The following is a 121,896-nucleotide window of genomic DNA, read 5'->3' on the forward strand; positions in this document are numbered from 1 at the left end:
TCTCCATGAAGAAATTACCGATCACATAACAATTTACTGAACATTTTCATCATATAACAAAATTACTTAACTCATTCTGAAAAATTTACATAATTATAAAACTTCTAGATTCTGCAATAACTGAAAATTAACAGAAAAATTGTCTGATTTTATTCTTCTAACAATGTTGTGAACTACCTACACCTACCATGATGCAAATGAAATCATTTTGAATGCGTTTTTACGTTTTATCGATTTTTTTTAGAGAATTCTATGATTCTACTGCACAATTTACGTCATGTTTATATAAATATTTGATAGCAATTAAAAACATTTTGGTTTTTATTGCGAATCCTGGAGTAACTTAGGGTGCAAGGTCCGATTGGACCCAATCAGTCCAATTGGATCTGCTGAGTGCTGCTTTCTGGATTCGTTGATAGTTCTAAGACAAGAGCCTCTTGGAGTATGTTAACAAGATGGAATTACGATGCTCCAATGGAGAAAAGGGAGAGGCATAGTTTTGGACAGTACTGTCTACTATTACCAGCTGATACGGAGCATGAAAGCATTTTTGTGTGTGTCGACACCTCCACTGGATGTGTAGGACTAAAAAGATACAACAGCTCGTACATATATTTCTTACAAAATGTAATATAATAAAGTAGCTTTTCTGTTGACGAACCATTTGTGATAGAATAGCACGGATCTTTATATAAGTAACCATGTTAAGTCTGCTATGCTCCTGTGTCATTGTGAAAAACGAGAAAGTTTTTTTTAACTTTCGTAGAAGAGTCAGCAAAGCCTTTAAAACTTTAAGTGTACATATCTAACAAAATCCTACTAATATATAAAGCATGACCATATTGTGTCCAGTCCAATATTCTATAACGTGACTAATATTACATATCGTATAACTAAAATACTAAATAATGTGGATAAAAATGTACTCTGTACCCTAAATGGACATAGTTATGCAGAAAGTAGCCAGTCCACACAAAATTAAAAAAAAATGAGATATAATATAGATCAGATGCGAGAAGGTTTTCTCTACATTCTGCTGAAAATATCCAAGCCGCAAAAAAAATATTCTTGAAATAAAATACTATTTACAATTTGACATTTTACATACATTTTTTTGAATCATGTTGTTACTAAAGTGCCATTATCTCAGCTTGACATTATTGTGGACTGGCCACATTCTGCATAACTACGTTCAAATTATATACACAAAGGTTATGAAGTACTAATTATTTTGCATGGACATCTGCAAGACCAAACCAATGTATTTAAATATAATATTAATTGTTTTACTTTTTCTGTAGATCTATTTTTGTTTACATTACAATCATAATCACTGGAACTAAAGCATATGTTGGATCCTGACCCTCTCCAACATTGCTCTCCACCATTTCCTACGCTCTGTTATGGATTGCCAGTTAGACACACCGGGAGTCTGAAGGTCATTTTCTACTCCATTCATCCAACATAGTCGTAATTTACCCGCACGCCGCCTTCTGGTTTTCGACGCTGATATTATGTTGTTTATTTATACATGTCCCACTCAGCGCAGTCTTTTGTTCGTTACACATTTTATATGTTATACGTTAGACAATTAGATCAAGTACCTACTTTAGAATTGAGTTAAAACCCTATACTATACAGAAAATTTATGGCACCGACTATCAATATTAATTCGTGCTCAAAATGCATTTTTCACTTGAAGTTTTCAGAAAATTATTCAACACTTGTTCATTTCTTGACGTTGCGATTTTATGAAAAGATGCAAAGTTTGATAACAAACAATAGCATACAATGGTTGTTTTTTTCAGGCTGGGGTTTAATTACGCCTGAAAAGAAAATTACTTTTTGTGCATCATTAATATTAGCGATCAGAAACAAAAGAAAAGTTTTGTCACTCGAAAAGTGCTCGCTGAATGCCGATTTTTTCTGGTATGATATTTTTCCATCCACTCTTCAAAAATTCAGTTTAATTAAGGGACTTTTTGTAGAGAGAAAGTAGAAAGTTTTCGAACTAGTATAATAGACCATAAAAAACGAAGTTAGGGTAGAATATAATATTACTAAATTAAAAATTAAAAAAATGTATAAAAACATAAATTAAGATATTAAACATCATATAGGAAGTTTAAAAAACAAGTTTTTCGTAATTTAATGACAGCTTATTTTATTGATAAAACATAAATATAAACAAAGCAAATTAAGCACCGCCACTGTTGCGTGAAGGGAAGAGGTTGTGTTAAAATACATCCTCTCTTTCTATCATGACTTAAATTGCTAAATATTTCTAAAATTTGTTATCTTGGATGTTGAAGATGGGATTTAAGCCTGAAATGGCCGTCAACATAAATAACTCAAATATCGTATACCTAATTAACTTGTATTGGAAAACCAACTAGTCCGGATTTTTGTTTCAGGAGAGATGACTTTTAGCCTAGTTCAACCTAGGTATAACCTAGGACCTGGGTATTAGTTCCATGCACTGGGTTCAAAAACACATTGAAAAAACAACATTTGCACTTGGCCGACCAGGAATTTGACCCCGACACTCGCCGCTTTATAAACCGACATGTTACTGATTGACCTTCTTGGGCACTAAATTTGGTAATAAATTATTGTATTTCATTAATTGTATCTTTAATTATAAAATAATCTATTTTATAGGAATGCGTTCTTGATACGATTAGGTACATCAATGTTTTGACCATTACGTAATTAAGTTATTTTACAAAATATTTCATGGAAAATTTTCGATGCATCATCGGAAGTAGTGACGCGCGGTATTGTTGAATATTGTTTTGATTGAAGCGCCAAAATTTTACTGTGGTGAACTGTCCAAACTACATTTTATATTATACAAATATTTAAATGTATGGACGTACATTTGTATTGGGTCATATGTTTACAGATATTTGAATAATGTGTTTACGGACTGGCGCATCTTGATGTGGATTATGTATAATATAACGTCTTCAAAAATACTTTGATTCTTTTACAATCAACATAATATTATATGGGTACTTAGATATTTTCTTGTTGTTTGTAGGTATATGTAATTCAATTAAAAATAATGGTTCGAGTATACCGAACCCATTGTCAGATATGGCTTAAAAGTTCCAACAATTTGTGATGATATTGAAGAAAATAATTAACAATTTTAAGAAGGTATTGACAAAAAAATCCGACATGATCGTCAAATTTCATCGAACATCGTCGAAATATTAACATTTTCAATCTTTTTTAATACGCTGGTATTGCAGTAGGACTATATTAAAATTCGTAATCCGGCTTCGAGGGATAAGCTGCCAGCCGCAACTCCAATTTCACGGCAACTAAAGCCTCTCGTGCAGTGACTGGCAACATTATTAACCACGATTTATATTCAATTTGACATGACGTGTGTCCTAATGTTTCATACTGTTATTCAATTTTATTTTTTAAATATCAACATCAATATATGTATTTATCTACATTATAACCTTTATTGGATTTCGATGTCTCAACAAATTATATAGGTACATTATTATGTATTATAAATGATTTTAACATATTAGTCATTTTCAAGGTCGGGATACAATGGCTGACTTCATGAGGTGAAATTACGTAGTATATGAAAATGCAGGAACGTATTAACCTACTTAACTGCCAATAAAAGACCCAGACAGTTAAAGCTGAGATGGCTCGAGGAGTGCCTCACGCAGGATTAATGTTCGATCAAGACAATTGGAAAGTAGCGGCACTAGATCTTTCGGATGGAGAAAGTTTCTAGAGGTAGTCAAATCCCTAAGTGGCGTAGCACACTGCAAGAAGCAATGGCAGGGAGCCTAATTTTTGGCACTTGATTTTTTAGCAAATAGTTTTTACGCCTTTCGAACTTTCGCCTATCGCTAAGGAGCAGTGGCGAAGACTCCATACTAGGCGATTATTTAAAGCCACCTTCATAAGAAAAATATTTTTTAATTGCATATTGACATATTTATATACTTAATCACTTCATTATTTTATGTTATATAAAAATAATGTATTTTGCCAACGAGAGATGTCGTATATGTAGGAATTTATTACAGTATTACACAGTATACAAAACATTTGCAAAGGTATTAAAAAATATACCATAGCGCGCCGTAAATAAATAATAAACGCTGCGACGTCTCGGCGTAAATAAATTTCCGATTATGTGTGAAATAATTCTGATTTTTTTTCGTATGGACTTCGCAGCAAGTCTGCTGATTTGTACGAAATAAGGTAAGCTCCTATCGCAGAGCCTAAAACATTCGCGCATAATAATGTTGTTAAGACTGCGCACTTTGTCCAAAATCATTAATAATTAGATAATTAAAAAAATAATTTCAACGGCGTTTAATCGAATATTAATAAATAAGTAAGTATAGATTGTTTTTATAAATAAAAATAAATTTTATCTAATGATTTTTGATGGGTATACATGTTTTGAAAAATACGTAATTTAAATACATCGCTCATTTTTATGTCGTCAATGAGTTTTTGAAGTTTCTTTGAATTAGTGTGTCGTTGTCATTTACTAGTGTGTACCTATTCATTAGTAGTCAATATCGTACTATTCTCGTAAGTATACCTGACAAGTGTGCTCCATCTCAAGCTGCAAGATCTCCACAGCCTACCTCTTTCCAAAAGTCACCCTTCGCCACTGCTAAGGAGTATACAATCAAAAAATGATACAAATAAATGAAATCTTTTATATCAACTCATTTTCATAATGCAATTTAGTCGACTGCAATGACCTGCGAATAAACTTTTATTTTAGCACGCACAAGTATTTTTATAACGCAAAAAGAGTACAGATGACTATATAAAACGTTACATTTAGCAAATATTAGAATATAAATCAATCGTAATATACAATTACTTATACGACTTATATTTGGTCAACCTATTATTTAGTTTTCCATTTATAAATAAAATCATCCATATAAATCGATTGTAGATTGTAGTATTATTTTATAAATCTCTGCTTGAAGTGTTTCAATTCAACACTACAAAATAAACTTGTTTAACAATTAAGTAAACACTATTATATTGCCAAATATGTGATGTGTCTTTTTTAAGATATCAATAGGTGCCCATATATTGTATCATGTAATATTTATTGTAAAACGATCCGTGTTCCATAAGTTTGCCATCGATGTCCTACAGAATGATTCAAATATACCCAGCTTGCTTAATATCATAAATACCGTAAGCTTATATTTTCGTGAAAAAAATTTGAAATGGAGGCAACTTGCGCTCAAATTTTTTAGTCCTCCCGGACTTTCCCTTATTTTTTTTATAAAATTTCAAAACATATTGGCGATGAAATTTATTTTCACATTATATTAAAAAACTAAAAATACCTGGTAATTATTTAAATTATAACTGAATTTATGAGTATAAAAACGAAAATATTATATCGTACCATATAACTTAATTGTAATCAGGATCTGTTTTATCCGCTAAGAAGAGTCAATATTACTGATGATCAAATGTTTTCCTCAATGTATTCTTATTACTTCGCCCTGTCATACTCTAGCGCTAGAACATAGGGTAACCACACGTTCAGACCATTCCTTCTTGCCACGACAATCGGCAGCGCGTAGATTATTCTTGTAGCAACGATACAACAGAGTGAGCTACGAGCAGCGCATATTTATTGGAAAATCCGTCACTTCTGTGACTTCGCAAATAGTCAAAATCTTCGAGCATCACAATTGAAAAACCAGCATTTGGTCCTCACAAAATACAATGCATCTGCAGCTCCCTTTTCTAGGTATATTAATAAATTTTTAATTTAAAATATTATTTCAAAATTCTCTTACTGAAATTCACTTTATTTATTGAAATTCACTGTATTAAAATAAGATTATAGATACAGATTAAAGAAAACAAACTTTCATCGAATCTCTGATAGTACATACATAATATCTTTTAATATGTTATTCGTTCCTGCTTTGATCCATGCGAGTAACATCAGATTTGGTGCATTCATCTCATTTGCTTATTAAATAATATTGATCCAGTACTAAGAGTCTTAGTAGGTACTGCATTAAGACAACAACTATATCAATTGAACTAACTGTCTCGTGAAGGTAAATACTGTTTGATAAACTATTTTTTTTATTAAACGAATAATTTGACTAAGAATGAGATTTGAGAATATTTGAACATATTATATACTTTGAAAACACCTCAGCGAAATAATATATAACTACTAGTGAAAATATTTTTTCAAAAATTACGACAGCCAGCAGAACTCGAGCCCGGGTTCACTTCAGGATTCGCACCGATGTGCTCTACCGACTAAGCTACGTTGGTTTCTGTCTAATTGCGACGAAATTATCTAGTAGTTTTAAAATTTTTGAAGCGCTTCATATATGAAAGAACTAGTAGTTAATGTCGTCGTAATTAAATAGGACGCACGTAGCTCGGTCGATAGATCACATTGGCGCGAATCCAATGATTTTCGTACTTTTTCAAAAAAAAAATCTATATTATATCTAATATATTTATCTGACATGTTTGTTTTCAAAGTAAGTTTGTAAATTTAATACCGTTAAATTATTTTTTTGTAAATGTCAGTAAGGTTCACTGTACTTAGGCTTCATTAATAACTTAAAGCCTTCAACTGTCAATAGTAATTATTATTCTTCTTTGTTATTAATAATAACTATATATCATCAAGAAATGTCTAATACACATGGGTATTTTAATAAGGGTCTGGTTTAATTGACCGGTTTTGCTTGTGATGAATGACAACATAACTTTATGATTTCTGTCCACTTTTAAAAACAATATTATATGGAAAACTTATGTGAACGTAAAGTAAACCATTTCATCATGTGAAAACTTTCTGAATTGTTTGGCAGATGATTGTTTATCGTTATATTCTGGTTATTACATGAAATCAATATTTATTTTTATTAAACGCAAACATAGTTATAGGTATTACATTTATATATTAACTATAAAGTCATTAATTGCGTAATATAAATGAATTACCATATTATTAGACATTAAAGAAAAAAAAACGTTAATAAATGGTTATCAGTGTTATCACATTATGATTTGTCAAAATCAGTGGCAAAAGTTTTTGTCTCATTAACAATGTGATTGCAATTACATATTATATGAGATCAGTACTAATATTTACAACACGTTACATTTGATTATATATGATATAAAACTGTTATCCAAACAACCGTATTAAATTTGTGTGTCTGCACTTCGGTTTTATGTGAATATTGTGTGCCAGAATTGGATGAAGCCGGGCTTAATTTTATAGTATCACGAAATCACAAACAGAAAATCAATTTTTCAAGGGATGTCGCAAATTTGACCATGTCGTTATTTTACTTAGATGATATCCCTTATTTTCAATGCAGTGAAAATCTGTTAGTTGCTGATTTCCTAATAGTTATATCAATTATTATTATTATGGTAAATAATAATTTTATTATCAACAATAATTCAGAAAGTAGCCAATTATATTGCCCAAAATAATTTAAAAATAATTATAAGCAATTTTGAATTAAAAAATATTTCATCTAGAATATTTAAATCGTATTTTATTTAATTACGTACGTGGTACTGGCGTGGTACTGGCGCGGTGCTATCAAAAATAGATTTTAATTACTCAATGCACAAAAAATGATGGAAAGCTACTAAGCAGGTACCTACGTACTTTTACTTATTAGTACCTGCATATTAATACAAAATAATATTTAATATTGTACTCAGTTATTACAAATTTAATAAGATATAAATGTGAAAACCAGTCGTCATAGACTATATAGATAGTCGGCAGTTTCGATGTATTACTTAATGAGGATCAAAGCAACAAACGCAAAAAATACAAATCCCCTAAATGCACTTAAATAATACCAATATTTGATACGCGTTGCGTTTATGCTATAAATTATAGGTAATACATAATATTATGATACATACGTAAAAAAATAATAAAAATGCAGATTCGACTCGAAAATCTTACCTTGTTACAACGTCACCTAGAGGGTAATGCACTCGGCATTTCCCATTTATTTCGTGTTCCCTGGTTATTTATAATATTATAATATAGTATTATTTACAGGTTCTGTGAAATACAGCGTTATACATTATAATTATATTACATTTCTGACTAAAATATAATAATTAATGTAACGTATAAGCAACAGTGCCTGTTTTAGATGTGTTCTTGCAGAATTCTGTTGCTTATGCGTAGGTAGCATTTGTGAAAATATTAATTCTCAGCGCAATAATAATGAGCAAACTTATGTAAACGAGCATGACACGTAATACGACCGTAGTTGTGTTTCACATGCTTACCCTTTTAGGGCTTTTTTGCAATTAATTATAAAGCTCTCTAGCCCTACATTAGGTTATAATGGTACCCATATGAGTGCGGCAATTGTGGACTCTACGTGTAAATATGCGTCTTCGATTACAGCGTCGTAAAAGTTTATGGCTTCAGACATTTAATTGCGGCTCGAAATGCCAAACAGCGGGTTGAAAAAGCCCAGCAGTTAAGTCTTTTCCACTCGACGTGAAAATTTATACCATAAATCATTCCGAAGATTCTTCCTTATAAAACATCATAAAATCTATTGTATAGTATACAATAATGAAATAAATAATAAATTGTGTACACAAGTACCTATACTTATACCATTTTCTAAAACCATACGAAAAATATCTAAATACCTGCTACCTGAACGGTTAAAATTTATTCCATATAGGTATACTAAATTTAATGAATGGTAGATAAATAAATACCTGTCCATAAGTTATGTATCATTTATAATACAAATATATTACTAATTACATGTATAAACCTTTATTGAATATTCAGTACATATTCAAATAAATTATTATTATCATACTAATTAAATTACTACAAACCTAATTATGTATATTATTATCCACACGTCTTCGTTAGAAAAACGACCTAGGTATGTATCTGAAAACGTATCTTGACACCTACTAAATTGATCGGATTAGGTCGGAACCGGCATCTGATGGTTTGATAACTAAGAGTTGACTGCAATTTAAATTAATAATAACATTCGGCTTATTGTTATAAATGTCAAAATTGAGCATAATGTTGGTAATATACGATTACCTACATATTAACTGGTCCTAAATTCTGAGAAGTCAGATCTAAGTATGAATCCGTCTTTAGCGCACCGGAACTGGCAAACAATCGGTAGTCAGACATAGTCTATAATTGTCGAAAATATACTTTCATAATTTATACACTAATTATTTCCCTTTTAAAAAATTAAAATCTTTCTCCGTCAACCTGTCGTTCATTGAAGACATCCAGCCTTAACATTATAGTATTAATCCATCTTACATAATATTATGTGAGAAGTTATAGTTTTAATTTAATAATAGATGCTTACGTATAGTATCTATACCATGAATATTATTGACATAACATACTGTCAGCTACATAACATTGCATGCATTAGTAAGGGTTGAAAATGAATATTATTATGGCGATGAGTTTAGTTTTTTTGATATAATATTCATGATAACTATCTATCTAACTAACTATCTCTAGGATTATGTTTAGGACGTTTTTCACCAGTTTTATAAGACTGGATGATTATATTTATTGAGCAATCATCTCTTTTTCAAACTATGCATTCTATCTCACCCATTTTCATATGTTATAATATGAAATAAAACAAATCTAACTTGTAATCCAAAATATACGTAGGTATTATATAAAAATGCATGCATTATCAGGGATTATCTTATATTGCAAACGTTAATTTATTACGATATTTTCCGCAAATAACGAAGATAGTTTGTACATTAGCGATACAATTTTCCAGTAAATTGGGAAAACGTACATAATAGATGAGCCTTCCACCGCCTCTGCGGTGAAAATAATTCACCAAGAAAAATTGATACAGACCTTCCGGTCAGATTAATTTCAAAGAACATGTGGATTTATTGCAGGGGTATACACATTTTTCATGCGGTAAACTGCCTTTAACATATTCTGTTGGTCTAGAAAAGCGATTACAAAGAGACGCGAGGAAGATGTTTTCGTTAATATTTTTATACGCCGAAATCTCTACGAGCTCCTATAAATCAACGCGCACGCGTGTTTTTCTTTTCCTTTCTAAAGCAATATTTTTACCATTTACTTCTTTTATTTAGAATTCTTATCTTTTCTCTTAGTATTTATATACCCGAGTTAGCCTCAAAATATACCTGGGTATTTATATTTTTTTACATTTAGCAATCATATTTTGGTTACTTATATAAAAATATACCTAGGCAATAAATTAATTTTTAGATGAGTAAAATATAAAATATATATTTTTATCATAGTCACGTACGTGGAAGAACATTATATAAACCTATGGTGAAGCCCCGATTTTACGTTTTTAAGTGACTGACAAAAAAACATAAATAGCGGGAATATGTGAATGGGGGAAAACGTAAATGTATTGAAAATTTAGAAAAAATACAATTATATTTTTAGTACAAAGAAATTGATGTTGTGAATAGTTTTGGCTTGTCTAATATAAAACTCGTTCTATAATATAAATAGATTTGAAGGCTTCGTCTTGTGCGTCAGTAATGCTAGTAAAACATTCCAGCCAAAACGGAGAATGAAAAAAATACATTGTGACCACTCTGGCTAAAGTAAAAGATTAGCCTTGTACACTGCAGACGTGTCCATAAAAAGGAATGTACATAATATGTGTCAGCAACTTAAAATTTCAACGATCGCCATGTATTTACGTACATACAATCGTCATTGAATGCGTAAAATAATTTTTACTTGTAATTTAATTATAAATAGCGGGAAATCAAAACGTAAAATCTGACATTAAATGTAATAAAATAATAGGATAAAATGAAACGGAACTGCAGAAACTAGACAAAAAAGGCAGGAAAACATAAATTCTGGACACATTAAATCTGAGTAGGTATAACATTCGTCTAATCATGCCATCCTCTAATAAAGGTTGGCCACTAATAATCAATCGAAACGATCTATCATCATTTTATCATATGTTGCAGCTGCGTACTTACCAATCACGGAGGTTCTTAAGCCAATAAATACCGCGTCTTCTATTGAGTGATAATTTGATTTAAAAAATACATATTTATTGTTTTATTTAGTGTACCACACCTGATAAAATTTATAGCGCAGTTTGCTAGTAGTGAACACAATCAGCGGCATTTTCGGTGTGCAAGGCGTGTTAACTCTATCTGATAGCATCTCTCCTTGTTTGTTATTCTCACAGTGCACCGGACTTCTTCTTTGGCTAGATGCCACACGCCCGATTGTTTATAAACGAGCAACATACTCCACCAAGTGCAATCCAATTTAGAAAAATCTGCTGAAATTCGAAAATTACCTTTTGCAGTCCCAGGAATATGGTCTTGCTTATTATTTCAATTATGTTTCTTAGCGTTGCCAAGATAAGACCACAGCCACGCCGATTATTGGTATTGTTTCATATTTATTTAATGTAATACTTCAACGAATATACTTACACGTCATCTTCTGTCGTCAATTCACTGATATATTGTATAAGTTTTGAATCTTGAATAACAGCATACCTAATATAAATAGTAACGTACGAAAGAATGAAATTAACGACACAATTGAATACATTAACTATGTTCAATGTATCGATTCATTAATTTTGATTTTATCGCAATTCTTTTATTTTTATAGATTTTAAAACAGACTTCATCACCATGTTCGATTCTGAGAGGGTCATAATATATAGACCTCCACATAGTGGGGGTTATATTTATAGATTTTTCTTTGTACGAGAAATGAATGTTAACCACTTGCTTAACCTATTAGGTCTATATTCTGGTTCCAAACACATGTTGAAAACGAACATGTAAATTTGACAGATCCGGGATTTAAATCCGGATCCACGACATTATAAGGCGACACGTTAACTGCTCGGCCACCGTGGGCGTGACGTAGGTATAGTTAAGTAAAATGTACCACACAATTGCATAATAAATACATGATTGATTATTTTTTGAGATGCTCCTCATTTACAGCATCTATAGACCGCACGCCACTAGTTAATATAGGTATATATTATATACATTGAAACCCAACATTGAATTTGACAGACCCGGGATTTTAGCCCGGGACCTATGACATTATAAGCCGACAACCCCAGTCATCGTGGGCTTCCGAGATTAAATTGTATAGTAGACAAGTAATCGCCTTCTTAATCTCATAAGGGACATGGTTTAATTAAATTTTAAAAACTAACAATTTTTAGACTGACAATCTTTAGTGTGCACTATTTATTTTGGATTTTAACAGCCTACCTCCACCCTTCTCCACTGGGGTATACCTACATGTGGTATTTAAATGTCTACTTTTCTTTTTGTGTTCTGGCTTCTTTATGCATAACTACACAATAAAATAATAATAATATTACACAATAATAATAAATATACTATTACACACATTTGTATCAAATAAGAAGAAGGTTACATATTTTCACATCACGTAGGCCACATCACATATGTATATACTTTAAAATTTTTTGAAAATGTTGCCCAATCTTATTATTTGTTAACAGCCGTGTACGTAAGGATAGCCGCCATGTTTTATATCAAACAATGGGCCCAACCTCAGCATTCCGCGTGGCTTGTTAGCTAGTAAAATCTCGAAAGTGTTTATGGCGTTATCAAAACACCATTAAATCTTCTCCGGCCGCAGTGCAATTGTTGGCAACGAACTGTTGAGTCAGAGAGTGGGATTCACAATAGACTGCATCTCACTTGCACAAAAAAATCACTTCGTAAAATTTTTGTGTGATAAAATTATATTGCACTTGTATATCAGTGTAAATTAGTCGTATAAAAGCTGTTAATCTTTTCTCACATTTATTGTTATGTATAAAATGAGTGGGTTGGCGTTTATTTAAGTCGGGTCCAGTAGTAGAGTCCGGAATAATATTTTATTCTCTTGCTTTATGACCTCCATTGCATGAAATGAATTTGAAAAATAATTAATAATAACTTAAATAAAGTAAATTTTGTAATAACTTCCTATAAGATTGTTTTTCTTTTGACAATTGAAACTACAACTATAATAATGGAGTCCTAGTCGCAAAATGATCAGTAATCAACCGGTGACGCTAATGTAAGAAAATACTTGAAGTCTTACGATTATTAAATATCTACTTGATTTTAAATGCATCAAATTGAAACTTATCATGTTTTCGATCGTCATTTTGTGGTATAATATGCATCACATATATGAGTGGTTCACAACCATAGTGAACCAAGTCCATTCTGGTTATTTTTGAGTAAGCTATGTTCAAACATAATATTTGAGTATGTCTAATTCTGTAAGGGTATGATTTCCGTTACATAACAACTTCAATGAACTCAAAATAACACTTCAGAATTGCAATCATACCCTTACAGAATTATTTGAAATACTCAAATATTATGTTTGAACCTACCTTACTCTTAAATAACCAGAATGGACTTTGTTCACTATGCTCGTGAATCACTCATATATTAAAACATTTTCTTTTTCGAGAGTTTCTAAGTCAGTGATAGTTAGTCACGCACTGAGAAAATGGTTGAAAAAATATTCATAATAATTTAATATTGATTTTTAGGTGGCGGGAGGGGGTGAGTGTTAAAAAATCTAGCGGGTGCTACTGGTTTCCACATGTACCTCGCCTGCTACATATAGCTTGTCGTCGCTTCAACCGTAGATTCTCACACCGTGCACATTCCCCATACTCAGACACACCACACTTTGAGTCTAGCGATAAACACCTAACCTGCAGATATAACTATCTACGATTTATTGCTTGCTATCGTATCCATCAGTGATTATCGGATGATTTAATCGAACGGTCTGTTTTGACTTTTAGATATGCCGCATCAGAATATTAAAGCAAAATCAAAGAAAAAGAGGAAGACAACATATTCCATTCACCTAAATAATTTGCATTTTTTTCCGTTCCTGGGGGGTGTGTAAATGTGTGATAAGTACGTGATTAACGTCATACCATTATGATAGACATAGCACATCTTATTAACCTGACAGACTTCTTGCATAGTACTCGTATTTCAATACAAGTAGGCCCTGAACATTACAACAATTTATATTATATATGTACTTAATATTAGATTGATATGTTATATTCTATACTATCTAACAATAAATAGTGTAATATTACTATAATGTATAAAAAGTAAAAACATACGTTTAATACTTTTATTCTTTCTCCGAAAATCAATTTCGATTGTTTTAATATTTAATAAAAAAGTTGTTTCCAAGAAAATAATTTTTTATGAATTAAAAGCCATTCTTACAACCATGTTTGATCAAAAAGAGCGTCGGTTACATGACTTGAGCATATAATCAACGCCCAGTATAAAAAAGTAAGCGATTATTCTTTTCAGACCCACGCAAAGCCTACAATACAATAAAAAGGCAGTAAAAACAAAAATTAATTCTACGCAGTTCCGTTGGTATGATTTAACACAATACCCGAGCTTTGGTTTATTTTTTTATGATGCTCAGTGTATCAATTTATTGTTTTTTTGCAGAATTTTTACGACACTGCCATAATAATTTACATACTTTAGGGTTATTGTGTAGATATCGCGAAAGCTGGTATACGAAACGTTAATCTGTTTATATCGGGAAACTATTCAAGATAATAATATAATATGCATTAGGTATACTTCGTTATAGTAAAAATTGTAAAATTAAAACACAACATTCACTCTACTGAGTTCCACATGATCATCTAAGGATTGAACATGGTTGCCCACATCAGTTGAAATACGACCTTATTTTGGAGCGAAAAGAAAATTTTAAAACTCCTTTACTTGAAGTTATATGGATACTATCCGTGGTTTTATCCAACTGGCTTCCGCTTAGTGTAGTTTAAACACTAGAACATATCTATATTTGGTCACGTATTTTTTTCCGAATTATACGCGGTATAAATGAGAATTCTACCATTCTTGGTAGTATTGACCTGTCCTCCCTGATAACTGCCTTAGAAATAGGGAGAATTACTTGTTTGTTCTCTCAAGGTGCAGAATTAATCTGCCGTTGGTGATTCCAAGGAGGAGGCCAATAACTCTGTTCAACCAAATCGCTTCAGACATTGACATATTCCACTTACGTAAGAATGAGAATATGTGGGCATGGTTTTATAAATTCTTAAAATAGGTACTTAGCTCATTCGGTGTACTTCCCTGTGTCTACTTTATAACTTTTGTTAGTATTTATTCTTTCTACGGTTTTTGATAATATTTCTTTGTTTTTAAATGTCTTGCTGTGGACGTCTTAAATTTATAATTTTTAAAGTATACTATATGTAAAAGTACATACTTATATGAATTTCAGTTTAAAAAATCCACCATGCGTTCGTTGACTGTCCAAATTTTGTGATTGGCCCATATTATGATCCTCTTAGAATCGGAAATGGTAATATATTATAATATACCATTTAATTCACATAATATTATTCTTATGGATATTTTTAATGATGCCTAATTGTGTGTAAATTAATAAAGATATCGTCGTGAGAAGACAATGATGCTGAAAATAATTTAATCTATCGGGTAAAATTATTATAAAACCAAGTCACAGAGGGCGGCTCTTGTTCAATCCGTAATCCACCGTGGAAGTTTATTACGGAATTATTATTATTGTCAAGAAAGGATATCGAAGCCTTTTTAGTGTGACGTCACAAGAAAGGGAGAGTCGTCATCGATGCGAGATAATTTATGATTGATGATGATGGCGGCGCGGCCTTTTGTTTTAACTGAAAGGGTTTGTCAGGGAAAACGATTTATTCGCGCGGCTTACACGGAGGAACTATGTAAAACAAAGGATGCAGTGAGAATATTATAAATCACTTGTCAAACGCGCGCGGGGTGAAAATTATCGAAGTTATTTTTTTTTATCTTTCCATTTGATTGCAGAAATTAATAACAAGTTGAGCGTGTTACACATGAATGATTGTTTACGTAAAATCCTTTAAAAATTGGAAGATTCATAAAATGAATTATTTATTTCACTTTATTACGCCAACGATCCTGTTATTTTTAGTTAAGTCGATTGTAAACTTGTCTAAGTAGTGAATTTTCTACAAAAAAATATACGCTTAAATAATTACCATTTTTTGTGTAGATATAATATGAACTCTTAGAGATATTATACTGTGAAAGAAAGTACTAACCTACAAAACAAGCACCTAAGTAATTATTTTTATATACATACTTAAGCAGATGTGTGTGTGACGTTTGAAAACATTCAAATATCTAAACCCGATCGCACACACAAAATCGTCACGACTACGCTGCAACTCTCTACGGTGCACATACGCGGAACCATGCCAAGACAGTGACGTCACGCTGCTAGCCGAAACGAATGACTGACCGTGAAAAGCAGCATATGCGCATGCACCGATGCAACATTTTATTATATTGTGATCTAAAGTAACCTTGTCCATCATCGTTATATTTACCATACCAATATAAACTCCAGAATCGATATTGAGAAATGGCGACTGGCGGGAGGAAAGTTGTGTATAAGTAAATAGGCTTACAATATGTTCAGATTTGAACGAGATTATTCCGATTCGAGGATGGGTCCGCAAATCCCGGCCGGCAATTTAAATACATCTATTGTATATATTAAGAAAAGCTATATGTCGGTATATAGGTATTGTATGCTTTTATTGATAGCGTAACATCATATCACTCAAATAAATTGTGTGCACTAGTCCGCCATCGTTCTGTTATACGACCTCCCAAGTTTCAGAGTATGTTATACCTACCAAATTTTGCAATTTATTATGGGTTAATAAACAATAGCCATGTAATATGATGTAATACCTACATAACTAGGTACTCTAACTTGATAAACACAAGTGGGGGCATCAGACGGTCATACGACTATGGACCTACGCAGGATATCACACACAAGACGTCAATAAACTAATTAAAATGATATCACCAAATATCTATAAAAAGGGACACGCACCTCGCAACCTTCGTCTGTTATTTTATAATCTTTGTAACGCGTACCTATATTATCTTGTCCGCTGTATATGTACTCGCATTACCGCTGATTAAACTTTAATGTTTTAACTTTCGTGAAAGCTTATTGTTTCTCGATTATCCTCTCGCCATCTAGTCTCAATATATCCTTAAAGGTAAATCACCTGACAATTCTCTTCAAGACGACGGTCTTTAAACGTAACAGCTGTGAATACTACTCAGGAGTTGCACATAAGTCCGGTCTTTGGTATGGAGACGAAGGAAGGATAACACCATCACACCACAATATCAGGTTCCTGTCAACCCAAGCCATCTGATTCGTTTGCCTTCTTCCCTGAGGGACATAACAGTTCGAACAAGCCATTACTTTTACAAGAGCATAAAAAATATGAATGCTCATTTCAATAATCACTAGGCTTAGGATTCTTAAGTATTTAAATATATTTTTTTTACAAAATATCAAAAATATCTATCTGTTTCAGACAATTTTAAAACATTTTGATTTAAGCCCTATTTGTTAGCACCTACCTATTTTTAAATATTTTGGATAATTACATATTTTTACATATTCTAAGTTTAAGCACATATTTTCACATAAACACAAAATTTCAATGTTCCTGGACCAATTGGAATAAAATAAGTACAAAATTAAATAGTGTTTTAAATAAAAAATACTGGACTTCAAACGCTGCAGAATATTAAAGCTGTTTTGGATAATCCATCAGATGCCTCAGCAGATGTTTCAATTTTTTCTACTTCAGAAATAGTTTCATTTACATACGTAATAATAACATTTGTAGAAGTGGAAAGAAGTTTTTCCATGTATAAAAATTTGCTAAGATCAAATCGTCAAAGATTCACTTTCGAAATTTTGAAGCATTATTTTATTATTTTAAAGCGTTTTCTGTTTGTGATGGGTCTCGCGGGAATCGAGGGCATCCGTTGTTTGTTCTCCCACGGTGCAGAACTAACCTGCCATTAGTAATGCCAATTGGGAGGGCAGTAACCATGTTTAATGAAATCGTTTCGGATATTGATATATTCCACTTACGTGAGGGTGAATTTAGGTGGACGTTGTTTTATAAGTTTTTAAGATAGGGTCTATCAAAGTTCACTCTGTGTGCTTCCATCTACTTTTATTTTATTACTTATTTTATTTATTTTCTTATTTTATTTCTTATTTTATTACTTATTCTCTGTATTTATATTTTTAAAAATTATGTATACTTATTTTGTGTCATGTCGTGAACGCTTTGAATTTATAATTAGTTATGTTCATTATATGTAAAATAAATAAATTTGATTTGATTTGATTTGATTTGAATAAATTAAACTGTTGAAATATATATGATTTATTATACTTACTCAAATTTTTAGCACCTATTTTTTTTTAGTAGGTAGGTACATAATTATGAAATTTTAATAAAAAATTTTCCAATTATATCTACATATTTTAGGTACCTTTTATTAATTTTTTTAAACGCGAGTAAGCGATGTAATAGACGTTGCCAAACACCTGAAATGGAGATGGGCGTGGCACATTGCTCGCCGAAAGAACGGCCGCTGGACAAATGCCGTCATCCAATGGTACCCAAGGGGCACGAAACGGCCACAGGGTCGCCCTAAAATCCGCTGGATTGACGAACTGATAAAGTTCGGTGGAAATACGTGGCAGCGAACGGCACAGGACCGAGAGATTTGGAAGAAGCTTGGGGAGACCTTCACCCAGCAGTGGATTGACCCCGGCTGATGATGATGATGATTATTCAATTTTTAGCACCAAAAAATCCTAAGGCTGATAATAACTAATGTCCGATTTAAACCATTCGTAATTGTTTCAATTTAGTGTTTTTTATTCAATAAAATATAATACTTCTCAGTTTACTTTATTTTGTATCGGTTTGGAAAACAAATATTATGGTATGTCTATAAAATTTATGAGACAATTATTGCTATTAATGTTTGTTATCTACATTGTAGTGGGGACGTTATAAATAACTGCACTAAAGTATTATTCAACCAACTACATGATAAAATCAATATCTTCTCTGATATTGTAAGTAAACTTGGTCGGATTAAAAGTAATTATCAAAGTTTTCTTATAAACTAAGCAGGGTGTGTTTGCTTTAGTATAAACAGTTGAAAGTTAGCCACTGCCCCAGGCAGAATATCTTCATAATCGCGTAACAAGCAAACATTGGTCCTCGAAAGTCACATGCCACCTTTGCATTACAAAACAACGTCTTACCATGGTTTAAAATAAACACGTTGAAACATAAAGGGGAGCTTCCTGATGCGTAGGTACTTATGTAGTTTGATGTATAACACAAACATTGCGATCAGAAATCAAGCATTATTTAACGTTTATAATGAATTTTCTTATTACTATACTAACAATTACAATCAATGATTTGAGTTTCCCCATCTCCACCCGCCATGTATATGCAGCCGCGGTTTGTGCACCGCCGCCTTCCATGACGCTATAAACGTGTCAGAATGAAAAGATTTTAGTGCCACACTTCAGCAACCATGCACCTTAGTGGTTAAAGAAAGAGTTTTATAAAATAAAAAGAAACAAATACAATCAGTCTAATAAAGGTACCTACTGCTGAAATTCCCAACCTTTTTTGCTTGGCGGAACTATACGGAAAATAGCATTACAGTGTCACAGAAGACTAGGAAATTACTAATTAGAACAAGAGTAGCAGTTTGTAATTATATACTTACTTACTTCACCCTGCTCTGTCCCAACTTTGGGGTATAAGACAAGAAAATGTCGCCCTTTACCCTCGGTCCATCGCCACGTCCCGTGCCTCCCGCCATATGAGACCTGCTGCGCGTAAATTGCTTTTGTAGCATTGCTAGTATGTATGCATGTAGTTAAAATGTCTCGAATGAGATTTTTATGTTTTTATTAATTTAAAATTTATATTTCATCTGTTTTTTCTTATATTTCGGATTTTTATTTTTTTATTGTTGAAAAATCATTTTTATTCGTACGTTTATATTATTATGTCGTATACACATGTTAGTGAAGATCAGAACGTACTAATTATTTCTTTTTTTATAAGATTGCCAATGTATAAAAAGTTAGTGGGCAGTATTTTTTTGTTATCGGTTTCGAGTAAAATTTTCATACATTCCATTATTCGTTAAAAATATACCCACCTACTATTGCCTCCGGACTCATATAGATACAAGATTTATCAATAACTGTTTCTATCGTCATTGTTATCTAATCAATAAAAAAGAAGATAAATTGAGTAGGTTAAAGACAAAGGGGCTTCTCTCCATTTTTGAAATGCATAACAGTTACTCTTTGAATGGTCAAATTAGAGAAAATAAATGTATTATCTTTAATTTAAACTATGGTCAAAGTATCTCAACAACAAAACATATAATGTACATAAAACCCCCTTAAAATTATGTCATTATTTTATGCGCGTATCTCAGTGTGTACCTAAGTAACGTAGAGAACCTTTTTGTTTTTAATCTACTCAATTATTATAAATATAAAATATATGTAAGTATATTATAGTTTCCAATGTCCCATGCATATTGTTCAAATAAAATTGCATCGTAATCGCGAAAGAGAAAAAAATGAAAATATTGTTTTAACTCTCTACTGAATATATTTGATGTATAATTTACAAAATATAGACAATATTTCAGCGAACAAAAAACAACATTTTTGGCATATTTCTGAAATTTGTATTCCACTCGTTTATTTACATAAACATTATAATCTCCTATTTTGTCTTTATTACATAATTCCTCTTTCATAATATTTCTGAAAAACGTGCCTCATCAATCGTGTTTTTACAAGGCTCGTTGTGTATAAAGCAAGTGGGCTAGGACCTAAGACCCCTCTTCTGGAACAGCTGCGAAAGCTTCCGTATTATTTATTCAGAATTAAAACGTTCTTTTCCATCGCATGTCACTCTTTCTAGCAAACTCTACTAGGCGACTCGCCCTATTCGATAAAAAAAACGTTTCCATGTATCTCAAACACCTATCAAATATTAACACCAAATATACGTGATTCATTCCTGGCATGAGTATTGTATATCTCCACTTATGATTTATGTATAGCCTTATGTTTTAGAATAAAAAAAAAATCTTACTACGTTATACGGTAATTAAATCTATAGCTAATAATTAAATATTAGAATATTTTGATATTTAATTTTAGGTAGATAGATATCAGTGGCGAAGGGTGGATGTAGGCTGTTAAGATTTGCCATAACTAGTGCACATTAAACTTTGGTAGTCATACATATTTGTTTTTATTGTACCACGACTACAATTTACAGATGGTATCTGTTAGTAATTAAAAATCAATTGAACCCTTCCCTAAACAAATGATAATAGTTTTGATATATTTTGGGCGATACGACCAAATTGTGCACACTTTTTCATTCAAATGATTTGTTTTCGTTGGATTAAAAATACATATTACGTATATTGTTGGTTCTTTTTTTTAAATTCATTAAGCCCTGTCTCAACCAAATTATAATAGATAAAAAAAATATTATATCTATAAAATATCCAAAGATATATATGATTTAATTGCATAATTTTAGATATTTCATAGATATACGAGTATTTTTTGACTAAAATCTACAATATATAATGTGAAAATTTAGTTCTTCAATTGATCATAGATTCAAAACAAAGCTGTATTTTAATTCCAGATTTAGTGATTATTAGTTAACTCACACTGGCTTTCTTTTTCTTCAAGCAAACGTGGAACGTTGCACATTGAAAATCGTCTCGACTGGGATATAGCATAAATCAAAATGGAGCGCACTCTTGCAACTTTCTTTCGTGCGCATAGACGAGGCCATGTCAGGACAGTGACGTCACGCGGCGCTTTTCTGTCGCTTACGACACCGCCTGTGTGCGAAGGTACATTAAATTACATATTGTGTTTTGTGAATACTAACCAAATCACATCGATATATTCGACATGTTGCAGTCGAGAAAAGTTTATATCTGCGACCGAGCTTACATACTGCATAGGTACATGTGTAATTGATGGAGTTTCAAGTAGAATTGCTGGACCAATATGCCAATAAGCGCGAAGATTGGTGGGCGACAGGAATAATTATAGAGTTCTAATGTGTTGAATATACTCAGTTAGACCAAGAGAGATAAGATTAAAGACGATAATGAAAAATATTACAAAATTAATGTAAGTTATAAAAGCACGAACATTATAATGAATCATAATTTATGAAAACTGTTTTGATAGTTATTAATTTCCGAAATCAATTTATCTTAATTTATATTTCAGAGAAAACTGTAATTTAGATTTCTGAGAAATCCCAATAGCTTTAATTTCATGAAACTGTCATTAGGTTTAAGATATGCTAAAAATACAAACTCATGTGATGGGCTTTCTACTAATCTCTCGTGATGCAAACTTTTATTGGTGTTTTCTTTGATGCAGATTAAAGTGATGCTGCGAACACATTCGCCGGATACAAAATCACTCAAGCGATTGGCGCAAATATGCACTTGTCCGGTCGAATGCTTTTCTGCATTAATTTAAATTATTACACACTATTTGTCTCTTGGAAATACAACTTAAGCGCTGCCAAATTGCATAGCTACATCAAAACTGTCCCGTTTAAAAATGGATTCAGTTTGTCATATGCTTTGACAAACATTTACATGGCGTATTTTTATTTTTGGTTAAAAATAACGTGGCATGTTTTTAATAATGCAGCTGTGAGATTATTAAATACAATTCTAGTTTTTCAATACAGATTTAATTATAAATAAAGTGACAAAAATTTTAATAAATGTGATGTCAGACGGATAATTTAAATCACATGTAATGTAAAACTTTGAATTTATTAAAAAAAAATATCAACGAATAGACTTGCTCTATTTTGTGGGTATATAGGTACGTATACAACACACTATAATATTACCTTATTGTAAATGACAGTGGCGAAGGGTGACTTTTGGAAAGAGGTAGGCTGTGGAGATCTGATAAAAAGAGCACACTTGTCAGGTATACTTACGAGAATAGTACGATATTGACTACTAATGAATAGGTACACACTAGTAAATGACAACGACACACTAATTCAATGAAACTTCAAAAACTCATTGTCGACATAAAAATGAGCGATGTGTTTAAATTACGTATTTTTCAAAACATGTATACCCATCAAAAATCATTAGATAAAATTTATTTTTATTTTTAAAAACAATCTAGACTTACTTATTTATTAATATTCGATTAAACGCCGTTGAAACTATTTTTTTAAATATCTAATTATTAATGATTTTGGACAAAGTGCGCAGTCGTGGCAACATTATAGGAGCTTACCTTATTTCGTACAAATCAGCAGACTTGCTGAGGTTACGAGACGTAAAGTCCATACGAAAAAAATTCAGAATTATTTCACACATAATTGTAAATTTATTTACGTCGAGACGTCGCGGCGTTTATTATTTATTTAGGCGCGCTGTGGTATATTTTTTAATACCTTTGCAGATTGTTTTGTAAACTGTGTAATACTGTAATACATTCCTACATATGTATACGACATCTCTCGTTGGGAAAATAAATTATTTTTATATATCATAAAATAATGAAGTGATTAAGTATATAAATATGTCAATATGCAATTAATAAATATTTTTCTTAAGAAGGTAGGCTTTAAATAATCACCTAGTATGGAGTCTTCGCCACTTGTAAATGAAATAATACATTAGTTAGATACTCAATTCAACCGAGATCATGCAGCTCATACAATTGGGCTGCATTTAAGGTAATATATCGTAGGGTTACTGCTAAAGTTGGTAAGACTCGAAATCGTGTTATGGAATAATTGCAATTTGAAGTTTGACATCGCCTCTAAAATGAGGCACAATGCTAATACATATCTTTGTGCTTTATGTCTATGTTGTATTATATCCGATAACCTTAAATTTTTTTCTATCATAATATATAATAAAATATTACATTATTATTTAAAATCTGACAGGTCCTGCATGACATTTTTTTATATCTACAGTGCATTTTTTAAAGGTAAAATTACACTTGGAATGTTTTTATAAATCGTTATCCATATTTATTGGAAAAATAATCTCAGTTTTTTTTGTTGGAAATCTTTGATCAGCATTAATTATTGATTTTTTTAATCATTCTACATAAAATGCTAAAAACACATAACCATCACGTCACGTGAGCTCCTGTACTACAACCATAAGAATATTCAATAATAGGAACTGACAATCTACAAAAACATTGTGTCATTTACCTGTCATTTGTGGTTCCTTTCCAAACCTAAAATGTATACATAATAAAATATTTATTTTATATATAAATACATAATCCGTTGTTAACTTTAAATACCTCAATTATCGACATATATACGAAGGCAGCAACCCCACGATATGATATATTATGCCACATATATAAATTAATTTTCCTATCCTGTCATGTCTCAAAAAAATCGTGGGACTGTTAGTGCAATACACTATATTATGTGATATTTATTATGTACAAAAAATACAACATAATAAACAAGTATACAATAAATTGGAGTAGTTATCATACCAAGTACGGAACACAGCCTATTTTAATCGTGAGGTTGTTTAGTTTGTGTGTTTCTTGTAGGACTCGATGTCAGTTACCTTCAGTCGGTCTATCAGTAACGTGACATTGAGCAAATATAAACTCTGATACACTATAATAAAAAATATATTTCGTGTTAATATGTAAAAATAATTTTATAAAGCTAAGTATAACTCGATAGGATTAGTTACCGCGTGGAAATACGACACAAACTACAATTATTCGATATTTAATTGGATATAATATATTCCCTTTGAATGATTTGACATTTGTCGCATATATAGTCAATCTGTAAGCTAAGCAGTGATTGGCTAGTATTATAAAGTAATATCCATTTATAATTTTTAATAATGTAGGCAGCGCGAGGTGAGGGAGAAAATCTGAAACGACAGCGTATTACTTATTTTTTTAAATGCAAAACACTCAGTCTGCATGGAAAAATAATAATAAATTAATGGAAAACTAATTAAAAGAGAGCGAAGATTGTCAAAGAGTTGTAATAATGAATAGAGATTTAAAGTGTTCTAGCAAAATATAAAAGGTGTCAGTAACGAAATGAAATTGAAAAACGCTGCTTTACAGATTTTATTTAATGTAAAATAGTTGTCAGCTTTTTACTCAAATTAAACACCAATTTATATTCTGTGCATCCAAACATACGCTGAGAAAACTCAAACGCCTTAGTATGCGATAACTTTACGACTAGTTCAATGAGCGTACATCGTATCTATTTCACATTACAAAATAATGTCAAAAATTCTAAAGCTCTGAATTATGTGGTAATTGGTACACCGAACTTGTTGTGGGGACTATTTAAAATTACTCCCGTCTATTTACATCCTATATTAATTTTCTTGCATGCTCATATTATTATGCTGTTGGTGCAATCCTTTGATTTCCCTAATTCTATGAAATAACACGCGACGGCAATATGTCTGTCATCCTGATCCGCCTTCGTCCTGTTTGTCATGAACTAAACTGAAAGGATGACGCCTTGAAGATGAATACGCGCTCGTAAAACCGAAACGCTGCCCCCATAATAATATTGTACGCTTTGCAGCGACTTTTACCATTTTCTTCTTTTAGCTATCTGCGTTTTAAAATGCATTACTGTCACTTTGATATGAATAACGTCTGTAAATTGTTTGAACGTGAAATGACATTACAAAAATTCGTAGTGGAAAATAGATACTACATAATTATGACATGAATAATTGTTTCAGATTTTTGCAATAAATAGCATTATTTTAACTGTGGCCTAAAATGGTGTTTACGTGGTAGTAATCTGATATACTCAAAAGCATTTGGATTAAATAACTAAGTAAGAGTATTTATACCATTTAAATTAAGACATTTAAATTATAAATTGTTAAACTTCACACATATTAATATGTATCACTGATTATTCCGCATTTCCTAACGCATGCTATAACTGCATGCATTGTTTCAATGCTATTTACATAGTTGCAAAACTAAACGTAAACTTAAACGATTTTACATGATTTTCCAACTAAATAATATTGTCAAAGTGTTGTATTATTGGCTGTTTATGTTTTCATCGTGGCGGATTGTCTTTTCATGCACCAAACAATTGACCAAAAAATGTCATATTATTAGTTTGAAACTATTTCCAGAGGGATGGAGCAGACCTCTTTTTGAGTTGCTCCGCTACAGCTCCGCTCCGGGACCTAATACTTGCTCCAGCTCCGCTTCAGGGTCTACTCCGCTCCGAGGTATTATAATAAATGTATAGGTACAGATATTTAAAGTTTAAAAAAAATACATAGTTTTAAAATAAGGTTTATTATTTGTCATTTTCATTATTACACACTTCTATTAAACAAAATATCTGCAAACTTATTAACGTGGTGTCTCCAAAGTGTCAAAAAAGTGAGGTTATTTATCACTCGGCAGTGTTGCCGTAATTCAAATAATTCAAATGTGTCAAAGTGTCAAATATAATATATATTTTTTTTTATATTTTCATATATTTATGTATTAAGACGAAAATTTGATATTAATAATAAAAACATCCTGAGCAGTGGAGCAATACAAATTTTTGGTGCTCCGACTTCGAGTAAAACTCCACTGCTCCACTGCTCTGTGCTCTGCTTAGATTATAGATTATTATTCTCTCTGGTTATTTTTAAATGAACCACCAACGTGAAGTCACTTGTAGCTAACTAAATCAATAGATGAGAGGGTTATTTATGTTTAGGCTCCATCAATATAGAATAAATCTTTTTTCAACACCATTGATAAATACGGTTATAATCATTATAAAAAGATAATCTATTAGAGGGATGGAAGATAAAAAAAACTTTTGAATACATATATTAAATTTATTCATAGGTATGGTATGGTATGTATGAAGCAGCCATAGTAGTCGAGGTGTGGAGTTTTCTAATTTTTAATTGAAAATAAAACGACATCACAAGTTAATCTGAGTTATATCGTATCCATATTAAATTATTTGCTTATACGTATTGATAATTATTTGTCTCTCACAAGGTGAATGTAGGTACGAAAGTCTGTAATAAAATACATTTTCTTTTTCCATTTTTTCGTTGTAAAAATCGCAAGATATTAAATCAAAGAGACATAATGCAAGATAAAAACAATGGATTTGCAATGTTTGAAATTCTTGGGCCCATTAGTTTTTACAAGATTCCTAAGCGCAGGGTTAATTTATTCGCTTGTTTGACAACTACTTTATTTGATCGGCTTGCTCATTCGCATGACGTTTCACACTGCACTTAGTATATTGAGACATCGCAGTTGTATTTCTTCCATAATGCGTTTCCGGTAGCGTGGCACGTGAGTGCGCCACCATTTTTTAACCAATTAAAATCTTAACAAATTTGGACAACCATTTTCCATAATAAAAAAAATGATATTCGTGACCTCTTGACAACTTATAACCACGTTTATGAAAAACGACCGTCGAAATCACAAGAGTTTCTATTTTATTATCTATGTGTCATATCTAGATAGGTACTTAATATTTTTTTAAAGTAAAAATATTAAAAATTGGTAATAGAAAAAATAGTAAAACGGCCGAATTCAATATCTCATCCATCATAGAATTAAAACGGTTTTTTTTTTAAATAATCAAATGAATCTAGTGACGTACCTAGTAGATATATCATTCATTGCTTGTGGGCGGCATATTCTAAAGCTAAATGGTGGCAAGTAAACGAACGATTGTGGATGAATTACAACTTGTGAAAGCAGTGGCGGTTCACTTCATTAGAGTATACCGATAATTATGTGTACCTTTTTACATTACATGTACACTTTTTTAAATTACTTTCGTTGTAGCTGTCCGTGTAATACCAATTTCCGAAAATAAACAATAAAATAGGTAGTTATATACGAATTTACATATAATTTCATAATACAAGACGGTATTATAAGCCTGCCTAAGGGAAAACTCTGCCCAGGGACGTCATTAACTGTATCTAAGCACCAATAATTCAACCAATGAACTCTTATTATTAATTAAGCTGTATAACATCGTATACGCAAAGATTAATATAGTATAGCTGAACATAACTAGTCTATCTGCTCAGATTCTGAATTTTAAAAATCGGCATTACAACCTTGAACATTCCGAGAATAAACAAAAACCGTGCTCGTTTGTAACTTTTTTTGTAATATGAAAATATTGTAACGGAAAATGATTATTTTTTTATGATTAAATTTAGTTGGCATGCACGAAGTTTTGATATTGATATGTACTTAAATTATTAATTCCTCCATTTCCAATACCGGGTTTCATGAGGTTTTAATATTATTTTAAGTCCTAGTACCTGGAGGCCCTAAGCCATAGGGCCTCGGGAATGCAAGTGTTTGGTATTTAAATTACTTATACAGAAATTTATCAATATTTTAGATAATGGGAAGTATTAAATTGATGACAGTTCCTGATGTATTTTTATCAATGTAAGAATCTACCTATAATATCAGCAAATATACCCACAACTCATACATATTTAACCGTTAGTAATGTATAATAATGGTGGATTGTTTGAGTTCTAAATCGCGAACGCACTTTGCAAAACCGCGTTTTGACTTGCGAAAGATTTGTAGCCTTTTGTCTCCGACCGCGTCTGTCTGGGCGATCACTTTCTCACTGTCTGTCTCGAGAGGCAATAAGTCAGACTGTACGTAGAGAACGTTTCACCTGAAAATTCTGATCATTCACATATCTAGCCATTTATGTCGTAGTTCAAACATCATGTGCTTCAGATTAATATAACATAACTTTATTTCACCTCCTTACGGTGAATAGCTCTTTATGTGTGGGAAAAAATCTAAAAACACGCATCATCTGGATATTGATATACCCTTTATTAATCACACAATTAAAAATCTGATTTATATCAGTTTTGTACATTTCCATTTGAGTCGTGTTTTCAACTTTAAAAAAATCTGTAAGTATATGTATTTATTTGTGTATTTGTGCAATTGTGGTATGAAAGTTCAAAACTAAGTCGTAATTATTAATAAATCATTTTAGTCGTCCAGTGATACCGCCCCTATGGCCTAGAATCTAGAGACAGAAAAGTCAGAAAGGTGTTTATGCGATCAACGTGAAAGTTAAATTTTGAGGAAACACATGGCAACGCAATATACGTGACCGAGAGAAATTATTGAAACAGCTTGAAGAGGCCTTAATCTACCAGTGGACTGATGCAGGCTGACGATTATTATATTATATTCATAATGTATATTTTTTAATTAGTACTGAAATCCTTCCGTGAAACAGACTATACGAAGATGGTCTTGAAGGTGGAGACGCGACCAGTAAATAATCTCATTACCGTTGACAATTTGTAGTGACTAAAACGCCGACACAATTAAAACAGGATCCATTGCAAAGTAACGCAAATGAGCCGAGTCCTTAGGTATTATTGTCCAGCTACAATAATTATATCGGACACTCATGTGTATGACCAATTAGTGACTGAGGAAAATTTGTGAAAATTGTTTACAAATGAAAATCAGCTACTAAGTTGCTTAATTATAATTGATAAATTTAATATAGCGGAGCATTTCCTCTATGTTACGAAATGACATGTGTAATTCCTATTATCATGAACGATGCGTATTATGCATTTGGATCAAGCAATGATAAATATTTTCTTAAATATTATATATACGATCGGCGTAATACCTACTACTGTATTCATATTCAAAGTATGTATGCATACTATATTTAAAGGTTAATTTACGTATTGTAGGTATTTATTTAAACAGCAGAATGAAATGAAAGTATGTAATCACTAAACTTATGTATTTATTATCTATGCCTGTGTGTGTCTCTGATGAAGTGGATTTGGGCTCGAATCCTGTAACTAACAAACATTATATATTGTTTTTTTAATGTGCCCGGTCTAAAGCAAGCAATGAGTATCACTAATTGTTAATAATCATTCCCTATAAGAGGCCATCCATGGACTGAAACCGTATGCGGTTTAGAATCGTGTACCATACTAAACTTATGATTTCTGTTCATGAAAATATATTTACACTAAATTTGTAAGTGTAAGTGTATGATATAAACGGATACGATCAGGTGCTTATAATATTCTTTGTGAAAATATATTTACATGAACAGAAATCATAAGTTTAGTATGCCACCCGGTTCTAAACCGCATACGGTTTCAGTCCATGGATGGCCTCTAAGTCTGAATATAATCTATTACTATTACTATTTTAGAGACACGGCTGCTATGTAGGTACAATACCAAGTTAATATAACGTAGTTTTATATAAACAAGTCAAAAACATGTTGGACCAATATTTTTTTAATAAAAAACTATTTATCTTTTTTTAATTTTAAGAACTGCCCTCCTTCCATTCATATTTTACCGCTATTTATTTAAAGTTAAAATTGAAAGCTTAAAAATTCTAGAAATAAATAAAAACATGAGAGCAATAACACATTATTTACGAAACTTCCTACATAAAAGGTCGTAACTGCATGTTGACTTACCTAATTGTCTTTTTTGAATTATAATACTTTTAAAGATAATAAAATGATGATTTTGAAAAAAACGAAAATTCATAAAATATTTTATAGGCATAAGAAAAAAAATACAATTCCAGCATTTAAATTAACGTTGTGATTTCATTAAAAGTGATTTAAATCGTACTACTAAATAATTACCATTTTGCACTACCGACCCTATACGTATGAGGAAAATTCTAACTACTCTTCACTCTTCACAGATTTCTCCATTGAAAATTCTCACCAATTCTACGATTCTTTCCCATTACGTAGCTCAAATTTCTATCTCTGCAACACAGTATTGCCAATAAATACCAAATATTGCATGGACCGAAACACGAGTCGCACGATAATAAAATTTTTGTGCGTGGTATCACTTGATAAACACATTTTATAAAATATATCATTGTTATTACAATCAACAATGAACAGAATCCACAGAATTCAATTATGAATATTTATGCTTGTTTTACCTACATTTTTTTCTAAAAATTCGGTAATACCGGAAAATAAATATTCCTGCTTAGTTGCCAGAATAAAAAGAAATAAACTGAATGTAAAGTAAAAAGAAAATAAAATTATAATAATATGAGAGATCGGCTTATCGAATGAAGTACCTAAGTGCATACTGACGTCGATATAATTTTCCAAGTAACGTATATATGCGCCATACAAATGGTATTAAAAGATGTTCCTTTTATTTGGATAGGTAAATGTTCCTTTTCGTTTCATCTTATCGTAAAGAAATACGTAAATATGTACTTTTCGGAATTCTTATTTCGAAGCGATTACTTTCCATAAAAATGTAATACAATATACGTGATATTATTTTTGAAATTTCATTTGAATCATTAGGAGTAAAATGCAATGTACATAATTTGAAATAAATACCACTAATTAATTTAAAAAAACATTTGTACCGAAAGAGGCTTGGTTCCACAGCCATACAGGTGTGATTTGATTTTTTTAGTACTATATTTCTGGGATATTCCAAAATTGGCATCTATCTATATTATTGTTCAATAAAAAAATACTACATTCGTAAATCCTGTATAATTATTCAATCAATTAAAATAATTAAATTAACAATATTGGTTGGGCCAATTATATTGGCAGTCATTCCTTTTCCCACCTAACTCAAATCCTTCTTTATTATTGTCGCAAGACCAGGGCGACCGGCAGTTACAGGCTATGAGTAGACCGTGATTGCAATTTACATTCAGTTATATCCAGAAAGCGGACTCGTGCAGGCTTGTTACAGCTAAACCGCCGTGAACTGATTAATTCGATTATATGGACTGATTCAGAAGTTGTTCGTGGACCACGGTCTGGTCATCTCGATATAGTGTGACTGTCGTCCAAACGATACTTCTGAATACCGGGGAAACCGTGATACCGGCTCTAATAATAATTAGGTACCTATCTAACACCCAAAGTTCTTGGAGAAACACATTCATACACACACATATTCTATAGAGATGAAGCCCAAACATATGAAGCAAAAAATAACTATGTACTACTTTTCATACAAACCGCGAAATCAGTTTGGTCAGTTCATTTTGTTGCATAATTTACAAATGGTACTTATGATAAACTGAAATTTGCTTCATAAATTTTGATAGGAAAACCATAAAAGGTTTTTGAATAACCATCTGGCAGAAGAAGTGATTCTTAAAGATCTTTAATATTATCATGGTATACCTACTGGTAATTGAAAGTTACCTCCAGATCCTTCACTAGTTACAGGTTTTATGTTTTTTTAATCTGTAGTTTGTAATAAAAAAAATGAGTTGTATTAAGCTAATTCAATTGATAAGTAATTAAATTCAGTATGTTATAATATTTTGTATTAGTACAATAATAGTATTGAAAATATTAAAAAAAAAAAAAAAAAAATAACCCAAGAGCGAGCGAATGTTTTTTTCAATTGTTCAAATGTGTGTAGTTATATTATAGACAACGTGCGTTTTAAAGAATTTAAAATTTTCTGGATTGCATGCGAAGCGAACATAATGATAAATTAAAGTTTTTTTCGTTGTGATTTTATCACAGGGAATCATTTGATCTAACAAAACTCTTGCCTTTCCGTTTCCCAACAATGCTAGTAAAACACAAACAAATTAATCCTAATTAACCCCGCTATAATTAAAACCGACATTCAGACGAGCATGCCACTGAACATTGTCTCGAACGACAAATAGGTGTATGCCAACTATTGATTGTGCAGACTTGTTATACGTTATTTTGTTTCATTTTATTCTATTGCATTACGGAAGATGATCCAAGAATAAATATACTATTTTCGTAATGTGTAAATCATAATATATTTACTCATTCTACTCCCATTCTTATCTTGTACTTACGTAACCTGTCAGAAGGTCGTTAATTATTAATAATATAATTAACTAACTTAACTAACTAACGACACCCGCGGTGGCCGCGCGGCTTAAGCATTGGACTATAACGCCGTGGGTCTCAGGTTCGAATCCTGGGTTGGCAAGTACACATATTGTTTTTCAATTTGTGTGTGAGTCAGAGTATGGACTTAATAGGTTGAGCAAGTGGCTGACATCCATTTCTCGTAAAAAACAAAAATTTGTTAATACAAACTCTATGGAGGCCCATATGATCCTATTAGGATCGGACATGGTCGAAAAAATATAGGTATAATATATATTCTATATCCTAGGCATTTAAATAGTATTATTACTATTATTAGTATTTTGCAATCAGCGGCGATTTTATTTAACGCAAACAATCGCAACCGATTCAACATTTTTAAAAGGGGGCCTCAAAACAGTTAAAACCACTCAAAATTATTCAGTTATAACTACTACAATTTCTAAAAATATACGTATTTCTCACCAATTGGTATTTTTTTTTTTAAATAATATCTGTTTAGATTTCAAATGCTCAACTATCATTCAACAATGATAAAATCAACAACGTCACGTGACAGTAGGCAGTAATTGCACATATTATATAGCTACGTCTTCTATAGTAGATTTCATGATCATGAAATTATTGGTTTTTTATCTAAGGGGGCCTACTGGATAGGGGACTATGGGGCCTATACACAGAACAGATAATAAATAGAATACCGATATGCTATATTCAATAAGCCGCATATTGATGCAAGGTTTTTGAATGTGTGAGTGTCCTACGAAAATGAAGCACGCATTATGCAGTGCAATAGTGTGTGTAATACACCAACATTAAATGAGCGTAAATGCATAAACCGAGAGCAGTTTTCAGTATTCTACGTACATCGTATTCTTGACACGTGTGTAAGTTTAACCCGGATTCTTCCTTACTCGAGTCGGTTACCTGCTATCGCCTTACCTGTTAGGTATTTCAGTTCCCATTATTTCTGAGTTCCCTGGGCCTACACCTACTGGATAACTCACCTATCAATTTTTGCGACCTTTCGCATCCTCAATTCGTGTGAGTGTCCTAAGGGTCTTAATTATTATTATTCAGTTTGTGTCGTGTGTGCTGCACTATCCCTCTTCCCAACATTCCCCGCATGGCAACATTAAAATTCATAAATTCTTATATTATTAATTTGGTAAGTAATATTTCCATAGTCTGTGTTTTTTACGTTCCTTCGAGAGGGAGTCCAGGCTCAAGGATCACCCGCGCCCCCCTGAAATAGGTACACATAATGTTTAAATATGCGCAATATACTTAATATGCAATTGTTAGTGATTTTAAAATATCATCGAATAACACGGATGCGTGGCAATCATATTATATCACTTTTGCCGATCGTATATTATTTATTAATACACAAATTAAAGAAATGCACTACATATAAGATTTTAAAATGGAGTATCATTCACTTTGAAAACTACGGAAAAGGAAATCTTCCTGCAATAGTAGAATTGGCATTTACCGTTAAAATAAGGGGAAATATGTAGGTGAAAGTGTACTTATATGATTATTTTAAATATGTACCTAAATGATTTTAGAGTATTTATTGGCCTTGTTAACTTATGACTCCTATCTAATATTAAACCGTTCCTATACGTCATCATAAAAGCTCTTATTAAGTTCTGAACCAAGTGACTTGGGAGCTTTAAAACCATTTCAAACACTTGTATGTTTCAGCGTTTACAGCTGTACTTGCAACCCCTATAAAGCTGGTCAAGTGGCTGCACTCACATGTAGGTATTAAAGCTTTACATACTATTGTATAGGAAACTTAACTCATAACGCGGTATTGCTGTAAACACAGAAAAAAATATAATCATTGACAATTATTTATCTGTGGAAACTGTTTTAAACATGATATAATTTGTCTCGTATCCCGCAAAAGTATATTATCTGTAAGCTCATCATGCAATATTTATGCTGTGCCTAAGGTATTACCTACAACAACCTGCAACCAGCAAATGTTGATTAATTTGGCTACCTACTTGTTATCGGGTACCTTTTTTTCTGTGGCGGAACAAGAATGTCCTGCCACATAAAAATATACGGGAAAAATAATATTACCCATATAATCTAAATAACACTGTTAAAAGAAAATATTTAATTTGTATGTCAGTTTTAATAGTAACTGGGTTTAGTTAAATAGATGTATCACATCCAAATAACATGTAAACTTTTCTTTGTTTATCTCTAGTTATGTCTACTCTCTCAGTAAAGATATACCAATATTTTGTCAGTTGACGACCTAAAAGGGCTCGCACATCAGAACTCGCCGCATGCGTCTTACGACGAATTCGTCGATGTGACGTCATCGTAAACCAAGAAACAAACGTTATCAAATGGAGCTTCGCAGATTGGCCGATGCAACTGCGACGCTGCGACGCTCCTGCATGCGACGAATTGCGTTTGCTAGAGTCTGCATGACATATTTGCGCAATGGCGTCGTCTAGCTAGAGTATATTTTGACGTTTCGGGAGATTACGCGTGAATGTCGATGTCGCTAGGCAGATGTGCGAGGTTGTAACATGCAACATTCGCCGGCGGTCTTGGAAGTTTTGATTTATGGCCGTCAGGCACACAAGGCGAGTTGTGATGTGCGAGCCGGCTAAGTATTGCTCGGGAAGAGGATGATACGAAGCGTCTACAGTCAGTGCCAAAATCCGAATTTCAATCATAGTGTTGGTTGCTTTAATTTTGAATGTATGTATTGTTATGAGCAATATACCTCATAATTTTTCTACGAGGAATGACAATACAGGACCTCTAGGTGACGCCATATTGTAGAATTTTATTTTATTTAAGAACATTGTATAGGTACTGAATCCATTCTTACAGAGAAATGTATATGTTTCTTTTTTTAACATCCCATAGGGTAAAGATTAGCCGATAGGGCATACTCGAGACAATATGGTTGATGAAATGAAGGTTCTCTGATGAGTGAATACAGTTGGTGAAACGGAACTTCTCTGATGAGCGAGGCTACAAGTGCGACGGAATAAAAACCATGGAACATATATATTTTATAGAAGGCATGCGAACTGAAGAAAATGGTTGCTAACTTCTAGCGCGACATCCTGTAACCATTGAAAGCCCACTGACCCGAAGAAGAGAACTGTCAAATCTAGACTAGATCTAGAAATACTTATGTAATATATACCTACTCTTCTCCATTCTAGTATCAGCCTTCAGTGCAGTGCCACGGTAGAAGCTTATTATGACAGCGCCTTTATTATAATGTGTGTGAAAGCTAAGAGGTTGAATTCAATCCATTCTTATTTTGGTACCAAAGTTCAAAATAACACTCTAATTGGACAGTTTCATCAATGTAATGTTGTTTTATATACAACTTTAATGTTAAGACTTTTGTTAAGTATACTATAGTATATAGATTATAATCACCGTATCAAACACACGTATCTCCGCAATGCCCACACAAAATCGTGATAAGTTTATATCAGCACGAAAACATTCGGTTGGAAGTTTAATATTGGTCGCAATAACTGTCTGGGCATATAATTATATGAAGACATAAACTAAATGGTGGCAGAAATAATAATATATTCTCCCAATATTTGCTGTAGGCTTCAAGATTGCCTCGGCAATAAATTCTGTAAAATAGCGAAAGGTGACGTAACATAAAGAATAGTGCGATTAAATCTTTCTGCTAGTTTTGAATGGCGTTCTCTATTGCAGGGTAGCGTGCAACTGCCTTTTGAGCTTCGCGTATAGGGCGATGAGAAGATAATAATAGCATCGTATACATTTACATTATTTGCCCCTTCACATATCTTCATATAGACGGAGCATATGAGCATAATTGAGGTGATTAGAATTAAATGAATACAAGTAAACCCGGAATTAAGTTGAGTAAATAGATTTCAAAGTTAAACACGTAAATAGTCTTTAAAATGTCTTATTTAAAAATATAATCCTTTATATATTATCCTACGAAGAAATATTGATGTTTTTTAATGTTTGTGTAATACCTTTGGGCTTGATGTGGACAATTTTTCAAATTATATAAGTCAAGTTAAAAAAAATCTAATTATATATAAGGGTACTATACAATAATAACGTGTCCATGGATAATCTACAGTGTTGCGAATAAAGTGTTTATATACCTATATCTTTATAATATGTTTCATATTGTATAAACAGGAACGCGTCATCATTTTTTTTTATTGTGTGTCATGTCTACCCGTATTCATTACGTAAATAATAATTATTGTAATAAAATTGTCAATTCTTGGTAGAAATACATACATTATTATAATTAAAATAAAAGACAGTACTATATTTACAATAGGTGCGTAGGTACCTAGATTATCAACTCTAGTTAGTAAAGCTCGAGGCTCGTTTCTGGTTTCATCCGCATAAATGGCCATCGTCAATTGATATAAAAATAAAATTTAAATAGCTGTATTAATGTACACAGTTAGGTTTCGTTAAGTGGTTAAGATATACATAGTTGAGGTATAGGGACGAAGCCGTGGAAAATTCTATATGTGAAAATCGTACTGGTTACGAACCTTAGTCATAGGGTCCCGACGAAGATAAATATTACTATGTATATGGAAAGTTTAGTTTTGTAATATGAAACTGAAAGATATTATCTTCTTTCCATTTTTGAAATGCCCAACAGTCACCTTTAAAAATGTTAAGATTAAACCAAATTACTTTTATTATTACCATTATTTTTAATTTGAACAATCTTCAAAGTAGCTCAATACACTATTAATATCATCATCGCTATTACCATCAGCCGGGCTCGATACACTGCTGGATAAAACTTTCCCCAAGCTCCCTCCACTCTCATTGGTCCCTAGTTTTTCGCTATATACACCGAACTATATGAGTTCGTATAGTTTGTCGAGCGGGTTTTAGGGCGTCCCTGTGGTCGTTAAGTGCCTCTTGGGAACCACTGTATGATGGCATTTGTCCACTCACTGAGCGACATGCCAGCCTATTGCCATTTTATCTGCTTAGCGACCATTATCACGACGCGTATTTCTGTCTGCTTCCTTATTCATTGGTTTCTTTAGTGGTCTTTCCACGTTATGCCCAACTGCACCTTTTCATGCCACGTAACACTACTCGCATTTTTTTATAAATTAAGAGCCCATACGTATACGTGAGCATTGGTAGCACTCATTGATTGAACACTTCATGCTTAAGACACAATAGGAAGTCACTTGTGAAGATAGGTACTATTCAGGCACCAAAAAGGCATTCATGCCAGTTTGGTTCTATCTATCTATATTTTGTTCTATCTCATCATACATACCGCCCGTCAATTGAAATTTGTTGTCCAAATCAATATTAATTACTTACCCAATAGTCGCCATAAATCATTCAACAAATCATAATATTATACCCATGTCTTACCATCAAAGTAAATTAATTTTCTATTCACTTAAGAAGTTTTGATATCTAAAAATAATCAGCTGATATTATCATAGTTATGAAATCTGATAATCTTTATAATTAATAATGTTTTTTTATACTTCGCATTTTGAAATAATATGTAGAATATTTGAACTGTGTACCAAGGTAGCGAAGCTAAAAATATTTCCATGAATGCGACACATAATATTTAATTGCCCAGTAGCGTACCTGAGCATTCCTGTTGTGGAAAGAAGTATTGCATGCGGGCAGAGGTTGATTGTTTCATACTATGCAGAAACAACAGGAGGCCAGCGAACACAACTGGGTCACGTGCCTTTTGTTTCAACTCAACCCTCTACGCCGTCTTTATTATTATTTTGTAGCTGAAATGGAATTCTGAATGATACCAAAGCACACAAATGCCAGCGCTTTTTTTAATAACGAAATATGCTCAATTTTCTTTCTGTTCCGCTTTCACAATATCGAATCGAGGAAAAACCCTGAAAAGCTTTGCGGGAGCGAGAACACAGCGCAAGTAGAACCAGAGAAGAAACTTATACAAACATTCAAATTTAATATGCGACGGATTCGTCAAAATAAAATTATACATTATACTTACATTATTAAAATCATTAGTGGGGTCAATCTACTCTTAGATGAAGCTATCTCATACATCAGAGGTCATAAACAGGAGTAAATGACAACAAAAATATCTATATAGTAAATATTCAAAATATAAGTTCAGTTACCAGTATCCTTACATTGCCACCACAAAATCCTCAAAAGATCGCCAGAATACGTGTGAGTCCACGTGGTGCCACCTGCTTGTTAAGTATGTACGCGTCACAGTTAAATATACCTATGTAAATAGGAAGCCGGTGTATTATTGTGACATCATTCTAGGATGCTTGGAACAAGATAGATCCCTCGTCAAAAACTGAAAAAGCTTTTAAAACTGCGCATGTGGAAGTGACAAAAATAATGCTGCTCTTTGCAACAACCTACTGTTGTGAACAATGATTTCTCGAAGAAAGCACCCAAAAAACTCTGATATAAAAAAAAATAGTTACCTAACATACGAGTATTTCAAAAATCAGAAATAGAGATATTTTGAATAAAATGCTTTAATTATTCAGTATTCTTATTACATCATGCGTGAAAGTGTCTAAGTCGTTTTTAATATTGACTTCGACAGATGTTTATTTATTTTTCTATTTATTTTAAGTCTGGGTGGGGTACGAAGCTGATAATTTTTTATAACTATTTTTTATTTACTGAATAAAAGTTTAATTAAAAATTATCAGCAAGTGTAAATACCTGTGTAATAAGTCCAGTGGCGGCTCGTGTATAAGATATTTGGGGTGCTGCGGTTGATTAAAAATAAAAATAAAAGTTTATTTGGATTATATGTTACTATTAACATTATAATTAAATATAAATAATTAATTATATTAATAATTAAAATAAAGAAATTTGATTAATTGCTTGCAGAAATAAATTTTAACAATGTGAATAATTCATTATAGCTATATTTCTTTTCTCGCTCTGGCGCGCGTGCTCATGCGCGACGTAGAAACGGAGAAATACTGAAAACGGACTGTCTGACCGGCAGTACGAAGCTGCGAGCACCGCTGCCCGCGGCCCTCCGTCGCCGACTCGAGAATATTCTATTGAAATCGGTACTGTGCAAAATCAAGTACCTACCGCGCTGTATGATAATATTATTGGACATCGGATGTATCGATGCGCGGGCGAGCTGATTACACGCCCAATAATATAGATATTTTATATACATAAATTTATGTATATTATAATATTATATTTGTCTCGATTTGCTTGGGGGTGCTGCAGTACCGCAGTGCATATGGACGAGCCGCCACTGGTTATAACTAAATTTTGGAGAGACCCTGAAACTAGTATCAAGGTAACCTATTATTAACACCTTGATTAAGCCCACAAAATCCGGTCATCAATATTAACGATATTTGATAAATAATATTTCAGTCACATAGTCATTAGTTAATGTAATCGCAATTAGGTATGACACGATGATTTATTTTGTAAAATGCGTTAGCCGGGATCCAATGGATGCGTGTTCCAGTCCCACTTACCAATATTTTTTCAAAAATATTTTTCTAATGGGCACCTATGTTTCTGAAGTAATTATTTGTTTAGTCACTGGACAATGTTAAGAAAATTTTGTCATATTATGTACTTAAAATAAAATCCAAGAAATTATTTATAAAAACGTATCTTTTATTTGAAATATTTTTCAACTACATATTATTATTATACATAATCATATTTTATTTTATATATCACAGATAAATTTTAAGTATAATTCTTAAAGCGCACAAAGAGTAAAATCAATTCGATTATATAATTGATTGTTGGTTATGAATACAACTGTTTATGTTTTCTTTTATAATTAATACAATTATTTTATTTTTATACTTAATATTCTTTAAACAACTCATATTTCATTTTAATTGCAACATTTGTTGTTTTTGATTAAATTCTATTTTGGCACTTTAATCATTTCATAAGTTTGATCAAAACGTATTTAAATAGAAATGCAACAAGTTTCATAATCAAGTGTGAGGCCTTAGTGCCGGCGTTCGGCGCAGCGTTGAGCGTTATGCGCAACTCAAACGTATAACCGTATACATGTATAACCAAAAAAAGACATTATCTAAGAACATTTTCACACACGGTTATACGTTTGAGTTGCGCAAAACGCTCAACGCTGCGCCGAACGCTGCCACTCAGGACGTACACTTGTTAGAGGTAAAGCAACATTTTGAAGAACAATAAAATCGAACGTCAATATATTGATAGCTTCGTGGATTAACATTTATTTTCGTGATAAGTACAGGAAAAACAATTTGAACTAGGATAATAGTTCAAAGAAACTTTTACAATAATAATTGTAAAATTAATAAATTATTTAAGCCTTTGTTATTTTATAATATATAAATGGCACAAACACTCATTGCTGCACAGTCGGACAAAATACTTGCGTCAGAATATCTTCTTATCTCAGAATATTTTCAGCAAGGTTGTTTTTCAATTTTTTAAGAGTTTGTTAAAATACAACACAAATATTACTTACTGTTTATACGAATTCTTTTTCATAATGTACGAAATTTAATAAACAGCATTTTTTTAAATCTTTTGGTAAAATGTAATGTTGTAACTACCAATTTATATTAAAGATAGTTTTTAATTATAATATTATGTTACATTAGGTCAAACGCTTTAATATTTAAATTTACACAGTTTAATGTCTTTTACATAAGTTTATGTATATACAATCTTTGAAAACAATAATAATTATATTTTATAAAACATAATATGTCATTTTTTTACGTTTTAATATTTACACTTCACTTAATATATTGTAATAATATTATATTATATATAGCTATTAATATTATATACACGTACCTGCAATTAATAGTTTCTACGTTCTACATACATGTTACTATACATTTCCAACAAAAATAAGGCATAAAATTCAATCACTAGGTAAAATACAAATCTACAAAATATATTTTAAATATATTTGTCTACACATAATTATCTGAATTATATTCAATCAAATTTATTATTTAAAAAAAAAATCGAAAACTTTTATAAATATTTATTATGAAATAAAGAAAACCTTTATGGGTTGAATATATTATAAAAATAATATTCAATGCAAATTATTATTAGTCATTTTAAAGCTACAAATTATTCAAAGCATGTATAGGTAAATCATTCTACAGTGTCACCATAGGCGATCCGCGCGTGTATTGCATTGCTTGTTTCAATGCTAGCAAACAATACCACTACAACTGCAAGCCGCGTTTGCCGTACCCATGGTGCCACTATAAAACGATTTACCTATAACCACATTTATATTTTTAAATCTTCAAAAAAAATATTATACATTAAAAAAAATATTTCATAAAAAAATTTCGACGACTTACATATTGTATATTCAAATCGAGTATAATTTATGGTCCCACTACAGTTTATTTGATTACCTACTTATCAGATATTTTACAAATGCATCTTTTCGTCGAATAAAATAACTTTCGATTTATTAGAATATTAATTAGAAACCACCAAGTTACACTGAATGTAGACACATTCTTATTATTATAGACTCAAAAAACATTATTTTCTGTCAACGTGAAACATGTCAATAAAATTGTCCATCACAAATTTTACAATTCATTACAAAATAATCTAGGCCTCAGATTGCATACACACCATAGTATTGTTATTTTACAGCCAACTGGGGCCTAAGCAACTTTCAATAATTCTCACAGCGTCACTTCTCCCCATGTTCTTGAGAATCGTTGCAAGATCAGCAACCGCACTAGCATATCGATGTCTACACTCCCACAAGTCCAATATGCACTCAGTCGGTGAATTTTTAGTAGCAAAATAATTAATATATCTATCAACGTTAAGTTTTTGGGCTAACAGTCTCCAATCGTTGCCTCTAGCATTTGGCGGATCCATACAAGCACATAGCTGTCTTTTTACATTCCTGGATAATCTAAATGGTGACATATTTTCCATCAGACACGTATTTATTCCCTTATCGTTGACAGTTAGGCTCTTTTGTCTTGAACTTGATTCGTTACAATCTTCTATCGTTGGCAAAGATCTGCCAGGCAATGTCTTACTTTCTAAAGCGTTTTCCGTTATTATTAAATTCAATTCATTATTCATATATGTTCGTCTGCCAGGTCTCATTGGAGAATTACAAATAGAAAAATCATCAGCTGATTTAAATTCAAATGTTTGTTTATGTGACGGATTTAGTTTTTGACATGCTGTGACTTTAAATTCTAATACGTTTATTGAGTCAGTTTGCTCTAGTGTAAAACTGCAATGTAGAGAATTCGAGGAGGAATGCCAAACATGGCTGAAAGGTATTTCCTGATAATTTGAACCAGACTTTGCCTTCCATCCCAGACCGATATCATCCAAATTTAGACACAAATTCGATCCACCGTCTTGATAAAGTATTGATTTTGGTTTATCCAAAAGCACACCTCCAATACGATATTCTTGATCCGAGCAATACAGTAATGCTGCCGGAACATCTTCAAGTATATAAATTCTTATATTGTATTCATTTGAAGACCTCGAGTTTGGATTTGGGCCAAATATTGCAAGTTTGAGCTTCTTAACTGATTTACCGTTGAGACTTTCACCGACCAAAACAAAACTCGACATTATATCAGTAACTAAGAACACTTTTTCGGCGTCTAATTGAGTAAACACCGGAGTGTTTATTGTTTCTTGTCCGAGGCTAATTATTTTTCTCCAAACAGGTTGACTTTTGTCCGATTTGTGATGACCGTCTTTCTCTAGACAGTACAAAGAGAAGTTCCAGAAGCCGTGCTTCAAACTAGCGCAGTGTGGCACCTCGATGATGACTGCTTTACTCGGTTGCAGTGATGATGGACCAATTTTTACAACGGGACTTACCTGTGTAACACCTGCAATTAAAAAGAAAATATACATTTACACAATGAGCGCATTCTGATATGTTGGGTAAGACTATTTACGTCGAAAATATCATGTTCATAGAAGATTGTTTAAAAAATAGGCAACTTTTAAAATATCCCTGTTGCACACAAATAAAACTAAATCAAAACATCCATACCGGATCTACAAATAAAACGCTATTCCAGTTTTTTTTTGCAATTATACATGATTTAAAAGTAGTTCCGTTTTCCGTGTGCGGTTCACATAGATTTTCAACAATTTAAAATTTATTGATGACTTATACGTACTATAACACAAACGTAGAGTAGAGCAAGAATTCAAATTATTTGACGCAAATCGATATGTCTTGCAAATTTTAACATTAACACACTCGATTTTTGATGTACATATGTAAATAATTAATTACTTGTACGCAAATTTGAGTTTGAAAATATACAGTAAGTCAGTAAATTATATTGACCACCATGGTAAGTTTATTTACATCTGATGTAAATTCTAATTAACATATTTTTTGTATGTTCATATTTCATTTTCGCGATCTTCAAAGATATCGAAAGACAACATCCAGGTTGGAAAAAAATGTAAAATAAAAAAGCTACATAACTTCAATCAATTACAATACAAATTCATATTTAATTTGGTACCGTCAGCCGATTTATTATCGATTATAAATTTTTTAACAATGGTGAAAAGATACGATTAAAAAGGCTTTGAAATTTTCATCATAACAATCGCAATTTAAAATGCTATGCAAATGAATTATGAATTTGTTAAACTTCTTTAAGTAATGTATTTAGTTATAGGCACATATATTCATAATTTCATTGTGTAAACAAGTTCTAACATAAGGAAATTCACGTTACGTAATAGTTAATAAAATAAGTATTAAGTGAACTCACCCTCCGGCAACTTGGGCCTATACCGCTCGTCCTTAACCAGTGTGACGTAAACATTCTCCTGGTTGGCCTTGGGCATGGCACCCTCGGGAATGGACAGCGAGACTCCTGCCTGCTCCAGGTTGAGCCACGCGCCCGATGACGTCACCGCCTGCGACGCCGTGCAAGGTTTGTTGCTGGAAAAGTCCGAGAAAATCCCCCGCAGGTGCGGCAACATCGGAAGGGTGACCTTATCCCCGGCTGGGTCGAAAGTCGATTCGGCTGTTCAAAGAAATTGAAATATAAATAATTGAGTATGATTATGTTTACGGCGTACTGCGATGTGTTGATATTATGACGGTCGCACCGATATGTGAACGCAACTTAGTACCTACTAACACTCGATTAACAATGTGCATGTATCTATCTATTGGTCAGAGTTTAATCTAAAATTCAGTGTTTACAACATTATAAATACGTAAATTACTTTAATACATGGATGAAAAAAAATCGCAATGTTTCGAGACACGGGTTATTTTCATAACAAACAGCTTAATATGCATGTTTTTTTTAATTAATTACAAGATAAAAAGAACTTTTTACATACCACGTTTTTAAATTTTCTGTTAAATCATATAAACTTGACAATTCTATGTATTAATAAAAACTTTTTATTGTACTTGATAGAAATACTGAATAAATATAGAATACCGAAATGTAATTTTAACATTTCATATTGATTTCCATAGTAACGCACGTATATATTAATAATTTGCTAGGACCCCCTTAGCAACCAACAATAATAACTTTCCATACAAAACGGAATTAACTGAAAATGAATTCAAGTCTGCTTAAAAATGGTTAAAAGTATTAAAAGAACGCATTGTCGTCGTGTTCTGATATATTCTAAAAGTTTCAAATGTCTAGCTAGTCGGGAAGTTAGTTAAAAATCTTCAATCGTCCAATACAAATATTGTACAAACAAGAAAAAATTAGTACTGGACAAACAAGAATACGAGCTTATAAAAACGTGGTAAAATACACCAATTGTATATTATCATCCTAGGTAGGTATACTTTAAATTGTTACCAAAAACCACGCATACACGATGAATTGTATGTCATATACGACGAAATAACAATTCCAGATGCGTTGTAAATATGAATTCAGTGAGGTGCAACAAACATTAAGAGCAGATTTTCACTCTCACTTACAAAGAGTATCATGAATACGTAAATCATACTAAGCAAAAAATTAAAAATTAACATATCGACGGTTTAAACGGCAAATTTCATACTACACGGACATAAAAATCGAAACTTGTGTAGGAGCAACAGTTCATCGGATCGAAAAAAATATTGGAAGTCATCGTAAATTTGAATTATTAGTTATATCTACAAAATCGTCTGCTAGTCCGTATCTAAATTTCTAAAAGTGAAAAAGCTTTGAGTTTGATGCTATATATTATAATATAATGACCGCAATGATAATGGGTATAAAATTTCACATCGCTATTGTTTCTGCATGCGAAGTTCGCATTAGTTCGAAACTTAAAGATGTTTCGTGAGCAGGTGTAGTAGTAAGATATCTATTTCATATGATTATATTTTTGTTAATTTTTATTGAGTTATTGTATGCGATTCATCGTGAAACTGAAGATTTAACCCTTAAATGCTTAACCGTGGTAAAAACTTTTGTGTGGCATTTTTCGCAAAACAGACCGATTTTACGATGCGGTTATATTTTATAATGCACAATATTTCAATTTATTTCAACGGCTCTGATCAATCACACAATTTCTACCCATGCATAACTACAATGCAAAACCAGTAATCGAAAGATTTGACAATACGTACTTTTATAATAATTAATATTCAAAATGTAACAATAAAAATATAACTTTATAATACATAGTGTTAAACCCGAGGGGTAATCGTGTACACGGAAATTTGATGAGTAGAACGGCTTGTATGTAAAAATCGAGACAAACGCCATATAGTTTACACAACATAATTGTTTAATAAATTAGAGAATTAAAAGGTGGGCTCCTCCACGCAATCATCCATGTTCCCAGCGCGCGCGGTGATACTACGGCTTCATATACATGAGACCGACTTTCTCAGAATTTTAGGACCAAGTAAACTATTTGTGTACATACACATATTATAATGTCTAATTTTGGATATTTATCACTCTATTTAAAAAAAAAAACTTAATATCAATATTGGTCTACGTCGCAGTCAACATCTTGATATAGGACCAAGAATCAGAAATCAGTATCATCCTAATCCCCGTAATCGAGTAAATTGAATGAATATCAGTAGGTATTTATGTATTCTATAATGTATGTAGATCGATTATTTGTTATAATATAAACAAAAATAATATCCAAAAAAAGCATTGGACAGATAAATTTGTACTAAATTTTAGTAACATGCATTTGAAGTACATAATATGTTCTAATAGATACACATTATCAACTTTGGCTATTTTGTCCATTAGCCGGCTCTTACATCTAAGCTCGCCTCGTCTGCCACACAGTCATAAATCAGAAAATCTTCTAGGAACGTCGATCCAGTTTTGCATAATGTGAAGACCGCGCACATCTACCTTGCGACATTCACACGTAACCTCTCGAAACGTATAGATATTTGAATACGGCGATCGGCGAGACTATATAGGAATGACCAATTCGTATGTGTTCGTATGCGTTCTGGCATCTTCGACACGCACCCCGAGAAGCATGCAATTTGTTGATAGCAGCACTAGACTTTTTTTCAAACTAAAAAGTCGCATTCGATCAATCTGCGGAGCTTCATTTGGCACCGTATGTTTTCTGAATAACGATGACGTCACATCGATATATTCGACACGTTGCAGACGAGGCGAATTTAGATGTGAGAGCCGACTTACGTACACAAATTTAAAAAAAATAGGAAACAAGTAGGTAAGTCTTAGATTATAATATTTTACTTACAACTTGTACAGCAACTGGCGGTGGAATGTTCAGATTCAGTATAAGGTTTTTTGTCGTAATTTTCACTCTCATTTGAAGAATTTGGAAGTTGGTGATCAATAGGTGAAGCATAACTGAAAAAAAATGTTTCATTAGATAATTTTTAACATACATAACATAATATGTATATTATTATTGATATATGAATAATTTATAACACTACTTATTGAAAAAACACAAATATGAGGGTTTGACAGCATGACACGAATAAGTCCACGGGTGAATGTTTTCCTATAACTACAATTTTGTTGACAATTACTATAATATAATTAGTTAGGTATATTATAAATATGTAAGTAGACATAATATTTAATATTTTGAATATATCTAATAAAATAATGATGTTTAGAGAAATAAACAGATTATTCTATATATCTACATACTTAATACTTTTTCAGTAAATTTATTCATGTTGTGCTTTTAACCCCTCGTAAGTAGATACAGTGACATTATCAATTTGTAATAAATCACCTGTTACTCAAATGAGGTACATCATAATGATGTTCACTAATGCTTCTGCATAGTCCCGGATTTGGTTTTGCCAAAAATGGCGGATATTCATAACATGGTGGACCATCAGCATGCTGCATCAGGTCAGGTTGGAGTGTCTTTTTATCCAAGTCTTGGAAAAACTGCGGTCTAACTTCTAAAAATGAAAACGAAGATTAAAAAGACGAAATAAAGAATATTATTTATAGAATCCTATTGAACGTTTATCGTACGTAAATTAGGCCGTACTAAGTTCTTCTGAACTATCCCATATTATAATTAATTATTTCTTTTATTCAACGAATAATTCACAAGATTTAAGAATGTACCATTCTAATTATTGAACATACATAATTTTGAAAAACACTTTCTGAGAAAATATATTATAACCAATAGAAAAAATCTTTTTTTCTATTGGTTATAATATATTTTCTCAGAAAGTGTTTTTCAAAATTATGTATATCCCATATTAAGTGAATATTTGATTTAAACTTATTTGTTTATAATAAATAATATTGGAATCTGTGTATTTTTAATCCACCATTATTTACAACAAATGGGGATTATTTCACTAGAGCTTTGCACTATTAATTAAAATAAAACACGATAATATGTAGTAGGAACCTACTTATTCCATTTAGTACAACAATAATTAGCACCGATTATTTTCATAACTTGCATTATTGATATCTTAATATTCATTTTGTGCAGCTTGGTAACCTAAATACGAGTATAACCAAGTTTTCTGAAAAACTAGTTAAATTTTGTTTTTGAACAGAGAGTTTTATTTATTGTCAGTATATTAAATTAATAATTTTGATTTAAATATTTTTTTGTTGATATACTTAAATAATATCTGTGATAGTGTATTTTGAATTAGTTGACGATGTCTCATTGAAATGAATGAAACCGGTTCTGATTATTATTAAATGAAATTTTATATGTGTAGTTATACATGCTGTGTTTTATATTAGTTTTTACAACGTCTTTCCACCAATAATTGACAGTTAACACCGTAATATGAGGATATTTTTTGCAGTAATTTTATTGTTTAAAAAGTCGTATTATTATTAAAATATTTCTTCACTGAATCACTGAATAATTCATAAGATTAGAGAATGTAGCACTCTCTATATTGAACATACCTACATAATTTGAAAATACAACAAGTATATAACTAAACTAATTTTCTAATAGATAAAATATGACACCCGACGGCACTTGAACCTGTATTCACTGGATTCGCGCCAATGTGCTTAACCAATTATTGTCGGGCGAAATATTTTTAAAAAAAAATGCTTTTTTATGTTTAAGCATAATATATTACTATTATATTTGAGGTGTTTTTAAATTATGTAAGTATGTTAATATTATATCGTTATAAATACAAATTTTGTATGTAGTATATACTTATTGTGTGTACAATCAAAAATTAACCTATTAAATAAGCACGGTATGCCATGCTAATAATGCTATCATATGCTAATGAAGAAATAAATGTTAACAAATATGTATGTAAAGATATCTAAGTACATTCATTGAGAATAAGATTGTCTCATGCCGAAGATTTAATAAAAATACGAAACCATTTTTCATTACATTCTCTCGAGCTTGGATAAAACAAAATTTAATAAAATACGTAACATTAAAAATACCTCCCATTATATTGATGTTTTACAAAGATTGATAGGTTTTTTTTACATAAATAATCTGTATTTTTTCGTACCTGATCGCCCATTATTGTAGAAAGATTGGTCTCGTCCTTTTCTTTTGAGGATGCGGAATACTAATATTGCAACTATTGTAAACACAATAAATGCAACCGCGAGACCAATGTAGAGGGGGCCATTGTTGGAGACGGCTGCAACTGTAGACAAAACAGACAAAAAATCATAAACCTCATTTCTGGAGATTTCATAACATTGAGATTGGCTGGGAACTCATTTTGCGATTGTTTTTTTTTTCCACCGTGGCAATAAAATAGCATTCGCCATTTCATGCTATGACTTGATACTGACGTACGAGTTGCTAAGTATTTTCCTGCGAATACAATATCTACTATGCAATGTGACTATAGAAATTGTAGCTCATTGTTGGCAGAAGAAAATCGCTGCTGTATACAGACAGTGGTTGTATTAATTATATTGATACATGCAGGTACCATTATCCGATTAATATAATAATGTATCCTTAGTATTAGAAAAATAACAGAAAATTGCCTCTAATGGTTTGAATACCGTATTTTTGTAATTTAAGCATCAAAATCTACTCATAAAAACATCCTTATGAAGCGTCTAAGATCCACGCCTGATTATAAAACCTATTTATAGATCTTACTATATATTAAGTACATAAAATTAAGTTTTTAATTGTAGGCCATATCGATATCCAACTAATATAGGTAAACAACTCAAAATACCTTATTCTAAGACAACGGCGTTTTTTTTAACAAATTTTGCACAAATTCTCATTTCAACGTTAAACCCTCGATGTTTTATGTAAATATGTTTATTTTTTATGTAGTTCAAATGAAACTAGCAATGCACAATGAATTTTTTTACAGTTTAATCAACCCAGACATTCCCGTTTATAATTGAATTAATGATTAATCCCAAAAAGGGTTGGGTATTCGATTTTATGACCCGCTGAAAAGATTTTTTTTGTTGAATTATAAAGAAAAGACCATTCTACATCGAATAGCAGTATTACTCAAAACAGTCAAAACCTTAAAATTTTGTCATATATAATAATAAAAAACACATCGATACTTGCGTACTGTACTGTAAACTCATAGTAGAAACTCAGATCAAGTTAAATAAATAGATGAAGTTTTAATAATGTATATAGAAATAATACCAAATACTTTGTCCGTAAAAAAATACCGGAAAAACTAATGACTATTGACAATGCTTTCTTTATACATTATACCACCAAGTTTTGTATATTGTTTTCAGAGGGACAAATTGTTTTGCCATTTTTATGGTAAATTTTTTCGCGTTTATAATGAAATACGTCGCAAGATGAAATACAAATAAAGAGAAAGTGAAATGAAAATGATGCGTCAAGTGTAAAACCGTACTATTGAATCAATACGAGTCGAATTATCAGAGACACTTGAGAAAATTCAAACGTCATTTCATTATCAACAATAGGCTTGCCTCAGAAGATCAGACTTCCACTTGAGACACATTAAGCTTACACCAAACATATTATAACCTAAACAAATAATGCAATCCATTGCACTCACAAAGTAGCGCCATATCAAAGTGGAAGCAGATAAGTGTGAATGTACATAATATTTTATTAGTTCAAAAGAGAGTAGAATAGTAGTGCTTCCGTATGTGGCATATCTACATAATATCAATAAAAATAATATTTTATAATATAAAATAATATTTTTATGATTAACTCATATTGTTCATATTATTGACAAGACTGAATGAATGGTAATGATTTCATGTAGATCACGCTAATAATAAATATAGTTACTAGTTACAACATAAAAGTGCGGCCACACCGGCAACAAGTCGCGCGACAACTCGTTAAATTTTACGATAATTATCATGCTTATCGTAAAATTTAACGAGTTGTCGTGCGACTTGTTTTCGGTGTGGACCAGGCATAAGAGTTGAGGCCTTCGAGATATGCATACTGTTTTTTTTTTTTGAATGACAAGATGACTAAAAGACACCATCCAATTAACGGAAAAAATACAAGAATTGCTGCGTTATTAAAACTAGAATACGAGTTCCTGCCTCGGCTACATTATGAGAGGGCAAAAATACAGTTTTTCATAGCTTAAGAATCTCGTGATTTGTACGAGTGTGGGTCTACTGAATTACTCCGGTCAATGATAAGTTAATAAATTAAAAATCGTCTATGGCTATTCTCCGATATGGAATACTGGTGGACGAAGAAGAATAATTATAATAATAAATAATATAACGTAATGCGTATTCTTATAAATCTTAAAATCCGCGTATTATCAGCAAAAATAATACTAAGTACCTAGATAATAATATGACTAATTATATTACGAACATGAAATACCTAGAATTGTTGGGTTGCCTATGCGTTACTTGCTGGATGTGGCCGTAAAGAAGGTAAAATTATAGATTGTGGAGAAATATGGGATGAAAAAAAGTGTTAAAGAATGTGTTATTTTCCATATTTAGTCAAGCCGTGACACAAAACTGTAAATTTCGATAGTAGTGCTAGTTATTGCTCATACTTCGAGAGCAATAATGGTGTTTGTAGAAAATGATTACCGCTGCAAATTGAAATAAATGCAATCGATTTTTTATTGTAAACAGATTACCGCATTGCATTCGAAGGTATTCAATATCTAATACCTACTAATCGTAATTCGCAAATCAGTGGCGTAGGCTGAATATAGTAGAATAAAATTCAAGTGTGCATCTATGCGACTGAATTTCGGATTTATATTTTGTTAATTAATCTGCTCTATAAATACGAATATATCCGGTTATTTTACAACCAAATCAAAAATTCCTATAAAGTTGTATGCTCGAATTTAGCTTAAAGCGAAAAGATTGAAATTTACATCGTAATATTTTATTCAGTGATCCTATGCCGAATATTCGATGTTAATTATTATTCTAAACCATAGGTATAACTAAAAGTTTCCCAAAAAGCACCACCCAGTACGTTCAGTCACTATTGTCATAAACGAGAGTGAAGGTGTAAATTTAACCCAACACTGCTCTAAATTTCATATATTGAAATAGTTTAGCAGTGACCGTCATGTTTCAGGAAGTACTGTCATTGTAACGAAAGCATAACTAGAGGGTAGCTTGACCGTTACGGCCTGTTTAATATGCACCACTATACCGCACTGAGTGGCTGTTTGCTGTAAGAGACACCGTCGCATTAGTCAGGAGACAGGGATGTTATTTTGAATAATTAATATGGGGATTGAAAGATAAATGATGCTGTGGACACACCTTCTTAAAATATTGAACTGATTGCATTATATTTGACGGTGAAAGTGGTGGCCATTACCAAGTGCCATAAGTCCTCTGCTTGTGACAGATGCATTCATAATGTGCTTATCTGCTTAATAATTGAAGCGAACCACAGAACAGGGAGAATTCAGTTTCTACCTATATAACTAAAAATATCTACCTTTAGAGATGGAAATGTTTCGATACAATACAATGTTCATCGGTTAGGATCACATCCGCCTGTTGAATTTCAATATACCGACTAATGGATTTGGTGAGTGACATAAACATCTTCGCATATTATGTCAAGAGAAAGATACATAATATATTATGATTTAAATTTCAATGTATTATACAACGATAGCGTTCAATTATAATTTTAATGTTCATAAAAATCTGGCGAATATATTTACCGTCGATATTATAATTGCGGAAATGGCATACTTACCTACAACTCGTTAAAATACAAGGATAGTAAAGTTATACATTCAAACACGCGCGTTAACATAATTTTACTCCCTACTTCAATTATAGTTTGTCAATGTATGGCTACGGCCGTATGTTGTAGCTTTACCACTGGGGAATGACAAAAGAAATAGCGTATTTCAAAAAAAACACTACCTTATTCTTAGGTCAATAATTATTATAAAGCAATCATTATTCATAAGATGTTTATCACACTTGAATGGTCAAAGACATAGCTTATAATAAGTATCTTTAGAATCATCTTCAAATGTGTTAATCTTGCCGATTTTTTGAATAATAAAATGCCTAATTCTTGTCAAATTTGGGATCACAGAGATTATCAATATAATTTTTTATCGTAAATATTTTACTAAAATTATCTCGTCATAAATTATACTAATGGTTTTATAAATGCGATTAAAAATTAATAAATGTAAAAAATCTTAACACCACTGCACATTCATGTACCGAAATATGACTATTTTCCAAAACATTAGAGCGAGAGAATACTATTTTATGTAAAAAAAATAATTTATGCAGTCATCAAATGTTTAAAATAAATATAAAAGATAATAAGGCTTCAAAGTTATATAAATAGATTATCTACAACGTTTAAGGAGTGTCCAGGATCATGGTTTGAAAATACAATAAAAACTCAATTTTGACCTACGACGAGCATGTGGGCCGTTAAACAATTGACAAATGTGAAATGAACAATTTTAAAAAATAAAGTTTTTTGGTTGTTTTAAAAAATTTTTTTTCATTTAACTCGGAAAATACGAGATTATTCCCATTAACCTTCTTTAAAAAGAAATTCGCAAAAATTTTCAACACCATAAAAAACGTAACTAAGTATTTATACGATTAAATAATATATACTTATACAATTTAAAACAAAGAAAAAAATCGAAAGCCTGAGTAGTATTTCACCTGCCACTTAAGTTACGAATTCGGTAAATAAGTTGCTTCATTATAAAAATAATTTACGACTAGCGTTTTTCCTCATGCAAAAATTCTTAGTTTCCCGCCATATAAAACATTATTCCAATATCGATCGGAATGCATTGCATGTTTCAAACACATAAAATTTAATGTGGAAAAGCTTTCATTGATAAAACAGTTTAAAATGCTAAATTTGATTACTGTTTACGTGTACACATCATTCAAAACATACTAACACTAAACCAATCAAGAAATAGAAGGGGCCGAGCTATTTAAAAATAGAACACAAATGAAAAATAGTAAAATAATTTAGGTGAGTACTTTAAAAAGAAATATCCGAAATTCATAGAGCTTCCCGCGTGCTATGTGAGTATTAATTACACGAAAGCATTTTGTTGACATTACTTGACGATGTAAATATTGCTTGAGCGGCAACATTATTTCTCTGACGCTTCTAAATTGTGTCTAATTAAAACGTAAGTTCTTCCCACGCGGCGCTGTGCACGCGTGCATGCCGCGCACGCACCATGCGCGTTGATAGGTTTACGTAGTTGGTCGTGCGTGATCGCGGATCGCAACCACCTCTGTGCACCGTAAGTAGAATCAGGCATTTATTGTGGTAAATAGTCCACTTAATGAGCTTATTTTTTATTCATAATCAATCACAAACACAGGAAAACGTGTTAACACTACACGCGATTTTAAATGAAATTATTGTTGAAGTATTATTCTTTATTGCATCGCAAATACGCCACGTATCATGTTCTAAAATGGTATTTTACAAAACGCCACATTCTACACGCGATTAAAAATAAAATATGCAACAATAAGAAATTTCAATACGTATTATAATATTGTCTACTGTTCTCTCTATTGTTTCTACAATCCGATATGGGTCCTGAAGAAATTTTTTAGCGGTTAGCCACTTTTGCTTATAACTTATAAGCTCCCCTTTCAAACACACATTGAAAAATAACATGTGAATTTGACAGAAACCGTGAGTCGAACATAAATTGTGTCTCACGTGTTGCTCTATTGAAACGTACGTTTATGCATGAAAATGGATTCAAATATGTACTAGTCCTAACTGCTTTTTACGAAAATTATTTTTCACTAGCATTGAATTACAGTTCACAAACACCTGTCTATGAAAGTTTTTAATTATTTTCATAGAAACGTATCTTATTTAAACATTTCGGGGGGATTGTCTACCATAAAATACGAATAAATATTCATAAGCATTTTGATAATAAAAAGTCATTTATTTATAAGATTTATTATTATTAGATTATTGTCAAAAAAAGTTATAATATATCAAGTTTATAATCGCATATTTGACTTAAGAAGTCAATTTACTCAAACTTGTTACCGATGCACTTGAATTTCTTTAATCCTCAGCTCCTCCGTTATTTAATGCAGTTGTACCTACGTTAAAAAAATATTGTATCTACTGTAAGAATTAATTATTAACGAATTGGTTTATTTTACTAGATATAATATATGTTTTTAATTATAATTTTAAAAAGGTGAACAAGTACTGAGTTGTAATTTACAGTGTATATGCACCTTATTTACTCTAAATTTATAATTGGAACAATTTTTCATCTTGCATTTAATTATAACAATATACCTAGGAATTCGTAGATTGTTCATTTCTTTTGGACCAAAAGCAGGCAAAGTAAAGTCATTTACTTTCTCTTTAATTATCCGTATTGTTTAAAAGCTATTTTAATTTAGATAAAACACCTAGAGACTTCCCGTTTAATTTATTAACCGCCTAATTTACTTTATCCTTCGGAGTGTTTTTCGACAAGGAACCGACGCACCGCATTTCAAGAACAGACGCTCAGAATTAATTGAAAACCACCAAGGTTCGATACTCGACTATGGTATAGAGTGGAAAGACGTTGACAATCCTTAAATCTTAAGAATTACAGCCAAGAAAACATCAGTAGCGTAGTAATTCTATAGCGTTATCAAAAGACGAAAAATATATATCGCGCTAGTTATTTTTGGATCGTTTTTAGGATGTGCAACAATAATACCTGAAATAACTAATATTAATAACACAACAAATATAGAATTACAACTGTACCATAATGCAGCTCAGCTACGTACTCTACGAAATTGACATAAATCAAACAACCAGTGTGTTGACAGTTGACGAAGAAATGTAATATTATACAACGGTGTTTGTTCGTAATCGGTAAGCAAAACGATAAATGAGTTTCTCCAACCAAAAAAAGTTTGAAAATCGCTGACCCATGTAATAATAATTGTGTGCAATACATTATATAACAATATTTTACTGATCATGGGGTGTTAAACTCAAACTAATAACTAATATTATCAACATATCGCTATACAATTATATCGAATTTACTTAATTCAAAATGAATTTATGTATGTATTTTAATTGCTAAACCATAACCGAGATACGTCCCACTTTCATGAAAAATGGTTGAATCCTAGATCTAAATTTACGGCTTGATTCCATATATAAATTCATCTTGGAACGCTACTGAATCAGCGTCTTAATATCCGTTACGTGAAAATGTGGCCGAATTCGAGAGGAGGCAGTCGATATTTTAAGCGGCGCCGTTAATCAAGCCATTTCGCGGCATCCCACCTCTACTCCCGTGGCAGCCTCCCTCTTGACAACTTTACTGCACCTAATTATACTCCGTGACCTATCCGCATACATTTGAGGCCCACACTGTCAGGATTTACATCCAGAAAACATTGCGAATGCGCACTTAACAATATTTACTGTCGTTCCAATTAAAACAGAACATTCTCGCGTTGACAACGGAAGACGAATGCTCGCTGTGGGTGGAGAGAGCTTTTGTGCGGCGGGAATCCCTAAAGCTCACGACCGCAGGTTTTAGCTTTGATGGTTTTTTAGAAGGAATTTTAAGAATGTAATGAAAAATAATGTTCGTGAACTATATTTTAATTTTATTCTCGTTGAAAAAAATATATTTACACATTATTTTTACAATAAAATCATTCTTTGTGTTATTTAAATAAATCTTTACTATTGAAATAAACAAACAAATTAACACACTGTTTTAGGTTGAATGTAATTGTTTTATTCAGACACACGTAGATAAATAATTATTTAACTATTTTTGTACAATATTACCACTTACTAGTAGAGGTCGGAAAAATATCGGTTTTAGTAAAAGTACTACAAACCTAACAATAATAATAATAACAACATAACAACTAATGACTATTAATGGGAAAAAAATACATGAAAACTCATTATAATGAAGTAAACGAATATTTAATTTATAAAGCAATTGTTTGTCAACAGTAGTATTAGATAATATTGGTACAACATTAAATCATGAATGTATTAATATAATAATTCATGATGGTTTTTCATCGTATAGCAGGAGAAACAGATTGAATTTTGATGACATATTTTGTTCTAAGACATGATTTTTACTAAAAATTTAATAATATCCCCTAATGACGTTCATGCGAATTATGTAATAAACAAATAATTTAACGGTTTTAATTGCCGTGAAAGATGGCTACCGTATTTTTAATTTACACATCCCACTTTACACAAATTGTGTAAGTACCTATCTAATTGAAATAAATATGAAATAAATGTTTGATGTTTAAAGTTTAAAAAAACAATATATATAACAAGGAACTAATATTTTATCCTAAAGCTTGCCCAATTGTCCCTGGGAGAATTCTGAAAGTTGATTCTCGCCGGACAAAAGTTTTCTATTTCCGAACGAGAAAAACACTCAACGAAAAGTGTTGCAAAACTTTATGTCTTCACGGAAAATGATCTCGCATTTATCAAAATCCCCTTTGCAAAGCAACAGACACAGCTTAGAACAAGCACACGCGTCACAATAATAATAATAACTATGCGAAAAGAACAAAACAAACAGTGACACATCACAAGTTCTAAGCTCGCCCTCCCGGAGTAGTGAGGATAGAACATGGAGCCTCCCCCTTTGCCTTGATTCATGGCATACTTACACGGCCAGATGACAGTCGAGATGAGGGCTGAGCTTCAAAAGCTTCTTCGTTCAGCCCAAAGGCCCACTGCCGCCGTGTGTTGTAGGTACTTATTCATATGGGAAAAAAATGAAAGAAATGTTTGCGACGCAAAACGGTCGGCAGAGTAAAGCGTCTCATCTCTCATTCCCAAGTACAGCGATACTATCCCTAAAGGGGTTATTCAACACGATAATATTATCTAATTTTAATAAATATTTCACATTAATATTAGACAATTATTAAAACCATAATTATTTACTATCCCGTGTACATCTCTTCTGAACTATTCCACACTAATTGATAAAATGAGAATTAAAATGTCTAATAATCTAATGACAACCAATATTGCAAAAAAATCTAAATTTATAAATATGCAATTTTAACTTTTAAATTTTTTCTATAAATGGTGAAGATGTTGACATTTCTTTAGAATTATTATTAGTGTTTATAGGGATATAAGACATGCAAAAACATTCAAATTAGATATGTTGCTGTGAACACAATATTGTATAAGTATATGTGGGTTCGTGGAATGTTATCATACTTAGCATAAATAGATGTACATCTTGCAGTGAATACTACTTCAATTTGTACTTGTACAATAGTTATTGTGTGCTCCTTTTGTCGCCAGTTCGTCAATTGATTATCAATTATTTAATCATAATATTAACTTTACATCGTAAATGTTTAAAATGTGACTTTATTTTATACAATATTGAATTAAGTTAATTTGTATAGATACCAATAAGTGTAGAATCTGTGTATTTGGATTTACCCATTTTTACAACAAAAAAAAACAACACTTATTTTATCTATTTATTCCAACACATTTTTATAGGCCATCTATATGCCAAAAAGTCTATCTGTATCAGTTTATACATCGTATACATATACGATTATATAATAAGCGAAAATGTATTTCCATGAGCAGAAATCATAAGTAACAGTATGTGTAAACAGTTCAAAATCGCATGCGGTTTCATTATATGGATAGCCCTTTTAGTAGGTATGTACGTGATCGAATATTTAATTTTATTTTGATATGAATCGCTACATGCACGAGATTAAATTAATCTATTATGATATTGCCAAGGAACTAACTACCTACTTCCCTATCAGATTCTTCGTCTCAACCTCCTTCAAAACTTATGCTGAGGCGTTACGTAGTTTTTAACGAGAACAAGCAATACACACAATATGCATTGTCAAAAATAGTTTTTTCATAAAATTCTATTCCATTAACCCATTGTAAGTGGGATTTATAAGTACGATGAAGTAAAATTCCGGGAAACGAAGTTTTAAACCGAATGATAGAATATGGTAGTGCCTACTTATAGAAGACTCGCCAAAATTAATAATATTTATAATTCTCACAAGTTAAAAATTGACTGATGAGTGATATACTATTCACAGTGGCATACGGCTGAAGAAATTTTTATTTTCATCTATGATTAGCCATATAAGTACAATATATAAGTAAACCTAGAAATCCTGTATACTCTAGTGTGCGATTCACAGCTTAATTATTGGTTTGGATGCTTTGAACCCAACTTTGACAGGTACATCTGGTTCACTACGCTTTACTATATGTATGCTCAAACGAGATACAGCGAGTGGCAAAGAACAATCATATTAAAGTAAAATGATATTTTTCCTAACATTTTATTCAAAAACATAAATTATACGCGAACTACCCAAAAAAATGAAATATTAGTAAATTGGCAAAATGAAACTGGTAAAAAAACGAATAAATTCACGGTGAGTAACCCTCTTTTTAAAAGCTATGATATATGACGAGGCAGACGCGCACGCCTTTATGCAAATTCAAAGTGAAAATTTCTTTTACGTTTTTTTTATTACAAACTGCATGCACAAAAGTGCAATGTGTCGCTTGGGTTGCAGAATGACTTTAAAATCATGAGCATACCTTTCTAAGCACTTAAAACAAAAGCACATTCCAACATGAGCACATAGATTATATATTTTTACGTTATATTATATGTTTATTTATTTTAAACCATATGTATTTAAACATCAGACGTGTTAATTAATTTATATATAAACCTTATCAGGACCTTTGCATGACTCCCAATATTAAACGAAACTGATATAATTTTTATATCTCATTATAAAAGCAATGAATTTCTAAATACTAGGTACATCATTTACTTTTTTATTTACATGAGTAAACATGACCTACTTCAAGATGTTAAAATCATAACGTGACGAATAAATAAAGGTAATATACAACGTAACAATAAAACAGTGAAATTATTCATAAAACATCGTTCAATCAAACTCCAATCGAATTAAATAATATGTCGATATTTGAAGTGGTTTAGCAATTTTTCTCCTAATTTGGATCACTCTCCTCGGAAGAACGAACAACTGATTTATTAAATACATAGATGTAATAGATCATCACTTGTAAGAATGGCGGAATAGGTATCACGTATAATTAGTTATATAAATAAGGGAACGAAATGAGGCGTACATTTTGTATGTGTGACCTGGGACGCTTTTTTAATGCACAAGCATACGAAAATAACTGAAAAAGTATTTACTTAATAATAATTATGCCATTCGATGTAGAAAGCTATTTTCTTGTGTCATAAAAGCGAATAACCATTTCTGGGATTAATTATAATTTCAATTTTATACGTAAATATCTGGCTTTATTTCTTATTTAAAATCCTTCTAAAACTGACGTACTCGTATTAAAATTGAAAAGAGAACATTGTTTTTTTAGTTGTTTCGTATATAATCATGAAATTTTATTGATTCAATATTTAAATCAATACACATATACGATACAGAGAGTTGTATTGACGCATCGAGTTTTTTCACAGTTTAGATTTAAGGTAGAATTAATTACTCTACCTGCCACAAACATTCTTTCATATTTATAAATTGTCGCTCCCCTAACTCACTCAATAAATAAATAAATTTAAAGTGTTTTCACAAATAATAATTTATGATAAATCGTTTTTATCACATTGAAGCTTTTAAAAAAACAATAAAGCTTTTTTATCTTTATTAAAAGCAATTAGTTAGGTACCGCATTGAAAACCGCTGTCTTGGAAAGATTTTAATTAGCCAAGAACGCTGGTATTGTCTTCACAAGATGATTAATGAAACGCTATAATGAATATTTATAACAACCATTATTATGATTTTAATATAGGTAAGTATTATGTGGGTTTGAGAAATAGTCTGCTTCCAATGAAAGAATAATAATGTATGTAAGTACGATATTATCAGCACATTGCAACATTTTACATGTTGCAGACTGTATCTAGAATATATTTTTAAATAATCAATAGGTATACCGTATAGGTACATAATATGCTGTTGTCTGTTTAGTGGAAGCCAGCGGTAAACAAATTTTGAAAATAGCAGATATACTGGATTATTTGTTAGGTTAGGTTAGGTTATCATTCTTCAATTCATTAATTTTGTCTAAATCGGCTGTGAAAATTGACGCTGTTCCCGCCCGGCTTCCAGTAAACAGACGTGTATCTTATGATTATTATTATGTATTAATTTTATTATTGATCAAAAAATGATCGATATCACTACATTATTAAAAAGGGATTTAATGCTGTGTTTGGTAAAATAAAATTACCAATGTTATTTAAAATCATCATGGGATTGTCATAAGGCTCTCCGTACATAACCACATAAATACATAGAACAAAAAAATAAGATAAGTGAGTTACCTACTGGATACTGTAGCTCTGTAAAAAGATAGGTACAATTTGTATGTATGGAGAAATATCGAATAAAGTTCAACATGTGTTAAACAATGTTAATGTGCCAATAGTAACATTTGCAACATAATATTTGAAGAGATATAGCGGGTTTTATATGTCTTGCATTTTATGGCCTAATCACCAATAAGTTACAAACCAAAACTTAGTATTAACTGGTCTATCTATGGCGACTGGCTTTCACATTCCTATCTTATGAATCTGCTATATGGTTAACATTACCACAAATCCAGGAAGTCGTCGGTTTGAGGTTCAATGTAGGGATGGTTTGGACAATAGACAATCCATGGCTAATATCTACATTACTAAATGTAGGTGCCTGCCTACCTTCCTGTACAAATACAAGCTTTCATATTATACCTACTTAAAATATGCAATATTTATATTTGACGTAAGTATAATATAATATAGTAAAATATAAATATGCAATAGTACTGATTACAAACACACAGTATATTACTTATGTTGATCTACAAAGACTCATTCTGCAAACAGAAGGGCAGATTCATCCCCAACCCTTTGCAATCGCATTGATAGAACAGAACGGCGAAGTGATTGAAACAATGACATAAAACAGCGAAAGGGCGCATCGTGTCACTACCAATCTATGTTATCCCTATCACTGTGATATATTATGATGAACATAATATAGCCAGACATTTCAATTAATAGTAAGTATATATAAATAGGTATGCTACCAATGTGTGCTACCCGTGCTCACGTATGGCTGCGAGACGTGGACCCTCAACACGAGAGATGTCCAAAGGCCACACAGCGAGGCATGGAGAGGTGCATGTTGGGCATCACGCGAAAGGACCGTAAGAGAAACGAATGGGTTAGGAAGCAGACAAGAGTACGCGATGTAATAGACGTTTCCAAACAGATGAAATGGAGATGGGCGGGGCACATTGCTCGCCGAAAGGACGGCCGCTGGACAAATGCCGTCATCCAATGGTACCCAAGGAGTACGAAACGGCCACAGGGTCACCCTAAAAGCCGCTGGATTGACGAACTGGTAAAGTTCGGCGGAAATACGTGGCAGCGAACGACACAGGACCGAGAGAGTTGGAGAAAGCTTGGGGAGGCCTTCATCCAGCAGTGGATTGACCCCGGCTGATGATTATATATAAATAGGTACCTAGTCATTTACGTAAAACAACAAAAAATAATATATATAGCAAAAAATCACAGAAGGTCCTATCCTACAAACATCAATGATGTTTTAAATAAATAATCTGCATTTTAATGTACATTGTTGTTCAGTACTATTCATTTTATCATTTAGTTATTATGAACATGTATGTAGGTACATACTCTAAACACACGGAGCAGAGTCGTGAAAATGTAGCGTTTAAGATTAGGATTATTTTAACACTTTAACAGAACATGAGGCCCAATGACAGTAATGTAGTGAAACAGTAGAGTAGAACTACATGGGAAACGACCAAATAAACACCTAGGGAGCCAGGCTTTGACAAGACCACATAAATTGTGACCTCACCAGGAATCGACCCTGAAGTCCGCGGATGAGAGCCCAGACTACGAGGGTCGCCGGGATTTGTAAAAATCGTGTATTAGTAGTGTGTAATCGTGTAGTAGGTACCTAGTCAGTTGTATTATGAGAAAACCCATGTGCTCTCGTCGTATCATTTGATTCGTATTGAATCACTCACGGTCTGCCCCGTGATTTAAACTGAGGCGTAATTTGCCTTACCGCTGCACAGTAGGAGAATAGTTTAACGATGAGTGCAATGGATGCCCAAAAGACCAAAATTCATCATGACGAAAGGGAAAATTTAGCATTACTTTGTTACGGTAAAAGCTAAGTGTTGGTGTTTAACTTGTAACGCCTCAGAGGCCTCAGCTAAATATAATACCTTTGTTGAAGCTGTGAGTTGAAGAATGACAATGGGAGATACCGGATAGTAGTTCATAGCATAGGTACTTAATGGTGGATATTCCCGATGGACTGGAAACCGCGGCCGACGGGTTTGGAAACAAGTAATCCGTCCACTAACTCAGGTGTTAAAATGTATATTATTATAAAAACATTGAATACATTACGAAATGAAATTATCGCGTGATTTTTAATAATACAAAAGTAAGTTCAAACGAAAGACGAAATGTAGGTAGGTAGCTTGTATGTAATATATGTGTATTATACTATGTATTATGGAATCTTATACAATAGAACTAAAAATTATGTTTTCAAGATGTTAAATGTGCTCTCGCTTATTTTATAAATGAAGGGTTGTGTTTTTTATAGAACAAGCTTTCAGACAGAAAGAATACGGTAGTAGGTACCGAGTTTATGCTTTATATTCAACAAAAAGTCTTATGAAACCATGATGATACACAGATTTGACACGTATGACAAAAAACGGCCACCCTTTTCAGCAAAAAATGGAATATCCAAGACATCCATACATCAAACGTTGACAGGACACTACAATACATTCTTATGAGAGACTTTCATATTATTACGGCATGGGATTCGATCAATCTTTCGCGTTTCAAGGACAAAAAATGGGATATCTTCACGGTTAACCACAAAAGACTTTGGCCTATGAAATATGATAGCTTTAAATACATCTTTATATTATCGTGACGAGCATTAACTATATTATATTCAATGTGCATACTCTATTTTTATTGGTTAAAGGTACTCATATCTCATGGATTTCATAAAAAAAACACTTTCTATTTAAACGATATGGTGCGCATTATAAATTAATTATAATAGTCAGTGGATAAAATTTAATATGATTTTATTTATCGTAGAATATTATTTTTCATTACTGAAGTTGTTACGTAAATAATATTATATGCACAGATTCATACAAGGAATCTGTCATTTTATTATAATTTTGGTTGGGTTAAAATAAGAGAAATAGTTAATTAACTCTCACAGTTAAAAAAGCAGTAGGTAATATTGAAATTAAAACAAATGAAGGCGTTTCCTGTTTCTTTATTATAGTCAGATATCTATATATCTCAAACAAACGTGAAATTAAGTGAAACGAGACAAAGAAAACGTTAATGCAGAGATTGTAGTTAGTTTTAGTTTTCAGATATATTGCTATTAAGCTTAAAATATGTCAGTATGTAGAATTAAAGATTTACTTTCGTCTAGTTGTGGACAGACACACTTTATTACATTGCAATATCAACAATCATAATAAAAGGAAACTAATTAACCCAAAAATAGGAACCTATATATTATTACATACTAATAATAAACATTACCAAAAATATATTGCAAACCTAGTGCAAGCAGTGTAATGGTACGAATAAATATTAGCCTCCGAGAGCGGCCCTTACAATTTGCTTATAGTAAATAGAAAATTTGTTTGTAGGCCGAAACGGCTGTCAACGCAAATACTTTAATTATCGTAGAATTAAATTAACAAACAAAAAAAAATATTGTAAAACCAAGAGAAGTGATTTAAATAAACGAGTATTGTGATATATAGCCATATTGACCTACTTAAGCGTCAATTACATTGAGCTTCTTTACGAGCTGTTTGTTGGCTAATTTACAATCTGCCTGTAAAGTCGCCCAGTGTAATCATCGAGCAAGCTAACAAGCAGGTTGTAAACACTCTGCCGAGACAAGTTGAAAGCCGGTCAACTTTACACGCTACACGCCGGCGTGTGGGTCTACTGCGTCTGCGCAGTAGCAACCTCCTGGTAAAAAAACGAACTACATTCTGTCAAAATAATCGCTGGCTTGTGGCTTCTCAGCGAATGAAAGTTTTGTGTGTAATCGTCAAATCGCAGTAGCTGAATCGCCCGCTTTTAAATTCGCCATCAAATAGCTCGTAAAGAAGCTCAATGTAATTGACGCTTTAGAGAGCATGACGTATATTCATAAATATGTAGATATAATTATATTCCATTTTTCGTTCAGGAGACTTTTAATTTAACATTTCATTATAATTGCAGGGGATTATGACATTTCGGTACATAATCAGAGTCTTTAGAGATCATTTACAGCGAAGTGGAGAACAAGGCATCGTAATCGGTGCTAATGGCAAAAGCCTGACAAAAAAATCCACTCAAATATGGCTGTTAATGTAGGGGGAGGGCTTATTAAGTCATGAAAATGGGCTCCGAAACTTCTCCGGCTCGAGTAAGAAAAAATGCTTGATTGGTCGGATCTCCTAATGGTGCACGATGACGAGAACTGGTGGACGGAATAAGAACAAAGATCGCCGGACAGATGTCGTTAGGGTCGCAGATAACATGCACGCCACGTCACATCCAATATAAGAGGGAGGTTATTCTTTGCGTTGTTTCAGCGGATGCCATTTTGTGATTGATCACTCGTGAAAAAAACATCGTTCGTTAAATACCTACTTTTAAAGAATCGTCTTCACGAATAGATGGATTCGGTTTGTCGCGAAATAAAAAAATACTCGTAAAAGAGAATGCTATCTTACTAAAAAGTTTCCTGCTTTCATGCTATCAGCGGAAAATACACATTGTGATTTTGTGAGGGTAATATGTCAAAAGAAAATAAAGTACGACAATGATCTAAAATAGAACATGATGACATGGTTTTTTTATACCTACATATTGTATTAGATATTTACATACCTAATATATGCGATCTACCTACATTTCATACGACATAATATAATGTTATATATAAGCTGTTGAGTGAGATACTTGTTTTGTTCTAAGTAAATTAAGTATGTATACTAAATGTGGAGCTTCAATATAGGAGGCTTCACACAGCGAGGCATGGAGAGGTGCATGTTGGGCATCACGCGAAAGGACCGTAAGAGAAACGAATGGGTTAGGAAGCACACAAGAGTACGCGATGTAATAGACGTTGCCAAACAGCTGAAATGGAGGTGGGCGGGGCACATTGCTCGCCGAAAGGACGGCCGCTGGACAAATGCCGTCATCCAATGATACCCAAGGGGTACGAAACGGCCACAGGATCGCTCTAAAAGCCGCTGGATTGACGAACTGGTAAAGTTCGGCGGAAATACGTGGCAGCGAACGACACAGGACCGAGAGAGTTGGAGAAAGCTTGGGGAGGCCTTCATCCAGCAGTTGATTGACCCCGGCTGATGATGATGATGATGAATATAGGAGGATCAAAAAGTAGTTGCATAAAACGCTGTACATAGTATGTTAAGACAACGTGGAATCACCACAAATTAAATTAATCGGGAACAAATGACACAGTATGGTAACGAATGGATAATTGCAGGACAAATGCCACCATCCAACGGTAAGCACATTATAAGTGAAAAGTAGCGATTGGTTCTTAAAAAGGTAAATACAGAGATAACTGGATATAATATGGAGAAGCTTTGAAGTATTATTAATAGTTTTGTTAGTTTTTACATGTATTTTAAATCGCGTAATTTGTACGACTATCCTGTAACCAGTTCGAAATCAGAGTCTCACAAGTTGTTTGGAATTACAATTTTTAGTAATGGCGAACAATTATTATTTCTCATAAAAAACTGTTACGAAACCTCTTCGGATTATAGCTAGAGCTCGAAATAAACCGGAGCTCACCGGAACGCTCTGGTTCGTATTTTTTTTCAATTCGAGCACGGTTGTAGACCATAATATATTTATAATAAGTATACCTATTAATGATAAAAAAATATGTCTTGTTTGTTTAAATAATGTTCGATTCTATGAGATATGGATACTTTATAGGTGGGTACTTAAAATAACTGAACACCGTCCAATTGGCTATTAACCTAGGTAGCCTAATTATTGTTCTTATAATATAGTTCGAGTTAAAATGATATTATAAATGGTCTAATACGGAAAGAAACCTTCTTTTTTGACATCGCTGATTTACCTATCTATCCAACTAAATGTATGTACAATTAGATATAATTGCAGCATGCTAATAAATTCATTGTAACGATTCCTATCTCATCTGCAACAAGGGTTATTGAATATGCAATGTTTGTAATTGAATGTCCGGCCATAACCAAATTAATAGAATGAGTAATGTCGCTTTCACACAAATGAAACGCTTTCCCCTAATCACCATTAAACAAAGATATATCGCGGATATGCACCAGATATTGATCGGATATTTACGAACAATGTAGGTACAATAGGTAGGGGGTACTTCAATGTTGAGTCACGTTTCCGATAATAATAATTATTACACGTTGCAAGGAATATGTTTGATTAACATTTGGGGACAGTCGAAAAATATTCAAAACAAATGCATCGATCTATGTTACTAACCATCCTATAATCATTATAGTATTATAATACATATAATCTCGATTTTGATTTTACTTAATTGACAAATGTACAAATAATTATGCATTCATCTAGTGAATGTGATCACACCACCAATTGGTATATTTGGGAAATATTCATTATCGAGTCATGAAATTATTCGCCGTCATTTGTCTCGTCTATAACAATAATTAAAGAGAAAATATAAGTGGCCAACTTTGTGTACAAGTAACTACACAGTTTCCGTGTATCAGATATCCGTAAGAAATCGTGGGATACCGTCATTAATAATATAAAATAGTAAGATTTAATCGTATTCCAGCGCATCTATTCTATACATAAGACTGCTATCGGCCGCTATCTAGAGTAGAAAAGTATCCTTAGCACTTATTTTAAATATTACAATAAGTTAGTTGTACCTAATTGTTACAATAAGTGATATGTTTTAACAGCACCTCTCGGCTGTGATAAATTTTAGAGAAAGATAGACAGTTTTGACAGTTCAGACGGCTAACTTATTGTAAGTGTTAATATTTCGATACTTTCCTACCCTAGAAAGCAGTCTTGTGTATATAATAGATGCGTAGGTGATCAAATTTTATTGTAACTAGTAATTCGTTTAACAATGAATAAGTTAAAGTACACTTTTCCAGACAATCGATTTTGAACAAAGTATCACAAAATTAGCTCAATTTACAACTATCAAAATAATGTGTTTGTTATTTATTAATATATTATATTCATTACGTTTTAATATTGTCATATTCATGTGATTACAAAAACCTTTATCTCACATGTGTGTCATGGCCAAAATTAAAGTTCTATTTTAAGTTGTGATAATTTTGGACCCCCGCATTTCATTGCGGAAGTACCTAATGAGTAATGATACACATTAATTAATGTTTGCTGTATATTACAATATTATTATTATTATTATCGTACAACGTGATGTAATATTATAGTAGGTACTAAATAATTTTGAAAACAAATATGTTTAAAAACATACTTCTACTATAGGTGAAAGATAATAATATGATCGAAACATTATAAAATACTGAATTATTATTTATAAATATGTTGTGATGATTATTAAATAATTAGTTAATATTCCAATAATTACAAGATAAAAAGAACTTTTTATATACCACGTTTTTAAATTGTCTGTTGAATCATATAAACTTGACAATTCTATGTATTAATAAATACTTTTTTTTGTACTTGATAGAAATACTGAATAAATATAAAATACTGAAATGTCATTTTGACATTTCATATTGATTTCCATAGTAACGCACGTATATTTTAATAATTTAGTTGCTAGGACCCCCTTAGCAACCAATAATAGTGTTTTACTTTTTACGATTTTCTTACGAAATAACTCTCCATACAAAACAGAATTAAATGAAAATGAATTCAATTCTAAAATATTAAAAGAATGCATTGTCATCGTGTTCTGATATATTCTAAAAGTTTCAAATGTCTAGCTAGTCGAGAAGTTAGTTAAATATCTTCAATCGTCCAATACCTTGGACAAACAAGAAAAAGTTGTACTGGACAAACAAGAATAGGAGCTAATAAAAACGTGGTAAAATGGAGTAACTTACAGATTTTAAACATTTCAAAATCCCTGTACAAGTTGTACGAAATAATAATATGTTCTCAATAATCACATTCAAGAAGTATGTCAAAGTCATAAAAGAGAAGTTCAAAAAAGGTTAGGACCCAATATGACTTTCCATCAAGATTAATCATGAATTTCCTATTTTACTTTCTTCGCACACATCCAAGCGACAAAGATGGATGGGTATAAGAGAATAACTTGAGCACGTGGCTTAAAATCCTGGAAATACATACAAAATAAATCAGCAAAGATGGAATAGTATACATTAAAATAATGTACTGTGACAAATTACTAGATGCAATAAAAACGGTGAAGTTTGTATGTATACCATTAAATTTATTAAATATGTTGTGAGTGAGGCTTCACCGAATCGCTTAAAATCTTAGTGTCTTTTCCTCACAAAAAATGTCTAATGAATTCAAACAAAAAATGATTCTTTTAAAGGATGGCGATATTTTCGACAACAGTAAATAAATATTTTTTCAATTTTTATACATGTTTTTTTTAATGCCATGTCTATGTTTATGTCGAAATGTTGAGAAAATATTGAATAATTTACACTGCTATTTCATTTTTTGATTCAGTTAGAAAATAGATCGCTGCATTGATAGGTACATGCATTATTACAATTGTCTGGATTATTTACATCAAAATAATTTATCTATATAAATTAACATATGGGTGTGTCTTTGACGCAACTTCTAGCTCAGAGGCAGGAAGTTAAATAATCTCAGTCACGTTTTTCATATATCTATTTGATAGGTACTAATAATTATAATACGAAAATCATAAAAATATGACTAAAAATCTATGATTCTTGTATTAGAAACAATGCATTCTAAAGAATATTTTGTTTTAGTGTGAAGCTAATAAAAAGATAGAGCAAGTACTAACTATGCTTAATTTAAGAACCCATAATAATATTATGATATTGTACATTTTTACAGTCCTATATTAATGTTGCCGTGAGATTAAATAATATGAACCTGTGGGTCTCTATTTTATACTTATCGACCGCTAAAAGTGATAAAGTGATAAATACGACGGCTAACTAAGGGAGGTTTGTATCAAAGCATTAGCACTTATTGTAACAATTATAATAAGTTGGTTGTAATTGCTGCAATAAGTGCTGTATTTTAACAGCACTTCTCTTGGCTGTGATAAAATTTAGAGCGAGATAGATAGTTTTGTCTGTTTAGACGGCTAACTTATTGTAACAATTATAATACCTCAATACAAATATGTAATAAATACTATCGCTTTATCACTTTAGCGGTATATAGTCGCCTTGTGTATAGATAGAATAGACCCGCTGAATTCTGAATTAACACATTTTGGAGATTGATATATCAATTTTACGGTAACAGTGATTCCGTGTTTAGTACCTACCTACATAATTCATTCATTATAACATGTTGAAATAAACTATTTAATTATAAGTAGGTTCATAACGGAAAGACACCACCGTTACGTTTTAAATCTAATTAATACTCAATTGCAGAATGTTGATAATATCATGCAAAATTTTGCGGAAATTTGGTTAGTGCAAAATTCTTAGTTTCCGGTAGCCAGAGCTCTATGTTTTATAATTGGTATCAAATTATGTACGGTAAAATTACGTGACGTGGGTGCCCTAACTTTTCCTACCGCGAAACAATATATTTAACCTAAATTGCAAAGTAAACCGTCAGATTGTATCGGTAATCCGCAACAAAAGGGTCCAATCAGTCGATAATCCCTTGCGTAATTGTTTGATTAAAAATATTCGCGGGGGAAACTCTGCTTTTTTATAAATATTGGGTCACATTGGGGCTTAGATGCTTGTTAATAAAAGGATAAGTGATACGTTTAGGTACTACATAGACGACATGTTTTTAAATAATTCAAAGCTATCTGTTTTACGGAAGATGATAAGGTTATTGATTAATGCAATTGACGTTAGCGTGGTTATTCGGTTAAATAATGATTGTTTTTAAATTCCACAGAAACAAGTTTCGCGTTCAAAAGTATAGAACTGAAAGATCCGACAATATAATTAATATCTAGTTTGAAATTCACGACAAGGTTATTTATTAACATCTTTTTTTACAATCATAGCGTTATTATAATATAATATTATAACATTGTTACAAAAATAATTAGTATTGAAACTTAATATCCGTGAGTCAATTTAATGCAATTGAAAAAAACCGTCCAACGTTGAATATTTAATTTCACGTTCCACGTACGTTTCGTGTAATAAAATATCAATGTAAAAAATATATAATATGGATCCTTCAAATAAGGTTGAATTATTTTCCGGCGAAAATTGAATTTGATTCCAAAATGAAGAAGACGTTCAATATTTTGTAACCGGGTCAATTCGATTTCAAATTAGGTACTGCCCTATTCCTGTTACATATGATGCAATTTCAGAACGGAGATAATAAAATTTTACTGGCATATTTTTCACCTTGAATATAAGTGAAATGTCTACTAATAATCTTCATTTGGTATAGAGGTCATCATCAGTATTCAATGTTTACAATATAAAAATATCTTCAGTATTAGTCGGTTTGTAGTATTCTAACCAGGAAGAAATAATATGCATCGTAAATGATAGTAACCCTATTCAATAACCCAGTCTGGTGCTAAAGGGGATAACGGTGATTAACGAATATTATCTCGAGTCGAACATCTCTGATAAAGGTGAATCAAAAAGGCTGACATCAAAAAGAGAATAGTAATTGTAAAAAAACGCTGTTCATCTAGTCATTTGGTTGTTTTACTTAGAAAATTTCACGGGAGTAATTAAGTGCATTTTTATAAATATTGGGATGCTCTTATCGAATTATGACTTTGCCACCTCGTAATTTCCGTATATTTGTCGTGCTCCTGAGCCTGAACCACTCAAGTAACGTAAAAATTCATTTGGTTACAAATTATAGGAATTTTCTCTAATTTGTTTTACTACGTAACTTGTTTTATTATTAAGTACACCAGAAAAGAGTTATGTATTTATTTTTTGGCTTTTTAGCCAATGACGACGCGAGCGGAAAAATCTGAGGTGACAAATGAAAATTCAAAAATAGCATACTAAAATACATAAAATGCAACGTATAAAAACTCCCACGAAACTATCTGAGTACACTCCTTTTTTGACACAGTCACAATGACTGATACTTTATGTAAAAACTGTAAACATACCAAATTGACTAAATTGAGCAAATTGAAAGAAATCATCGGAATACAAGGGAAAGACAGAAAATAGGTAGTATTTAAATTAGAAATACAATCATTATCGTTTATAATTGTATATTCTTTCAATAATTTCAATTCTAATATTTAGTTTATAATTCAATTAATGATTCGAAAGAAGGTCCGCGTGAAATTCTTCATGAACAAAGCGTCATTTTTTTTTATCTCAATGCTCCAACGACAATCTGTTTCAGATACGACAGCACACGGTGAATACAACGAATTGTATACGTACAATAATTTATATATAAGTACAAATCAAGAAATACACAAGTTATCTACTGACACAGGCACTGACTAGAGACGTTATCAAAATAAGTCAAATACTTGCAATATTTCCATGGTCACTTTATATTAATTTGTAGAGAAAACTAATCTTTTCCAACATGGATATATTTAAATTTTCTGGAAATATTTATTCAAATGGGTCAACATTTCATGCGTTATCCTAATATTATGTAGATTCTCAGCAACCCACTGGGTTGGGCCGGGTCTACTACGGTAATTAATAAAAATGTTAAGAGATACTTGATAAAGCAAGTCTGGTTTTAATTAAGCACGGCTTAATTATTATAATAATTTCAAGCACCGGTTAAATCAGCTATGGTAGGTATTTCCCTTGCGGCGTTATATTCTTATCAGCGAATTGAAGGTTCGCAGATTTGATTGCCCGTTTTACCCTCATTGTTAGGCACGTCGCTTCCCAAAACTGTGGTTGGACATAATATATTGCGTGCCAAATACGCTCCACGCATAGAGAATCCGCATAAACTAATATAGTTCCATATTTCCTATAATATGTGTATACATATTACATTTTGACTACCTAAGTGATAGTTATAAGCGAAGAATTTTCATTATGTCAAGCCTCAACGCCAAGCGTTACGTAGGTTCGCGGAAAATTGATCGCAGACGAAAAACAATGTTTATTGTTCTATATTTTTAATTCTAGTTTTTTAGCATTCATTTCGCTTGGCTATTATTAAGTATGGTTGCTGTATTATTCAGGAATAGATTAGGATCTGAAGTAGACAGAAAATGGAAGGGGTCAATATGTGTTTATTGATTTTGTAACATCGTCGTAATTATTTTTTTAATCCCTGAACATATAATGTACTTTCGCCAAATCACGTACCTTGGGACTGCGATTTTATTTTAAATTTTGACTGGTACAAATTCGTGCTGTCGGGGATTTTAAGAATATAATTAAAATATATTTATATAATATATCAGTAAAACACATAGTTTTGAGTAAACAGTAAAGTAATGTCGCCATCTTCATCTGATGAAACATATAAACTATAAAGGGTCATCGATTTCAGACCTCATCCAAAACCAATATATCAAGTTCTTCTTCGGGGAAATTTCCACTCTGATTTTACCTACATTATTGAAAAACATATGTGAATCGTTGACGGCAATTATATGTACCAACCATTAAAATATTGATGTCTCTGTAGTATTTATTTTAACTGTACAGAAAATTAATAAATATTCTTTCATAGTATGTAGCACGATTTTAACTCATCAAATTTTTCTGACAACTGAATTACAACGTCCTGACTCCCATTGTGGTATTTTGATCAACTACAAATTACAGTGCTGCAAATACGTGCAAAATGCGTCTATACAAATAACGTTAAGGATAACATAAGAACAATCGTATAATACTTAATTTAATAGGATGTCTTTAGACGTGGTACTTTGTTGTACCGCCAGGGAGTAATTGTGTTTTAATGTGAAATTTTCTGCAGCAATCAACTGTCTGAAAGAACTACGAATACAACGAATTTTAAACATAAAACTGCAGTAAATTTTGGATTAACATGGATGAAAAAAATAAAAAAAATCAATGCTCTAATAACATGAGAATTAATCATCACAAGTGTCACAATCATTAATGATTTTACATAGACACTTCACAAGTCACAGTTAAATATATAATAAAACAAATACCATATAATAATACAACAAATACGTAAATTAATTTGTCTATAAATATTTAGTTTCCTTTATAATATGTAGTCTAACGTAATTTAGCTCACATAAAGAGAGTAGGTACTTAATCGTAGTTTAATTCACATTAAAGTTAATCGATTTAATTTGTAAGTACACGTGAAGTTTTATTAAAGACGACGATATACATATGAGACTATGTATATCAATGTTCTTAAATATTTTTTTAATATTGTTAGTTTTCTATAATTTAAACACATTAGGTACCTACGTAATTTACGATTCACTTATACAAATATAATGCCTATGACTCAATGTGAAGAAGAAATATTGTAAAGTTATGGTAACAAACGAAATGCACGTTTGGAGTTTTTTTATTAGGTTAGAAAAAAGTTAATTTTCGTTTCGAAAGACCGTTTTGCAAACTTGGCATTCATGGCTGCCAACCTTAATGAGATAATTACCGAAACATTAATCTACTTCCAGGCAGAAACCGACCCTTATACCTACCTTCACAGTAGCTAATATTTGCCGTTTTTATCTTTCCCTTAAAATTCTATTCGTATTGTACAAGCTTTTAGCGCTTTTAAAAATAGACGCCCGCTAAATACTCCACTGAAAAGCATTCCATAAATGATGGACGAGCTTAGGAAAATATGTTGAATTCTTCCCGAAGTGAGCCTCGCTTGAATTTCACAGGAAATTAGTAAAACAGGTAAATTCAAAATTCATATTATTTACCTAACAAAAACGTTGTTAGCCAATTCTTAACGTTACATAAGATACTTCATCGTATATATATGTATATATAAAAAAATAGATATCGTTAATTAGAAATTTAACCACTTATCGTAAAACTAATAAGCAATGGGAAATTTTATTAGCACGTAAAATAAGACATACGTAAAGCGAGTTTTGTTAGGTAGAGTTACGAGTAACATAATACATCGCTATTGGATAAGGAAAAAACGTCAATACGAGACTTTGCTGCCTTTCCTTCCAATATCCTCATTTATATATATATATATATATTAAGTAATTTTTACCGCTAAGCTAGGTACTAACAATATAAAATAATGTATTTAATATAATTAAGAAATACCTTTTGGAAAATAATGATGACATGGTTGGACAAAAGTGGCATTAAATCTTTAAGACGTGTGTTGCATAAAATCTGATTAACTGCGGTAGGTAATTAAATATGATTTACAAGAGTGATGCTGACGAAACATACAGACCAATTAAAAAAATATAACTGATATGGTGACTGAATGATACCTACGGAGGGCCGGAGGTAATGTAGTACAGGAAAAAATCTTTTTCCTGCAGTGGTCGAAAAAAGATTTTTGTTAATATAATAAATGTTTATGTTAAGTATTGTATTCCTACCTTCATGGTCTCTGAGAATATCCGCCTTGCAACTCCCCCCAGTACATGTTGCCACCTGAACATCTCTGCCAGGACATGAGAGATCACTTCCACCGCTTCCTAAGCACTGCCGTCTCCTAGATTGCTTGCAGTCTCTACCGCAGCGAGACCAGTCTGACCATGGACTCCATCGTCCGCTTACACCTATGGATAAGTAAATATTTTCAAATCACACGTCGTGAACATATAACATCTTCGAGTAGATACACCATGGTTATATATAGACTTCTTTCGTATTGATAAGAAAGGAGTGTCCTTTAACAATGCTGACCCAGATAATACAATTATTGTTGAAAGAAAAAATATTATAATATTTAAAACACCTCCAAGAGAACCTGTTTTATGTATATTTCATAATTTATTTTTCTCTTACTATTTTTTTTTATAGTGTCTTAATGATAAAGAATATATCTTGAGATCAATACATAAACCATCACAAAACTGATGAGGACATCATGGAAAATAATATAACAAAATAAATTGAAATTTCTTCCAAAATTACGAGTCAATTCTAAGCTCCAATAAAAAGTTTTACCGAATATAATATTTCATAAAATATTTTTGATGTGTGTATAAGTATAATGAGCGTGTTGATAAAAAAAAGTAATTTGGACATGTGTAGTAACACTAGTAACCACGTAGGTAACAACACTTTATTTAGCAATACATATTAATTATATGGTTTCATTCTAAATCGTAGATTAATAAATATGACAATAATAATACATTGTTATATCAAACTATTTTATTATATTCATATTATGAGAAAATATAAGACTTTAGAAAGACTTAAATTAATATATTATTATGAAGCTCTAAACTTATCCCAAATTCAACATCTTCCGACCTATTTTGAGAATATAATCCGTTAACAATTTGAATAGCTATAAGTATTGTCTGTGAAATTTAATGGTGTATGATGAATAGCTAAACAGCTTAACTGTGGAGAATCGATAAGGAGCTACTCGGCGGTATAGTTTTTTCTACTTTACTTACCCAAAAGTGATTCAGTTTTATCGAAAGTCATAGTGTTGACAAAGATCCCATCTGTTTTTCCTTTGTGAGCATTAAAAGTAAAACGAACCTATTAGTAATATCATTATCGAAAAGCAAGTACCAAAGTATAAAAGTTGTTAAAGGTTGGTAAAATTTGGTAACTCAAAACAAAAGTTGGAAATTGTTGAAGTTATTCTCTTGTTCATTAAAGTAGCAAGGTTTTAAAAGATAAAAATAAAAACAACTTTACTAAAGCATAAACAAGAAAGTTTCACAATTTTTAGGTGATATCATAAATGAACGCGGGGACATGTTTGGCAAAATTCTTTCTCGTGCAATCAAATCCACATTTCTTGGAACATTTCCAGATAAACTTTTACTGAGAAACACACGTTAAATTTATTTTGTAATGGTAATAAAATATGTCCCATAATTGCAACACTCTTTATAAAAAAAATCACTGTCACCTTTTTGGCAAAACCACAACTACTATAATAGTAATTACAATTAAAATAGCTTACAATCATAAATGTGGGGATATCATTTACATGTTTATTTTATAAGATAAAAACATTTCCTTAATTATTATATTTATCTCTCATGTATTCGTATGAAACATGGTCTTTTAATGTAAGAAAAATTCAAAAAATACACAACGTAAGTATGAAAAGGTGCACGTTGGGCATAAAGCAGTAATACCACAAAAGACACCAATGGATAAAGAGCAAACGAGAGTAAGTGGTGTAATAGAAGTTTTCACGCAAATAATACAGCAATGGGATGGACATGTCCGTCGGCGAATGGGCGAGTGGCACTTGACAAATGCCGTCATACAGTGGTACCTAATAAGGATTAAACGATCACAGGAAAATCATAAGCCCCGCTAGATAGGCGAACTCATCAAGTTTGGTGGATAGAAGTGACAGCGAAGAACTAAGGACTGAGAAGAGTTGAAGAAACTACGGGAGGCAGTGGATCCCCGGCTGGTGATTATCATAATTCTACTTATATCAAGTGTGAACGTGTTGCACTTATTATGCCATATTATTAATCTATTTCCAAGTAGCTCAGCCATGTACAGCACCTAATTGAATTACGTATTATAAAGCAAATTATTATAATACACTTTTTATTACCTGTATGACAGGGTAAACAGTCTTGTGATCGCTGCATAGCCGGCCCAACGCAGGCTTGGCCACCATTTAATGGTTGAGGATTGGTACAAGATCTTGTTCTTCTTTGGCCCTGTCCGGCCTCTCCAGGGCATCTGCATTCAGACCACTGGGACCATGTTGTCCAACCCCCATTCACTAAAATAAAGATAATAATATGTACCCATATAATCATCGTTACAAAACTATAATATTATTTATACTTATATTAACAGTAATAAATAATATATTATACAATCTAAATGTAAAGTAATTTACCATAAACTGTGAGCAAAGCAGGATCTGATGTCCGTTTCCCTGCTACGTTCTCAGCGACGCAGGTGTAGTTTGCCATGTCCTGTAAAAAGTACAGTTATAATTTTTGGGACACTGTGTTTTATATATATGTATTAATAAACTTTTGATACAACTAAATATTATAGATTATTTTGAATTATGTTAGATAACAATAAACAGTGGGTACGGAGACATGAAATCAAGTATGTAAATATTTAGGTCATTTTAAATCGCATAACATAGTGGGTACGTAAAAATCAGTACATTCATATTTAAAAATATTATAATACAGGCGGCCCTCAACTTTCGTACGTTCTACTTTCGTACAATTCGATATTTCGTACATTTTAGATTTTTGTTGATAACGCAAAAACTGTACACTTCCATGCAGTTGCTCCTCTCTCCTCCGCCCCTCGTCACCTACTCAAATACATACGTAAATGGGTGGTATTCAAATAACTCTTGACAAGTTTATAAAGAAAACATCTGAATGTTGAGGCTATACTTCAGCTAGGGCACGGTCTAAAACGATCGTGCAAAGATTGTGCAAATGACGCGTGCAGAACAAAACATAATTTGTCATAAAAATTCAACATGCGTCCATTTATTATTATGTTTATTGTTGTATTAGTAATAATAATAATATATCCATTGGCATGTTTTCTTTTTCAAGTAAATGGGTAACGTTTTTTTAGTGATCTTTACACGATTTAATAATTAATTCCCCCGACGCCATCACAAAACAAATTGACGTGTTCACAGCTCGACTATCGTTCTCCGATTGGCAGCGAGTCCGAAATTTCGTCGCACCTATAGTTGGAAATTATTTGCCGTTTCACTGAAGTATGCTCTTAATACGCCTCGTTTACTTTATTATAGATACCCATTAATAAATAAATATTTTAAAGTACATTTTTCGGTGTTTTTTTTTACATAGCTCTACTTTCATACATTCAACATTCGTACACATTTTGAGGAATCAATTACGTAAGAAAGTCGAGGCCCGCCAGTACATTGATCATGTTTTTGGTGGATTATTGGAAAAGTATCCATTTCTGGAAGCGTGGGTTGTCCTTACGGTTAGATAAATTTACATGTTGTTTTTTTTAGTCCAGAGCAAGGAATCAACGATTAGGGACGTAAAAAAAGAATCGATACCTACGCTTTCTTTCGGTATGACGTCTCTACCTATGATCAATTATTATAAAAGTCAGTTAGTTAATAATATTATAGCCTCCAATCTATAGACGCCAATATGATCCACATAGGGTCGAGAAATGTAATATAAAATTTATCTACCTGTAACATTGCTTGTGAGACTAATAGATGTCCCTCAGCTGAAACCACGATGGTAGATGTGGATGCTGAAGACGTCTGAAGCAGCGCTCCATTCCTCAACCAAGTTATTTGAGCTGGAGGAGCGCCGGCAGGTGGAAGACAGCGAATGACAGTCTGACCATATTTCTCAACATTAGTTGCTACAGGAGGTGACACGAACTGCTTGCGAATATCTGTAAAAAAAAATACAATATTGATATAAAAAAAAATTAAAGAAACATTTTGCATTATGTAATACATAACATGTATTAGTAGAAAATTTAAGTGGTGCCACTGAGATACAGAACAAGTATCAAACTCTTTTAAAGAAGTTTTTGATAAAACTAATCAGAATCATTACTTATAATTTTAGATGAACGAACGCATATAATTATCACGAATAACAGTAGATAGGTACGCACATAGTGCTGATAGTTACCTTCACTTTCTATAAAAATTGAACTCACTCAATCTTTATTAATTCAAGATTTTTGGCCGATTCGCATTTCGATAATCACTTATCATTTTATCATTTTCCGTGTCTGAAAAATTATTCAATACAGTTCACTGTGTAACCAACCATTTTCATGTATGTTAAGTGTATTTTTGTTTAGACGGTACCACAGCTTGGGGTGAACTGTGATACACACAAATTACACGTAACCATCATTTCCATATTGGACAACAATCGTTTAAATCTGACACGAACGAAAATCATGTAAAAATTCTACGAATTGATTTTATACTCAAATAAAATATAGGCATTAATTAGTCAGGTTGTTTTGTCCGTATAAATTCTTATATACCCACTGATTGGTCGTTATAAGATCTATATGTTTAGATGTTTTACGTGTATAACTCGTAACACCGCATATTATGTATACAAATGTAACTACATTTAAATTCAATAATCGGCGTTGATAAAATAAACTACCTTGTTATTATATGTAACGATGTGTTTTATTAGTATTAGTTTATACATATACTGAAGTGATTAACAACATAATGCGGATGTTAAAGTCTTAGATCCAATTAAGAAATGTGCACGTTAAAGGTAAGATGGTAAGAATGTTGTTCAAGTAATTTAACTCGTCGAATACATTACCTATATCAGGATTAGTATTTAAGAGGAGATGCACAGCAACGTGAAATGTTTTAGCATAAATCACAAGAAGCATTTATACCGTCTACATACAGTTTACGGACATTATGGTCTCGGATTCGGTTGCTTTGCCTCAATAGTAGTACACACAGCATTGCTGAATACACCGTTTAATGGAACCGCATAGAAACTCAAACAAACACCATTGAAGAGCCTAAGTTTGCCTCTTCAATAGAAGTAAAGTTGCCGAAGCGCGTATTCGGTACTCGGTAAATACTTCAGGTGTAATTATGGAAATGCTATCAGTTTCGGCTTCGCTATTCCGGCTAAGGAGTAGTTAGTTACATGCCCGATGGAAAATACCTGTTCTTTTATTTGCGCGACGCAAGTTTCGATTCAACCGCAAAGCCTTTAAACCAAGTATATGTACGCTTGGTTAAATTTATTTGAATTGCAAACGCATCTACATAATAATAAGTAGGCATCGGTTAGGAAGTTAGGGGGTTTACGCGTATGTATTTAGGGGCTCTCTTGAGTTGCCGGGTGGGTTAAATTAACGACTAACTTATTTGCGAACTTGAGTATGTTTATCTTGAACTATGGTTGAGGTGTTCTGAAGTTATTATGAAAGGTAACCACGTGTTGGATTTCAATCCAATATTGATTAGAAATTTAGAATAGTGACCAATTTTCGTTGAACCTAGCCATCAACGACTAACCAATGGTGAACGGAAGATTCTTGACACTAATATTGCGGATAGAAAATTCCGTGCATGAGAATTCCGGATTAAGAAAACCCCGGACGTAGAAAATTCTAAAATAATAATATAATGATTTGGGTAGCGGAGAGATATTATCTATACTACAAATATATAATAATATATTAACGTGAAATCTATTATAATATTTAGTATTACATAATGTGGATTAAGTACAATGTAATTTAGCTTTTTTATCCGAAGAGTGTAATGCTTTTAAAGACCTCGATAGGCAGAATACGAATGTTACAATTTAATACATTTGTGTTTTAAATAATTAGTACGTAGGTAACAAAGAACATTAAAAAAATATAATTATGTTTTAATTCAAACATAAATTTATAATATAAATAATTACAAGATAAAAAGAACTTTTTATATACAACATTTTTAAATTATCTGTTGAACCATATTATAAACTTGACTTGACTAGCTTAAACGATCAAAAAAATTTGTACTTGATAGAAATAATACTGAAATGTCATTTTGACATTTCATATTGATTTCCATAGTAACGCACATATATATTAATAATTTAGTTGCTAGGACCCCAGACCCCTAGCAACCAATAATAGTGGATTGGATTACAGATTTCTTCCGAAATAACTTTTCATACAAAACAGAATTAACTTAAAATGAATTCAATTCTACTTAGAGATGGCTAAAAATATTTAAAAAATGCGTTGGCATCGTGTTCTGATATATTCTAAGAGTTTCAAATGTCTAGCTAGTCGGGGATTTAGTTGAAAATCGATTGCAAGATTTGTACTGGATAAACAACCACCGGACAAATAAGAATACGACATAATAAAAACGTTGTAATAAAGCTATAACTGAATCTCCGGTCGTTGCACATAATATGAATACATTTTATTATTAATAAAATTTAATTTAATAAATTCCATTTATTCTATAAAACCAAAATATGTTGTATGAATTAAAATCCATAATATTATGGCCACAATATAGAGAAGCGCAATTTTCAATTTAATATCAATTCTATTGTATCCATTAGAGTTAGTAGGTATAGTTCTACCTTCATTCATACAATATTTTAAGTGGGTAGGTACCTAAATCCCATAAATTTTACAATTGTTAACCCAAAATAATAAGTTCAAACATAAACCAGTTAAATTAACTTATTTGATTTACTGCCAGTGAGATTTGAAATAAGCTCAGCCTCGGTTTATCAAAATGTCCCTGTATACAGCTGAATCACGTTGTTTTCCGGTAAACCATAGTTTCGATTGTAGCAGAGACATGTTTAGAAAGCCGGGATGAAAATTTCACGTCCGAAAGGAATTAGTCACGCCGTGTGGAAACAAAAGCCTAATTCCTAAATGTTTAAGTTATTTACGATGACTTGAATTAGGAGAAAGCTTTTGGTAAATTTTGAAATATGTAGGCTCGATAATGTTGTGATAATTTTATCAAAATTAAATCGTTCTAATGTCTAGGGATGTGTTATTATCCAAAGTAAAAGTATTGATATTTTATATCGTATTGAATGAAAGTATTCATAATCAATATCGTATGGATACACATTGCAAATTCTTAGGATTTTGGTCTCGAGAAATATTCGACAAATTCGTATCGTATCAGAACAAAATTATCGATAGATATCGAAATAGGTATCAGTCAAAAAGTATGTATTGATGATAGTGATGATTTAGACAGGGAGGTACTTTTTTACTTACTGCACTTTTTTGACATCTCATCCCAAACACAATAAAAGGGTCAACATTAGTTTCAGTGTGTATCAACAATTCTTCATCTTGTGTTAAGAGTATAATTTATGTGTTATAATAATAATAAAACATATTGCCGTAAGTTTTGTGTGAATCAAATTTTATGTTTAAATCAAAGTAATACACTACACGTGGCCTTTGGTTAATCTAGTATGTCATATTATGATAAATGGAACATTGGGAAATATGACATAGTTAGGTTGGTATACTGTTTCACTAAATGAACTCTGTAATTTGGAGAATCAAAACGACACTAATTTTATTTATTTTACATATTTATTATAATAATATATAAAGTTCATAACATGACATGAAAATAACAAAAAAAAGTAAGATTAATAATTATACGGAAGTAACTACACAGAATGACCAAGTAAAGTAGACCATATTTTAATAATTTATGAAACAACGTCCATCTTAACTCATTCTCACGCAGATCGAATATACCAATATCCGAAACAATTTTATTGTTATGATATTATAATTATAATATTATGATGTTATATTAAATCTACCATTGTAGCTTATTTTCTCAGTTTACGTTTAGTTTCTCAGTTAAGACCAGTTATATTGTAACGTTTTTACATATATAAATAGAGTAAAATATAATTCTGTAAAAAGAACAAAAAATACAAATGTCATAACAGATGACTATTCAAAAAGTTACGCTACAAAATGTAGTTCTTTTTAATAATTAACTAACGTTTATTTTATAATTTTGAGCATGACTGCAAAATATCATTTCTACGAATGAATATCTCAAAGATTTCTTTATTATTATTATTAAAAAAAGATTGTCTATTTTAAAAATGAAATAATGAGCACAATAATATTGTATTGTAATAGAATTTATGTTGGTTATAAAATGATTACACACAATTTAACAATGTCAATGGCAACGCCTTTTTTCTAATAAATCGTAAAAAATAAATCAATTTAACGCCCTAAATATACGAGTTGAGCACCATTATTTGTTCCCAATTATACGCATTGATGAAAAAAGCACTTTGCTCTATTGATTGGAGAGATAAAAAGCGCTTGGAAATGGGTAAAAGCTCTGGTGAAAAAGTCTAATAGATTAATTTTGGGTACTTTCAAGTATCACTTTGAAGGGTAGTTGAGATTGTAAGCCGTGCCGTCATGTTTTAAAAATGAAAAATAACCATAAAGATATCAACGTAAATTATATGGATTGATTTCAGTTTTGTACTTTTCTATTTGGGTCGTTATTTCGCCTTTTGGTATCTTTAGACACTATATTCTCACCAATGTCAAACATAATACAACTAAACAGAAATCTCAGTTGTACGTATGCCATTGTATTTACCAAAACTTAAATCTATTATTTTAATTTTAATTCAAATTCCATCAATTATTACCAATTAATTTTGTAAACAAACAAAAAGGGCTTTTTTATTATTATTTTTTAATTCTGTATTTTCTGTGAATAGATACTACAATCTTAATTCTGCCCAGACTGAAATAAAACCGTATTCGCAAGTCGCAACTCACGGCTTAGATAAGCGGGTACTACCTGAATAATATCATTACGTTGTTTCAAAATTATAAAAATGGTAGACATTAATTTTACTGTCGGAAATCGAAAAAAAATACAAATACGGTAGTTATTAAGAAAAATCTCTAAGGATGGTATTTGCGTCTGTGGCTAGAAGGGCCAATACACACGGTGTCGCAAAACGACGCCGACGGCGGCGTGTCAAAGCAGGTCTTCTTTAATTGCAAATATTATATCCAATTGAAATCAAGTAAAAACCAGTTTGCGTAAATTTTCTGCAAATTTCATCGCTGTGTGTCTTAGCCGTAAGTAGCATAAGTCTACGTATTCGAATAACACTCGATCCAAGAATATTTTAATAAGTATCTTGATATTTTGGACAATATAAGTATTTAAATAAAGTGTTCGGTACTATTTGATATCTTATAAAACGAAATAAAGCGTTATTCTCACGAAGAAGTTTAAAATAATATCTACTATTTTATGATATAAAACATTTTATGTGGTCATTAACGTGTTTCTATGACAAGAAACGAATAATTACGCGCATATAGTTAGATCTTTAACATACTTACCCCAAATTCGTATTTTGTACATTATTCAAAGTGTTCAATTAAAAAATTATATGAAATTACAATGGTCAAGTGATTGATGAAGCCAATCAAAATATCACAATTCACAAAAACTATATACTCGGTATATTGTGTTTAATCAATAATGTTTTACTTCAATTAAATCAATCCAATATTTACTCGTCGTATATTAAAGCGAAGAAACTAAAATAAAGATTTGACATTTCGGTTTCACTATAATTTATTACATTCGTAGCGAAAAGTTCAATGTAGCTAATACTTCAAGGACTATTTATTACCCTTTGAACCACCTCCCAACGTTCATTTACTGAACACGGCAGCGTAGGTTTAATTTATCCGAACAATTAAACTGACAGGGGGTAACATTTTTTTAGATTAAACCGCGACATTCGCTACCAATTCCGACGTATTTAGTATCCGCTGAAACGAGTTTTTATTATTTTATGATCAGCTTAAAATAATCATGACCGAAATTTTATTAATTAGCGCTTTTATCAAATTGTAGGCACGATTTAAATCATTATCGATAACCGATAACCAAAACGTTCTATACTACACTATATGATATTATAACCAAAATAAATGTAAGTATACGAACTTTTAAACCACAAAACTTGACGGTGATACCAGAACGTTTTTTTAATTGTTACAAAAAACCTTGTCAATGTAATTATTGAGATAGTTAAAATTAAACTTTCTATTATCGGTCATCATGTTTACAATATCTTATGGTTAAAAGGTGAGTTTTAATAAAACAATGATAATATTAGAAAAAATAGCATTCTGTAGGTACGTTGGCGTATTAAAAATGGCGACTATAATCAGTATAAACAAAATGATATGTTCTTTTGTCCCATTTAAATAATAAGTTGATGTCATGAAATGAAGCAACTCATAATAATTCCAAACCACAGAAAACTAAATTCTCATGATAAACAAAATAATATAGGGAATAATAAATATGATGTAGTAATAAGATAGGTTCCTTTAACGAATTCACATTTTATAACGTTTTTTTCTGTAAGTTTATTTTTGACTTTTTCTTCTCTCGTTTCTTCTTCTTTCTCGAAATCTTTTTAATGTTTTTAATTTAAATTATCAATACATTGTCTCAAATTGCAAGCTTCATATTTTTTTATAGATTCCTCTGGTAGGCGGAGCACCCACCGTAAAAGTATGTATTTTATTGTTGACTAATATTTATACAAATTGTGAAATAAACGCTATTTCTAAAATAGAAATTGTCATTAATTGCACGCATTTCTCATTTTATTTATTAAAAACAAAAAACGTATTCTACGGATGATGGCTCCATTAAAACTGTGTACTTATATTTTTTTTAAACGTCATATATTTACATAATAGATTATAATAAATAACATCACAACTTTGAGCTTAGCTTTTGACGTTAAACTTGACTGGGGCTTATCTTTCGTGTCGCCTCCGTACGTTTCCCTACAAAATAATTTTACGGCCGTTACAGCTATTTTGTCTTTTTCTCGAAAGCCCGAGGAGTTATAATTACAAGATTATGACTAATGATGATGTGCACGACGTTCTCCATCCGCCAAGACCAAAGCGGTCCATTAAAGCATGCAGCACGATTTCAATTTTAAGTCTTCACGAGCGCTTTCCTCCCTCCCGACGTTAATATTGTCAGTCAATTGTGGGCATTTGGAGTTCTCTCACGACATTACGCGTAATTTGGTACCTACCCCAGTTTTTTTTTTCGTTTTAATATGTGCATGAATCTTCATAACGAAGGATTTGATCGCAGTTAAAATTCTAAGAGTGAAGAGGTAGGTATATCCAATATATTATTATATTTTATTGGCATAGTTTATATCCAAGTATAGTTTATAGTAGTAGGTACCATCCAAAATTTTGAGGCATACCCAATATTTAAAAAAAAAATACAGATCATTCATTACCCACATAACATTAAAGGTACTGCCATCGTCTTTTTTACATACTATTGTGTCAAGGCTTATCGTTGATAATACAATAAAAAAGACCAATTTATATTACGTCTTATTGACTATAAATCATAGATACCTACAAGTATATTAAATTTATTGGTGGTTTTAGAACAGCAAGGGATATAAAATATTGGATTAACTATGGCCGGCCCTTAAATAAATAGTAAGAAAAATGGATTTATATTGCAAACTACACATATGTTATTAACACATATATATATATAAAACAACAGTGACGTACAGTTCATAGATGCTGTATGTGCGGAGCATTCCCAAAAATAATCTTTTTTCCAATAATATTATATTAGTATTTATTGAGCAATTCTATGGTTAGTTTTATTGAACGATATCACAAAACTACTACTCCGCAAAAGCACACCACACATTACACAACTTGTAACGAAAGCCTTAGTAGATTATATGTAACTGTGTATATAGCACTCCAGCAAGCACGCGTCAAACAGTGGCGTGCGGTCCATAAATGCCGTAGATCCCATAGATCTCCGCATCCCTGCTAAGAATCGATATACTACGTTGTATTTATACGTAGCCGTCTGGTGAATTTTGCTAAACTTTACTTGTTAAGGTTCTATTTGTATGTATTAGTACTAAAAAATATACCAAACCTGCAAAGGCTGCAACATTATACTTTATACTAATTCATCGTCCGCTCGCCAAGATTCAATCGGTCACAAAAGCCTACGTTGATAATATTATGTGAATATAATCTTTTCAAAGGAATCCCTACACGCAAAAGTCACCGCACGCTACTGGTCATAATTATGTATCACTATATAAAATAATATTGATATTACAAAGAAGATAAGAATAAAATCTGTGAAAGACAGAAAAAGTTTATAGTTATACAATTTGTTGTGTTGAAATAACAGATAGATTTGCCGAGGTTGCACAATCTACCCAACAGGCACTTAAATTTATTTTTGTTTTTCAGACCGTAAATATTTAGCTGTAACTGAATTGCAGGAACCGCAAAAACCGTAACTGAGCCATTAAGCGGTATTCGGGATGAGCAGCACAAATAAATTTATTATATAATTTGAATTATAGCTCTAACTTCGCAGACGATTTAAAGTTATCTGAGTTCCATTCCGTACAATACATTTCACATAGCCGTGAGCAATGCCTCTATGTTCTTGTTTCAAATATATATTCCCCTGCGAAACTAAATTTGACAGTACACATCGGTACACGTATGGTGAAGCAAAAGTTTTAATTTAATTTGTAATAATTGGAAAAGGAAGTTTAGCCTGTATACACATCACTGTAAATTGCGGATGATATATTATTAGTACTTGGTACGTATTACAGCGGCAATGTGAAGCAACTTTCCGGAATCGCTTAATTTTAATACGTATTTTCAAACAATTAGTTATTTTGAAAGTTTGCTGATAGATTGCTAGACAAGGTATTTGTTTATTATCAACTCGACTCAATCAATTATTTCAATAAACTAATAAGTATTCATACGGATTTCTTCTGCGAAATATTACATCGATATATTTATAGATGATACAACCCATGGCGGGTCTAGACCTCTTTCAAAAACTTCCTCCATCCGATGATTCAGTGCCGACACTGTATTTGTTTTGTCCGGGCATTCTTAAATCTCCTGTCCAGGTCATCTCTTACCCTCAGGGGTTGCGGATTCCATGCACATGGCTAATCCACCGCAGACGATTCATCATATTATACCACGTGATTTTTTCGCCTGCATAAAATGTGTACAGCTCCTCATTATTCCTCAGAATGCCATCTTCTTGAATACACTCAAAGATTCTTAAAACTATTATTTCAAAGATATTCATATTTCTCTCACCCTATTTTACTGAATGTCCAGCATTATGATCCATACATCAATACTAGCAGAAGAGCTTTATTACTTTTTTCTCAAAAAATATATAGGAGGTACAAATAATAACAATGCATTTAGTTTTAAAATAGAATTCATATAGTTTTTTCAACTTTGTTTTAATAGAATCAGACATTTCGTTATTTTAAAATGGTGACATCGATCACATTAATATGATTTGATCTCACGGGACCCATTCGCTGAAAATGTTAGTAGATATATTTTGTTCCATAACAATTTATAATTTAACCCGAAAAACTAGACATTTTAAAATACTTCTATATTTAAAACACCGAATTAGGTAGGTACAATATCAGATATATAAATTGTCTAATGAGTGAACTAATAGATAAATAAAAATCACGAGATAAATTATTTTATATTTTTAACAACAATCAATACATATTTATGTGATTGAATAGCATAGAAATTATTTTTTAAATTATCTTCTTATTAATTATTATTTTGAATAAATGCGCTCTCGCGAGGTAAGCGCTAACGAAACAGCTTGATCATTTGTATGCGGGACGCCAGATATTTTGAAATTATGAGAAAAAATTTCATATTGAAAACCCGACGATTCACGCCAAAATAATCCTATACAATATGTGAAGCGAAACACAGTGTGTTTTATTTTTTTAAACTTTCAAGATATGCCATAGATAGTGCTTATTGAAATATGGGAAAAGATCGTAAAATTATGACAATTACACGATAGATGTCTTTGGGCATATTGAATATATTATTATTTGTGATTATATAAATACATCAATATGAAATTAAAAAAAATATTTTTCTTAAGAAGGTAGGCTATAAATAATCGCCTAGTATGGAGTCTTCGCCACTGGTATATTACCTACATGAGATAAAATCTTATTTACGTGATATATGATTTATGGAAATCAGACATTTAAATTATAAAAATATTGACATTTCTTTTATTTCGTAACTGTCAATTCATGGTGGAACTGCATTGTATTGTTGTTTTTATTTACTAAAACGCAATTTTTTTATAGTACTTATTCCACTTTAATTAATATATTAGGACTGGTTTCAAAATATTGACAATCAAAGTTAAGAATTAATTGTATGCAATATTGTTTTAGACATATTATTATGTATCATTTTTAAGAGGATGTGAGTCGACAGTTCGGAAAAACCTGTTCAGATTGATAACATAAAGGGTAAATGAGGGAGGACATCCGTACACTGGATCAATCAAATGAAAAATACGACGGGTCTTCATTGACAGCAAAATACCAATAACAATTAGATGAGGTTCGTGAGCAAAATAATAATTGTTCATGTAGACCACTATTCTCAATAATGAGATAACGGTAAGGAAAAATAATTTGTACAAAACTCAGTATTTTTACTTAAAAAAAGCTTGAAGTCCGCTTCGAAAGTTGTGGGCCGAGAATCTTAATCCTGAGTCTGGCAAGCTCGTTTGTATTTTTTTCCACTTTTTCGTTATACCAAGAGTATACTAGACCGAACAGGTTGAGCGACACCAAGACCCTCCAAACCAATCGCCCGCACCACACCCGGTCTTAATCGGGCATATCACATAGATCCATTTTAGATGTGAAGCATCATCATTTGTTTATGTCATGATGGCCAAGCGGTTACCCTGGCTTATAATACCATGAATCCCACGGGAGCAAGTAGCTAACATCCATTTTTCGTTAAAAACATGTTAATAAAACCTCCATTCTGTCTCAGTCAGGTCAGCGCGCACTTGACTTAAGTTACAAGATTTTAAATTAAAAGTAGTCATGAAAAAGAGGAGCATGAATAACAGACAAATATTGATAATGAATAGGTTGAGCAATTAACAATCATTTATCGATAAAAACCTTCTCCAGGCGGCCAAGATCTTTATCAGACTGTAGGGTACATAGGGCCATAATATGTTATACATTACCTATAAATGTACTAAAACCAAATTTTTATACGTAGGTATCTACTATCAATTATTAATGAAATTTAGAATAATATGTTACAACGTTTTTATTAGCTTGTATTCTTATTTGTCCGGTGGTTGTTTATCCAGTACAAATCTTGCAATCGATTTTTAACTAACTTCCCGACTAGCTAGACATTTGAAACTTTTAGAATAGGTATATCAGAACACGATGCCAATGCATTCTTTTAATACTTTTAGCCATCTTTAAGTAGAATTGAATTCATTTTCAGTTAATTCTGTTTTTCATGAAAAGTTATTTCGGAAGAAATCCGTAATCCAATCCACTATTATTGGTTGCTAAGTGGGTGGTCCTAGTAACTAAATTATTAATATATACGTGCGTTACTATGGAAATCAAAATGACATTTCAGTATGCTATATTTGTTTGTTTTTATTTACTCCATATCAAGTACAAGTTTGAGCATATTGAGCATAATAATTCAACAGGAAATTTAAAAACGTTGTATATTAAAGGTTATTTTTGTCTTGTAATTATTTTTAATATTATATGTATAATGAATAATATATTTTTGCTCTCACGCTGTGGTCAATATTTTTTTTGAAAGTAAGTTCGTGGCACCCATACTAAAATACCTGATAAAAATTCGCAGATAACTTGTAAAATCATTACATCGTAGTAAATAGGTATGTAAATTCATAGATATAACAATACTTTACTAAATCTTTAAAAAAGTAATCGCGAAAGCATGTAACTCATGGTGTGATAAATTTAACACGGTTCATTTAGCAACGATGGTTTAAAAGTTTATCTCAAACGTATATAGCGTATTTTTACGATTGGTATAAAACCGCGGTCGTATTCGCTTGTAAAGTTTTGTAAGACTTATATAAGACTTATTCAAATATCGCATACAACTCTAAACCTAAACTACAAGTTTACTATTCTCGCATGAACAAGATTACAGGTTAAATGGCTTTTGCATCATTTAATGGCGGAAGTAGGAATAAAACTCGGCGTTTAGTTTCGTGATAAGGCATTTGAGTTCACTTTGAGACTTAAAAGTATGTAAAATAATCAATTTAAGACTGGAAAGTTTGATAACAGCATATTGATGCCGCGAACAAGAATATCAATTTTAGTGTTATGCTATGAGTGTTATAATTTATAATATAACACGTAATTTACATACTATACGTGTTGTTAATGTAGTAATAAAAAGATTCCATCCACGACTACTGCAGCATTATATAGAGCAGCGTTTCTCAAAATGTGGTTCCGTGAAAGCATTTAAAGTTACATATTAAATTTTAAAATATTATATGCATCTAGTACATGGCCCCCACATCCTGAAGCGGGTCCCCAGGCCAGGATCTTTGACGGCCCTCCTACCCATTGCTGGGTTAAAGACAGTGGGACGCTATACAGAAGCATTTTCTAAATGGTGTTTCAGGTAAAATTAAGGGTATTCGGTGTATTTTTAACGATTTTTTGTATTGTTGAATTTTATGGAGTTGTCGAATATCAACACGTAATAATCAAAAATTCCACACTAGTTATTATAAAATTTTATAACTCTTTAAGTGAAATAGCTCCGCAGGCGACTTTTTTCCTATTAGAGCAAATTTGTGAAGAGTGTTTATCTCACTTATCAGGTCGACCCACCACGCCGCCCCCCCCCCCCCCCCCAAAGCCCGGGCTCCCAGCATAAAGCCCTGTCAGCCCCCCTCCCCTTTTGAGGGCCATGACCTAGTAACTACCTTTGTACGTTTATATCTGCCGGAAACCAATATTCAGACCAGGTAGATTTTACTGAACAGTGTGTAGGTATGCCAAATAATAGCCTTTATAAATTATTATCTAAAAATTCTAAAACCTGCCTTGATTATAAAATAGTATAATATCACCAATTCTAGCACTCCACCAATTAGGCACGCATACAAAAAATTGTTTGGGGGATCCATTTCAAAAAAATATAGATAATAATTTTACAATTTAACAAAACGATTTAACAAAATCTAGCATATCCCACTATTTATCCCGCCGACTACTTGTAGTTTCTCGTACTTTTTCGGGTACATTCCTTATACCCAGATACCCCCGCACTTTGAATCTATCTAACATTTACTTCACAATAAATAATGTGTTTCAATTTCAATTTATTAGCTATGCACTCAAATTAATAATACGTGTAGTTGGTATCTGAGAGCTTTCACAAAATCATTATTTATTTTTTTGGATACGTAGTAAAACAAACATTTTAAAGTATGTTAAGGGCGGACGTGCTCAGCGTGGGTCAAAATGGAGCTTTTATTCTATTTTCAAAGCATGATCCTGGACATTCCTTAAACGTTGTAGATAATCTATTTATATAATTTTGAAGCCTTATTATTCTTTATATGTATTTTAAACATTTGATGACTGCATAAAGTATTTTTATTACATAAAATAGTATTCTTTTAAACCTCTCGCTCTAATGTTTTAGAATATAGTCATATTTCAGTACATAAATGTGCAGTGGTGTTAAGATTTTTTATATTTATTAATTTTTAAACGCATTTATAAAACCAACAGTATAATTCATGTCGACATTATTATAGTGAAATATTTACGATAAAAAATTATATTGATAATCTCTGTGACCCCAAATTTGACAAGAATTAGGCATTTTATTATTCAAAAAATGGGCAAGATTAACATATTTAAAGATAATTCTAAAGATACTGATTATAAGCTATGTCTTTGACCATTTAAATGTGATAATCATCCTACGAATATTGATTGTTTTATAATAATTATTGATCTAAGAATAAGGTAGTGTTTTTTTGAAATACGCCATTTCTTTTGGCATTCCCCAGTGGTTAAGCTACAACATACGGCCGTAGCCATAAATTGACAAACTATAATTGAAGTAAGGAGTAAAATGATGTTAATGCGCGTGTTTGAACATGTACCTAACCGAAAAAAATCCTATTTTTTTTAACGGTACATGTTCAATTTGTCACATTGTTACACACACATTGTCAATTTATGGCTACGTAATGTAATAAAAATACTTTATGCAGTTATCAAATGTTTAAAATAAATATAAAGAATAAGGCTTCAAAGTTATATAAATAGATTATCTACAACGTTTAAGGAATGTCCAGGATCATGCTTTGAAAATAGAATAAAAGCTCCATTTTGACCTACGCTGAGCATGTCCCCCCCCCCTTAACCCTACTATGTATGAATTCATCCACTAAACTGAAGAATACTTTAAACTGTGTTTTCGAATAGGTTAAATGCCAATGACACCTTGCCCTATTTTCTCGTGAATTAGTAAAATATTTTTACCTAGCCAACGGAGTAGGAGTAGATCGTGACTTTCGTCACATTAAGTAGTATTCTTCATTAATGTGTAACATGTTATTGTGCATAGACTAAATTTTAGAGAGTATTTGGCGGAACAATAATAATCATTTTATTAATCTATTACGAGAAAAGATTAATAAATACCTAACAAGAAAAATCGGCATAGAGAAAAACTCATCCTTTCAAAATCACCTGTGTGTGAATCAATCAACAACCTAGTCCGTTCGAGAGACCAATTAGTTGGGAAAGTAGAGTATCATTTTGGCCTTTTACTCGTATTAAAGTAGGTAAGCACACAGATACGACTGAATGAGAAAAAAAAGGTTTATGATTAAGCTAATGGATGAATCAGAATCCTCCTCTGCCATTTATGAAACACAAAGCGTCCATTTGTAAAATGAAAACAGTTCATCCTGCGCTCGCCCTTTTTATACCTAACCTAAATACTTTCCGAAAAAACATTTCAAATAATTCTACAAAAATGCAGACATTCCGATATGAATTTTAGCAATTAGGAGGTGGATAGATAATACATATAAACGTGCTCGTATAATCATGTTCCTAAATTTGAACTGCATATAGGTATATACGACGGCAATAACCAATAACTAATTTTACCACTATTTACATTAGTTTGTACGCAACATACTCATTTATAAAATATGTATATTAGTTTGTACGTATTTACACTCATTAAATTGTCAAAATTGACGGAAATTAGGTCGAAAATGGCTTCTGATGGTCTTATAACAAGGTGTTGGCTGTCTAAAATTAGTCTATAAGGTATTATAATTAATTATAATATCTAATATAGTGTATATTATATAAATACATATATGTATATTCTTTTTAGCACTACAACACATTATTATACCCAATTATAGTATTGTATTAATAAAAACAATCACAAAAACACATAAATACATTGTGATTTGTGACCTCACCGAGTCGAACCCGGAGTCCTGGAAAACCGGCGTCTTACGCACTGGACTACGAAGGCACAATAACAATCATTTCACCTGGCCTCATATTCCGAGTAATCAACGTTCAGTTAACACCTTGCGCATGAAAAGCAAATGAAAACAAGCACTAATCGTCTTTTGATTTTAACATTAATCATTTTAATTTATAAATAAATATTGTAAACTGTGCGCTGTCGTGGTCTGTAAAAGATAGGTACACTGTTCTTCGCTCAAGTATGATTATTGTATTTTACCCCCAGCCTTAACATTTTAGTTTGTGAGTTTTATTTTACTTAGATCTTTGAAAACACTTTTATATACCTAATAGTTAAGATTCTTGTATTACGAGTGATTTTCAGTCGTTTTTTGATTGATATGAACTGACTATAAAGATGTTTGACAAGCCTTATCGGGTGAATAGGGTGAACGGTTTGCATATATTGGCTATGTTCTATATTTGAAACTAATGTATGTAAATAATACTCGTATATAGATAATCTTTCAGTTAAATTGTCTACAATAGAAATATAGTTACCTACTGATATTTTTATAGTACCTATACAATAACTTGAGTATTATTTTTAAGGATTTATAATTCACTACGCACAGGATATAATTTATATTAAAAATGTAATATGAAAAACATGCTCAGTACCTATTACACAAAATAAAATTAGTTCCAAAAATACTTACAAGCAACTTCAATGTATGCAGGCTGACTCTTAATCTGCCCTCGTCCAGTCCACGCAAAGCACTGGCACTGAAAAGAGTCTTTACCAAAGTATTCTTCAACTTGGTTTCTCGTCACATTGCACTCGGCTTCTACGATCCTTACGCCAGTTTGAGGATCTACAAATTCCAGTTGAGTGGAACCTGACCAACGTTCACCGTTGCACTTGAAGAATACCTATAAGAAAAATAAACATTACCATTATTTTTAAAATATCATTCAAATATGTTCTACAATACCGCAAACTGTGGGTTGTATTTGATTTTACAGTAAGGTACTTTGTTACAAACTTCATTTCGACTGAATAGTTTCTCTTTAAATACATTTCAAATGAAAAACTCGATCCTACGTATCGCTCTTATTCTGCGATGTACTTCGAAAACCATTCCCGAAGTCTGCCATTGTGGGCAAACTTCAATCAAACAAATAAGTAGTTAATTGAATTGGCGTTTCCGTGATAACTCCGTTTCCGTGATAGTGGTGGGTTAAGAAAATTCTTTAATTATTGTACAAGATCTGTTACCAGCAGTAGAGATTTCAGTTGACGAATCATTATGAATCTATTCTCACCTCAGTCATCTAAGTTGAGTATTCTTCGCGCATCATTAATTTACAGAACCACTAACTTGGCAAATCATTTTTAAATTTTAATTTAAAAAACAAAGGATAATTTATTTTTATTTTTACAAACGATCTATATTTATTTATAAGTGATCGAATGCCATATAAATTTTTGTTTTTAAAGCTGCAGTCATAGACAAAAATATTATGCCCAAATATTTTAATGCTGATGCATCGAAGCCTATCGTATTACATACATCGCGATAGACATGCTGAGGTCACGTGACATAACATCCATACAAAAAACATCAGCATCCATCGGCGAATAATCCGATACATACAATAGTTGAAGATAGGTGGCGCGCTGTGGCATATTTTTTTTAAACCTTTGACAGATGGTGCTGTAATCTGTAATATAAGTGATTATTTAAACACTATTCAATTAAAAATTGTTTTCTTGAAAGTAGGCTTTAAATAATCGCCTAGTATAGAATCTTCGCCACTGATAGGTAAATAGATATCTTCTTTTTCACCAATAATGTAAAGTTGGTTAAGTACATAGTATTAAAATCTTATCGTGCAGAAATATTGAAATATAAGGAAACACTACCACTTTATATTTACGTAGGTGAATTTATTTTTCACTTAATGCAATAATAATTTATAGATAATGGTTTTTGTTTACCTGTAAGGCATTGGCAGCTCTGCACTGAAGCGTGGCCGGTTTACTTTTAATGACGTAAGCATCTTTAGGCTCCAACAAGAATACAGGAGAGTTATCTGAACCAGGCTGCAGTAGATGATCAGTTCCGACAGGACCTAACATATGCTGATCCTCATCTTCTCCAATATCACGATCAATACTTCCAATGTCCTTTCGACTTGATGGAATCTTTGCATCATAATTGTCATAGTCCAAATCTGTATCGTCGTGTTTTTCTTCGACGGAGAATTTGTGCGCAGGATTATAAGGATCGTAGGCTTCCGGAAAATCTGGAGTATGAATTGGTTTTAAATCCTTATCGGACTTGGAAGTCTGGTTGGATTTCGACAATGTCTCCATGTCGAGTTTTTTCAATTCTTCTTGTTCATTCGCTGCGGGTTGTTTATGTGAGAAATCATCTGCAAAGAAATATCAAAAAAAATAGTAATTAGGCAGGTATATAAAATAATTTGTAGCAACTTATGAAGGATAAATTATATTGTTAACATAAAAAATTGGCCTCCCCCACACCTTTTAAACCACCTACATTATGTTTATTTATTTACATTAATTTATCATTTAATGATTGAATACGCCATACCTAGGTATTAACAGTAAAAGGAAATAAAAGATTTTTTCATCTTGTTTGCAGAGACGTGAAGATAGCCACTATAGTAGGCATTCGATCGCTTATGAAAAGTTGGTATGGTATAAAATGACATTCTAAGCTTAACTTTCATATTCGAGTGATTGGGGTATTATCGTCGTGCGAAAAATAGTGTTGTTGTTATTGTTGATACTTCGAATGTTAGACGGATACATATGTGGTAAATAAAAATAAAATAATTTTCAATTGAATAATATGTCGTTAGTATTAATTAAATAATGTATTACGAATTAAGAATAATTTGCATTTATCGTATGTTATTCAAAGACTAATGTGCCACGATCGAAATACCCAGTATATAAGGCAGCAGTGAAAAGTTGCAGTAGGTTGTGGAGATCGAGCAAAAATAGTGCACATTTTGTCAGTCATACGTATTTATTTTCACTGAACTAAGAATACAAATTGCAAAAGATGTTGATTATTTTTTTTAATTTACTTAAACCATGGTCAACCAGACCATAATAGATTAAAAAAATATTGAAAGTTATATATGATTAAATGGAATAATTATTGTAGATATTTTATGCATAGAAGAATATTTTTTATCTTTAATCAATTATGGTTTGGTTTAATTTTAAAATCTAATTAACGTTATCTGCAATTTGTATATTCTTAGTTCAATTAACAAATAAGACTTTGACTGGAAAAGTTTAATGTGCATTGTTTATATCGGATCAGCACAGCCTACCACCCCATATATAAAGCCTCGAGTCGTAACTAAGCCAATATTAATTATTGATAAAAAGAACTACTATATATTTTTTAAACATGTTATCTCTAATATTTAATCTATATTCAGAACTGCAGTAGCAAATAGGTAAAGATTTATTTTAGTAGGTACCCACTTAATTAAATACTAACTTACTTTCGTTATTAATTTCGTAGCTATACATACGTTCTCTGGAACAATAATACAAAATACTTTTACGTAGCCCCCTTGCCCCTACGCTAAAACTAAAAACTAACTAGCTAAGAAGCTGATCGAGTAAGTTTTAATTTGTCTTGACAAAGGGGCGGGTGTCGCCCACAGAAATGTGAACAAGGCACGAAAAACGAAAACATTGTAACAAAATAAAATCCTCATCAATTATTTTTTATTTATACCGCAACTATTTATGTAATAAAACTTTTTAAAATGTACTGCTTAGTGAATAGTAAAAAATATAATCTATCAAAATAGGATATTGTATTAAACGTTCACGAAATAACCGAAAGTGTAATTTAGTGGAATAAAATAATACCTACTGAAACTTGTCATAAAGAACAAACTTTTCCCAGCGCTTAAAGCTCTCAGGGGGATCGAAGTACCGGCGGAGTTTTATTATTTATATGACATCAATAGCAATTCCGTTTTATCTGTTTAACTGTGTATGATTGACACATACATGGAAGTATGATTGATGGACACCTTTTCAGATAAGTAGATATTTATTTATATAACTAAAATAATGTATTACAGATCATAAAATATAGGAAATACACAGTGACAAGCCTAATAATATAATCGATGTTGAATCAAACACAATAAGCTATCTACCAATATAACGATACTTGTTCAATAGAATCATATTATATACAAGTGATTGATATCACATATTTTTCTTGACCCATATCATTTAGTTACACATCAAAAAGAAGTATTGTCGTATAACCGCTTACTTTATTATGGAAAAAAGTATTGGATGGTTTTTTGTTGTCTTACGGAAATAACGAAATATTGGGTGGCGACCAACATCCCGACAAGTTGAATTCGCAACACATAGGAATCAGGAAATATCATTAGTTGATTATGCTTTGGTTCCAGCTCCCACTGTCTTAAATCATATTTCTGTCGCTTTCTATCGTACCATATACAAAGACAAATTCAACGTTGATATTTTAAGGAGATGCTATATAATATACCTATTATCAATACATACTGAATATAAATAAATAATCTATGTATTATCAGTTTAACGAAATGGCAGGTAAGTAGATATTTAAGGTTCAAGCAACCTGCATTTGAGCAAGAGTGCCTAATTGGAAAGTTAAGCTCATTTAGGTTTACATTATTATCACACCATTGCTATTTTTTAACAATAGCCAATTCTACATGGGAAAAGATTTTTTTACAGCTATATTAGGTATGAACCAAAATTTAGTAGAACGTGCGTTATTTAGGACATAGCATGATTAAGTGAAGACTACAGAGTTTTCACCTCCGGCGTTAATTTGTGGTTTATCATCAGGATATTCATGTGTGTCATCAAAGTATGGATTTAAAAATATCTCAAGAGTTCCGCCAAACAAAAAGCGCTGGGAATTACTGTTCCAGACTATCGGCGTATCCATCTGATATTAGAGTGTAACAGAGAAGAGATGGTGGAAAGCAATATTATAGGCGGCCGGGCTTACAGCAGGCTGTGGCACCATCAATAATAATGATGACATTTATACCTATACATAAAATAGAAAGGGTTTCAACCTTTCAACCAAGGGGGTTTAGATCTTTTCGTTACCGCATGTAAATCAATGGTTTCAACGTTTGGTTTGCTATTATACGCTTATATAAGAAACATGAGCAATAAGTAAACTAAAATAAATCTTATAACGAGTTAGTAACAAAACGCTGTATTTCTGTCAGCGAATTCAAACTCACAACCATCAATCATTTTCAACGCAACCACGAAATAGCGTTCACAAAAAAACTTTTTCCTGGATACATTTTCCGCATCTAGGTTGAGAGTTATTAATCGTTGTTATCTGGATCGCAAAACCTACCACGCCACACTCAATCGTATGGGTCATTTCACGCCGGGCGATGCAGCTCAATTAAATCTGACTCGGAGACGCTAGGGCCCATAAAACGTCAGTTTTGAGTTGTACCCATAAATAAACCGTGTGACAATATTTGAATATCTAAAACAGTATTCGACAACTTGTAGCCCAAATGAAATGTATGCCAAAAAAGCATGCTCTAATAATTGCATTTTAGATTCTCAATGAAACATGGTAAATTAATGTTGTCTGTTAATTATAACCTATGCAGTTTATTATATCATATATATATGTAAGTACATGATTATTGGAGCATAAGATGACAGATGGTGTCTCTCCTTGCAAAATATCTGTGTGAACTTATGCCTATAACACATTCCATACCTAGGTCGTCTTCATGGAGACCTCATTACTGAAAGAAACTGACTTTCGGTAAGCCAGGAGGAAAATTCACCACTCGTCAACCTCGTATAAAATATAGTGCCGAGTTGGATGAGCATCCGCAACTGGAGAGAAGCGAGCTTGGCCAGATCTGGATGGAGGCTGATGTTGAAGAGGCTAAAAACAACACAGGATTATAGCACCAGTAAGAAGACGAAGATGTATATACCAGACTGACACGTACATGGTACTAATATAATAATACAATCAAAAAAAGCTCCAAATGATTTGAACATTTCACGCATACAACACATGCATACGATTACATACGTATTGTAAAAAAAACATACATATAATGTTAAAACCAGCGTCATACTATCACGTGGCTTGAGGGTGTAGGTATTTAAGCCTATCAGGCCATCCGGTGCATATAACAATGTAATGTTTGTTATTGTGCACACTACCGTGACACTACATTTTTTTAGCTCGAGTTTAAATTGCGCTTGGGCATTGGTTTTCTTAAACAGCTATTTTAGAGCATGTTCTCTTTTTTAGTGTAACATCTATTATAAGAAGGTAAGATATAATATGTTTTGTTCAGTTAAATACTGAAGATTAAACAAAATTCAAATATAAGTAGTTACTGTAAAAATGCTGTCCTAGAGCTTTTTTACTATCGAACTACACAGCCTACCGACCATAACAAACATCCTTCGCCACTGGTATATCCAATGCAAGAGGTTCGTGCTTTACTTAATAAAGTTACCAGCGGACAGGATTCGGGTCATTCGTTATAATAATGGCCATATGACGAATTTGAAAAGCGTGAAACCACAATAAATAAATTAATACCGACTGTAGTATTATCTAAACACGGCGCGCCAACTTTTCCTGTAAACGTCCCGGCGGCTGATAGGGCTGGGCTATTTATCACGAGGGCAGTGTTCCTGGTCTGACCCTCTGAGCCCGTTGATAAATTGACTCGACTCTCTGTTCTACATTCGTGCATAAACTGCCGAGAATACTCGGTGTTAGATTTCGCGGTCCGAAAAATATTCTCTCTATTCTAACAACCGACATTATTATCATTGTTGTGATTGGTTCTTTTAATACTACGAGGGTGGGTCAATAATTCCTTAGAAAAAAGCATTAAAACAGTTTTTATTTTCGTATTTTTTTTTTATTTCTCAACATAATCTCCTTGGAGCTCAATACACTTGGTTAGACGTTTCTCAATTTTTTTTAAACCGTCAGAAAAATAAGTTTTCGGAAGGTCCTCAAAATAAGCATTTGTCCGATCGATGACTTCTACATTTGAAAAAAAACGTTGTCCACTTAGCCATTTTTTTAAGTTTGGGAAAAGGAAAAAGTCACTGGGGGCTAAATCTGGCGAATACGGTGGGTGGTCGACCAATTCGAACTTCAATTCTTCAATTTTAGCCATTGATCGTAAACATGTGTGAACACAGGCATTGTCCTGATGAAAGAGGATTTTTTTCCTGTTTAAATGAGGCCGTTTTTCTTCAATTTCGTTTTTTAGCTGGTCCAATAAAAATGCATAATAATCCCCTGTTATTGTTTTTTCTTTTTCCAAATAGTCAACGAAAATAATTCCACGTGCATCCCAAAATACAGTAGCCATAACCTTACCAGCTGATTTTACGGTTTTCGCCTTCTTTGGACATGGTTCGCCTTTCGCAATCCACTGCTTTGACTGTTCTTTCGTCTCGGGGGTATAGTGGTGTATCCATGTTTCATCTACAGTCACAAAGCAACGAAAAAATTCATCCGGATTGCGTTGCATGAGCAACAACAGGGCTTTAGAGGCCACCACCCTATTGCGTTTATTGTCGACTGTGAGCAAACGCGGCACCCATCTTGCAGAAATTTTTTTCATGCCCAATTTGTCATGTAAAATAGAAATGACGCTAACTTTTGAGATCCCTGTAACCTCAATTATCTCACTCAACTTTAATCTTCGGTCACTTAACACCATATCGTGGATTTTATTGATCATTTCTGGTGTAGTCACCTCTACAGGACGTCCTGAGCGTGGTTCATCCTTTGTTGATGTACGACCACGTTTAAATTCATTTAACCAGTTATAAATAGTTGCAAGTGAAGGAGCAGATATGCCGTGAACTAAATCCAACTCATTTTTTATTTCCTTTGCTGTTAACCCTTTTATATTAAAATGTTTAATAACAGCTCTAAACTCAATTTTCTCCATTTTTGTAAACAAGCAAATTTTTTTTTTAAATGTACGAAAATAAAAAACAACAACCCGACCAATCTGATTGAAACTTCGCAGCATACTGAATCGGTAGTGCCGCTGCATGAAAACAAACCGCTTACAGTACTAGTCGCGCCACCTGTCGGCTTTTCTAAGGACTTATTGACCCACCCTCGTACATACAACATGTCATTCGCATCGATGACAATGACAGAAGTGAAACAATCACATAAATGTATTGTAACATCACCGGCAAACGAACCCTGAGCTCCGGATCCTTGCGCACTAGAGTACGAGAGCCGCCCTTCATAGCACTGTACATATATGTATACGTTAAAGTGCCCACCACCACCCGTCATATATGCACAACCGTGGATATGCACGGCCGCTTTCTATGACGCTTTAAACGTGTCTGAAAGAAGTGATTTTAAGTGCTCATTCCGTCCCGAGACGGAGCCGCACGGGACTGATGCTGCAACCATGCACCGTAGTGCTGAAAGAAGAAAGTTAAGAAAGAAAATGTTTGTTTTTGGACTGGCTCTGCTGTCCGCTGACGTTAAGCGCTTTGTGTACCCGCATACTGAGTGTCACGAATTGAAATGGATGAGTCTACAGAAGAGTCGGGACTATCCCGCTCCCCATACGACGCTGCAAATTTCTCAAATGCCGCAAAGTTGGCCTCGGTTGCTACCAGATCTCCATGACCAATTGGGCCCGTGTGAGGACGGACCCTGGCAAACAGCTCCGCTCGTTCGAATTCCATAAGCGGGCAATCCCAGAGGATGTGTTCAACATCTTGGTGGTCATGCCCGCAGGTACAACCCGGCCCATCTACTATCAAGCCAAACTCGTGGAGTCTGGCGGCGAAGTTGCCATGGCCGGTGAGGAACTGGCTAATCCAGTGCGAAGGTTGGAGTCTTCTAGTTTGGTGCCTGCAGAATACGTCTGGAAAAAAACGGTAAGTGTGCCGCCCCTTGGGGGAGGCGGTCCACCTCGCCTGCCATGCCGCAAATGCGGTCTTGTACACAATGTCACTTACAGTCTTCCTGTAAGGAACGTCTTCGGATCTCTGCGGTGGTGTCAGATGGACACCGGCGAGTATTGTGCTGATCCCCCTCAAGAGGAGGGTGATCGATCTTCTGACTTGGACGTGCAGATCGAGGGGTAGCACCCCCGCGAATACGGCAAGCGCGTCAGTAGAAGTTGTGCGGTAGGCTTTGGTAAGCGAGATCAGCGCAAGTCGCTGCCCGCTTAATAGTACGCGTCTCACGAGAGTTAAGGAGTTTACTCGAGAATGCCAAATGCTGGAGGCGTAACCGGCAATTCCCATGAAAATTGCGCCGTATGCAACCTTAAGGGCTCTAGGCTTAAGTCCCCAATTGCTGCCCGCCATTCGGGCCATTCTCTGATAGGCCGAATTGGCCTTAGAGACGGCCGTCTTGGCGTGGTGAACGAAAGACAGCTTGTCATCAAGAATTACTCCCAGATACGTAACCCTTTCGGAGAAACGCACTGAGGTCTGGCCAAAACGAACCGTGGGCGGCCGTCGAGTTATGTTGACCCGAGAACTACCCCTGAGGAGGACAGCTTCCGTTTTGCTCGGGGCAAAGGTCAGCTTGTTCAGCAACCCCCAATTAAGGATTCTGCCCAAGGCGTCCGTGGCTGCACGCTCAAGTGCCGGTCGGCTCGTCGCCCCAACAAGCAGGAGCAAGTCGTCGGCGTACGCAACGAGCGTGCAGCCCGGAGGCAGTGGCAGGGACAGAACGTCGTCAAACAGAATGTTCCACAGAAGGGGTCCCAGGACGGAGCCCTGGGGACACTCCATGGTGGTCCTCCTGTGAATCAGGCTGGGGCCGGAGTCGTAGGTTATCTCCCTATTGCTGAAGTAGCTTTGAACTAAGGCAAAGAGGTCCCCGGGGATCTGTTTCAGCCTAAGCTTTGCCAGAACCAAGGGCCACCACGCAGTATCAAACGCGCCCGCGATGTCGAGAAAAATCCCGGCAACGAGGTCCTTGCCAGAGCTCTCCACAGAATCGATCACAAAGCGAATCGCATCCTCGGTGGACTTTCCGGGTCTAAACCCAAATTGTCTTTGCGAGATTGGACAGTTTTCCGACAGGTGGGACTCAATCCTGCTGTTTATCAATCTTTCCAATATCTTCCCGAAGACGGGAAGGAGCGTAATCGGTCTATACGCTTTCGGGTCACAAGGAGGGCGACTGCCAGCTTTGGGGATCACCGTGAGATGACCCTTTTTCCAGCAGTCGGGGAATATGCCACTACTCATGCATTCTTTGTAGAGTTGCGTGATCTCGTGTGAGGCAAGAGACCACGCCCTTCTCGCTAGCGCGTTATCTATGCAGTCAAGCCCCGGGGCTTTGCCAATCGGGAGGCTGGCAAACAGGATCCCTAGCTCGGACATGGTAGTGGCTGCGGATCGCGGAGTGTTTAAGGGGAGCAGCGCATAGACGCGAAGCTGCTGAAATCGGTCGTTGTCAATGTCGAGCGACTCGTTGTCCTGCGGGATAAGAGCATCCAACAGGACTGTGGCGGACTCTTCAGAGCTATTGGTGAACGATCCGTCGGGGCGCCGTACCGCCGACATGACTTTTCCGGGCCGTAAGCCCAGCTTCATCACGCGGAAGGGGGGGCCCCACGGATCATTGCCACCCATTTCAGTGACGAACTCTCTCCAGTGCACCTTCTTAGCCTTACTGATTGCCTTTTTGAACTTGAGTCTAGTGGTCCTGTAGGTGACCGCAAGCGGATGGTCCGCGTGCAGCGGCCCCTCCAGCGATCTTCGCGCTGCTTGTAAGGCCCTTCTGGCCCTCCTCATCGTGTCTCTCAGTCTTGTCAGTCTCGGCTTCCACCAGGGTGCGAGGTTCGGCGGTCTCGGGGTCGTCCTTCCGATAGTGCCCTCCGCTTTTTCAATAATGAGATTCGTGAGGTCCTCAGCCGCAGCGTGCATGTCCTTTGGCGGAGGGCGCGAGGCCATCCTGTCCAGACCCTCAGCAAACTCGCGGTCAAAACGTACCCAGTCGGTTCCCTTGGTCCTGAAACGCCTCGGCAGTGACTCGCTCACAAGTGGAGCGAGAGACGCGTGGCCCCTCTCGGTCCTGTAGGCGAACGTGATCAGACGGTGGTCGCTTGCTGACGCTTCCAAATGGACAGTCCAGTTCACGACGCGTCCGGCAGAACCATTGGATATCAAAGTGACATCAATGTGAGATTCCCCATTGTTGGTAGAGAATGTGGCTGGACCATTAGAGTTATTCAGCACCGTCAGGTCGTGAGTTGCCACGAGTTCCTCGAGGGGCGCCGGATTGTCCCGGCCAGACCGCGGCCCCCGGGGGGCCCACAGCCATGATTGAACGTTGACGTCCGCTCCCACTATAATCTGTTTGCCGCGGCATGCAACCAGAATTTTATCGAGCTGCTCGACGCATTTCAGGATGTTTACGCTGAATTTAAAGTAAGAAGAGACCACCAAAATGGAGTTCCCCGATCGGTCGGAGACCTCCGCTACGGCAAAGAGTTCGCTCGACAAGTGGGCAAGGTGTAGCACCACTAGGGTAGGATTCGCAACGAAGATGCAGGCCATGGACCCCAGGCCGTGGTGCATTACCCGACCCCCACTGAAACCCAGGTTGGGGCCGTAGGAGTAAGGCTCCTGCACCAGGACCAAATCGATGTCCATTTCCCGAACCGTCTTGATCAGCTCCGCCGAGTGTAATGAATGAAAACGGGATCAGGAACATACCTATGTAAATACCAAAGTGGTGGGATTTTTAGTTTCGCAGATTGCCAAAAACGCGCAGATACTTTATTAATCTAATATTTGGTAAAGAAAATATATCTTTCAGTACAAATAATGTAGTTATTAAAAGCATCGATATGCTATTTTATACGAGTTGCTATTAGCATTAGCCAATTTCGTATAGATCTTCTACGTTATAAGTCACAATCACTTCACCCCGATGACGTTCATTTGTTTATATTTAACGCTCGAGGTTCGACAAATTAAATTATTGATCTGTCGTCAAATGTCATTATGAAAACTGCTCATGTTATTTAATTAAGTATTCAGTAGCTTCGATGATTCATTTGAAATTGATAGTTAACTATACGAGTCAATAATGGTGGCATTTTCTTTACCTGGACGAAAAAATGAAAAGATAAGAAAATAGTTACTCTGCAGTCTGCACGTCATATAGTTGACTTTGGGTGTAGTATCATTATTCAAAACCAATCTAACGTCTATCACAGTGTACGACGTATGTGATAAGATATTATATTATTAAGGAGTATTTAAAAAGTTTTATTATTTTATTTAACAAAAATAACGTCAAGATACATTTTAAACAAATACCAGATCCCCCAGAAAGTCCGCAGATGTGAATCTGAGTGCAGTTGACGACTGACATGCGAACGGTAAACGCCGTCGAATTTATATTCGGCGCTGTTTTTGGAACATTTTATTTTACACACGACGTCGGCGACGCCTATATTTTTATTTCACATTAAAATAAGCCGCTGAGAAATTGGTCTATCGGTGGAAATTCCTGTTAATTTCACACCGTGCAGCCGGCCTTAGAGTGCATAGATCAAATACCAATTTGTTTACACATACGAAAGATTGTATAGATATACCTATGACTAAGTATTTCTTTGTAGTATGAAAGACGTATTGGGTATTTGACTAACTTAAATTCTTACTTGAATGTGCAAACATAAACTGTTTAATTAATGTGGCGCTAAAGAAAGTAGACATATGAAATAGATATTTTTAAAGAAAAGCATTTTATTTTAACATGTCATACTTGATAAGAAAACACTATATTAAATCAAGTCCTACTTACCTAATAACTGAAATATGCTAAATTACCAAGATATTATAAAATGTGTAGGTACCTATTATCCTTCTGTTTTATTTTCTGATTAATTACTAGAACGGGCAAAATGTCGACAGCCTCAAATACCTGGTGGAAGGTAGAAGGATAAGGTCTCCCTTCACGGGATATTGCATTTTGCAGAGAGAGCTTGCTATCCGAATGGGAATGACTGGAGCAACATTCAACTTGTTGCGAAGTGTCTGGGACTCACGATACTCGGCAAAACACTCAAAACCAAATGCCATCTATTCGATGCTTGCATTCTGACGGTGCTGCTTTACAGTAGCGAACCATAGCAACCGTATACTGAGCTTCGAAAACAGACGTTTGCGACGGATACTGAGTGTGCGGTGGTACGACTTAAGTCAGAAGACAAGAGAACGCACCAAGCAACCTCTTAGCACGCTGAGAGTGAAGAGGCGACGTTGGACCTAGCTCGGCCACGTGCTGCGGATGCCAGTAAAGAACTTCAACCTGGCTTGCCTGTTCTTTAAGCCGACCGGATTTCGGCGTCCTGAAAGACTGCTAAATACTATATATAGAGTGTATACGGCGGAGCTACGGGATGCTGGTTTGACCTGGAACGAAGCAAGAAAACTGGCGAGCGACAGGGATTCTTGGAGGCGCCGCGTGGTGTCTATATGCTCCAACTAAGGGGCGGATGTGGCCGAAGAAGAAGAAGAATTACTAAAAAGTACACTCACCGGACACCAGATTGACATTTTGTGCGGGCAACCGTGCGGACTATCACGACGGTAAGTGAAATAGTCTTGACTCTTGAGCGAAGTCCATCATTGATTGCGTGAGGCAAATCTGCCGAAGATATATTTTTTGCGCACATAATAAATTCAACGTAATAAAATTTATTTTAATGCGAATGTATAGCACTACAAACTATAGTTAAATAAACGCCAATGTAGGTACATAGATACCTCACTGCTTCCTAGAAGTCGATGGAAGTGCAACCTACGTAGTAGCAAAAGGATAAAATATTTTTAGACGGTTATATCAGGAACCGAAATATGTGGCAAGTATTATGTAAATGTACCTACAGATATACCATAGATTTATTTATATCATATACTAATTCACTTGCTAAACGTTTCATTATTACATTCTTACCAATAATGAGTGGAAATTTCAAGGGTTGAACCAGATCCAGACTAGTTTAGATTTGAGCCATTTCATCATGCAATGCACAACTGGTAATGGGTACCTAGTAAGTGATGAAAACATGCTTATATTGATAATAATAAGAAATTAAAGGCCGACTGTCGGTAGGCCGGAGCGTTGAATAGCGAGTACAGCGGTAGTGCTAGCAATTGATTATCTTCGAATGCATTACGGTAACATGTTCGCAGTAAATGAAGATTTTTGATTGAATATTATTTAAAAATTAATTATTTACTATTATCTACCATTTTACAACAATCATCATTTTCTAGAAATAGTTTTCGATATTGCATTTGAATAATAAGCAACAACTATAAACATACTACGTAAGCGTCAATTTTAATAGTTTTAAATGAAAATATGACGTAGTTAGATCGACGCTGAATGAGAAAAAACGATACAATTAGTGGAAGAAATCTTCCATCTGCGTAGTTTCAAGATTAAGTTGATCCATTACAGCACTACAATCAAAATGTGCAGTTTCGTGTCCCGGCCGGCTTTGGCTACATTATTCTAGTTACTAGTATAATGCTGGACTACTTAATATTGAAATTGCGCAGATTGTGATTTCTTTCGCTGCGCATGAATTACATAGGGTAAATTTAATAATTGTTACCTCTATTACTTCCGACTGCTCTTACATGAAGCCTATTCCATCGTTTTCTCTCATTGAGCGTCCTTTACATACGTCATATTTTCTATTAAAACTATCGAACTTCACATTTATTTGGTATGTTTATAGTACTAGTTTTGGATAATTTTGAATAAAATCACCATCTACGAATCAACGTCATTTGTAAATGATAATTAAAATTTCCACAAATAGTGCACCGTATTTATATTATGTTTGTAAATCCCTTTTCAACGATGCTTCACAAAATCATAATTTTCTCTCATAATCAAAACAATTTCAAAATTTCACCAAGTACTAGTACAGGTTAGTTATTAAATCTCTGATATAATAACGTGGTTAAAATTGTTATCAAACCACAATGGAAAATTCACAAAGCAGTGCTCTGGTAAATAATAATTAATAGATGCATTGCTGTTACAGCGAAACTGTGCTGATAGACTTCAAAATATTATACTGACATCGAATGATATCTATTTTGTACGAGGAAATTTAATTTATTTAATACAATATTATTTTCATACGAGTCAATATGTGATTTTGTTATTCAGGAACACAACAAACTGTGGTAAATTTACACAAACGATGAGGTCGTTAATCCATACCCTTTCTCTATAAACATACAAAATATTTGTACTGCACGAGTGAGGTCAAAAAATCTGTAATTTTTATCATTTAAATTTTCATAGTTTGGTGTAAAATATTCCTCCAGGCAACAACAGTTTAAATAATTACAAGATAAAAAGAACTTTTTATATACAACGTTCTTAAATCATAATTTAGTACAAATAAGGCCGTTTATTTTTTTGCTATTTTGCATATAGAATACGAAATGTCGTGTATTGGATTACGAATTTCTTCCGAAATAACTTTTCATACAAAACAGAATTAACTGAAAATGAATTCAATTCTACTTAAAGATGGCTAAAAGTATTAAAATAATGCATTGGCATCGTGTTCTGATATATTTTAAAAGTTTTAAATGTCTAGCTAGTCGGGAAGTTAGTTAAAATCGATTGAAGATTTGTACTGGATAAACAACCACCGGACAAACAAGAATACGAGCTAAGAAAAACGTGGTAAAAATACAAAAACTGACTGATTGTACATACGAATAGTAGTTTCAATTACTCCTTGCTATTATGATACCTTAATTTTAAAATACAATAACCGATAGCTAAACGTAACACAATTTCATATAAAAACTACTAGTTAATTTCGTCGAAATTAGACAGGATGCCTGTAACTTAAATGGTAAAGCACATTGGCGTGAATCTAGTGATTATAGGTTCAAGTCCCGTCAGGTGTCTCTTCTTTACTTAAAAATCTCGTATTTTGGTATATATCTGAGGTGTTTTTAAAGTATGTGTGTTCAATATTTTCTATTGTCTCCACAAAAAACTTGTTTATAAACGCTTAGACTTTATGGGATTTTGCACGAGAGCCCTAAGTCCCTAAGGGTGGACTTCTTGTGTATATAATATGTTACCTTTAACCTGTAATCTGTATCCAAAATATATTGTACCTACATTATTAATAAAGTACTGAAATAAAGGTAAAGAGAACCAGAGAAAAATGCTTAACTGAAAACAAATTTACTGTTAACCTCAGCATTCTTATTCTAACTGTTTTACTTGAATTCTATATTCATAAAAATAGACAGCTGACGAGAAAAGTAATCGACCATACATTTAAAATATATCAAAAAAATTAGATGACATTGTGAATTTGTTGAATAAAGGACGTACCTACGATCGCGGTGGTAAATCTGATAAATAGTAGGTAGCTGAAAAGCATCAAATTTATTTTGTACAAGAAAATATACCTTGTCAACTAACATCGTTCATGTTAAAGTTAAAAACTATAGATTTTATTAATATTTTTTTCTCGAAATTATGTTATATTATTATTAATTATGTATGCAATCGTCTGCTTATACTGTACAATTATTATTAGGCTACTCAAGAAATACGTAATAGCCTCTTAGGTTAATTTACTAATTAAATATAGATATAACTTAAGTTTTGAGCGACACAGAGGACCTCAAATATGCCCCGGCATTGGAAATGGAAGAGATCTGTAAAATTGTAAAAGTTTTCTTTAACAGAATAGACAAAAGTCCAAACAACGGATCCTCACTCCAGAGCGAAGAGGTAGTATGACAGCGAGTCTTTAGTTAAAGTATCGGTAAAATTATAAAAAATGAGCGACAAAACATCTGACGGGTTTCAAATTCTACTTTTCTAACACGAACCTAACCCCGGTGCGAACGGTGGATTTACGGGTTTTATAACGCTGACTATAATCGTAATTAATGAAAACAAATCATATTAAACAAATACTTGTAATGGTGGTCGTTCATGAATTACATTGACAAATCTCATTATAAGTGTATGGGTAAACTCGAATCCGGTCATACTCGAGTCTCGAGTTCTACTCAATCAATTTGAACGCGTGTGGCTTTCAATAAGTCTGGATAAAAAATGTCCGACGCAAATAAAACATTAACTCATTCAAAACACCTCCATTGTATTTAAATCATTGGGCTTACATCTTTGGAGTACCTACTACGTTTTTGAAGTTGTGCTCACGAAAGATGACGCGAGATTTGTAGTATTTTTATAATTATTATTTTCTGTAAAAGTTAAAATGGTAGTGCATATTGTTACCATCTTGATAATAGATGGGTGAGACGTGTGAATCAATAGCATACATCTGATTCAAAATGAAACTTCCCCAGGCTTGTTTTGGGGGCAAGGGAGCGTGTTGTAATCGCAATCTCTTTTCAATAAATTAAAATTAATTCCATAATCGTGTATAATATATTTAGTCGAATGAAGTCAGTTTTGAATGTGATGTAAAGTGAAACGATGCTCTTCTAGCTAGATATCATTGACATGGTAACATGCAGATAAACAAGATAATAAGGCATATTGTATAATAATTACATAAGTACTTATAGGCCTTGTATGTTTAAAGAATATTTACAAAATACCGGAATTTTCGGTATTGAGAAAGCACACTCGTTTACGTTTTTGAAAATGATAAGTTATGTGCTGCTAAAATGCAAATGAGTGAATCCAACAGAGGTGAAAAAAAATTCATCAAATAACTATAAATGTAATTGTCGGGATGAATTATCATATTATTTCGAAATAGAAAACATCCGTGACAAAAATGTTCGATTATTCTATAATTATTGATGACTGTACAAGCATTGAACTTAAGAAGCTTTTCCTTCAGCCGGACTTATTTGCACTTGATGAACTTTTGAGGGCTTTAGTTAAAATTATCAATATATTCAAATTATTTGTAAAAAATCACTAGTTCTACAATTATGTTCAATACATATTTTTAAATGTCAACATAATAAATGTAGGTATGTAGGTTTTTTCTTTAATTTGTTAAAAAGATTTTAATAGCTATATTTATTGATAAGCACCTACTGTTTTTTTAATAATTAAGAAATACCGGTATTCAATAAGAAACACCGAAAAACCGGTATTGACATTTCATTCGATATTGCAATCCCTAATTATAATCTTAGCCATTCCATAATTTAAAATATATTCTATGATAATATTAGATAGAATAAATTATTTTAACTTTACATTTAATTTATTATCAATCACTATTCACTATATATATAGCGACTGTTTTCAATTAAAATCAATATAAGTATATACCTACCTATTACCAAAAAAATAAGGCCGTCGGTACTCGGTAGTTTACGCAGAGAGTATTTACTATTTTTTTAATATACATAATATACAAATCTGGCACATTGTAATTAATGCAAGAATATTGACTCACACCAATTATCTATGTATCACATTAATACATTACCACGGAAGTATGTGATAAATTGATTATTTCTTTTTCTTTAAAAGCGAGTATCAATGAGATTAAAACTAAAGACCATTATCTAACCGATAAGATCATGAAATAAATACATAATATGTATTTCATGGAATAAATAGCTTTGCTTTGCAGAGTAGAACTTTCAAAAGCTTTAAACAGCACCGTGCCGAAAGCACACGAGCATTTATAACTCAGGTGTGCTCCAAGTCGTTAGTTTCGTTTGGATACGACCTAAAGCTCAACGTCCAGACAAAAAAAGCTTACATTTTCTCAGAATTAAATTAACACAGCCTTTAATGAACACTAAACAAACTTGATTAACAAATGCTAATAAGTAGTAAGTACTTGAAGCAATGAAATTTTTTGTACAAACATATTTTACATTATTTTTATAATAAAGTCATAAAGAAACTACAATATTATGAGATACATATTATATTTAGTTGCACAAAAATAATATTACTGGGCTTAAAAGATTAGCTGTCGAACACTAAGTATAAAATAATACCCCGGAAGTACTTACTACAACTTACAAGTAAGTAACAATACATTAAGCTGGGTTTTAAAAGCTTAGGTACCTACTGTAGGCCTCCGAATCCTCGGCTAGCTCCGGGCCTGGAGTGGAGGTACATTCAGATGATGGAGAGCAGGTAGGCACTGTTTATACTTATTGAAACTCAAAGTTCTATATTATATTCTAATTTATTAAAACCATAACCACAATAAAGTTACAATGTTTATCAAAATATCTAATTTAATTAATCGAAGAAAAGTCAGGGAACACTTATTATTATAACTTAGGTTTAATGCCTTATTATTATCCCTACGTTAACACTAGCGAGATTGCGCGAGCACGGGACCTTGTTGTATAAAGGTTGAGGACCGAGTCCAATAATCAAAGACAAAAAAAAATGCGCGAATAAAACGTCTAAGTCGCTGACTGACACTCGCGATCTGTCAGAGTGACAGTAGGTATGAAGGTAGAGGGGTCGACCAGTAGGTATCGAACCTTGGCGCACACTTCCTCACAAGTCCTGGGGACTTGTATGTAAATATATGGATAAAATTACGCCGCTGACCTTCGCAGGTTCAGGGTCGTAAATCCAAGCGAAGACTGATATTGAATTTAAAATATTGGGTTTATATGCAAATCTGGCCGATTTCATCCCTTAGCTCAACGTTTTTCGGGTGACAAAATTAATTAACGGTTTCCTTACGAGAGTGGCGGAAATTGTGCAATGACTAATTACCCGCGACATCTACGTAAGGGCCGACTAAGAAAAATTATAGGCGCGAGTCGGCGCTCGCCGCTGGGCAGCGTCGCTCACTCGTCACGTACGTCCTTCGAGTACCTAGGAGTACTGAGATCGTGTAATTGCTGTAGCAATACTGCATTGTTTCTGGGCCAGCCCCACGAAAAACGCACCTACGAAGGCGTGCGAGGCATCGACGGATTCGTGGTTGAATTACCTATCGATACAGCACACCCCCCGCGTGGTGGCGCTCTTCATGGCTGAGGGAGGGGCGTTCGCGCGGCGGCCGGCTTTCCGGGCTCTAGCGGGGCGAAGGTACCTCTCACTCAGAAACAAGAGTACTACAAAGTTAGCCTGGATGATATGGCGTCATATGCCAGTGGTTAAATTGGCATATTTGTGGCACCAGGCCTACGACAGCGCATATCAATCTTTCGGCCAACTACCGTCGGGGGGCTCAACTTTGAGGCGTCCCGACGGCCTGAATACCTACTTGACGTTGGTCTAAAAACATGAACTCGGTAGATTGGCAATCTGACTACAAAATAAAAGCTTAATATAAAACGATATTACGCGGGGAAGTTACTTGATTCTAATATATAAATGTATCGGTCGTGCAATCTTTCTCACGTTAACAACTAATATAGCTCGGTGTCGCCGCAGGCACATACTTACGACTAGTTGACGGATGTCATTCCGTCAACCAAACATATAGGCAGTAATAATTGCTTAGTACATACTCATACCTAGCCGATCAAAGATTTCCCGCACTTTATTCCAGTACGTGGTCTCCTTGATCGACCAAAATCATTGATCCGATTCTCCCGTCGTGCGTGAGCGTGATGCCGTCATACACGCGAGCGAGAGGGGCTCTGTCACTGCAAAGCGAGAAAATTTGTATCGCGAAATCGGTTTCTACACATACGACAGAGACGCCGTCGTATGTGCGAGCAGGAAAGCTGCCAGAATACCGATTCGGAAACGCCGCGCGCGGAATGACCGCGGATATTAATAATCGAAATTGAAATGAAAATTAATTACGCGGGATCGTGATTATAATCGGATCGATGATTGCCTAAGTGTTGCTACGCTTTGTGATTGCACATACGTGCAAAAGGGAGCCTTCGCAACAGGCCTATGAGCATATATCAACAATTACTGTGCCGTGTACGTGCGACGCGTAGCGACATCGATCTATATGCACTTATCACTACGTACATCTTAACTATCTAATTACATACCCCCAACGCCCATCTATAAATCCCGCTTTATTACTTGGTTACCCTTTGCATTATACATGAATATTTTACAATTTACACTATACATTATTATTACAACTAATCACATTTAATTTAATTACCCTTTACCATATTGACAACACAACAAAAATTTAATCTTATACTATATTACCTATTACCTATTATTTACATGGTCTGTGGCGACCGACTTAACCATCCACAGTTCACTCTGAGAAGCCGTGGGGCCTGTCAGAGCAAACTGCGGGACTTAACACATGAAATATTTTGTTCAGCTTTGCCAAGGGTCGTCATCATTTTATCGGTGGCGCATTGACTACCAGGGTCAGACCGAGCGGCTGGGTGGCACTACTCCTTATGGGAGCGCCCCCCACAGGGGCGGAAAAACCTGTCGGTGACAAATCCCCCCAACCAAAGCAAAACCACCGCCAGGATCTGACCTCAATTAGCCACCGGCCCCCTTGGCTCCGCCTCACAAGACAAAACGATACATGCACAAGACAAAACAAACAATTATCAACAAAAAAAAATATCTAAAATAATTATACACGCTACGGCATGCACATGACAAGGAAAGGGTAATTATTATTTATTTATTGGCCCAGAGTCGGGTACAGAATATAGAAGAAAAAACGAAATTTTATATAAGGCAAAAATGGGACTTTAAGTAACTCATTCCCGGGCTGCTGGTGACGAAATAGTCTGCCTGTCACCCTCCTGACGTGGAGTGTTTACTAGGACAAGGTCTTAAGAAAGTACCTTTCCACCAGTCCATCGTCAGGGGTGGGTGTACAGGTTTCCCGGTGTGAGCCAGGCAGCCCGTTCTGGGACTTGCAGAATCATACGCCAGGGAGATTCCCCCGGTCATATCCTCGACGTCGCTGGTACATACATGGATTTTATTTTATTTACAACAAGAGACAAAATTTACATGCGCAATATATTAGTACAAAAAAAAAACAAAAACAAACAACAAAAAAATATCGCCGTTCCGCCTACTCCATTTCGACGCGGTGGAACCCAACTCATACCCGTGTGAGTACTCCGCTACCCTGGGCCTCTGTCCCATCTATGCGCGCGGCGTCTTTGCTGTCACGCCACGTAAGGGCCTTCTGTTTGAGAGTTTTATTGGGCTAAGGCGTGCACTCCTTTGACCCACAACTAGTTGCCTCACGTGCGTGACTCTTCTTGCGCGCATCCGGATAGCGGTAGTAAACAACGACGTATAGTTCTGGGCTCCTACCGTACGTCTTCGGACGCCGGTAGAACGGACCCTTTTTGGCGCCGTTTTCCCGTGCGTCCCGCCAAGCGGAACTCTCGTCTGGGAGGCCTTGTCCTGAAAGGTGTGTCGTCTAGGACGTCCTCTAACACACTCTTCCGGTATTCAAGGCCCCCGCTGACGCCGGGCACCGTAGTGCGGCCGTCAGTCTCGGGGTTTTCCGGAGACGCCCGTCCTGGTGGCGTGCGTCCCCCTGTATCGTCCTCCAACTCCCACGGGCGATACTCCCCTGATGGCGCGGGATCGATTGTATGACCCCCGCCATCCACTCCTTGGGTTTCCCCAATCTCGTCTTCCGTTTCGGAGTCATAGTTGACTCCTTCTTCCGCCGTTGGGATGCTTGACGGCCCGACCGGTTCGGTACCGTCACCCAAGCTCGCGGAAGTGACGTCCGGTGGCGCTGGGGGCGTCACCGAATCGTCTGCCCCCTCGTCAGTTACCTCGGCTCCCGTGGCCACAGGAGGTAGGTAACGTCGGAGTTGATCGACGTGGAATTTATAGGGCCTGCCACGTCGATTCACAAAGTATTGAGTGCGTCCGACTTTCATCAATATAGTGTGCGGACCACTCCACTTTGCATCTAGGCCGGCGCATGCGCCTGGCCTCTTCTTCGGGTGTTCCTTCGTGTACACCTGGTCACCTGTCTCGAACGTCAGCGGACCGGTGGTCGGCTCGGTACCTCGCCTTCTGAAGTACGCCGCTTGGTTGGCCGATACCGCCGCGTTCATCTCATCCCTGTCTAACCGGACCTCATCGTCGAGTTCTGTCCGCAGTGGGTTGCTGAAGTGTCCCGGTCGGCAGATCGGGAACCCCCATAGCACTTCCGCGGGTGAAAACCCAGTCGCGGCGTTCCTCCGGCATCGGAGATCATACATGATGTCTGGAACGTGCAGATCCCATTTGTCATGGTCATCGCTCGCTAGACGGACGCGGAGACCCTTTTTAATCTCCTGGTTTCGGCGTTCGGTGGGGTTACAGCGCGGCATATAAATCGCCGTCGTCCAGTGTTTGATTCCCCATTTTTCCAAAGCCGTACGCCACCTAGGATGATCAAATTGAGTCCCGTTATCCGTCAAAATCGCTCGCGGATAACCATAACGTTTCAGGATCTGATTTTCCACATACGGTAAGATCGCCGACACCGTCGCGGATCGCATCACGAAGGCTTCCACCCATCGGGAGAACATGTCAGTCATCACAAGCAAGTACTTGTTGCGACGACTGGTCGTTGGGTATGGTCCCATCAGATCTAACGCCAGGATCTCCCATGGCCTCACCGCTTCCATATGCGACGTCTGAGGTGCCGGAGGTTGCGGGGCAGCCCTCTTCCGAGTGGCGCACACCTCGCAACTACGGACGTGTCTTTCGACGTCACGCCGTCTCTTCTTCCAGTGATACCACTCCCTGATAGAGCGGTCGGTTTCCGCGGCACCTGGGTGCCCGCTCTGGTCGTGGTATACTTTCATCACATCCTCCCTTGTGCCGGCTGGTACGACTAGCTGCGGATCCATCCGACTGCTAATCCTTACCAGCATTCCGTCCCTTACGGCTAGTCCGGCGGGTCGTCTTCCCGCATTGTCGGGAGAATTGAAAAGCGCGACTGTCGCCATAATGCGTGGGTCGGTCTTCTGCTTCTCAATTACTGCCTCCCGGATGTTTACCATGATAAGCAACATCGCCGTAGCTTCCGGTCGTCTCGTCGGTGCTTCAATACGGGCGCATTCCTCTTCCGGACTAAGAGTTGCGCCCGCTGGTCCTTGCGGAAATCTCGAGAGGTGATCCGCTAAGTGGTTCTCACTGCCGGGGCAGTGTTCTGTCTCGAAATTGTATTCCGAGAGCAGAATCGCCCACCTAGCGAGTTTACCCTTCTGGTTCTTGGCGGTGTTCAACCACGTCAACGCCTGGTTGTCCGTTATCAATTTGAACTTCCGGTCTTCCAGGTAGCCGCGGTATTTGGTTATACCCCATACGGCGGCCATGGCTTCCAGTTCGTTAATATGATAACGAGCTTCCGTTTCGTTGACGCGCTTGCTCGCGTAGGAGATGACATCGCGCCCGCCATCGTCCCGTGGTTGGAACAATACGGCCGCGATGCCATGCCCACTGGCGTCCGTCTGGAGGCAGAAGGGCCTCTCGAAATCTGGTCTAGCCAATCTCAAAGGCTGCTTTAAAGCGTCCTTTATTCGACGAAAGGCGACCTCCGCTTCGTCTCCCCATTGAAATCGCACAGTTGAGCGAAGTAGTTTCGTCAGAGGCACCGCCATCTCAGCAAAATGCGGCACGTATTCTCTGAGCCAGTTACACAGGCCCAGAAAAGCGCGCACATCTCGCCTCGTTTTTGGCACCGCAGCCGATTCCACTTCGGCAAGGTGGTGTTCCTGGGGCTCATTACCCGTCTCCGTGATATGGTGTCCCAGGTAATCCACAGCCTGCCTCCCAATCTGGCATTTCTTTGGGGCGACTCGCAATTCGTGGAATTGCAGTCTCTCGAACACGAGCCTCAAATGCTGCGCGTGTTCTTCCCAGTTGCGACTATAGACAATAATGTCGTCGAGGTAGACGAGGCAGATCTTGTTGACCAAACCGATCAGGACCTCCTGCGACATCAAACGCTGAAAGGCTCCCACAGCCTGCTTCAACCCAAAGGGGAGAACACGAAACTGGTAGCAACCTCCATCAGCTGTCGCAAAGGCCGTCAAGGGTTTGGTTTCTGGGTGCAACTTGAGCTGCCAGTAACCATGGCGGAGATCCAGCGAACTGAATACCTTAGCGGTTCCTAGGTCCTTCAAGGTTTCTAGGATTAACGGTAGCGTGGTCGCCTCATCCTCCGTCTGCGAATTCAGCCGCCGATAATCCACACAAAACCTTGTGGACCCGTCCTTCTTCGGTACCAGTACCACTGGGCTCAGATATGGACTG

The 121,896-nt window shown here is 33.6% G+C and overlaps 1 protein-coding gene across 1 annotated transcript; it reads right to left on the reverse strand.

The window, feature by feature from the left end:
• Positions 1-42,475: 42,475 nt before the first annotated feature.
• Positions 42,476-108,329, reverse strand: LOC147068089 (netrin receptor UNC5C-like). Its single transcript, XM_085952588.1, has 14 exons — positions 108,093-108,329; positions 103,299-103,465; positions 102,446-102,576; positions 98,577-99,013; positions 97,294-97,507; positions 80,776-80,987; positions 79,459-79,537; positions 79,165-79,338; positions 76,994-77,176; positions 50,116-50,256; positions 48,372-48,546; positions 47,862-47,974; positions 44,909-45,166; positions 42,476-43,999 (listed from the first exon to the last, which is right to left on the reverse strand). The coding sequence occupies exons 1-14, from the start codon at positions 108,327-108,329 to the stop codon at positions 42,771-42,773; spliced, it is 3,750 nt and encodes a 1,249-aa protein (XP_085808714.1). The 3' UTR covers positions 42,476-42,770.
• Positions 108,330-121,896: the final 13,567 nt, after the last annotated feature.

The sequence above is a fragment of the Rhyacophila brunnea genome, unplaced genomic scaffold (assembly GCF_057557595.1).
Source record: "Rhyacophila brunnea isolate RB1 unplaced genomic scaffold, BYU_Rbru_1.0 scaffold_3, whole genome shotgun sequence".
In the NCBI taxonomy this organism is placed as follows: Eukaryota; Metazoa; Arthropoda; class Insecta; order Trichoptera; family Rhyacophilidae; genus Rhyacophila; species Rhyacophila brunnea.

Coding starts and splice junctions, on each gene's coding strand:
- LOC147068089 (XM_085952588.1), bottom strand. CDS start 108,329: ATGGACATCGATTTGGTCCTGGTGCAGGAGCCTTACTCCTACGGCCCC. Junction 99,014..102,445: donor TTCCTCCTGGCTTACCGAAA/GTCAGTTTCTTT, acceptor ATTTCTTTGCAG/ATGATTTCTCACATAAACAA. Junction 79,339..79,458: donor TGCTTTGCTCACAGTTTATG/GTAAATTACTTT, acceptor TCTTTATTTTAG/TGAATGGGGGTTGGACAACA.